Raw genomic sequence first — 114,030 nt, 5'->3', positions numbered from 1 at the left:
TGTCTGGTATTCTCAGGGAAGGCAGCGAAGGCACTTTCCTTGACTTTAAGGAGCTCAGATTTTATCTAGGGAAAAAACAAGACATGATAAATATTCTGTTAGGCTTCAGCAGCACTGGAAATTTTCTCTATCATGACACTTGGAGCATTACTCACAGAATTCTCAAACCTGTGTTAGAGGGCTGCACTCGGCCCAAACATACTGGCATGGTATTATTTAAAATATGACTTTCAAGACTTGTACACTGAAAATTATAAACCATTGGTGAAAAAATTTAAAGAATACATAGTGGTAGGACATCCCATGTTCATGAATTGGAAGACTTAATACTGTGTTTTAGTTTGTTTGCTTTTGCTTTGAATTTTTTAATTTTTAATTTATTTTTATTTTTATTTATTTTATTGTTTGTTTGTTTACTTATTTATTTATTTTTGAGACAGAGTCTCACTCTGTCACCCAGGCTGGAGTGCAGAGGTGCAATCTCGAGTCACTGCAACCTCCGCCTCCCGGGTTCAAGCGATTCTCCTGCCTCAGGCTCCCGAGTAGCTGGGATTACAGGCACCTGCCACTACGCCCAGCTAATTTTTGTATTTTTAGTACAGACGGGGTTTCACCATGTTGGCCAGGCTGGTCTCAAACTCCTGACCTCAAGTCATCCGCTCTCCTCGGCCTCCCAAAGTGCTGGGATTACAGGCGTGAGCCACCACACCCAGCCTTTTTTTTTTTTTTTAGATGGGGTGTCACTCATTCTCTTGCCCAGGCTGGAGTGTAATAGTGCAGTCATAGCTCACTGTAGCCTCAACCTCCTGCACTCAAGCCATCCTCCCACCTCAGCCTCCTGAGTAGCCGGGACCACTGGTGCATGCACCATCACAACCAGCTAAGTTTTAAATTTTTTGTGCCCACAATGGTCTTGCCATGTTGCCCAGGCTGGTCTTGAACTCCTGGGCTCAAGTGATCTTTCTTGTCTTGGTGCCCCAAAGTGTTGAGATTAAAGATGTGAGTCCCAGCACCCAGCCAAGAAGACTTAATATTGTTAAAATGTCAGTACTACCCAAAATGATCTATAGGTTGAATGCATTCCCTATTAAATTCCCAAGGATTTTTTTTTGCAGAAATACAAAAATTCATCCTAAAATTCACATGGACTCTCAATGGTCCTTGAATAGCCAAAACAATCTTGAAAAAGGACAGTTGGAGGATTCAAACTTCCTGATTTCAAACCTTACCACAGTAAACAAAAGAGTGTGGTACTGAAATAAAGACAGACGTAGACCAATGAAGTAAAAGAGAGCCCAGATACAAACTCTTGTATGTATGGTCAAATGATTTTTGACAAAGGTGCCAAAATCATTCCATGGAGAAAAGACAGCCTTTTTTAACAAATTATGCTGGGAAAACTCGATGTCCACACGTGAAAGAATAAAGTTGGACTCTTACCTGATACCATATACAAAACCTAACTCGAAATGGGAAAAAGGCCTAAACATAAGAACAAAAACTATAAGACTCTTGGAAGAAAATGTAGGGGAGAAAGCACAGCCATAAAAAAGAATGAAATCATGTTCTTTGCAGCAACAAGGATGGAGCTGGAGGCTATAATCCTAAGTGAATTAACTCAGGAACAGAAAACCAAATACCACATGTTCTCACTTGTAAGTGGGAGCTAAACATTGAGCACACATAGACATAAACGTGGGAACAATAGGCCAGGCGTGGTGGCTCACGCATGTAACCCCAGCATTTTGGGAGGCTGAGATGGGTGGATCAGTTGAGCTCACGAGTTTGAGACCAGCCTGGCCAACATGGTGAAACCCCATCTCTACTAATAATACAAAAATAAGCTGGGTGTGGTAGCAGGCACCTGTAATCCCAGCTAATTGGGTGGCTGAGGCAGGAGAATAGCTTGAACCCAGGAGGTGGAGGCTGCAGTGAGCTGAGATCGTGCCATTGTACTCCAACCTGGGCAACAGAGTGAGATTCTGTCTCAAAAAACAAAACAAGGCCAGGTGCAGTGGCTTATGCCTGTAATCCCAGCATTTTGGGAAGCTGAGGTGGGCGGATCACGACGTCAAGAGATTGAGACCATCCTGATCAACATGGTGAAACCCCGTCTCTACTAAAAACACAAAAATTAGCTGGGTGTGATGACGCATGCCTGTAGTCCCAGCTACTCAGGAGGCTGAGGCAGGAGAATCGCTTGAACCCTGGACATGGAGGTTGCAGTGAGCCAAGATCGCACCACTGCACTCCAGCCTGGTGACAGATGGAGACTCCATCTCAAAAAAAAAAAAAAAAAAAGGGGGGGAACAATAGTCATTGCAGGCTACTGGGAGTGGGGGAGGGAGGGGGAATGGCTTCAAAAACTACCTATTGGGTACTGTACTCTCTACCTGGATGCAAGAGACCCATGTAACAAACCTGCACAAGTACCCCCTGTATCCAAAATAAAAGTTGATTTTTTTTAAAGAAAAAATATGTAGGGGAAAGAGCTTCATAGCATTGGATCTGGCAATAATTTCTTAGACATGACACCAAAAACACAGGCAACAAAAGAATAAAAATTGGCCAGGCTTCGTGGCTTATGCCTGTAATCCCAGCACTTTGGGAGGCTGAGGTGAGAGGATCACTTGAGCACACGAGTTAAGACCAGCCTGGGCAGTATGATGAAACCTGATCTCTGCAAAAAAAATTAGCTGGGCATGGTGGCATGCACACCTGTAGTCCTGGATACTCCAGAGGCTGAAGTGTGAGGATCTCTTGAGCCTGGGCAGGGAAGTTGCAGTGAGCCAAGGTCACAAGGTCACACCACTGCACTCCAGTCTGGGCAACAGAGCAAGACTTTGTCTCAAAAAAAAAAGAAAGAAAGAAAAGAAAAAAATTAATAAATGAGACCATCAAAATTAAAAAGTTTTGTGCATCAAAGGACACTACTCACAGAGTGAAAAGGCAACCCACAGAATGGGAGAAAATATTTGCAAATCAGGTCTCTGATAAGGGCTTCATATCCAGAATATATAAATAACGCTTAAAGCTCAACAACAACAAAAAGCCAACCCCAAAATGGGCAAGGACTTTGCACAGAGATTTCTCCAAAGAAGATATACAAATGGCTGATAAGCACATAAGCTGCTCAACATCACTAATCATTAGGGAAATGCAAATCAAAGCTAGAAAGGGATACCACTTCATAGCAGCTACAATGGCTATAACACTTTTTTAAACAAAACCCTGAAAAATAACAATTGTTAGCAAGGATGTAGAGAAATTAGAACACTTGTGCATTGCTGATGAAAATGTAAAATGGTGCCACCACTGTGAAAAACAGTATACCTCACAAAATTGAACATAGAATCAACAGCCAGGTGCAGGGGCTCACACCTGTAATTCTACCATTTTGGGAGGCCAAAGTAGGTGGATCGCTTCAGGTTAGGAGTTCAAGACCAGCCTGGGTAACATAGTAAACCTCGTCTCTACAAAAAATACAAAAATTACCCCAGTGTGGGCCGGGCGCGGTGGCTCACGCCTGTAATCCCAGCACTTTGGGGGGCCGAGATGGGCGGATCACGAGGTCAGGAGATGGAGACCATCCTGGCTAACACGGTGAAACCCTGTCTCTACTAAAAAATACAAAAAATTAGCCAGGCGTTGTGGCAGGCACCTGTAGTCCCAGCTACTTGGGAGGCTAAGGCAGGAGAATGGCGTGAACCCGGAGGCGGAGCTTGCAGTGAGCCAAGATCACGCCACTGCACTCCAGCCTGGGCGACAGAGCAAGACTCTGTCTCAAAAAAAATAAATAAATAAAAATAAAAATTACCCCAGTGTGGTGGCCACATGTCTGTAGTCCAAGCTACTCAGGAGGCTGAGGTGGGAGGATCACCTGAGCCCAGGGAGGTGGAGGCTGCAGTGAGCTGTGATTGCACCACTGCACTCCAACCTAGGTGACAGTGAGACCCTGTCTGAAAAAATATAATAAATAGAAATAAAAATTACCATATGATCCAGGAATTTCACTTCTAGGAATATACCCAAAATAATTGAAAACAGGGACTTAAACATATGTACATATACCAATAGTGTTGCTATGTTGCTCATAAATACATATTCTTGTATATACAGAATATAAATATATTTATTTATATATTTATATATAGAATGTATAGAATATAAATTTATAAATATACATATTTACTTATATTCTGTATATACAAGAATATATATGAGCAACATAGCAGCATTATTGGTATGTGAATATCTGTTTAATTCCTTGTTTGCAATTATTTTCAGTATATTTCTAGAAGTGAAATTCCTGGATCATATGGTAATGTTTGTTTTTATTTTTGTTTTATTTACTTATTTTTTTGAGACTGAGCCTCACTCTATCACCCTGGCTGCAGTGCAGTGGTGCAATCTCAGCTCGCTGCAACCTCTGCCTCCTGGGTTCAAGCAATTTTCATGCTTCAGCCTCCCGAGAAGCTGGGATTACTGGCATACACCACCACACCTGGCTAATTTTTGTATTTTTAGTAGAGATGGGGTTTCACCATGTTGGTCAGGGTGGTCTCGAACTGCTGACCTCAAGTGATCCGTCCACCTTGGCCTCCCAAAGTGCTGGGATTACAGGTGTAAGCCACTGCGCCCAGCCTATTTTTTTTTTTTTTTTTTGAGACAGGGTCTCACTGTGTCACCTAGGCTGGAGTGCAGTGGTGCAATCACAGCTCACTGCAGCCTCCACCTCCCTGGGCTCAGGTGATCCTCCCACCTCAGCCTCCTGAGTAGCTTTTATGTATATATAAATTTACATATATAATTTTTAATATATTAATATATAATATATATTTATAAATTATTATATAACAAATTATATAATAAATATATTATATATTTATTTTATTTATATTTATATATTTTATATAGTATATTTATATATAATATACTTATTATATATGCATGTATGTGTGTGTATATATATGTGTATATATGTATATATATGTATATATGTATATATATGTATATATATGTGTATATATATATGTGTATATATATATATGTATATATAAACTCTCCTATTGGTTCTGTTTCTCTGGAGAACCCTAACACAATGAGCAATAATGTTGCTCATAGTAACATTATCTGTGATGGCCAAAAGGTGTACAGAACCCACATGTTCATTAACAGATAAATGGATGAACAAAATGTGCTATATTGTATACCTACAATAGTTACTCATTCTTAAAAAGATATACAATTCTGATACATGTTGCAACATGGATAAACCTTAAAAATATTCTGCTAAGCCAGACACAAAAGGGCAAATTTCAGGATTCCACTTATGTGGGTGTGATGGTTAATTTTATGTGTCAACCTGACTAGGCCACAGGGTATCCAAATATTTGACTACACATTATTTCCAGGTGTGTCTGTGAGGGCATTTCTGAATGAGGTTAGCATTTGAATCAGTAGAGGGAGTAAAGCAGATTACTCCCTCAATGTGGGGGGCATCATCCAATTCTTCGAAGGCCTGAATAGAACAAAAAGGTGGGGAAGGAAGAATTCTCTCTTCTACATTCAGACTGGGACTTACACTACACCATTGGTTCCTCTCATTCTCAGGCCCCTGGGCTTCAAGTGGAGCTACACCTCACTGGCTTTTTTTGGCCTCCAGCTTGCTGACAGTAGATCATATTTCATACATATACATATCTTTTTTTTTTTTTTTTTAGATAGAATTTTGCTCTTGTTGCCCAGGCTGGAGTGCAGTGGTGCGATCTTGGCTCACTGCAACCTCCACGGGTCAAGCGATTCTCCCGCCTCAGCCTCCCAAGTAGCTGGGACTACAGGCACCCAACACCACGCCTGGCTAATTTTTGCATTTTTTTAAAATAGAGACGGGGTTTCACCATGTTGGCCAGGCTGGTCTTGAACTCCTAACCTCAGGTGCTCCAGCAGCCTCCAAAAGTGTTGGGATTACAGGCGTGAGCCACTGGATCCAGCCTATATATCATCTTTTATTGGTTTTGTTTCTCTGGAGAGTCCTAACTATTACAATGAGGACTTTATTATAGTCAAATTCATAGAGAAAGAAAGTTGAATAGTAGTTATCGGGGGCTGGGAGTGGAAAGAAATTGGGAGTTATTGTTTAATGGGTACAGAATTTCAGTTTGGGATATGAAGGAGTTCTGGATAGTGGAGATGGTTGTATAACAATGTGAATGTACTTAATGGCACTGAATTAAAATGGTAAATTTTATGCTATATATATTTTAAACAATAAAAAAAATAAGTAACTGCACAAGAAAAAAAGACTTAGGCAAGGCATACCCTTGCCAGCTCCCCAGTCCCTACTACTCCTAATTGTCACAGACACAAGGCTTCTCTCCTTCCTCTGTTTGCCCCCCTAAAAGCCCTTGTTGGCAAATTCTCAAAAGTAAATAACTTACAAGCACAGCTCTGAGGCAAATGTCTAAACTAAAGGGCAGAGACTTTAACTGGTTGTTGAATGTGGTGTCTCCAATACCAGGCACATTTGGTGGCATGAAGTAGATACTGAAAGAGTAACACTAGCAACTGTTACAGACTTTGCTCAGGGTCACCCTTAGTTGGAATCTTATTTTAACCAAGATGTTTCCTTTTTTGCATTGTAACCCACCCTCAATTACAAAGCTTACAATAATTATTAACAATAGCCCCTACCATTTATTAAGTATCTTTTCTGTATTGGTTGTGATATATAGTAACTTTTCATGAGTAATCAAACTCTGCAACATAAATGTTACCTTTCCATCTGAGAAATGAGGAAACGGAGGCTTAAGAGACATAAAATAACTTTTCTAAGATCATGTATGGTAGGTAAGTTCAGACCCAAATCTGGCTCTAGAGAATGCTTTCTTTGCTACATGATAACACTATTCCCTCTTTCCTCTTCCTTTCTCTCCAAATTACTAAAAGAGATGGCTGCTGTGATTAAGGCACAAGTTGGTGCTAGGTGCTGAGACCGCAGTAGTAAATAAGATTCACCACAATTCTGTGCACCTTTCTCAGACCTTCAGATTTTATGGTAATAGGTTTTTTTCCCAGGACTTTTTTTTTTCTTTTTAATTTTTTTTTTAATGAGACGGAGTCTTGCTCTGTCGCCAGGCAGGAATGCAGTGGTGTGATCTTGGCTCACTGCAATCTCCACCTCCTGGGTTCAAGAAATTCTCCTGTCTCAGCCTCCCCAATAGCTGGGACTACAGGTGCCCACCACCACACCTGGCTAATTTTTGTAGAGACAGGGTTTCACCATATTGGTCAGGCTGGTCTCAAACTCCTGACCTCAGGTGATCCACCCGCCTCGGCCTCCCAAAGTGCTGAAATTACAGGCATGAGCCACCACGCCTGGCCTCAGATTGCATTTCTAATGCACAACAGCAAATTTCTGTTTATAGCTTTTCCTTAAAAGCAGATGACATCTCTTCTGCAAGTGGGAATAATAATGTTTAAATCCAACATCTGCCTTTCTGCAAATCCTGTGAGAGCAATAGCAGACTTTTTACAGTAGTGGAACTTAGTCAGTGTCAACTTTTATGAATGTTTATGATATTCTGGGCCATAAAGCAAATTTCAAAAAATTGGTGACATGCATATCCTATTAATCAACCATAATTAATGACAAATGGATAAATGTGTGTGTGTGTGTGTTTGAGACAGAGTCTTTCTCTGTCACCCAGGCTGGAGTGCAGTGGCACAATCATAGCTCACTGCAGCCTTGAGCCTTTGGGTTCAAGTGATCCTCCCACCTCAGCCTCCCAAGTAGCTGGGATGACAGGCACATGCCACCATGCCCAGCTAAATTTTTTGTTTTGTATTTTTTGTAGAGATGAGGGTCTTACTATGTTGCCAAGGCTGGTCTTGAACTCCTGGGCTCAAGTGATCCTCTCACCTTGGCATCCCAAAATGCTGGGATTGCAGGCATGAGCCACCATACCCAACTGGATAACTCATTTTAAGAAGAGATGAGATTATGTTGAAAATGAAGCCCACAGCAGCAGGTCATACACATCAATTTTTGAGGAAAAAACTCATCTTGTTTGTGCCTTAATTGAAGAGGACCGACAATTAACAGCACAAACAGTAGCCAACACCATAGACATCTCAATTGGTTCAGTTTACACAATTCTGATGGAAAACTCAAGTTAGAAATAGAGCAATTAAGTTAGACATAACTTTATGCTTGGAAAGTATGGGGAAAAAAACCCTAACTCATGATTCAAAGAAAAAAATCAAAATAGAAATTATAGGCCGGGCACAGTGGCTCACACCTGTAATCTCAGCACTTTCGGAGGCTGAGGCAGGTGGATCTCCTGAAGTCAGGAGTTTGAGACCAGCCTGGCCAACATGGTGAAACCCTGTCTCTACTAAAAATACAAAAAATTGGCTGGGCATGGTGGCAGGTGCCTGTAATCCCAGCTACTTGGGAGGCTGAGGCAGGAGAATAGCTTCAACCTGGGAGGCAGAGGTTGCAGTGAGCCAAGATTGTGCCATTGCACTCCAGCCTGGGCAAGAAGAGCAAGACTCGGTCTAAAAAAAAAAAAAAAAAGAAAAGAAAGAAAGAAAGAAAGAAATTATAATAGGCCGGGTGTGGCGGCTCCCGCCTGTAATCCCAGCACTTTGGGAGGCTGAGAAGGGTGGATCACTTGAGGTCAGGAATTCAAGACCAGCCTGACCAACATGCAAAACCCTGTCTCTATTAAAAATACAAAAATTAGTTGGGCATGGTGGCTGATGCCTATAATCCCAGCTACTACAGAGGCTGAGGCAGGAGAATTAATTGAACCCAGGAGGCGGAGGTTGCGGTGAGCCGAGATCACACCACTGCACTCCAGCCTGGGTGACAGAGCGAGAGTCTATCTCCAAAAAGAAAAAAAAAAAAAAAAAGAAATTACAATATACTTAGAATTAAATGATAATGGAAATATATTAAAAGACAAATGCTTGTATTGGAAAAGGTAGTTGAAGATTAGTGAATGAAGTTTCTAACTCAATACGTGAGGCCAGGTGCAGTGGCTCATGCCTGTAATCCCAGCATTTTAGGAGGCCGAGGCAGACAGATCACCTGAGGTCAGGAGTTTGAGACTGGCCTGGCCAACATGGTGAAACCCCATCTCTACTAAAAATACAAAAATTAACCGGGCATGTTGGCACACGCCTGTAGTCACAGCTACTGGGGAGTCTGAGGCAGGAGAATCTTTTGAACCTGGGAGGCAGAGGTTGCAGTGAGCGGAGATCATGCTGCTACACTCCAGCCTGGGTGACAGAGCAAGACTCCATCTCAAAAATAAATAAATAAATAAATAAAAAGAAAAGAAAAGAAAAAGGTGTGAGAAAAACAACAGACAAAAAGTAAAATAAAAGACAAAATAAAAGATATAAATTTGTTTGTTTTTTGAGACAGCATCTTGCTCTGTTGCCCAGAGTAAAACGTGGTGGTGTGATCACAGCTCACTGAAGCCTCAACCTCATGGGCTCAAGTGATCCTCCTGTCTCAACCTCTCGAGTAGCTGGGACTACAGGCATACACCATCATACCCAGCTAATTTTTGTATTTTTTGTGGAGGGGGTCTCGCCATGAACTCCTGGGCTCAAGCGATTTGCCTGCCTCAACTTCCTGAAGTGCTGGGATTTCAGGCATGAACCACTGCACCTGGCCTGAAAAGGTAGAAATTTGAATAAAACAAGAAAATATTACAACAAAGAGGATCATCCAACAACAACAACAACAAAAAAGAAACTTGGTTCTTTGAGTCTAATAAAATTGACAAGCTTCACAACAGATCACAAAAAAGGCATACATGTTTACTGCCTTTTTAAATTTATTTTTGAGACAGAGGTTTGCTTTGTCACCCAGGCTGGAGTGCAGTGGAGCAATCTCAGCTCACTGCAACTTGTGCCTCCCGGTTCAAATGATTCTCCTGCCTCAGCCTCCTGAGTAGCTGGGATCACAGGCACGTGCCACCGTACCAAGCTAATTTTTGTATTTTTAATGGAGATGAGGTTTCACCATGTTGGCCAGGCTGGTCTTCAACTCCTGACCTCAGGTGATCCACCTGCTTTGGCTGCCCAAAGTGCTGGGATTATGGGCCTGAGCCACCGTGCCCGGCCGTTTATTGCCCTTTATTTTTTTATTTTTTATTTTTTGAGGCGGAGTATCGCTCTGTTGCCCAGGCTGGAGTGCAATGGCGCTATCTCAGCTCACTGCAAGCTCCACCTCCCGGGTTCACTCCATTCTCCTGCCTCAGCCTCCCGAGTAGCTGGGACTACAGGCGCCCGCCACCACGCCCAGCTAATTTTTTTTTTTTTTTGTATTTTTAGTAGAGGCGAGGTTTCACCGTGTTAGCCAGGATGGTCTCAATCTCCTGACCTCGTGATCCGCCTGCCTCGGCCTCCCAAAGTGCTGGGATTACAGGCGTGAGCCACCGCACCTGGCCCATTTATTGCCCTTTAAAAGAACACTGAAGGTGGGGCGTGGTGGCTCACACCTGTAATCCCACCACTTTGGGAGGCTGAAGCAGGTGGATCACGAGGTCAGGAGTTCAAGACCAGCCTGGCCCAACATGGTGAAACCCCGTCTCTACTAAAAAAAAAAAAAAAAAAAAATTAGCCGGGGGTGGTGGCAGGCGCCTGTGATCCCATCTACTCTGGAGGCTGAGACAGGAAATTGCTTGAACCCGGGAGGTGGAGGTTACAGTGAGCCGAGATCATGCCACTGCACTCCAGCCTGGGCAACAGAGCGAGACTCTGTCTCAGAAAAAACAAACAAACAAACAAACAAACAAACACCACCACACTGAAATGTTTAGTGTACAAATTTATGGACAATAAATCTGAAAACTCTGTTGAAATGGATATTTCCTAGAAAATCATAACTGAAAAGAAGTGGCCTAAAAATAAAAGAATCTTTGCATACACTAGGATGGCTGTAATAAAAAAATAGAAAATAACAAGTGTTGACAAAGATGTGGAGAAATTGGAACCTTCATACATTGCTAGTGGGAACGTAAAGTGGTACAGCTGTTGTGGAAAACAGTTTGGTGGTTCCTCAAAACGCTAACCACGGACTCACTATATGACTTAGCAATTCCACTCCTAGGTATATACCCCAAAGAACTGAAAGTCAGGAACTCAAACACATACTTATACACCAATGTTCATTGCAGCATTATTCACAAAAGCCAAAAGGCATAAACAATTGAAATGTCCATCAACTGATGAACGGATAAACATGCAATGAAGTATTATTCAACCTTAAAAAAAGAGTAAAATTTTGATACCTGCTACAACATGGGAGAACCTTGAAATATTATGCTATAATATTATATGCTAAATGTTATGCTATAATAAGCCAGACACAAGATGACAAATATTGTATGATTCCACTTATATAAAACACCTGGAATGGCACATTTATAAAGACAGAAAGTAGATTAGAGGTTCCCAGGGGCTGGGGTGGTGTGGGGAGAGGAATGGTGAGTTATTGCTTAATGGTCGTATAATTTCTGTTTGGGGTAATGAAAAATTTTAGAAATACGTAGCAGTAACGGTTGTGATACCAAAAGGAGGTGCTGGGAAGGGAAGAGCATGGTCCCTATAAATGATAAGGAAAGGAGGGAAGGAAGTGCTGGGAAGGGAAGAGCATGGTCCCTATAAATGACATAAAAAGGAGGGAAGGAAGTGCTGGGAAGGGAAGAGCGTGGTCCCTATAAATGATAAGGAAAGGAGGGGAGGAAGTGCTGGGAAGGGAAGAGCATCGTCCCTATAAATGACATGGAAAGGAGGGAAGGAAGTGCTGGAAGGGAAGAGCATGGTCCCTATAAATGATAAGGAAAGGAGGGAAGGAAGTGCTGGGAAGGGAAGAGCATCGTCCCTATAAATGATATGGAAAGGAGGGAAGGAAGTGCTGGGAAGGGAAGAGCGTGGTCCCTATAAATGATAAGGAAAGGAGGGAAGGAAGTGCTGGGAAGGGAAGAGCATCGTCCCTATAAATGATATGGAAAGGAGGGAAGGAAGGGCTGGAAGGGAAGAGCATGGTCCCTATAAATGATAAGGAAAGGAGGGAAGGAAGTGCTGGGAAGGGAAGAGCATGGTCCCTATAAATGACATAAAAAGGAGGGAAGGAAGTGCTGGGAAGGGAAGAGCGTGGTCCCTATAAATGATAAGGAAAGGAGGGAAGGAAGTGTTGGGAAGGGAAGAGCATCGTCCCTATAAATGACATGGAAAGGAGGGAAGGAAGTGCTGGAAGGGAAGAGCATGGTCCCTATAAATGATAAGGAAAGGAGGGAAGGAAGTGCTGGGAAGGGAAGAGCATCGTCCCTATAAATGATATGGAAAGGAGGGAAGGAAGTGCTGGGAAGGGAAGAGCGTGGTCCCTATAAATGATAAGGAAAGGAGGGAAGGAAGTGCTGGGAAGGGAAGAGCATCGTCCCTATAAATGATATGGAAAGGAGGGAAGGAAGTGCTGGGAAGGGAAGAGCATGGTCCCTATAAATGATAAGGAAAGGAGGGAAGGAAGTACTGGAAGGGAAGAGCGTGGTCCCTATAAATGATAAGGAAAGGAGGGAAGGAAGTGCTGGGAAGGGAAGAGCATGGTCCCTATAAATGATATGGAAAGGAGGGAAGGAAGTGCTGGGAAGGGAAGAGCATGGTCCCTATAAATGATAAGGAAAGGAGGGAAGGCAGTGCTGGGAAGGGAAGAGCATGGTCCCTATAAATGACATAAAAAGGAGGGAAGGAAGTGCTGGGAAGGGAAGAGCGTGGTCCCTATAAATGATAAGGGAAGGAGGGAAGGAAGTGCTGGGAAGGGAAGAGCATCGTCCCTATAAATGATATGGAAAGGAGGGAAGGAAGTGCTGGGAAGGGAAGAGCATGGTCCCTATAAATGATATGGAAAGGTGGGAAGGAAGTGCTGGGAAGGGAAGAAGAGCATGGTCCCTATAAATGACATGGAAAGCTGGGAAGGAAGTGCTGGGTAGAGGAGGACGTGAGAACGTGGTCCTTGGCTACAGCTCCACCCCCACAGACCTAGGTGAGGACAGGCATTTTTGTTTTCCTGTCCAAATGTTGCGTTTCCCAAGACCACCCGGCCTGCCCCGCCCCCATCCTGTGCCTATAAAAACCCCCAAGACCTTAGCAGGCAGACACACAGGTAGCCGGACATGGAGAGGAGCACATCAGTGGAGGAACACACAGGCGGCTGGACGTCCAGAGGAGCACATCAGCAGGCACTGGCACGCCAGCAGGCCGCTGACCAGCAGAACGACGCGGAGTTTGGCTGGGACTGTGGAAGGGGGTCCCGGGCTGCTGAGTGGCCCCACTCCAGGGGAAAACCTTCCTACTCCATTCTCTTCTGGCTTCCAACATCTGCCAAGAGCTACCTCTACTCAATAAAACCTTGCACCCATTCTCTAAGCCCAGGTGTGATCCAATTCTTCTGGTACACCAAGGCAAGAACCCGGGATATAGAAAGCCCTCTGTCCTAAGACAAGGTTGAGAGCCCACTCGAGCTGGTTAACTAACACAAGTCGCCTATAGACAGCAAAACTAAAAGAGCACCCTGTACCACACGCCCACTGGGGCTTCAGGAGCTGTAAACATCCACCCCTACATGCTGCCGTGGGGTTGGAGGCCCACAGCCTCTGCCTGTCTGTATGCCCCCCTAGAGGTTTGAGCAGCCTGGCACTGAAGAAGCGAGCCAGACCGCCCTCGCACGCCACACTCCCCTCGCACGCCACACCCCCGTCGCACGCCACACCCCCTCGCACGCCACACCCCCTCGCACGCCACACCCCCTCGCACGCCACACCCCCTCGCACGCCACACCCCCTCGCACGCCACACCCCCGTCGCACGCCACACCCCCGTCGCACGCCCTGAGAGGGGGAAAAGGAACTTTACCCGTTTCAGTTGCACAACATTGTGAAAATAATGCCACTGAATTGTACACTTAAAAATGTTTAAAGTGACAAGTTTTATGTTACATATATTTTATCACAACAAAAGGGGTTAAACATACAGTTACCATATGACCCAGTAATTTCGCTTCTAGGTATATGAGGGGACTTTAAAAACTTATTGGAAAATGGAATCAAAATATTAAAATAAAAAATATAAACCTCATTTCTCAGTATAAGCTCTATCAAGGGCAAGACATTTTTGTAAAGCTATGATATGCATTTAATTTACCTTTAAAGGGCAGAGGGTCCTGGGAATTAAACCATGTCAATGCAGTCTTTTTTGCATTATTAACTGAAGAAAAATGGGTGCCTTTTAAAGATTTTTTTTTTTTTTTTTTTTTGAGACGGAGTCTCTCTCTGTCGTCCAGGCTGGAGTGCAGTGGCGCTATCTCTGCTCACTGCAAGCTCCGCCTCCCGGGTTCACGCCATTCTCCTGCCTCAGCCTCCCAAGTAGCTGGGACTACAGGCGCGCGCCACCACGCCCAGCTAATTTTTTGTATTTTTAGTAGAGACGGGGTTTCACCGTGTTAGCCAGGATGGTCTCGATCTCCTGACCTCGTGATCCACCGACCTCCAGCTTTTTTTTTTTTTTTTTTTTGGAGTCTCGCTTTGTCGCCCAGGCTTGAGTGCAGTGGCGCAATCTCGGCTCACTGCAACCTCTGCTTCCCGGGTTCAAGCAATTCTCGTGCCTCAGCCTCCTGAGTAGCTGAGATTACAGGTGCATGCCACCACGCCGGGCTAATTTTTGTATTTTTAGTAGAGACGGGGTTTCACTGTGTTCGCCAGGATGGTCTCGATCTCCTGACCTCGTGATCCGCCCGCCTCGACCTCCCAAAGTGCTGGGATTACAGGCTTGAGCCACCGCGCCCGGCCTTTAAAGATTTTTTTAAGATTACAAAACAATAAGAAGTCAGGAGCATTGTCGTGAAGTGGGGAAGTACTCTTTGGTGAAGCTTTCCCTGGCCTTTTTGTTTGTTTGTTTTTGAGACAGAGTCTCACTCTGTTGCCCAGGCTGGAGTGCAGTGGCACAATCTCGGCTCACTGAAACCTCCTCCTCCCAGGTTCAAGTGATTGGGAGGCCAAGGCGGGCAGATCACGAGGTCAGGAGTTCGAGACCAGACTGACCAACATGGTGAAACCCCGTCTCTACTAAAAATACAAAATTAGTCCCTTATGGTGGCGCAGCCACTCAGGAGGCTGAGGCAGAATTGCTTGAACCTGGGAGGCAGAGTTGCAGTGAGCCGAGATTGTGCCACTGCACTCCAGCCTAGGCGACAAGAGCAAGACTCCACCTCAAAAAAAATATAAATAAATAAATAAATAAATAAATAAATAAAAGTTCTGCTTTATAAAGCTGAGGTGGTGAGTATAAAAAATTATTTTATTATTATTATTATTTTTTGAGACGATGTTTCACTCTTGTTGCCCAGGCTACAGTGCAGTGGCTCAATCTTGGCTCACTGCAACTTCCACCTCCTGAGTTCAAGCAATTCTTCTGCCTCAGCCTCTTGAGTAGCTGGGACTACAGGCACGCACCACTACGGCCAGCTAATTTTTGTATTTTTAGTAGAGACAGGGTTTCACCATAATGGCCAGACTGGTCTCGAATCCCTGACCTTTGTGATCCATCCACCTTGGCCTCCCAAAGTGCTGGGATCACAGGCATGGGCCACCGCACCTGGCCTATCTGGGTGCAATACTTTTAGCACCCATTCAGTGGAAAGTTTGCTGAACTTTTTCAGTCAGAATTATGTAAGCTGAACCAATTAGATGTCTATGATGTTGGCTGTTGTTTGGGCTGTTAATCGCCAGTTCTCTTCAGTTGGGACACAAAGTGAATTTTTTCCTCGAAAATTGATTTAGATGATCTGCTGCTGCAGGACTCACCTTCAACATTGTCTTACCCTTTCTTAAAATAAGCTATCCATTTGTAAACTGCTGATTTATTTGAGGCATTGTTCTCATAAACTTTTCATAAAGCATCAGTGATTTCACCTTCTTCCACTGAAGCTGCATCATATATCTGATGTTTGGCTGGGTGTGGTGGCTCACGCCTGTAATTCCAGCACTTTGGGTGGCCGAGGCAGGCAGATCACCTGAGGTCAGGAGTTTGAGACCAGCCTGGCCAACCTGGTGAAACCCCGTCTCTACTAAAAATACAAAAAGTTGGCTGGGCGTGGTGGCAGGTGCCTGTCATCCCAGCTACTTGGGAGGCTGAGGCAGGAGAATCTCTTCAACCTGGGAGGCAAAGGTTGCAGTGAGCCGTGATTGCACCACTGCCCTCAAGCCTGGATGACAGAGCAAGACACTGCCTCAAAAAAAAAAATGTTGATGTTTGTTCTTGCTTCAATTTTAGCAGAATTCATATTGCTCTGATAGGGGCACTTTTCAAATTGATGTCTTTTTTTTCCTTAGTGCCTCAAAGTAGATCCCGTGGCAGTAGAGGGGATGGAGTAGTGTGAAGTTATTTGCAACTATGTACAAGTTTTCCCTTCTGTTCTGGTGCCTGGGAAGATAAGCACAGTGCAAAATAAGATTTTTTTTGAGACGGAGTTTCCTAAGATAAGCACAGTGCAAAAATAGTTTGTCACGCTAGGATTTTGTGGCAAATGAGAGTGAGTGGCCTCCCAAGGTCCCTAGCTGAAGAGTTGAGACACACTGTGGGCCTTTATAAGGCGTTCAACCCACTCTTCATTGCAATCCATCCTGACCTTGCCTGGTCATTTCAACACTGAATGACTTTAGACATTTGAGTTCAGGTCAAATCTTTTAAGGCATTCAATTTATTATCTGCATTGTGGAAGATCCTGCAACATGGATTTACTGGATACAGATTTAGTAGCAAGATCTGATACAGTCTGGAAAACTTAAGAATTGAGGTCAGGCGTGGCAGCTCACGCCTATAATCCCAGCACTTTGGAAGGTGGAGGTGGGAGGATGGCTTGAGGCCAGGAGTTCAAGTTTAAGAACGAGGACACACCTTGGACCTCCATTTTGTAAGGGGTTCCATCCACATCTTCACAGCAAACCATCTGCACCCGTCACTCTCCACAGACCTATTCCACCTGCTCAGGGAAAGGAAACAACACACCTTGGACCTTGATTTGTAAGAAGCTGAAATTACTTATCTCTATCATAACTATCCTGGAATCTGAAATCATGTCCAACAGCACAGATTTACTCCAGATACTAGATGCAGTCTGGGTCTCAGAGATGGGAACACAGTTTGAGATTTGATTTTACAAGGAGTTGGATCTACCTGTCTCTGTTGGAACTAGCCTGCAATCAAATCCAATAGCGTGGATTTACTTCAGACATTAGATGCAACATTGAAGATTTAAGGATTAGGGACACATTTGGGACTCAATTTTGAAACGAGTTTCTCCAAGTTTTCATAGCAGCCGTTCTTGAATAACACTCAACAAAGCTGATTTACTCAAGACATTGGATAGGCCTGGCGTGGTGGCTCACGCTTGTAATCCCAGCACTTTGGGAGGCTGAGGCGGGCGGATCACTTGAGGATAGGAGTTCAAGACCAGCCTGGTCAACATGGCGAAACCCCGTCTTGTCTAAAAACACAAAAAAATTAGCTGGGTGTGGTGGCGGGCACCTGTAATCCCAGCTACTCGGGAGGCTGAGGCAGGAGAATCACTTGAACCCAGGAGGCAGAGGCTGCAGTGAGCCAAGATCAAACCATTGCAATCCAGCCTGGGCAACAAGAGCGAAACTCCATTTCAAAAAAAAAAAAAAAAAATGACATTGGATACAATATTGAATTATTGTTGGGGACACATTTGGGGGCTTGATTTTGAAAGGAGTTGGGCTGTCAGTTTTCTTAGCTGCCATCATTGAATAATGCCCAAGAGCACGGGTACACTTGAAACACTGGACGTATTGAAGACATAGTGTCGGGGCCATACTTTGGAATTAAATTTTTGAGGACTTGGTTCTTCTACTCCTCTTGATAAAAATGATCCTGGATTCATGCCGTAAACCACTCCAGACATTTGGTGTCTTCTAGAAGATTTAAGAGCTGAGGACATTTTGGCCAGGCGCAGTGGCTCACGCCTGTAATCCTAGCACTTTGGGAGGCTGAGGTGGGCAGATCACTTGAGGTCAGGAGTTTGAGATCAGCCTGGCAACGTGGTGAAACCCCATCTCTACTAAAAATACACGTGCCTGTAATCCCAGCTACTCGGGAGGCTGTGGCAGGTGAATCCCTTGAACCTGGGAGGTGGAGGTTGCAGTAAGCCAAGATCATGCCACTGCATGACTCTGTCTTATAAAAAAAAAATCTGAGAACATTTCTAGGGCCGGAATTTTGCGATTTTGCACCAGGAGTTGGAATTTTTCATGGATTCACCGAACAGGATTTGCTCAACACATTCTACAAGTCAGCAAGGCTGGGTCAAGAAAACTCCAAAAGGTCTGAGAGAGGCTGCCTGGCACCGTCTTGTCACCCTTGCATCCCCTTCCTTTGGGAAATGGAAGCTGGAAACTTGGGGCCATTGGAGCTGCAATGGTTTGGTGCTTCTTGCACAACTCTTGCTAATTTCATTTTAGTTACTTTATATCTTTGGTTATGATAAATGGAATATTTTCATTGTATTCTAGTTTCTGGACTGTAGAAATGCAATTGATTTTTGTCTCTGATCCAACAACTTATCATTAATTCTAATAATTCATTTGTATATTATTTGAAGTTTTCTATGTGGACAGTTTCATCACCTGAGAACAATGACAGTTTGGTTTAATCCTTGCTGCTCCTTACATCCCTTTACTTCCTTTGCTTTTTAAATTTTATTATTTAGAGACGGGGTTTTGATCTGTCACCCAGGCTGGAGTCTAGTGGTGTGATCCATCTCAGCTCACTGCAGCCTCGACCTCCCAGGCTCAAGCAATCCTCCCACCTAAGCCTTCCAAATAGCTGAGACTACAGGTGTGCACCACCATGCCTGGTTACTTTTTGTATTTTCTGTAGAGATGGGGTCTTGCTATGTTGCCCAGGCTGGTCTGGAACTCCTAGACTCAAGAAATCCACCCGCCCCTCCTTCCCAAAGTGTTAGGATTACAGGCGTGAGCCATTGTACCTGGCCTTCATTACTTCTTTCCAGCCTTCTTTTTAACATAAACATTTAACGCTGTATTTTCCTGAAGTACTTTTATTTTTAAAGCTACATCTTATAAGGTTCAATATATAGTGTTACTATCATTCCAAGTATTTTCTTTTCTTTTTTTTTGGAAGTGTGCATGAAGTTGCTTTAAGACTGTGAAGAACCATATAAGCAATATTATTATCATCAGCTTGCTCTCTAACTCTGGGCAGAAAGTGATCTAATTAAAATTGGCTGTGCTAATCTACTTACACTAATGTGTTACTTTTTTCTTTCACAACCAGGCTTCATTTGCCTCACCAGAACTACGTATTTGGAATTCTTTATATCTCATGGCACAATCCATAAATCTATGAATCAGTAACACAATGAGTTAGTGTATTTTAACTTTTACAAACAGTTTTTTCTTCTCCAAGTTTTTGTTATTATTCTTTAATTATATTGTAGACACGCTAAATAGCTTATATGATGCTGCTTCTTTGGTATTTGAGATTTGCAAATGTTCCATATGTGCTTGAGAAAAACACATATTCCTTAAATGTTGGATAAAGATTTCTAAATATATCTACTTGGCTGGGTGTGGTGGCTCACACCTGTAATCCCAGCACTCTGGAAGGCTGTGAGGTAGGTGGATCACTTGAGCCCAGGAGTTCGAGACTAGCCTGGGCAACATGGTGAAACCCCGTCTCTACAAAAAAAAAAAAAAATTAGCTGGGCATCGTGGTATGCCTATAGTCCCAGCTACTTGGGAGGCTGAGGAGGAAGGATCACTTGAACCTGGGAGGCCGGGCGCGGTGGCTCACGCCTGTAATCCCAGCTCTCAGGGAGGCTAAGAGGCGGGAGGATAGCTTGAGCCCAGGAGTTCAAGACCTGCCTGGGCAATATAGTGAGACCCCGTTCTCCAGAAAAATGAAAAAAAAAAAAAAAAAGAACCTGGGAGGTGAAGGTTGCAGTGAGCCGAGATCACACCACTGTACTCCAGCCTGGGCAACAGAGCAAGACTCTGCCTCAAAACAAAACAAAACAAGATTTCTAAACATATCTATTAAGGAAAAATTAAATAGAAAACTTGATTAGATCTCTGACAAAGAGGCTGAACTGGTAGTCAATTCAGAAGAATGGTATTAGAAGTGAGAATCAGAAAAAACACAGGAATTACATTTTTTGTTCAGCGTTAAGGAGATTTTGCAAGATTAAAAAAAAACACACACAAACCAGAAACTGATCTTAAAGCTATAAGCAGTATAAGTTGAATCTAGGAAAAGAAAGCTATACCATGTTTTTTTGGTAGAAATGATTGTGATGTACAAATTTTTTTATTTGATCATATTTAAAAAGAGCAGAATCACATTCATTTTCTTAATAGTATCACTGTAAACATAGCGAATTTTGGCGCTTTTAGATTGCTCTGGAAATTTCTGAAGAGTTGACCATAGCAGCCTGGTAAGCCTTTTCCTTTCCCCCAAAGCTCTCCTGCCCTTTGCAGAAAGACTGTTGGTGACAACTGATGCTAACTAAATAGCATGTGGTTGAGCTTGCCAAATCCTTCCACCTCCTCCCATAGGCAACAGGGTGACTTGGCTTAAAGGCATTGACTAAGCAAGTAGGTTATCAGAGAACAGAGGGAAGATTCCATTGTAGATAATTTCCAAATATTAGAATTGATGAACTCAGAGTTCAACTGCTCAGTTCCTTTTTCTGCTGACCTGATACAGATATAATCACAATGGATCTCAGATCTTTGGTCCATTAAGACATCAGGGTAATGTACTCAGTTCCTTTAATTAAAATGTGTTGGAAAAGCCATCTCTGGGTGGAGAAGAGAAGTTCGTTGATTATAGTGATGGTACTATAAGAGGAAAACTGAAGCAGCAAAACAGTGAGCAGTGCCTCTTTCTTCTTGCACTCAAATGATTACTTCACTCCTGTCAGCTTTATAGTCCAAGCAAACTCTGCGGGGACAGCAGAGGGTGGCAACTGGGGCAGAGAGATGAGGAGACCTTTATCTGGATCTGTGGACCACTTCAGATCTCCTTGAATTCCCAGCATTGTTATCTGCAGAAAACAAAAGGGAATGAAACAAACTGGTAATGCACTAATGAGTATAGAATACAGGCTGACTATGGTGGGAAACAGCCACGCTGGGCCAGGGCAGGAAAGCCAGTCTAAAAGAGGCGTGAATATGGGAGAAACCTGGCAGGGAAGGAAGAAAGGAAGGATCTGCCAATTCCTTTACAGAAAGTTACATCTTAGGACTGACTAAGCCTCTTTACCTTTGTAGTTGAGGTAGTTATGGGGGATTCAAGGTTTAAGACTCCATTATCTGGCCAGTGCAGAAAAATGGCATAAACAGCCGATCCCTTTGAGGTATACCTGGGAAAACAGAAACAACACTGTCAAAGATACCTGACTTGTTATCCTGATATACAACTTTATACATTTCCCCCTTTTTAATGTTAATTTTCTTTTCTTTTCTTTTTTTTTTTTTTTGAGACAGAGTCTCCCTCTGTTGCACAGGCTGGAGTGCAATGGTGTGATGTTGGCTCACTGTAACCTCCGCCTCCTGGGTTCAAGCAATTCTTGTGGTTCAGCCTCCTGAGTCACTGGATTACAGGTGTGTACCACCATGCCTGGCTAACTTTTGTATTTTTAGTAGAGATGGCATTTTGCTATGTTGACCAGGCTGGTCTTGAACTCCTGGCCTCAAGTGATCCACCTGCATTGGCCTCCCAAAGTGCTGGGATTACAAGTATGAGCCATTGCACTCAGCTCCTTATTTATTTTTTTTTGAGATGAAGCCTTGTTGTCCAGGCTCTTGCTGTCCAGGGTGGAGTGCAGTGGCATGATCTTGGCTCACTACAACCTCCACTTCCCAGGTTCAAGCAATTCTGCTGCCTCAGGCTCCTGAGTAACTGGGATTACAGGTGCCTGCCACCATACCCTGCTAATTTTTGTATTTTTAGTAAAGACGGGGTTTCGCCATGTTGGCCAGACTGGTCTCGAACTCCTGACCTCAGGTGATCCACCCGCCTCGGCCTCCCAAAGTGTTCGGATTACAGGCATGAGTCACCGTGCCGGGCCTAATTTCTTTTTTTTTAAGTGATGGAGTCTTGCTGTGTTGCCCAACACAACTTGCTGTGTTGTGCTGGGCTCAAGTGATCCTCCCACCTTGGCCTTCGAAAGTGCTGGGATTACAGGCATGAAGCACCGCACAAGGCCACTCATTCCCCTTTCAATTATCTACCAAATCCCAGTCCTTGAGTCTGTCACTGTTATTAGGGAGCACCAATAACTCAATACCAATGAAGGTATGCAGGAAGGAGGCAGTCTATAAAACTCTATCTGGTGATACTGTCTATTTTCCCTACCAATTGGGTTAAGTTGTCTTTAACAATTATCTCCTACATCAGTTACCGCAAATAAATAGAGCCATTTACCTTATTATTCAAATCTCTTTTCTATTCTAAATCCATGTGAAAATAGCAGAGACTATAACAAGGACAAGATATGCAATGAAGACAAATTTGTTGTTCAGAGATTTCTTTTTTTTTTTTTTTTTCTGAGACTGCACCCAGCCTGTTCTGAAATTTCACTATATTTAGAGAAGAGGATGAAAATCACTACTATGGTTTGAATGCATCTCCCAAATCTCATGATGGAAACTTAATCCCCAAATTCACATGTTGATGGTATAGTATTTAGAGGTGAGGCCTTTGGGAAGTAATTAGGATCATATAAGGCAATCAGGGTAGGGCCCCATGCTGGGACTGATGGCTTTATAAAAGGAAGAAAGACCTGAGTGGACATGCCCACTCTCGTCCCCAACCATGTCATGATGTAGCAGGAAGGCCCTCACCAGATGCTGGTGCTATGCTCTTGAACTTCCCAGCCTCCAGAACTGTGAGCTAAATAAACCTCTATTCTTTAAAAATTATCCAGTCTAAGCCAGGTGCAGTGGCTCATGCCTGTAATCCCAGCACTTTGAGAGGCAGAGGCAGGTGGATCACTTGAGGCCAGGAGTTTGAGACCAGCCTGGCCAACATGGTGAAACCCCATCTCTACTAAAAATGCAAAAATTAGCTGGGCATGGTGGCGGGTGCCTATAATCCCAGCTGCTTGGGAGGCTGAGGCAGGAGAATTGCTTGAACCTTGGAGGCAGAGGTTGCAGTGAGCTGAGATTCTGCCACTGTACTCCAACCTGGGTGACAGAGTGAGACTGTCTAAAAAAAAATAATAAAATAAAATAAAAATCCAGCCTGTGGGATTCAGTTATAGCAACAGAAAATGGACTAAGACAACCACTAAACAGAAACTCATCCAAAACAGAGGGATTAATAGAGGGATTAGATCCAGAGACCTAAGCTCTCTGGTATAATAAAAGCAGTTCCCTTTAATTGAACACTGAGTTTGTGCCTGGCATTCATCTCATTTAATCCTCACAACACTATAAAGTATCATCACTCCATTCTGCAGTGGAAAAAATGGGGCCCAAGATCAAATAACTAGATCCAGAAGTCCAAGTATGAATGGAAAGAATTTTGGATGGGGCTCCGTACAATCCAAGCATTCATTATTACTATTTTTAGGGGGCAGGGTAATAATCTCAATAAATTGACTGATGCTTTGTTGCTCCTTCCCTTTTCACCAAACCCACTCTCTCCCTTCACTAGTCAAAGATAACCAAGTAGCCTGAGACATAACTCAAATGGGGTACAAATTTTATAGGAAAATAACCTTTTGGATTTTCTCAAGGCAACTTCCAGCCTGGCTTGTGACATTGTGGACCCAAGGAGATACCAGTTCCGGATGGGGCACTGTTCTGTTCTTACACACAACAGAAGACAAGACTCACCATACAGATGTTGTGTTCTTTGCCCATTGCACCCGCCATGGTTTGGAGGCATAGATAGCCTCCCCATTGATGCTCAGCCATTTCCCAACAGCAAGAAGCCTTTCTTGGAAGATGGGAACAATCAGTCCATCTTTAGTTGGTCCAATGTTCAGAAGATAGTTGCCTCCCAAACTTACTGTCTGAACCAGTTCCTGGAGAGAACAGAAACAATGAAAGTCTAGCTATGAATGCCAAGCCTGGCATCATGCTTAAAATAGACAGTAAGAGAAGAAAAAGAATCTAGGGCACACTCTGTTTTTTAAATATCCTCTGCTGTTTTAAATTTTTTTTTTTTTTTTTTTTTGAGCCGGAGTTTCACTCTTGTCGCCCAGGCTAGAGTGCAATGGCGTGATCTTGGCTCAACTGCATCTCGGCTCACTGCAACCTCCACCTCCCTAGTTCAAGCGATTCTCCTGCCTCAGTCTCCTGAGTAGCTGGAATTACAGGCATGTGCCACCACATCCAGCTAATATCATTCTATTTTTAGTAGAGACAGGGTTTCACCACGTTGGCCAGGCCAGTCTCAAAACTCCTGACCTCAGGTGATCTGCCTGCCTTGGCCTCCCGAAGTGCTGGGATCACAAGCATGAGTCACCACACCTGAGCTAAAAATTCTCTCTCTATATATATTTTTGTCACTATAAAAGCAGGTTAGGCTCATGTGAGTAAATGAAAAATCATGCTATATTATATTAACTTGAATTTCAGGGAGTGGCCATGGAGCACTTCCTGTGCACTGTACTTCTCATGGTGCTGAGTGCAGTGGGAAGGGTCATGCCCCAGAAACATGAGGTGTGGGCAGGGAAGCTGAGAATTTCAGGACATTCCTTACACATTGGGCTATATAAATGAACATGCTGCCCCTTTGGGAAAACTGCTATAAAGAGATACATTCTTTTTTTTTTTTTTTTTTTGAGACGGAGTCTTGCTCTGTCTCCCAGGCTGGAGTGCAGTGGCACAATCTCGGCTCACTGCAACCTCCGCCTCCTGGGTTCAAGTGATTCTCCTGCCTCAGGCTCCCGAGTAGCTGGGACTACAGGTGCGCACCACCATGCCCAGTTAATTTTTGTATTTTTAGTAGAGATGGGGTTTCACTATGTTGGCCAGGCTGGTCTTGAACTCCTGACTTTGTGATCCACCTATCTCAGCCTCCCAAAGTGCTGGTATTACAGGTGTGAGCCACCGTGCCCAGCCAAGAGATACATTCTTTAAGGCTTCTGGAGTGGGATTTGGGTGTGTGTGTTTTTACTGTGACCTTGAACAGGTATTATACATATCCAGGCAGCTCAGAAAAACTAAGGTTATATAGAGAAAATTTTAAATTCATTACAGAATTTGAAGAATTCAGCCAGGCATGGTGGATCACACCTGTAATCCCAGCACTTTGGGAAGCCAGGACAGGTGGATTACCTGAGGTCAGGAGTTTGAGACCAGCCTGGCCAACATGGTGAAGGCCCTGTCTCTACTAAAAATACAAAAATTAGCTGGGCGCAGTGGTAGGCACCTGTAGTCCCAGCTATGCGGGAGGCTGAGGCAAGAGAATCACTTGAACCCGGGAGGTGGAGGTTGCAGCAAGCTGAGATCGTGCCATTGCACTCCAGCCTGGGCAACAAGAGCGAAACTCTATCTCAAAAAAAAAAAAAAAAAGAATTAAAGAATTCATTATAAGAATTCATTACAGTACTCCAAGTGACACCACACCATTAACTTTTGATGTCTTCTTCTAGTCTTTTTCCTATGTAGTTAATTTTATATAGTTGTAATAATATGTAACTTATTTTATTTATTTATTATTATTTTAAAAAAAATTTTGTTTCAGATGGAGTCTAGCTCTGTCACCCAGGCTGGAGTGCAGTGGCGCAATCTCAGCTCACTGCAACCTCTGCCTCCTGGGTTCAAGCAATTCTCCTGCCTCAGCCTCCTGAGTAGCTGGGATTATAGGCGTGTGCCACCACGCCCAGCTAATTTTTTTTGTATTTCTTAGTAGAGACGGGGTTTCACCACATTGGCCAGGCTGGTCTCGAATTCCTGACTTTGTGATCCACCCTCCTTGGCCTCCCAAAGTGCTGTGATTACAGGTGTGAGCCACCGTGCCTGGCCACTTATTTTTATTTTTTAAAATAGAGATGCGGTCTCACTATGTTGGTTAGGCTGGTCTTAAACTCCTGCCCTCAAGCAATCCTCTTGTCTTGGTCTCCCAAAGTGTTGGAGTTACAAGTGTGAGCCACCACCATGCCCAGCCAATATGTAACTTTATTAAAAATAATAATACAGATGGGGTCTTTCTATTTTGGCCAGGCTGGTCTTGAACTCCTGGCCTCAAAGGATCCTCCCACCTTGGCCTCCTAAAGTGCTGGCATTACAGGTATGAGCCACTGTGCCCAGCCAATATGTAACTGTTTTTTCATTCAGTGCTCTAAACATTAACCCATATTAAATTTGTCAACATTTTTATGGTTACCAGGAGTTCGAGACAAGCCTGGCCAACATGAAGAAACCCTGTCTCTACTAAAAACACAAAAATAAGCTGGGCATGGTGGCACGTGCCTGTATTCCCAGCTATTCGGGAGGCTGAGGCAGGAGAATTGCTTGAACCCGGGAGACGGAGGTTGCAGCAGGCCGAGATCGCACCACTGCACTCTAGCCTGGGTGACAGAGTGAAGTTCGTTCATAAATAAATAAATATACACATACATACATACATACATACATACATACATACATACATACAAATAATCCTGGGAAGGACCTCTGCACAACTTTCTTATGTAACTCTAATTATTTCCTTAGGACAGGTTTCTGTTAGTCTATTCAATGTCCTTAAAAGGGTTCTATTGACCTGCACTTCTATCCAGAGTACTTCCATCACTCTTACATAAAAAAACTGGTTTTGCAGCCATAAAAGAGAATGTGTCCTTTGCAGGGACATGGATGAAGCTGGACATCACTCTTACATAAAAAAGCTGGTTTTGCAGCCATAAAAAAGAATGAGTTCATGTCCTTTGCAGGGACATGGATGAAGCTGGAAACCATCATTCTTAGCAAACTAACACAGGAACAGAAAACCAAACACCACATGTTCTCACTCATAAGTGGGAGTTGAACAATGAGAACACATGGACACAGGGAGAGGAACATCACACACCAGGGCCTGTTGGAGTGTGGGGGCTAGGGGAGGGAGAGCATTAGCACAAATACCTAATGCATGTGGGGCTTAAAACCTAGATAACGGGTTGATAGTTTGCAACAAACCATCATGGCACATGTATACCTATGAAACAAACCTGCACACTCTGCACTTGTATCCCAGAATTTAAAGTAAAATTTAAAAAAAGAGGAAAAAATAATTAAAATCAATCATATAGTATGTTAGAAGGTAATAATAATAATAATAATAATAAAAAGTGGTTTGAGATCCATAGTTAAAAAATAGTGAACTCAGGCCAGCTGCCGTGGCTCATGCCTGTAATCCAGTGCTTTGGGAGGCTGAGGCTAGATCTCTTGAGGCCAGGAGTTTGAGACCAGCCTGGGCAACATAGCAAGACCCTGTCTCTACAAAAAATTTAAAAATTAGCTGGTTGTAGAGGTGCACACCTGTAGTTCTAGCTACTCAGGAGGCTGAGGTGGGAGGACCACTTGAGCCCCAGGAGTTTGAGGTTACAGTGAGGTATGATCGTGCCACTGCGCTATTGCCTGCATGACAGAGCAAGACCGCATTTCATTAAAAAAACAAAAAACTCAAAGGTGCTCTTACCGAAATGATTTCAGATTCTTCTGTAACATCAGACATTGCCATGTCACGACGATAGCCCCAGGAAAACTTGTCAATGCTGGTGCACATCTCCCACTTGTGATCTGGCAAGCTCTGTGGCTTGAATTTATCTTCACAGTTATAGTATCCTCCATGGTGACAGGAACAGTTCTGACCCCATCGGTCATTTACTACCACCTCATCCTAAGAAGGGAAAGAATATTTGGTCATGAGGAGTAAAACCACTTGACTTCTTTATGTAATGCACTTTGGTAAGGCTCTATTTGGAAGCAAGAAACTTAGTCTAGAGCAGTGGCTCTCAACTGGGGGCAATTTTGCTCTGGAGGGGACATTTGGTAAAGTCTAGAGACATTTTTGATTGTCACAACGGGGGTGGTATGCCATCTAGTGGGTAGAGACCAGGGATGTTACTAAACGTTCTACAATGCACAGGACAGTCCCCACAGCAAAGAAATATTCAGCCCTAAATGTCAACAGTACTGAGGTAGAGAAACCCTGTTGCAGAGATACACGTCAGGGCTGGGAGAGCTTGCTTTAAAGATCATCTGGTAAATCACTTATTCTATAAGAGGAGAAATGAACAGGAGAGGACCTGCCTGGGGCCATGCCCCTAGGCAGTTTCAAAAGCTGGAACTACAAATCAGGTATCTGAACCCATGGCAGGCTGTTTTCCAACTATATAATCCCAACCTTACTTAGGTAAAAAAAAGTCTTAAGCCAATCCCACTCAAAAAAAAAAAAGCAAATTCTTTTTCTTACTTCAAGGTTTAGCTGAAGAATGATAAATCATACATGGAATATCTTAATGTAAATGTTAAATGCAGCATATTTTATAACAGAGTGGCCAATACAAGATAAAAACTGAAACCATTTGGGAGGCCAAGGCAGGCAGATCATGAGGTCAGGAGATAGAGACCATCCTGGCTAACACGGTGAAACCCCGTCTCTACCAAAAATACAAAAAATTAGCTGGGCATGGTGGCACATGCCTGTAGTCCCAGCTACTTGGGAGGCTGAGGCAGGAGAATCGCTTGAACCTGGGAGGTGGAAGTAGCAGTGAGCCGAGATCGTGCCACTGCACTCCAGCCTAGGCGACAGCAGAGCGAGACTCCGTCTCAAAAACAAAAACAAAAACAAAACTGAAACCATGTTCAATTCATCACGGCAAAAGGAGATTTATTAAAAGTTTAAAATTCCCATTTCTTGCCTGTTTTAGAGTCATTCACATTGGTATGAAGTTTCTCCTATGGAAGCTAGTTAAGTGCCAAAGAGAAATAGAAGAATAGTCATTATTTGTAACTAGTTCAATCCAATGTCTGGTACTTGATTATCAATGTCTGGGCATCATGGGTCACAGAATTGAAAAGGACAACTCAAGATCAATTCAAGAACAGGTATGTAAAAGCCATTTCAGAGAAAAATGGGGTATTAACAATCCTAATTCTTCATTCAACACCTACCCATCCGCTTATTCAATAAGTATTTACTCAACAACTACCATGGGGCTCACACTGTGGGCAGATACTGGGTCTCCAAGGTGAATAAAACAGAGGTCTTGCCCTCAACCATCCAGCAGAGACTAGCAGAGGAGACAGATATGTGGACAATTACAATATGACATCATATCAGAGTTTATACCTGGTTACAAGATTATCAAGGGCTTTGAGGTTCATAGCTGGCTCCACCACCTAGTAGTCAAGGGGTCTTAGGCAGGTAACTTTACCTTTTAAGTTAGTTACTTATCTATAAAAACAAACAAACAAAACCAACCAAACAAACAAAATCCAAAGGCAAATATCACCCACCTCACAGGGGTTTGAGAGGGAGGGATAAAAGTGACAGTGTGCCCAGACTCTGGCTCAGAGTGAATAAAGGTGTCTCCTTGCCACACCTCCTCTTTCTCAGAGTCCTCAGGTGATGTGAACGCTCCCTGTACACTCAGCCCGTCAAGGACAGACACAACCATGCACTCCTTCATCCCACAGAAGCTAATGCAGTACCCTCCACTTTGGCATTCGAACCAGTGTCTATGGATTGTGGAGACCTCAGGACATACTTCTACTATCATACTGGTCACCCTACAATGTACTTTGTTTGTATGTCTGTCTTTCTCTTCAGACTGTAGTTCCCTAAGAGCAGAAACCATTCATTCAGCATTTCCAAGGCTTAGCATGCGGCAGGCTACGGCACCGGCTCTCAATAAATCCTGGTAGAAATGAAGGAGAATCTACAGTCCCCATACGTCTGCGAAGCTACTGTGAAGATGGGTTGAGACACACCCACACAGAAGGTCCTGCTTGCTTAGGAATTATTGTTTAAGAGAGGCCGGTCGGGAGTGGTGGCTCACGCCTGTAATCCCAGCACTTTGGGAGGCTGAGGCGGGTGGATCACAAGGTCAAGAGTTTCAAGACCAGTCTGGCCAACATGGTGAAACCCCGTCTCTACTAAAAATACAAAAAATTAGCCAGGTGTGATGGTGTGCGCCTGTACTCCCAGCTACTCGGGAGGCTGAGGCAGGAGAATTGTGCGAACCCAGGAGGCGGAGGTTGCAGTGAGCCGAGATCGTGCCATTGTACTCCAGCCTGGGCGACAGTGCGAGACTCCCTCTCAAAAAAAAAAAAAAAAAAAAAGCCAAAAAAGTTCAGGCTGTCTAGCTAGTCATGCTTTTTAAATGGCACTGGGGTTGATATTTTCTTCCATTTCCCAATCCTGCATCTTTGGCTAGTCATTTTTCCTTCTGTGATACTCCTTAAGCACAAACACTAGACTGTAACCTCACGTAGCAAGCGACCTAGCTCGAGGGGTATACACCCTGAACATATATACGTAGACGCCATTTCAGAGACAAATGGGGTATTAACAATCTGAATTCTTGGTTCAACACCCACCTACTTTTCCTATTTATTCAGCAACTACCATGAGGCTCACACTGTGGCAGACACTGAGTTTCCAAGGTGAATAAAACAGAGTTCTTGCCCTCAACGATCCAGCAGAGACTAGCAGAGACAGATATGCAGACAATTACGATATGACATCACATCAGAGTTCATTACCCAGGGATGAACTGCACATCTGGGAGGTCACAAACATTCATCAAGTTCCAGAAAACCACTCTTTTTTTTTTTTTTTGAGACAGAGTCTTGCTCTGTCGCCCAGGCTGGAGTACAGTGGCACGATCTCTGCTCACTGCAACCTCTGCCTCCCGGGTTTAAGCAATTCTCTGCCTCAGCCTCCCGAGTAGCTGGGATTAGAGGTGCCCACCACCACGCCCGACTAATTTTTGTATTTTCTTTTTTTTTGAGACAGAGTCTCGCTCTGTTGCCCAGGCTGGAGTGCAGTGGCGCCATCTTGGCTCACTGCAAGCTCCGCCCCCCGGGTTCACGCCATTCTCCTGCCTCAGCCTCCCAAGTAGCTGGGACTACAGGCATGTAAAAATTAGGCCCGGCCTAATTTTTGTATTTTCAGTAGAGACGGGGTTTCACCGTGTTAGCCAGGCTGGTCCTGAACTCCTGACCTCGTGATCCACCAGCCTCGGCCTCCCAAAGTGCTGGGATTACAGGCGTGAGCCACCACGCCCGGCCTTAGAAAACCACTCTTAATCTGTCTCTGTGCATCATATAGAATCTGTTTTTTTCTTTCTTCCCATTTTCTGAGCTTAGTAATAGAGACCCAATGAGACCCTTACACTTTTTTTTTGAGAAGGAGTCTCACTCTGTCGCCCAGGCTGGAGTGCAGTGGCGTGATCTCGGCTCACTGAAAGCTCTGCCTCCCAGGTTCACACCATTCTCCTGCCTCAGCCTCCTGAGCAGCTGGGACTACAGGCACCCACCACGACGCCTGGCTAATTTCTTTTTGTATTTTTAGTAGAGACGGGGTTTCACTGTGTTAGCCAGGATGGTCTCGATCTCCTGACCTCGTGATCTGCCTGCCTTGGCCTCCCAAAGTGCTGGGATTACAGGCATGAGCCACTGCACCTGGCCAAGACCCTTAGAGATTTATGAACTACCAAGGTACCTCAGTACAAACTGCTTTTACACTTAAGATTTTCCTTTTAAATCCACAACAAATCTAGAACATGTACAATTGTGAAATTTGCTACAGTGAAGATTAGGGTTTCCGCTACTTTGCAAGTACGCTAAAATACAAACTGTAAATGGGCAGCCATTATGCACTGTCTCATAGTGTTGATTATAGGGAGGCGTACTGGGTAGGCAACATTCCCCCAAGGATTTGGATATAAGGGAAGTAAGTGTGTCCCTTGAGAGTTAAACTATAAAATCAACATAGAATAGGTGGGATTGTAGGCATCTGCATTTTATTCCTACCATTTAATTTTGTAGGTTTTGTATATCTTATATGTTTTCTTTATTTTTATTTTTTGGAGACAGGGTTTCACTGTTACCCAGGCTGGAGTACAATGGCGTGATCTAGGTTCATTACAGCTTTGACCTCTTGGGCTCAAGTGATCCTCCCACGCCAGCCTCCCCCCACATCAGCCTCCTGAGTAGCTGGGACTACCTCCCGAGTAGCTGGGACTACAGGTCCGTGCCACCACACCCAGCTAATTTTGTTTATTTTTTGTAGAGATGAGGTCTCACTACGTTGCCCAGGCTGGTCTTGAACTCCTGGACTCAAGTCATCTGCTTGTCTTGGCCTCCCAAAGTGCTGGGATTACAGGCATGAGCTGCTGTGCTTGGCCTGTATGTCTTCTATATGTTTTCTTTATATTTTATTATATGTTTTAATATCTTTTTGGTGGTTTTCTCATTTATAACATTTGTTTGTTTAATAGAGTTTATTGTTTCTGTAGAGGTCTGGGAACTGTAATTACTATTTTTAGTCTACTATGTAAATTTACCACTGTTTAAACCTATATTGTCAAAGTTAAGAACTAAAGGAGATTGCCGGGTGCGGTGGCTCATGCCTATAATCCCAGAACTTCGGGAGGCCAAGGTGAGCGGATCACCAGAGGTCAGGGGTTCGAGAGCAGCCTGCTCAACATGGCGAAACCCTGTCTCTACTAAAAACACAAAAATCAGCCGGCCAGGTGGCGGGCCCCTGTAATCTCAGCTACTCGGAAGGCTGAGGCAGGAGAATCACTTGAACTCGGGAGACAGAGGTTGCAGTGAGCGGAGATCGCGCCACTGTACTCCAGCCTGGGTGACAGAGTAAGACTCTGTCTCAATTAAAAAAAAAAAAACAAAAAACTAAAGGAGAAGAAAACTTATACTCTAAGGGAGCCAGGGAAGATTAAAGGAGAAACCTTTAACATCCATTAAGTGCCCCAGTCCCTACTGCCCCCATGTTGATATTCCTGTTTATTATTGCTGCTGCTGTGGTTGTCTACTCCAGAGTTTGGCTCCTTGCACTTTCTTTCTTCATAGGAGATAAATAAGAAGTCATATAATCACATACCTTGACAGGGCTGTCATTGTAGAGCCATGAAAGAAAATTTGTGGAGTTCCAGTAAGTATCAGGACATTCCCACTCCCCATCAGACCAGATCAGATCAGGTTTATAGCTGGAAGACATGTGATCAGGACAGAACTTATTATCTGAACATGTTCACAGTAAAATCTTATGGACCATTTTTTTTTTTTTAGAGATGGGGTTTCGCTATGTTGCCTAGGCTTGAGTCCAGCAGCTATCAACATGTATGATCACAATGCACTATAGTCTCGAATTCCTGGGCTCAAGCGATCCTCTTGCCTCAGCCTCCTGAGTAGTTGGGACTACAGGTGCACATCACTGCATTTGACTTGTGGACTGATTTTTGCAACAAATATTTTAAAATTAATTTTCCTTCATTTTGAAAGTATGTGGCATAAAAATTATCACAGTGCAGAGGATGTGGAAAACTGAAAACATTTGCTAATAAAACCAGTTTGCTAATAAAACCAATTTGCTAATAAAACCACCATTTAAAACAAACACAGCAGGCTGGGCACAGTGGCTCACACCTGTAATCCTAGCACTTTGGGAGGCCGAGATGGGCGGATCACGAGGTCAGGAGATCGAGACCATCCTGGGTAACACAGTGAAACCCCGTCTCTACTAAAAATACAAAAAAATTAGCCAGGTGTGGTGGTGGGCGCCTGTATTCCCAGCTACTCAGGAGGCTGAGGCAGGAGAATGGCATGAACCTGGGAGGTGGAGCTTGCAGTGAGCCGAGATTGTGCCACTGCACTCCAGCCTGGGCGACAGAGTGAAACTCCATCTCAAAAAAAAAAAAAAAAACCACACAGCATTTTGGTATATTTCCTCCTGATCTTTTCCTTTCTTCCTTTTTTTTTTTGAGACAGTTTTGCTTTGTCTCCCAGGCTGGAGTGCAGTGCTGTGATCTCGGCTCACTGCAACCTTCACCTGCTGGATTCAAGTGATTCTTGCACTTCAGCCACCCAAGTAGCTGGGATTACAGGTGTGCACCACCATGCCTGACTAATTTTCGTATTTTCAGTACAGACAGTGTTTTGCCATCTTGGCCAGGCTGGTCTTGAACTCTTAGCAGCAAGTGATCCACCTGCCTCGGCTTCTCAAAGTGCTGGGATTTCAGGCATGAGCCACTGTGCCTGCCCTAATCTTTTTCTTTATGCCTTTTAGGAAATGGAGGTGTAATCAGCATACAAACAATTTGGTTTCCTTTCAGCAACTAATTCCAATTAAGAATGGATGCAGCTGGCCGGGCGCGGTGGCTCACGCCTGTAATCCCAGCACTTTGGGAGGCCGAGGCGGGCGGATCACGAGGTCGGGAGATCGAGACCATCCTAGCTAACACCGTGAACCCCCGTCTCTACTAAAAATACAAAAAATTAGCCGGGCATGGTGGCGGGCGCCTGTAGTCCCAGCTACTTGGGAGGCTGAGGCAGGAGAATGGCATGAACCCGGGAGGCGGAGCTTGCAGTGAGCCGAGATTGCGCCACTGTACTCCAGCCTGGGCGACAGAGTGAGACTCCGTCTCAAAAAAAAAAAAAAAAGAATGGGTGCAGCACACCAGCATGGCACATGTATACATATGTAATTAACCTGCACATTGTGCACATGTACCCTAAAACTTAAAGTATAATAAAAAAAAAAAAAAAAAAAGAATGGTGTTTCAAGGAAGCAAAGGAAACAAAATGGTGCTTCAGGACTATAAGACTAAGATTTGCTTTGAAGATGTTTTAAGAGTTGGAACTATTCATAAAATGCATTTTTGTGGATAATTACCAAAGTCTGTACTGTAAAGGATTTATGGAATCCACTAGAGCCCCATTTGTACTTTAGCATATTATTACTCTGAGCCCTATAAGGCATGTATGTTGTGTGTATATACATAAATACATATGTATATACCTATATGGTAAGCATTATTATTCTCATTTGAGCAGCAAGACTTTGATGCTCAGTAGGGCAATTTGTTTCAGGTGACAAGGCTTGTAAGTAACAGGAGGTGGAACTCAAATACAAATCTGCCCATTTGTCCACTGTACTCCATAATTAGGCAGGTAAACTCTAGGAAGATCACTAAGTGGCAAGATATAACAGATGGTCTGTGATTTACTGTGTATAAGAAATTGTACTAGGCAATTTAAACTCATTACCTCATTAGTTCTCATGATTCTAGGATATATTATTATCCCATTTCACAGATAGAGAAACCAAGATCTTGAAAGATAAGTAGTTTGTTCAAGGCAACATAGCCAAGTACGATAAAAGAGTGGGGATCTCAGATTCAGTAATTCTAAATCTGTCCATGTCTCTGATGGTCTCTTACAATTGTTACTATTTTCTTAAGAGAAGTCATCTGGATAGAATCTGAATACAAGGTAATTTTTCTTTTCTTGAGACAAAGTTTTCCTCTGTAGCCCAGGCTGAAGTACAGTAGCAGGATTTCGGCTCACTGCAACTGCCTCCCTGGTTCAAGATATTCTCCTGCCTCAGCCTCCCGAGTAGCTGGGACTACAGGTATGCACCAGCATGCCTGGCCAATTTTTGTATTTTTTAGTAGAGACGAGATTTCACCGTGTTGGCCAGGCTGGTCTCGAACTCCTGACTTCAAGTGATCTGCCTGCCTCGGCCTCCCAAAATGCTGGGATTACAGGCGTAAGCCACTGCGCCTGGCTAAAGGTGATTTTCCTTTGCTCTAAAGTGAGGGTCCAGGCAGCTGCCTCTGAAGCTTTAAGGGTCTACCGTCCTCTATGAGTCCCCAGGCTCGAGAAAGGCAAATGGGGATAAAACACTGTGAAGAACTAGTGACAAATCCCTAAGTGAAAGTGATCATTTAAAGAATAATGGTAATAACAACAGCCTTACTTTGTACCAGGCACCGTGACAGATACATTTCACATACTATTCTGAGCCCTACAAAGAAGGCATTATTATCCCCACTTTACAGAGTGAGAATCAAGCTCAGGAGAGTGTTCTGTTTAAGGCGTGTAAGTAACAGGAGCCAGAATTCAAACACAAATCTGCCCGATGCCAAACCACCCCCTCTCCAGGGTCCTGACATAGGGAAAACGGCATGTAAGAAGGGAACTAAAATTTTGACTTTCTGCCATCCTGGGTTTTGTGTGATTGTTTCAATGTAGAAGGCAATATGGCCACATGACAGAAGTTCTGAAAGGCAGGAGGAAAGAACATATTTTGTCTTAATACAACCACCACTTTTTATTATTTTGATGTCTTTTAGGTTTTTTTCATACCTATCCCTCCTCCACTTTAATGGTACCCTATAGGAAGCTCTGATTTCATTGATAAAAGTCATAGGGCCAAAATATTTCAGTGTCTTACCTGTTAACAAGGTCGTACAGCTCTGGCATTGTTTTTGCACTGACAAAATGCTGTGTTTTGAAGCCATTTTTCTTATCAAGTAGATAGAGTGGATGGAACCACTCTAAGAGTGAGTGGTATAGTCCATAGCGGATGTTCCTTAAACAGAAAAACAGAACGGCAACTGTCATTAAGCATAGAACAAATAATTTATTTTAAGGAAAATCAGTTCTAGCATTTTTTTATTTCAGTGGCACTCACTCATAAGAGCATATAGAGAGGGATGGGATCCAAAACCATTTCCTTAAATTATTCACTATTCACTTAAGCAAAATGAGGTTTACTGTGTTTTTGATTATACACATAACTACCTTTTATACATAAATATCTTAACACCAAAATATTATTTAAACCATCTTTTATCTTTTAAGTCAGTTATCCCAACAGAGTATAGTCCTGCTGGGCGCAGTGGCTCATGCCTGTAATCCCAGCACTTTGGGAGGCTGAGGTGGGAGGATCCCTTGAGTCCAGGAGTTTGAGACCAGCCTGGGCAACATAGTGAGACCTTGTCTCCACAAAAACTGTAAAAATTAGCTGAGTGTGGTGGTGCGAGCCTGTAGTCCCAGCTACTAGGGAGGCTAAAGTGGGAGGATGGCTTGAGCCCAGGAGGTAGAGATTGTAGTGAGCTAAGATTGTGCCACTGGAGTCTAGCAAAGGCGACAGAGTGAGACCCTGTCTCAAAACAAAAATAAAACAAAACAAAACAAAAAACCATATAGCCTTATTTTTAAAAAATGTCTTCCCTGTCAATCATAAAATTTCATATTTGAAGAAACTGGAAAATAGAAAATCAAATATGCAAAGTACTCTTACTCAGAAATAATCATTAGTAACATTTTCCACACAGTTGAAATGAATATAGGTTTATCATTTTATTTATCTAAGATTTACTAATAGTTCTTTCTCTTTTTTTCCTTTTTTTTTTTTTTTTTTTGAGATGGAGTCTCGCTCTGTCACCCAGGCTGGAGTGCAGTGGCGCGATCTCGGCTCACTGCAAGCTCTACCTCCCGGGTTCACGCCATTCTCCTACCTCAGCCTCCCGAGTGGCTGAGACTACAGATGCCCACCACCACACCCAGCTAATTTATTTTTTATTTTTTATTTTTACTAGAGACAGGGTTTCACTGTGTTAGCCAGGATGGTCTTGATCTCCTGACCTCATGATCCACCCACCTCGGCCTCCCAAAGTGCTGGGATTACAGGCGTAAGTCACCACGCCTGGCCAAACTAATAGTTCTTAACATACACAAAATGAAATGTGGTTGATGACCTATTTTCATATTTAATAAAGCTTGCTTTGGGTTAAGAATGGTGAGTGTTACAAAAACCTTATAATGCAAGAAGCAATTACACAGATACAAAACAACTGAAGTATTTCATCATATGACCCAGGGACTAAATAAAGATGGTAAAAATCATGACTCCTAAAGTCCATGTCTAATCAACATCTCAGAGTTTTACAGCAGGACTATAAGCAAAGCACAGTGCTGAGAAACAAACTGAGCAGGTGACAGGAGTCAGCAAACTCTTGTTGTCTTTTTTCTTTTTTTTTTTTTGAGACGGAGTCTCGCTCTGTCACCCACACTGGAGTGCAGTGGTGCGATCTTGGCTCACTGCAACCTCCGCCTCCTGGGTTCAAGTGATTCTCCTACCTCAGCCTCCCGAGTTGCTGGGACTACAGGCAAACGCCACCACGCCTGGCTAATTTTTATATTTTTAGTAGAGACAGGGTTTCACCATATTGGTCAGGTTGGTCTTGAACTCCTGACCTCATGATCTGCTTGCCTCTGCCTCCCAAAGTCCTGGGATTACAGGTGTGAGTCAACGCACCCGACCAGTGAACTCTTAAAGATCCAGACAGTGTTTTAGGTTTTGCAGGCCATTTGGTCTCTATCTCAGCTCTCAAATTGTAGCTTGAAAGCAGTCACAGACAGTGCATAAATGAATAGGCATGGCTGTGTTCCAATCAAACTTTATGATTTATACAGACACTCAGCCTACTCCTCAAACAGGACATCAAGTAGCATCATAGTCTATGTTGGGTATCCTTCATCTAACCAGACATGGCCATGAACTTCTGTAATGGTGTCCCCTTTGGTCACGTGAAAACTGTGAAGCATCAAACACTGCCAATTCAAAGGCCAGAAGCCCTTCCGGCTACTTGCTAAATGCAAACCTAGAAAACACACAGGAGTAGAAGGCCAAAAGCCCTTCAGGCTACTTGCTATATGCAAACCTAGAAAACACACGCGAGTAGAGGAGGTACAGAACTCTTCACAGCCAGATCCAAAGAGATAACAGAGTAACCATCCCTAGACACCCACCTCTTCCGGAGAGCTGTTCCCAATTCACCAACCAAATCCCGATGAGGCCCCACGTCTTTGGAGTTCCAGTTCCAAGACACAGGACTTGGCCAGTTTGTGAAGCCTTCGTGATGCTTTGTCGTCAAAACTACATACCTGTGGACAGCAAAACCACATGAGCAAAGGAAGTGGGCAGTGAACTTGCATGAACTTGCCCAGCATGCCTGAGGTTTTTTAAATGGCTGAAAGAACTTGACCACAACAAATGTACTTGTACCAGTGACTATATTAGTGATATCCAGGAAGCTGCTGCAGTCACAATTCCCCTTGGGCATTGCTCCAAGAATGGAAGCAGATTTGAGGAAGTCCCAACCCTCAGTCCCCAGCAAAGGAGGAGGCCCAGAGGGAAAGAAGGAGTGGGTAAGGGAAAAGAAGTGCACCTTAGCTCTCTGATTCTTCAACACTTCTGGTAGGAATGATTAACTTTCTTTCACTCTTTGCCCTGAAGGAGAAAGATCTCTACTGGAAATGGCAGATAATAGAAAACTAAGCCATTTGCTGGCCAGGCATGGTGGCTCACACCTGTAATCCCAGCACTTTGGGAGGCCAAGGTGGGCGGATTACCTGAGGTCAGGGGTTCAAGACCAACCTGGCCAATGAGGCGAAAACCCATCTCAACTAAAAATACAAAAATTAGCCGGGCATGGTGGTGTGTGCCTGTAGTCCCAGGTATTTGAGAGGCTGGGGCATAAGAATCACTTGAGCCTGGGAGACAGAGGTTGCAGTGAACCGAGATCATGCAACTGTACTCCAGCCTGGGCTACAGAGCAAAACTGTTTCAAAACAACAACAACAACAAAATAGAAAACTTTCTAGAAAACTAAGCTGTTTGGTTTACCAAGCCTACATAAATTGCCTCTCATTTATTATAGAGGTGACAAAAGACCCAATAACTGGGAGAAAAGGCAAGTGTTGAAATAACAACCAAATCACTCAATATTTAATTTGCTTTTATGGCAGAAAAATTGGTAATGCACTTTATGGTTCAATCACTGGCCAGAGTAGGGAACTCCAGGACTTGAAGGGCCAGATAGTATTTTAGGCTCTGTGGGAGCACATTCCTCTCTGTAGTGTATTCTTCTTTAAAACATTTTACAACCCTTTAAAAATGTAAAAACCATTCTCACCTCATGGGCCTTAAAAAACTGGCAGAGGACCAATCCCTCTGGCCAGTTTGCAGACCCTGGTGCAGTGGAAACAACCTTGACGTCATGAGACCTGGAGTCTAGGACATTATATTCCTTCCTCTCTTTGGGCCAGTCATCTCATCCATGAAATAAAAGGCATGGAAAGAGTTATCTCCCAGATTTTAATTTTTCTCACTTGTAAGTTATGGATCCCTAAGGCCCCTAGGAGACAAACACTTCCTCTGCTTAATCAAGTCTTATACTCCCATACATTTAATGGCAAACACTAAATGCCAGTTGTAATTTCTCTTTAGTACAAGTGAATTCAAAGTTCAAGAGAAACGAAAACCCGGAAGATGGCTGAGGAACCAAGGTAAGGATGGAAGACTGCTCTAAGCCAGGGGCTGGGGAAACCTCCCCACCTCCATTTTTACTCTTCTCCAACCCACTTCTCTCCCAGCAGCCGAATGAATCTTTCTAGAAGCTGACAGTAACCACTCCCTGACTTAACATCTGTCAATACAGGGCTCTCAAGGCTCACTCCTTCAGGACAAGCCCCTGCCTTGACAACTTCATGGGTCGTGGTCTCCCCTTATCCCCACCCCAGCGCTCTCTACTCTGTTCTCTGAACCAGCCACCCCCAAGTTCCAACAGTTCTCAGAGAGAGTCAGACCCTTCTTGGACACTTCCTACGTAAAAGGGATTGAGAGGAGCAAACGAATGACTATCTGTACTGTTGCCCAAACACACTGCACACCAGAACTCCCCTCTCTCTCCCTCTTAGAGACATTAGGGCTCAAAGGGTTGTATCCTTATACAACCCCTTTCTATAACCATAGAAGAGGCTGCACGGAGGCTGAAGTGACTTGTCCAGGTTCACAGTTGAATTAGAACCAGGCTCCCCACCACTGATTTGAAACCCTGGAGTCCTGATAGTGCTGTCAATCTGGAAGGGACATCAGGTAGGGCCTAACTCAGCCCTCTTGGTGCACAGGTGCAGATACCCAGGGCCCAGCCTGCCATCTCCCTGAACCTTCATTTATCAGTCCCCAGTCAAACGCACCTCCTCCTCCTCATCAGGTGTGCCAGGCTCACTCCTGTGGCCGCAGGAGGCCACACGCGGGCCCCGGGGTCATGGGGGCGACCGGCAGCTGCGCGCCCCAGCTGGCCGCCCAGCCCCACCTCCTGTCTGCCGCCCGAGCCGGAAAGGGGCGCCGCTCCCCGGGACCACACTCACTTGGCGCCCGCGGCCTGGAAGAGGTCGGCCCATTCCTCCGGGTGGAAGAAGCGCGCAGTGAACTGCGGTCCGAAGTCGGCGTAGCTGAAGCCGGGCGGGTAGTTGTCGCGCATGAAGCGCTGGTACTGCGGCCGCCCCTCGCCCTGCCAGTGCCACCAGAACCACTCGCTGCCCCAGGCGGGCACCGAGAACACGCCCCAGTGGATGAACACCCCGAACTTGGCTTCGTCGAACCAGGCCGGCAGCGGCCGAGAATCCAGGCTCGGCCAGTCTGGGGTGTAGCGGCGCGGAGGCTGGGCCCGACGCACCGATTCGGCCGCTCCGAGGAAGAGCAGCAGCAGCAACAGCGCGGGACCCGCCGGCCGCGACCTCATCCCCGGAGCCCGCATCGCTACCCCTCGGCGACGCGGCCCACTCTTAACGCGCAGGTGCCGGCGGGCGGCTCCGCCCACTCTGACTAACGATTGGCCCGGAAGGAAAAAGGGGTGGGACAACCTCGACAGGTTGGCCCGAGTCGCTTCCTCCTCGGGTCGGAGGAGCGCCCTCTAGTGCTCAAGAAGGGAAAGACGCAGGGAGGCGTTGACAGCGCTTCGCTGAAGGACGAATAAAAACCTTGAAAAGGGACTTAACTGCGAGGTTAAATCGTGGAGGTGAGCAAGGCCCAGTGTGTGCGGAGAACTCACATTTAAGAAGGAGTCCATTGAGCCGGACGCAGTGGCTCACGCCTGTAATCCTAACACTTTGGGAAGTCGAGGCGGGAGGATCGCTCTGAGCCCACAAGTTGGAGACTAGCCTGTCTCTATAAAAAATAAACAAAATGAGCCTGGCGTGGTGGTGCACGTCTGGAGTCCCAGCTACTCGGGAGGCTGAGGTGGGAGGTTCGGGATCGCTTGAGCCCGGGAAGTTTGGACTGCAGTGAACCGAACCGTGATCACGCCTCTGGGAGTAGTCCATTTTGCCGCAGCAATCCTGCAGGGGTAGGCTGAAGTCAGATCACGAGTTTTATTTAGTGATCACTTGGTAGCCATAGGGGGCTTTTGAGTTGTCCTGTAGCACAAGGCTGGAGGAGGAGATAACAGACTGGAAGGGTATCTAACAGCCCTGACAGAAATAAGGAGGTAGAGGGATGATGGGAGGAAACGTTATGAAGGGAGAGGAAAGAGAAAACTGGGTACTGAAAGAGGGGGAGCGGGCAGGACCGTTTCATCTGTCTGGTATTTACTGAGCTTTCTTTGGGAATTCCGAGGCATTTCAAATAGCTTAGTTTGTACCGAGATAGCGCCACTGCACTCCAGCCCCTGGGCGACAGAGCCAGACCAAGGAAGAAAGAAAGGAAGGAAGGAAGGAAGGAAGAAGGAAGGAAGGAAGGAGAAAGTGGAGAGCCAAGAGGACCCAGGATTGCCTGGCAGGGAAGTTCCCCAGTTCCTCTGCAATTTGTACATGCTGCACATACTCAAACGGGAGGTGAGGCCATTAGCGAGGGAAATACGGGAAATCAGAAGTCTCTGAACAGACAAGGTGGCTCACGCCTGTAATCCCAGCACTTTGGGAGGCCGAGGTGGGCAGATCACCTGAGGTCGGGAGTTTGAGACCAGCCTGGCCAACATGGTGAAACCCCATCTCTACTAAAAATACAAAAATTAGCCGGGCATGGGGTGCGCCTGTAATCCCAGCTACTCAGGAGGCTGAGGCAGGAGAATTGCTTGAACTCGGGAGGTAGAGGTTACAGTGAGCCGAGATCGCACCACTGCACTCCAGCCTGGGCGACAGAGTGAGACTCGGTCTCAAAAAAAAAAAAAAGAAAAAGAAAAAGAAAAAGAAGAAGTCTCATGACTCCACGTAGCACACTCAGTTCCCACATGCCAGTGAGAGAATGGCAGCACATCAGAGTTGGGACTTTGAAGATCCTAGGCACCATCCTCTTCCCTACCCTTCCCATTGTACCGAGGAGGGAACTGAAGCCCAGAGAGGGCTGGGGGGCTGCCCAAGATCATGCAGCTAGTTTGGGTCAGAGGTGGGACTAGAATACGTGTCTCCAGGTGCAAAATCTATGCCTTTGTTCATGCTGCTTCTTTCTTGCACCTCATGAGAAGGCAGAGCCTATGTTGACAGAACCCAGCACTTCCTCACTCTGGCAGTGACAAGGAGAGACAATGACTATTGCTGAATCACAGCTGTTTTCTTTTCTTTTCTTTTGAGATGCAGTCTTGCTCTGTCGCTCAGGCTGGAATGCAGTGCTGCAATCTCAGCTCACTGCAACCTCCACCTCCTGGGTTCAAGCCATCCTCCTGCCTCAGCCTCCCGAGTAGCTGGGTTTACAGGTACGCCACCACGCCTGGCTAATTTTTGTATTTTTAATACAGATGGGGTTTCGCCGTGTTGGCCAGGCTGGTCTCGAACTCCTGACCTCAAGTGATCCGCCAGCCTCAGCCTTCCAAAGTGCTGGGATTACAGGCATGAGCCACTGCACCCGGCCTACAGCTATTTTCTTTATCTTCTGTTTCTTTTTCTGCCAGATTATGTTGAAATATTGCCCAAAACAGTAAGCATGAACACCTTAGGAAAAAAACCCAACCCATCCACACACATTTTCTAGTAATCGGTTTGCATAGTGGTCTTTAATGTTACAGAGCTTGTCTTGGAGAAGATAAAATGGGACATTGTGATCTTCAATTTATTTCTCCTTATCCACATAACCAAAATGTGAACCTGCAGGGACAGGCACTGATGTAGAGTGGACAGAATTGGAAGTTAGGAAACCTAGGTTTGTTGCACTGGGCACCATCTCGTTTGTCTCCCTGAGCAAGTCTTATCCACTGTCTGGGCCCATTTCCTCAACCAAACAACAAGGGCAGTTCTCGGTGATATCTAGGTCCCTTTTGCACCCTTGTTCTCCTCCCTCATAAGCTCTGCTTCTCCACTTAAAGCAGACATAGGGGCTGGGAGTGGTGGCTCACACCTGTAATCCTAGTACTTTGGGAGGCCAAGGTGGGTGGATCACTTGAAGTCAGGAGTTCAAGACCAGCCTGGCCAATATGGTGAAATTCCATCTCTACTAACAATACAAAAATTAGCTGGGCATGGTGGCAGGTACCTGTAATCCCAGCTACACGGGAGGCTAAGGCAGGAGAACTGCTTGAACCCAGGAGGCAGAGGTTGCAGTGAGCCAAGATTGCATGCCACTGCACTCCAACCTGGGTGACAGAGTGAGACTCTATGTCAAAAAAAAAAAAAAAAAAAAAAAAAAGCAGAAATACAGTGTGGTTGTAAAAGGAGAGAAGTAGAAAGTGTGGAGTTGCGTTTGATCAAATGATTTTTAGAATCTAGTTTTATTCATTCAAGAAGTATTTACTCAGTGCTTGTTTGTGCCAGGCACTTGGGCATTTTCTTTGCCAAAATGAGAAAGGATTCCACCGATGAATAAAGAAAGGTATGCTTCAACTTTAAGGAATGACAGTATATAAACATGCAAATTCACCTTTAAACATTTATGCCACTTGTTTGCCTTACAAAAAGATTGGTGTCTGGATTAAAACAAGATTTGATTTTCCAAAACATACGTCAGAGCTTTTCAGAAACAGTTCAGTTCCACACATATTGACCAGATCGCTTCAGATGCTCTGCTGGGTCCTGACTGAGCACTGGGGATGCAGAGGTCAACCTGGAGCTCATCTTGTTGAGGGAGGATAAACTAGTGACTGCCACTCAACACAGCCCAGTGGGTGGACTTTGCTCCTGGGTCTGTACTGAGTTGAATAGTGTCCGCCTAAACTTCTTGTCCACCTGGAATCTGTGAATGTGACCTTATTTGGAAACAGGGTCTCTACAGATATAATTGGTTAAATTAAGATGAAGTCACACTATTAGGATTAGGGTGGGCCCAAATCCAGTGATTGGTGTTCTTAAAAAAAGACACCAGGCCGGGTATGGTGGCTCACGTCTGTAATCCCAGCAATTTAGGAGGCCAAGGTGGGCGGATCACTTGAGGTCAGGAGTTCGAGACCAGCCTGGGCAAGATAGTGAAACCCCATCTCTACTAAAAATACAAAAATTAGCCGAGTGTGGTGGCGGGTGCCTGTAGTGTAGTCCCAGCTACTTGGGAGGCTGAGGCAGGAGAATCACTTGAACCTGAGAGGTGGAGGTTGCAGTGAGCCAAGATCATGTCACTGCACTCCTGCCTGGACAACAGAATGAGATTCCGTCTCAAAAAAAAAAAAAAAGACACCAAGAGACACAGAGGAAATGCCATATGAAGACAGAGTCAGAGGTAGGAGTGATGTTTCCACAAGCCAAGGAATGACAGGGACCGCCAGAAGTTGAAAGAGTCAAGGAATAAGTCTCCCCTTAAACTTTTGGAGGGAGCAGGGCCCTACCACACCTTGATTTTGACTTCTGGCCTCCAGAATTATGAGAGAGTAAATTTCTGTTGATAAGCCACTGGATTTGTGAAATTTATTACAGGAGATTAATACGGGGCCATTTAATAAAATGGAGTATATTGAGAATCTACAATGAGTTAACTTTGCAGCAATCTGATGCTACAGATAGCTAATATTATCCCTAATGAGCAATAATCAAGCAGAATTTGACTGAACTAGGCCAAAAGGTTAGTGGTTAAGAGGGCAGGCTTTGAAGTCAAACAGAACTAGGTTGGAGACCTCAGCTCTGGTACTTAGCAGGGTGACCTTAGACAAGCAACTTTGCATCTTTGAGGTTGCCATATCTGTAAAATGAAGATAACTAAGACCTTCTTATTAGGTTGTTGGGAAAGATGAAGTGAAATAAGGCATTTAAAAACACTTAGCCCCCTGCCTGGCACATAGTAAAGGCTCAATAAAAGTGAGCCGGCACATGGTAGGTCTACCCTACCGTTTATTGAGTTAACTCAATTAATCCCTATTACATGACATGACCCTGCATATTTCCTTTGTTGTACCACCTGTAATTATCTTCTTTATTGACTTATTGGCTGTCTTGCAAGCAGGATATAGACTGTAAGCCCCATGAGACACGGGCACAGTCTCATTTATGGCTGGGTACTCAGGACCCTGCACAGAGCCTGGCTCATGTTTATGAGATGAATGAATAAGTGAATAGCTAGTGGATATTTTGTCTTGAAAGTATTAAACGAAGACATGTTTAACCAATATCTTTCATTTTATTCCATTTGAGGTCCCAAATAATTGCATTAGAATTCCTCTGCAATCTTCCTGCCGCCAACAATTTCTCTTGTTGGCTGTTTTAGGCTCCTCTGGGAGGAACCCAGCCTCCCTCATATGAAAAATGAGTACCCTGGGACCTATTTTATTTTATTTTTTTGAGACAGAGTCTTGCTCTGTCACCCAGGCTGGAGTGCAGTGGCGCAATCTCGGCTCACTGCAACCTCTGCCTCCAGGGTTCAAGCAATTCTCCTGTCTCAGCCTCCTGAGTAGCTGGGACTACAGGTGCCTGCCACCATGCCCTGCTAATTTTTGTATTTTTAGTAGAGACAGGGTTTCACCATATTGGTCAGGCTGGTCTCAAACTCCTGACCTCAGGTGATCCACCTGCCTTGGCCTCCCAAAGTGCTGGGATTACAGGCATGAGCTACCATGCCTGGCCCCTGAGATCTTTAAAATCATGGAGCTATATTCTAGCTGGGGTCAATGGACTGAAATGTCAGCCCCATACCTGGCATATAGGAAGGACATTTCCCCTCCTCCCACTTGCTCTGCTTATTATAGGTAATAGGGGTGTGGAGGAGGCAAGGGAGCTGAACTGGGGGCAGATGGGGAACAGTTTGGGGATTTATACAATCTTTGTGAATATCTTCCTTTTTTCTTCAAGTTAGGTTAGACTAGGACATTGCCTGCTTCCAGCAGCACCACCAGGACTGCTGCTGGAAGGACTTCAGAGGGTCAAGAAAATTCTCCAAAGATTTTTGTGTCTCAGGCGATCCCAGCCTCCTCTGTATTTCCAGGGACCTGAGGTTACAGGTGGGGATTATCAGAATATCAGAGAGGGTCCTCGCCCAAACAACAGGATGCCCCAAACTGAAGGCTTGTCATTTATCTCTGAAAGAGGCAAGTCAACACCTTAATCCTCATCATAGCATAGCTCTCGGTCCTCAGTGGCAAGGGTGACTTGAAAGTGGGGCCTTTCATAGCTCCAGAGCCAAGGAGGCCTTGACAATTAGGCAGGGAGAAGACCTGGATGTCCATCCCATCTGATACCCTGACTTCCCAAGAGAACAATCCATTCTTCTCAGATTTCTCCCAAGTCCCTCATTGCTGGGCCTGGAGGCTCGCTTTGGCTCCTGTAGTCTCTGGAGGATGCAGGCATGAAGCCTGACCTGACTTGTACTGAGCCTGTCCCAGGCCTTTTGTGTCTCGCCCACCTGGCTACTCCTCGTGAGCCCTACCTATCCAACAGACTGTGTGCAGGTGGGCAAGGCCAGGCTGTCTTCCAGGAGTCAGTCCCAACACTCATCAGCAAAAAGGGGTCCGTGTCTAGGTGCCTGGGACTGGTTTAAGTGAGAAGAGAGTGCCAAGACCCCTCTCTCTCCTCCAGGGAGTGAATTGATTTCTGACTTGAGTTGCTTAAATTGGGAAGAGGCCTCATCAGCAATCAGAGAGGTCTAGATCTCTGGAATCTGGCCACGGAGTGATTTTCCCATCAGCCTCTGTCTCGGTGACTGAGGACCTCGGGGCTTCTTCTTTTGCCTCTGACCCAAGGCCCCTCACACACTTCTTCCAGTGAGCCAGGCAGTGATGGGCAGAGGAGCGGATCTCCCCACTCCGTAGAGCATAGATGACAGGGTTGACCATGGAGTTGACGAGGCACAGCATGGAGCAGAAGGCAAAGGCCTTCTTGACCTGGTCACTGAGCGTAGTGGCCAGGCTGTGGGCCATGAGGGCCAGCACTGGGAACCAACAGATGAGGAGCACAGCCAGCACTAGCCCCAGGGTCTTGGCCAACCTCACATCCAGCCTCATTCGGGCCATTCCTGGCACCTGCCTGTCCTGGTGGCCAGACAAGCTGGCTACATGCTGATGGGCCTTCCAGAGAACATGCCCATAGGTGTAGATGATTCCAGAAAAGAGGAAGGCAATGAACAGGAGCCAGCTCAGCAGGTAGTCATTGGGGATCAGTGGGAAAAGCTCAGAGCAGGGCCTGGGACAGCAAGTCCATCCCATGAGGGGCAGGTAGGAGACTAGTGCTGAGAGGACCCACATGATGCCCAGGGTCACCAGTGCCCTTCCACGGGTGAGCAGAGCTTTGTAGGAAGGTGGATAGCGCAGGCAGAGGTATCGGTCAATGGCGGTCAGCAGGAGGCTACCCACAGAGGCTGTGAAGGTCATAGTCACGCTGCCAATCTTCAGCAGGAAGACAGCCTTGGAATCCACACCATGGAAAACATGGAAATTCACAAAGCTGCATGCAAAGACCACACTGGCCAGGAAGTCAGCCCCAGCCAAGCTGCCAATGAACAGGTATGAGGGCTTCCGGCGGAGCCGGTGGGAGGACAGGATCAGATAGAGCACAGCCACGTTCTCCAGGGCACTTAGCAGGCCCAGAAGAGTGCACAACACAGCAACAGCTGTCTTCTGGGGACCACTCAGGATCATGTAATCCTTCATAGGGTTGGAATCCAAGCCATCCTTGGAGCCATTGGCTATCTCTGTCACCCAGCATTCCTCCATGGGGTGGGCCCTTCAGATTCCACTGAGCTTGTCTAGAAGGCTTTGCTGCAGTACAATGAGAAGAAGAAAATAATCTTTTTCAGTAAGCACAAGAATGACCTCACCTGATAACTGACTGTAGCCAAAACTGCTACCTGTATGGATGGATTCTATGTGGGAAAATCAGTTTCTGTTTTGTTTGCCTGTATTTTGCCCTTTCTTCATCCAAGCGGGAAGCCAGATCTGTCCTGGCTGCCTCAGGGGAGGTACGTGGGAATGCAACAAGCAGAAGTGACCTGTGAGATTTTTGGCCTTCCATTTTCCAAAAGACTAATCCTAAGACTTCCTTTTGAAGTAAGGGAAATCCCAAAAGGTCAAAACCAAGAGGAAATCAAAACCAAGAAGAAATGGAATCTAGAGTGATAAGGTTGAGGGTTTTTTTGTTTGTTTTACATATTGTTTTGTTAATTTGCCAATTTTGGCAAGTAAAGTACTGAAGTTTTAACAACTATTTGGGGATGGGATTTATGAATTTGGCTTAACATCAAGTGATGGGAAGAGAAAGTACAGAAGATTAAACAATTTATTTTATTTTAATTTTTATTTATTTATTTATTTATTTTTGAGACAAAGTCTTGCTCTGTTGCCCAGGTTGGAGTGCAGTGGTGTGATCTCGGCTCACTGTAACCTCTGCCTCCCAGGCACAGGAGATTCTCCTGCCTCAGCCTCCCAAGTAGCTGGGACTACAGGCGCCCACCACACCTGGCTAATTTTTGTACTTTTAGTAGAGACTGGGTTTCACCATGTTGGCCAGCTGGTCTCGAACTCCTGATCTGAGGTGATCCACCCACCTCAGCCTCCTAAAGTGCTGGAATTACAGGCATGAGCCACTGCGCCTGGCCAAAACATTTTATACTAGATAAAATATAGGAGTCCAGTTAAATTTGAATGTTGGCTGGGCACGGTGGTTCACGCCTGTAATCCCAACACTTGGGGAGGCTAAGGAAGGCGGATCATGAGGTCAGGAGATCGAGAACATCCTGGTTAACATGGTGAAACCCCGTCTCTACTAAAAATACAAAAAATTAGCTGGGCGTGATGGCACGTGCCTGTAGTCCCAGCTACTTGGGATGCTGAGGCAGGAGAATTGCTTGAACCCAGGAGGCAGAGGTTGCAGTGAGCCGAGACTGTGCCATTGCACTCCAGCCTGGGCGACAGAGCAAGACTCTGTCTCAAAAAAAAAAAAAAAAAAAAAATTGAATGTCAATAAGAAGTAACTTTTTAGTATATGTCACAAATATTGAAGAAAAAACCCTCAGGAACCTAGATATTGTATGGTTTATTATTAGACATTATTAGACAGCAAACTAAACATTTATTTGGAGCGATTCACTTTCTAAACAGGTTGTATAGGAATACCACATATAAAGGCCCGTGAAATTTGAGTTCACCATGCAAAATGCATAAGGAAACATGAGCAAGAGTCAGCAGAAACGTCAGACAGTAGAATTCCACTTTCAATAACTTCATATAATTCTTGGGTATACCTTAAAAAAAGTCTGATATAAAAACAATAAAGAATTAAAAACATGAGTACAGAATGAGAGATTGTTTCTGGGTAGATGTGAAAAAGATTCAAGTAGAATTTCTGGAAGCCAAAAATAAAATCATTGAAAAAAGAGATCCTTAAGGGATGAGTTAAAGAGCAAAACAGAACAACTGAAAAGCATTGATCTAGAATGTAGATCTGGTGGCCGGGCGCGGTGGCTCACGCCTGTAATCCCAGCACTTTGGGAGGTCGAGGTGGGTGGATCATGAGGTCAGGAGATTGAGACCATCCTGGCTAACACGGTGAAACCTCGTCTCTACTAAAAATACAAAAAATTAGCTGGGCGTGGTGGCAGGTGCCTGTAGTCCCAGCTACTCAGGAGGCTGAGGCAGGAGAATGGCGTGAACCCAGGAGGCGGAGCTTGCAGTGAGCCGAGAGCCGAGATGGCGCCACTGCACTCCAGCCTGGGCAACAGAGCAAGACTCCATCTCAAAAAAAATAAAAAGAAAAAAAAAGAAAGTAGATCTGGGGCTAGGCACAGTGGCTCACACCTGTAATCCCAACATTTTGGGAGGCTGAAGTGATGGATCACCTGAGGTCAGGAGTTCAAGACTAGCCTGGCTAACATGATGAAACCCTGTCTCTACTAAAAATACAAAAATTAGCCGGGCACAGTGGTGGACACCTGTAATGCCAGCTATTCAGGAGGCTGAGGCAGGAGAATCGCTTGAACCCCGGATGCAAAGATTGCAGTGAGCTGAGATCGCACCACTGCACAGCAGCCTGGGCGATAAGAGTGAAACTCCATCTCAAAAAAAAAAAAAATAAAGAATGTAGCTCTGAAGAAATTTCTCACAATGCAGAACAAAGAGATAAAGTGATGGAAAACAAGAAAGAGAAGTTAAGAGTTATGAAGGATTGAGTAAAAATGTTTATATCTCAGAGGAGTGTTAGAGAGGATAAACAGAGAAAATTGGTGGTGGGCAATAGTCAAAGAGGTAGTAGTAAAGAATTATCCATCCAGCCTGGGCAACATGGAAAAACCCCATCTCTACAAAAAAATACAAAAATTAGCTGGATGGTGGTGCATGCCTATTGTCTCAGCTACTTGGGAGGCTGAGGTGGGAGGATCACTTGAGCCCAGGGAGGCCAAGGCTTCAGTGAGCCATGATCATGCCATTGCACTGCAGCCTGGGCAACAGAATGAGACCCTGCCTCAACAACAAAAAAGAATTATTCAGGATCCATGAAAAATAAGACTATTCAGATTTGGAAATCACAGGGAACCCAAAGCAGAATTTTTTTTTTTTTTGAGACAGAGTTCCCAGGTTCAAGTGATTCTCCAGCTTCAGCCTCCTGACATAGCTGAGACTACAGGTGTGCACCACCATGCCCAGCTAATTTTTGTATTTTTAGTAGAAAAGGGGTTTTCCATGTTGGCCAGGCTGGGCTTGAACTCCTGGCCTCAGGTGATATGCCCACCTCGGCCTCCCAAAGTGCTGGGATTATAGGCGTGAGCCACCACACCCAGCCCGAAGTAGAATTTTTAAAAACACATTCCATGTTCATGTATATCATATAGCATACATATCAGAATACCAAAGACAAATAAAAATATAAGGCAGTAAGAATGAAAAGACAAATTACCTGTAAGAGAACTACAATTAATTTTAAGAGCAGATTTCTGATCAGCAACAATAGAAGCCAAAAAATAAAGAAAAAACTGTCAGTCTAGAATTTTATACCCAGCTAAACTATCATTCAAGAATGAGGTCTAAAAAATTCAAAGAAAATTGTTCACTAACAGACTTTCACTGAAGGAACATCTAAAGAATGTGCATTTTAGAAGGAAATTCAACCCAAAGGGAAGAAAAGAACAGCAAGAAAGAATAGTGAGCAAGTAAGTTGACAAATATGAGTAAAGAAAAGCAAATGGCTTTATAAAACAACAATAATAGTGAGTAATTTACGCCCGTCTTTACTAAAAACACAAAAATTAGCCAGGCGTGGTGGTGTGCACCTGTAGTCCCAGCTACTCAGGAGACTGAGGCAGGAGAATTGCTTGAACCTGGGAGGCAGAGGTTGCAGTGAGCCAAGATCATGCCACTGCACTCCAGCCTGGGTGACAGAGTGACACTCTGTTTCAAAAAACAAAACAAAACAAACAAACAAAACCAAAGTGGAGACTGGGCACCGTGGCTCACGTCTGAAATCCTAGCACTTTGGGAGTCCAAGGCAGGAGGATTGCTTGAGCCCAGGAGTTCAAGACCAGCCTAAGCAACATGGTGAAACCCATCTCTACAAGAAATAAAAATTTAGCCAGGCGTGGTGACATATGCCTGTATTCCCAGTTACCTGGGAGGCTGAGGTCAAAGGATTACTTGAGCCCAGGTGGTCCAGTGTGCAGTGATCTACGATTGTGCCACCACACTCCAGTGTGGGTGACAGAATGAGACCTTGTTTCAAACAAAAACAAAAACAAAGTAGAAATAAAATTGTGAATGACAAAAATGCAAGACAAGAAAGAGATTAATAGAGTTAAAGCTTTATCTAGGAAGTGGGTAAAGACATTGATTAATTTTAGGCTTAAAAAAAAAACCAGGCATCATCTCTTATCTGGTTTATTGCAATAGCTTCCTAACTGAGCCCCCTGCTTTTAATCAGGCCTGGTTCTAATCTAGTTTCAACATAGCAGTCAGGGTGATCCTTTAAAAATATAGGATCTTGTCATTTCTCTGTCCCAAACCTTGCATAGCTCCCTAGTCCACTATGTAAAAGCCAAAGTCCTTAGTGTTATGGTCCCTTCTACAATGATTCCCTTGGTGACCCAGCTTTAGCCACATTGGCTTCTTAATCAGTCTTCTTTTCAGCCGCAGGTCCTTTGCACTGGCTGTTCCCTTTTCCTGGATCACCTTTCCCTCAACATTTACTTGGCTTGCTCTCACCTTGTTTAAGTCTTTGCCCAGATCTTACTTTTTCAATGACACCTACCCTGACTACCCCATATAATACCCTAACTCATCCCAACTTCCAACTCTTTTTTTTTTTTTTTTTTGAGATGGAGTCTCACTCTGTCACCTAGGCTGGAGTGCAGTGGCACAATCTCGGCTCACTGCAACCTCCGCCTCCCAGGTTGAAGCCTTTCTCTTGCCTCAGCCTCCCGAGTAGCTGGACTACAGGCGCATACTACCATGCCTGGCTAAGTTTTCGTATTTTTAGTAGAGACGGGGTTTCACCGTGTTAGTCAGGCTGGTCTCGATCTCCTGACCTTGTGATCTGCCCGCCTTAGCCTCCCAAAGTGCTGGGATTACAGGCATGAGCCACTGCACCTAGCCCAACCTCCAGCTCTTTTGCTTCTCTTTACACTGACCTCGTCTTTATTTTTTCCATACCACTATCACCTTCTAATATATAAAATGTATTATTTTTAGTTTTTATTTTTTTGAGATGGAGTTTCACTCTTGTCACCCAGGCTGGAGTGCAATGGCGCGATCTTGGCTCATTGCAACCTCCGCCTCCAGGGTTCAAGTGATTCTCCTGCTTCAGCTTCCTGAGTAGCTGGGATTACAGGTGCCTGCCACCAGGCATGGCTTTTTTTAATATATATATTTTTAGTAGAGATGGTGTTTCACCATGTTGGCCAGGCTGGTCTCAAACTCCTGACCTCACGTAAAGTGCTGAGATCACAGATGTGAGCCACCACACCCAGCCTATAGTTTATATATGTAATTTAAATATAAATTAACATATTACATATAATTTAAATATAATTATAAATATAAATTAATATAAAATGATCTGTTGTACAAAATTGTATTCTGACCACATAACATTTATTTAGAAATTAATAATTAAGGCTGGGCGTGGTGGCTTACGCCTGTAATCCCAGCACTTTGGGAGACCAAGGCGGGCGGATCACCTGAGGTCAAGAGTTAGAGATCAGCCTGGCCAACATGGTGAAACTCCATCTCTACTAAAAATACAAAAATCAGCTGGACATGGTGGCAGGCACCTGTAATCCCAGCTACTCGGGAGGCTGAGGCAGGAGAATCGCTTGAACCCAGGAGGCGGAGTTTGCAGTGAGCCAAAATCACACCATTGCACTCCAGCCTGGGTGACAGAGTGAGACTCCGTCTCAAAAAATATATATAATAATAATAATTTTAAAAAATTACTGGTTGGGCATGGTGGCTCATGCCTATAATCCCAACACTTTGAGAGGCCAAGGGGGGCAGATCACATGAGGCCAGGAGTTTGAGACCAGCTTGTCTCTAATAAACCCCATCTCTACTAAAAATACAAAAATTAACCAGGCCTGGTGGTGCACACCTGTAATCCCAGCTACTGAGGTAGCTGAGGCAGGAGAATCGTTTGAACCTAGGAGGCGGAGGCTGCAATGAGCATCACTACACTCCAGCCTGGGCGACAGAGTGAAACCCTGTCTCAAAAAAAGAAAAAAAAAATTGCTAGGCCGGGCATGGTGGCTCACAACTGTAATCCCAGCCCTTTGGAGGCCGAGGCGGGCAGATCACCTGAGGTAGGGAGTTCGAGATCAGCCTGACCAACGTGAAGAAACCTTGTCTCTACTAAAAATACAAAAAATTAGCCGGGCATGGTGGTGCCTGCCTGTGATTCCAGCTAGTCGGGAGGCTGAGGCAGGAGAATCGCTTGAACTTGGGAAGGCGGAGGTTGCAGTGAGCCAAGATCGTGCCATTGCACTCCAGCCTGGGCAACGAGAGCAAAACTTTGTCTTTAAAAAAAAAAATTACTAACAAAGTTCATAGGTATGGATCTTTTTCCTGAGATGGAGTCTCACTGTTGTGCCCAGGCTGGAGTGCAGTGGAGCGGTCTTGGCTCACTGCAACCTCCACCTCCCAGGTTCAAGCGATTCTCCTGCCTCAGCCTCCCAAGTAGCTGGGATTACAGGTGCCTGCCACCATGACCAGCTAATTTTTTGTATTTTTAGTAGAGATGGGGTTTCACCATACTGGCCAGGCTAGTCTCGAACTCTTGACCTCAGGTTATCTGCCCACCTTGGCCTTCCAAAGTGCTGGGATTATAGGCATGAGCTACCGTGCCTGGCCTCAGGTATGGATCTTTAAAAACACACTTCGGGATCCCTTCGTAGTTCATAAGCGTGATGACTGGTTTTCACGCTCATGTGTGAGATGTCCCTCCCTCAAACCTATGATGACATTGTCACGTTACCAGTCTGATGTGTGAAAAAAGAAAAAAAGACACACTTTTGAATAATTCCTGGGTCAAAAATTCATAAAGGCGATTAGAAGATACTTGGCATTGAATGACTATGAAATTGTGAGACATTAAAATGTGTGAGATTCATCTGAGTCGTATGCAAAGGGAAATTTACAGCTCTAAATGCTGATACTATCAGGCGCGGTGGTTTACGCCTGTAATCCCAGCACTTTGGGAGGCCAAGGCGGGTGGATCACCTGAGGTCAGGAGTTTCAGACTAGCCTAGCCAATATGGTGAAACCCCATCTCTACTAAAAATACAAAAAAAAAAAAAAAAAAAAAAATTAGCCCTCATGATGGCTGGTGCCTATAATCCCAGCTACTTGGGAGGCAGAGGCAGGAGAATCGCTTGAACCTGGGAGGCGGAGGTTTCAGTGAACCAAGACTATGCCACTGCACTCCAGCCTGGACAACAGAGCGAGACTCGTTCTCAATAAATACATTTTTGAGATGGAGTCTCGCTCTTGTTGGCCAGGCTGGAGTACAGTGGCACTATCTCAGCTCACTGTAACCTCCGCCTCCTGGGTTTAAGCGATTCTCCTGCCTCAGCCTCCTGAGTAGCTGGGATTGCAGGCATCTGCCACCACGCCCGGCTAATTTTTGTATTTTTAGTAGAGACGGGGTTTCACCATGTTGGTCAGGCTGGTCTAGGACTCTTGACCTCAGGTGATCCGCCCACCTCAGGGATTACAGGGGTGAGCCACCATGCCCAGCCTATTTTAAAATGTTTAGATGTGTCTATGGAAAATTTTATTTTATTTTATTTTATTTATTTATTTTTGAGACAGAGTCTCGCTCTGTGACCCAGGCTGGAGTGCAGTGGCCTGATCTCAGCTCACTACAAGCTCCGCTTCCCCGGTTCACGCCATTCTCCTGCCTCAGCCTCCCAAGTAGCTGGGACTACATGTGCCCACCACCACGCCCGGCTAATTTTTTGTTTGTTTGTTTGTTTGTATTTTTAGTAGAGACAGGGTTTCACTGTGTTAGCCAGGATGGTCTCGATCTCCTGACCTCGTGATCCACCCGCCTCGGCCTCCCAAAGTGCTGGGATTATAGGCGTGAGCCACCGCGCTGGCTGGAAAATGTTTAAATTATCCACGTGTCTCATAGCTTTGCGGGACATCTGTAGACCCCAGGAGAGCTGCCTGCCAATCAGAACTCATTCCCCAGCCTGGCTCAGCTGGATGCCTCACAGTTCCCAAACAGTCCTGTTTTCTTGCCTCCACGCCTTTGCACCAGGGGTCCTTTCCCTGGCGCACTTCCCTCCTGACCTTTCCTCTGGGCTCATCTCCTGCCCAGTGAAGCCTTCCCTGATCCTGCAGTCACATCTGAAGCACCCGGCCTGCTCTGCGTGTGTGGTAACTGGTGCTGCACTGGTCTTTCCCCTCGACTAGATCACTAACCACGCTGACCAACATTTGAATGGAATTTAAATTCCACAAAATATTTTTCACAGCCACCATCTAGTTTGTTGTTGTTGTTGTTTTGAGATAGGGTCTCCCTCTGTCATCCAGGCTGGAGTGTAGTGGCGCGATCTCGGCTCACTGCAGCCTCTGCCTCCTGGGTTCAACCGATTCTCATGCCTCAGCCTCCCAAGTAGCTGGGATTACAGGCACACACCACCACACCTAGCTAATTTTTGTATTTTTAGCAGAGACGGGGTTTCACCATGTTGGCCAGGCTGGTATCGAACTCCTGACCTCAAATGATCCACCCGATTCAGCCTCCCAAAGTGCTGGGATTACAAGTGTGAGCCACTGTGCCCAGCTGACCATCTAGTTTAATCCCCGCAACTCTATGATATTAGAGTTATGCTTATTGCTATTTCACAGATAATAAAAGGTCGGCAATGTTAAAGCATTGGGCTGAGGCCACACGGCTGGTCGAGGTCAGAACTAAGGCTTTATTATTTCTGGACCTTTAGTGGCTCAGCACAATGCTTGCTGCATAGCAGGCGCTCAAAAACAATTTTTTTTTTTTTTTTTGAGATAGAGTCTCACTCTGTCGCCCAGGCTGGAGTGCAGTGGCATGATCTCAACTCACTGCAACCTCCACCCTCCGAGTTCAAGTGGTTCTCTGGCCTCAGCCTCCCGAGTAGCTGGGATTACAGGCGTCTGCCACTGGGCCTGGCTAATTTTTTGTGTTTTTAGTAGAGGTGGGGTTTCACCATCTTGGCCATTCTGGTCTTGAACTCCTGACCTTGTGATCCACCTGCCTCAGTCTCCCAAAATGCTGGGGTTACAGGCATGAGCCACCATGCCCGGCCTCAAAAACTATTAACTGAGGCTGGGTACAGTGGCTCACACCAGTAATCATGGAATTTTGGGAGGTTGAAATGGGAGGATCCCTTGAGCCCGGGAGTTGGAGGCTGCAGTGAGCTATGGTCATGCCACTGCACTCCAGCCTGGTTGACAGAGAAAGACCACCATCTCTTTAAAAAAAAAAAGCTATTAATTAATGAAATGCACTTGGATGGAAAGGGGCTGTCTTGAATACTGTAGACCCCAAGTATGAGTGTGAGGGAGATGGGAACAAACCATGTAGGTTTAAATCCTACCCAGTGACCTCTTTCAAAATACCTAATGCCTCGGTCTTCTCATTTCTCATCTGTAAAATGGGGTTTTCTGAGTATTTAAATAAATTACTATCATACATGGAAGTGTTCATTGTTGCCATTATTGTTATTATTATTATTCTTAGGCACATCTTCAAATGGGGCTAGTTCACCTACTCTGTGAGGTTGCTAAGAATAATATGCCTGGGCCGGGCGCAGTGGCTCACACCTGTAATCCCAGCACTTTGGGAGGCTGAAGCGGGTGGATCACAAGATCAGGAGTTTGAGACCAGCTTGGCCAACATGGTGAAACACTTTCTCTACTAAAACTATAAAAATTGACCAGGTGTGGTGGCACGCGCCTGTAATCCCAGCTACTCAGGAAGCTGAGGCAGGAGAATCACTTGAACCCAGGAGGCGGAGGTTGCAGTGGGCTGAGATTGCGCCACTCTACTCCAGCCTGGGCGACATAGCGAGAATCTGTCCTAGGAAAGAAAAAGTGTGGGGCGGGGGTGGCCAGGCGCGGTGGCTCACACCTGTAATCCCAGCAGTCTGGGAGACCGAGGCAGGCGCATCACGAGGTCAGGAGTTTGAGACCAACCTGGCCAACATGGTGAAACCCCGTCTCTACTAAAAATACAAAAATTAGCTGGGTGTGGTGGCGCACACCTGTAATCCCAGCTAACTCAGGAAGCTGAGGCAGGAGAATCACTTGAACCTGGGAGGCAGAGATTGCAGTGAGCCGAGATTGCACCACTGCACTCCAGCCTGGGTGACAGGGCGAGATTCTATTTCAAAAAAAAAAAAAAAAAAAAAAAGAATAATATGCCTGGTGCATTATAAGAGCTCAATAAATGTCAGTTCTTATTATAACCCAAAGACTTTAAAATTTTTAAGAGGATAGGTGCTTTTTGCAATCTGCATAACCCCTGTTTATAAAACAGGTAGATATGGCCCTGTCTAGAAGCCAGGGGTTCTGACTCCAAAAGGGATTTCTATCTGCCCAAAGGGAAGACAGGGAGCTGGGTTTCCTGTTGCTCTGTGCGTCCTGACGTTGGCTTGTTAAGACCTGCATCCAAATGTCCATATTTCCTGCCCTTACCTACTTTGGATAATAACCACGCATGTTGGTGGCCATGCCGGGGCTAGGTGAGGCCCAAAGCCAGCCACCGCCACCCCCAACATCCCTCTTCTAGGGTGGATTCTACATGGAGTAAGCCGTATCTTGACTGCAGGGGGATTCATATCACTATGTCCTTTCTTCAAGGCAGCCCAGGTTCCTCTAGGAACAGATTGAAAAACCTCTCTTCTAATCCAACGCCATCATTTTGCCATCCAGAAAACAGTCCAAGAATGGGGATATAATTTGCCTAAGGTCACCCAACATATGAGCAGCAGAGCTGCAATTATCCACATATCCCGAGTCACAAGGCAAAACTCCGGTGCAATAGGCATAGAGGTGGCCCTATGTAGAGAAGTTGGAGACAGACGCCCTTTGCGGTTTTTTTGTTTTTTTGTTTTTGAGGCAGAGTCTTGCTCTGTTGCCCAGGCTAGAGTGCAGTGGCACGATCTCGGCTCACTGCAACTTGTGCCTCCCGGGTTCAAGCGATTCTCCTGCCTCAGCCTCCCAAGTAGCTGGAATTACAGGTGCACGCCACCATGCCTGGTTAATTTTTGTATTTTTAATTGAGACAGGGTTTTGCCATGTTGGCCAGGCTGGTAACCTTTGTTGAGTGTTGTCAAGGTCACACCTGAGCTCAGACAGAAAAAGGTGCCAGCTCACCTCTCCACCCTGGTCACTAGTGAGTGACAGACAGTGCAAGCCTTTGTCAGCTCCCACAACCCCACTTGGCTACTTCTGAAAGTTTCCGGCTCAGGGGGCTAAGAGGATCCCTGCAACCCTGCTAGGAACCCCCTGCCCCATCACCTGCCACCCAGGGACTCTCTTCCCTTGTTTCCCTTGGAAAACAACCCCTTCCAGTCAGGAAATGGCTTACCCCATGTAGAATTCAGCCTAGAAGAGGGATGCTGGGGCTGATGGAGGCTGGCTTCAGGTCTCATCTAGGCCTGGCATGGCCACCAACATGTGTGGTTATTATCCAAAGTAGATAAGGGAAAGAAATTCAGGCATTTGGATGCAGGTCTTAACAAGCCAGCATCTGACAATGGGACACACAGAGCAACGGGAAACCCAGCTCACTGTCTTCCCTTTGGACAGATATAAATCCCTTTTGGAGTCAGAATCTCTGGCTTCTAGACAGGGCCTTTTTCCAGGGTGAAGACTGTGTCTGAACATCCAGCACAGAGATGAAGTAGGAAATTAAGAAAATAACAGAATAATGGTATAAGTAATAATAGTAAAAATTATAGTAATAGTTAAAAAAGCTCATAAAATGAATTGCTATATTAACCAAGGCTAAAAAAAAAAAAAATTTAAGTAGCCCCCCGAAGTTAAAGTTAAAAAAAAAAATTAACCGTCTGTCCCAAGAAACATTAACCATATCTACCCTCCACATATTTTGTAGGCTCCTTAAACTCCTGTTTCTTTCTCCCCTGCACAGCTGCAAGGTCACAAGACAAATAAGCATAAGCTGCAAACCAAGTTTTCCCAGAGATGTAAGACATGTTGCAAAAGTGTCACAACAGCCTTTATTCTTGCTCCTGTAAGCCTGCTTCCTGCTTCACATAATGCCCGCCTCAAAATGCTTAAAGGGGACTCGTTTTCTTCGTCCTGGGCTCAGACTTTCAGGACACATGTCCACTGAGCCAGTGTACACCTTAAATAGACACTTTCCTGTACTCCGTTCGGTCTCTCTGGTTCCTTAATTTCCCGCAACAGAGACAGACTTAGTGTTTGCCACAGCGAAGAGTGTTCTAGTTTCACCTCCACCATGGCCCATCAGGTGACTTTGGGCAAGTCCCTTCAACATTCTGAGCCCCTTTTCTTTTCTCATTTGTAAAATGACAGTAACAATACCTGTGCCATTCTCCTTGAGATGCCAAATGGGCTGATGACCTCCATCATAGCTTCTTACCCTGGGTCCATGGGTAGGCTTGGATGGGAGTATTGGTCCTTTCGAGGCATATTTAAGACTTTATGTCTGTGCATGTTTTGGTTGGGGTGGAAGGATTCACACTTTTTTATCAGTGTGCCAGCAGAGTTCTGAATATTAAGAATCACTGATGCATGCAAAAACATTTTGTGACCTGATGCTGTACAGATGTAAGAGTAAAAGAGAAGCGGGAGTCTTTCTGAACCTATTCTGGGCTGCCTGATTAAAAAAGAAAAAAGGCCAGGCGCGGTGGCTCACGCCTGTAATCCCAGCACTTTGGGAGGCCGAGGAGGGCAGATCACTTGAGGTCAGGAGTTTGAGACCAGCCTGGCCAACACGGTGAAACCCTGTCTACTAAAAATACAAAAATTAGCCAGGAGTGGGGGCAGGTGCCTGTAATCCCAGCTATTCGGGAGGCTGAAGTACGAGAATCACTTGAACTCAGGAGGCAGAGGTTGCAGTGAGCTGAGATTGCGCCACTGCACTCCAGCCTGGGCAATAAAGCTAGATTCAGTTTCAAAAAAAATAAATAAATAAATAAAGAAGAAGAAAAAGAAAAAAGTGAACCACCATGACCAAGTGACCACCATGACCAAGTGCTTTCTTCACCTAACAAAAATACCACTGTTCAGAAACCATATGGCACTTCACACAGGGAGCGTCCATAGTGGGGTTGGTGTTAGGGGCTGCAGCCTAGAGCCTGGTTCATACTGAGCATCTGGGAAGGGAACCTTGGGACCTGAGAAACTGCTCAGAAAAGGTGTGCCTGGGGGTTTTTCTAACCTGAAGTGAAAGCATGAAGTGAAAGAAGCCACAGTAGCGGCTGGCCCCACGTTGCTGCTGTGTTTAAATCTCTCAGAGCTGGAGGTAAGGAGGAGAATGATACCCTGCCTGTGGCTACCACACCTACAGTGGGAAGCTGAGATTTGATGCCACAAGCCTCACCGTTTTATCCCCAACTGGGAGTAGGGAAGCCTAGGTTCTAGTCCTTGTCCTGCTACTGAGTGACTTTAGGCAGGTGCCTTTTCCTATCTAAGGCCTTTCTTTTCTTTCTTTGATTTCTATTAAAAAAATATAGATAGTGTCTTGCTATATTGCTCAGGCTGGTCTCAAACTCCTGGCCTCAAGCAGTCCTTCCACCTCAGCCTCCCAAAATGTTGGGATTATAGACGTGAGCCACCTTGCTTGACCATCCGGGCCTTTCTTTTCTCATCTTCAAAGCAGTTGGATTGATGGAGGTGATTCCCAAGGTCTTCTCCAGGAAACTTAGCATGTTGGATCACAATGTCACAGGTTTGGGAACCAGACCTTCCTGTATTAAAATTCAGCTCTGCAACTTTCAGGATGTGTGACCTTGGGCACCTTACTGCACCTCTCTGAGCCTCTGTTTCATTCACTTGTAAACTGGGAGAAATACTATCCATATCACATGATTATACAGATTAATGATACAAGTTTACCAAATTCATGGCACTGTACCTGGTTTACAGTAGGTATCTAATCAAAGGCAGGAGATGCTTAATAGAGTTAGTTTATAGGGTTCTTACAGGATTCTGTGCCAGGCATGGGGGCTCTGCCTGTAACCCCAGCACTTTGGGAGGCAGAGACAGGTGGATCACTTGAGCCCAGGAATAGCCTGGCCAACATGGTAAAACCCCATCTCTACAAAAAATACAAAAATTAGCTGGGCACAGTGGTGCATGTATGTAGTCCCAGCTACTGGGGAGACTGAGGCGGGAGAATCACTTGAGCCCAGGAAGTCACGGCTGCAGTAAGCAGTGATTGTTCCACTGTGCTCTAGCCTGGGCTACAGAGTGAGACCTTGTCTCAAAAAAAAAAAAAAAAAAAAAAAAAGAAAAGAAAAGAAGAAGAAGAAAAGGATTCTGTCCTCCAGCCATGCCTGACCTTCGCCTGAGAGCCAAGGCAGATAGAACAATCCCTACTTACTCTCAGCTGACACTTTGCCACCACTGAGGACAAACCACCACATTTTGGAAAACTTGTTCAACCTGCAAGAATGACCCATCAGAAACAGACCCGCTGGGCGAGGTGGCTCACGCTTATAATCCCAGCACTTTGGGAGGCCAAGGCAGGCAGATCACCTGAGGTCCGGAGTTTGAGACCAGACTGGCCAACATGGTGAAACCCCATCTCTACTAAAAATACAAAATTAGCCGGGCGTGGTGGTGCACTCTTGTAATCCCAGCTACTCGGGAGGCTGAGGCAAGAGAATTGCTTGAATCCGGGAGGCGAAGTTTGCAGTGAGCCGAGATCGCGCCACTGCACTCCAGCCTGGGCAACAAGAGTGAGACTCTGTCTCAAAAAACAAAAAAAGAAATAGATCAAAGTGACCCTCTTGACCTGCTGCCCAGCTGGCTGGGCCCCTGCTGCTGTGTTCAGCCATGGGGCTTTCCTTCCACGTTTCTTCTCTTAGTCCCCCTCTGGTCTTCTTCTTTTTTTTTTGGAATACAGATTGTTGTTCTGTTGCCCAGGCTGGAGTGCAGTGGTGTGATCTCAGCTCACTGCAACCTCAACTTCCCAGGTTCAAGCAATTCTTGTGCCTCAGCCACCCAAGTAGCTGGGATTATAGGCGTGAGCCACCACACCTGGATAATTTTTTGTATTTTTAGTGGACACATGGTTTCACCATGTTGGCCAGCCTGTTCTCGAACTCCTGACTTCAAGTGATCTGCCCACCTCAGTCTCCCAAAGTGTTGAGATTACAGGCGTGAGCCACTGCTCCTGGCTGGCCTCCCTCTGTTCTTTGTAGCCCTTGATTGCAGTTGTAATAAAGTTTTCTGGGATTTGGGGCTGTAGACTGTGGGGTTTTTTGACCACATCTTTTGTGTGTGTGTGTGTGTGTGTGTGTGTGTGTGTGTGAGCTTATGAATTATACTGAAAGTCCAAATCAGGCCAGGCACGGTGGCTCACACCTATAATCCCAGCACTTTGGGAGGCTAAGGCAGGCAGATCACCTGAGGTCAGGAGTTCGAGACCAGCCTGGCCAACATGGTGAAACCCCACCTCTACTAAAAATACAAAAATTGGCCAAGTGTGGTGGTGGGCGCCTGTAATCCCAGCTACTTGGGAGGCTGAGGCAGGAGAATTGCTTGAATCTGGGAGGCAGAGGTTGCAGTGAGCCGAGATTGTGCCATTGCACTCCAGCCTGGGCAACAAGAGCAAAACTCCATCTCAAAAAAAAAAAAAAAAAAAAAAAAGAAAGCCCAAATCTTACCTCTTTTTATAACTACTTTGATAGCAAAACCCACCTCCTCCAAGAAGCATTCTCTGGTCTCCCTTTGTTGAGTCTTACTGCACAGACCACTGTCTACCTTGTATGATATGTGTCCATTCCACATCTTGCTTCCTGGATTGTGAGCTCCTTGTCTTGTGAGTAATATCTGGGTCTGGGAATGGAGTCATCTTTGTATCTCACTTGCTCAAAAAAGTGTCTCCTAGCACAATGGTATTCCCACAGTAGACTCTTGGTGGAGGTCTTTTGATAGGAGCCAGAGCTGAGCAGAGCAGTCTTGGGGAGATGGAACTCAGCCCAGCCAGGCAAGGCAATTTGATGGCCTCAAGCTCCCACTCCTCAATCCCAAGCCCATGACAGACACTTCTCACCACTCCAAGTCCTTGTGCCTCCTGAGCCTGACCATATTTCTCACCCTAGTGTTCCTGGCCCGGAGAACCAGACTTGCAGAAAGAGGTTGGAACCACAAGCAGCAGCCCTGAAGCAGAGTGTGAACTAGAAGGATGGTGCCTGCCCAGGCTCTTGACCTTGTGAACAGGCCACCAGGACAGTCACTCCTAAAATGGGTTTGGCAGGGGAGGTGGGACAGCACTGGGCAGGGAAGGAACTTAAAATCTCTCTAGTGATATGGGTCCCAGGGGAGGTTTATTGATATAAGGCAAAATATGGAAGCTTTCCTAGAGGAGAGATGAAAAGGGCTGGCAAAGGAGTTGTTTCCTGAGTCAATTCCTTTAATAAATTCCTCCTGGGGTTTCCAGCACCTCAACTGGCATGAAGCCTGGCACAAAGTAAGCATCTAAATATTTAAAATGGATTTATAGAATCAATGAATGTCTATTAGGAGAAAAGCAGCCTTCTTCAGACCCACTTCTGTGCTTCTTTTTCCCTTGGCTGCCAGCAAGCCCAGAGCTCAATGCAGTGTGGAAGTGCAGTCACAGGGCCATTCAAGGTCGGTTCTTGATTTATTTATTGCTCCTTTTAGTGGTTTCTAATGCTTTGCTTTTATTTTAACTGCCCCAATTTATAATGTAGCCACCTCTACTCTTTTTAAGGAAAGAATGTGTAGGCTGGGGGCGGTGGCTCATGCTGTAATCCCAGCACTTTGGGAGGCTGAGGCAGGCGGATCATTTGAGGTCAGGAGTTAGAAACCAGCCTGGCCAACGTGGTGAAACCCTGTCTCTACTAAAACTACAAAAATTAGCCAGGAGTAGTGGCGGGTGCCTGTAATCCCAGCTACTTGGGAGGCTGAGGCAGGAGAATCACTTGAGCCTGTGAGGTGGAGGTTGCAGCGAGCAGAGATCGCACCATTGCACTTCAGCCTGGGCGACAGAGTGAGACTCTGTCTCAAAAAAATAAAAGGAAAGAATGTGTAATGTATAGGTTAAGAGCAAAGGATTGTTATTAAGGTCTTCTATCTATAGTTTATTTCTCAAATGTCTACGGGTTATCAAAGAAACTCAGTCTTCCCTGTGGGGCTGAAGGATTCCATCCCCAGCCTGCTGTCCACTCACCATTCATCACCCCCACCCAGGCTGTCTGGATTCACTCAGTCTCCCCGGACCTTTCCTGGACCTTCCTTCTGCATCATCATCTCCAGCCTCTCTCCTGGGCAGAGCAGAGCTAAATGATGTCTGAGGCCTTTCCACTTTAGTCAAGGTTAAGTGCCAAGGCTTTAGAAGGAAACATCACTGAGTTCAAATCTCAGGTCGGCCACTGATAGGCTGTGTGACCTTGGGGAAAGTTACTCAAACTCTCTGAGCTTCAGTTTCTTCCTCTGTGAATGGGGAAACTAATCCCTACGTTCTGTATGTGCAGATTAAATAATTATTTAAAACTAATTAAGCAGGAGATTGGTTGCCTGATTGAACTATCAAGAGTGTTGGATGTGGTGGAAAGAAAAGGGTCCTGAGTTTGGAATCTCAGGTGCTCAGGGTTTGAGCCCTGGCTCTGGCACCAGCTGGATCTATCCAGAAGCCACCTACTCTCTCTTGTCCCAGTATTGCCATTTGTAAAGAAGATTGGGGGATAACGATGAGTGCTTGGCACTGTGCTAGCACTTTCTACACATTACCTCATTTAAATCTCAAAACAACCCTTCAAGAATCTTATTATTTTCCGTATTTTATAGATGAAGAAATTGGGGCTCAGGAACGTTAAGAAACTTTCTGGGGGCTGGGTACCGTGGCTCATACCTGTAGTCCCAGCACTTTGGGAGGCTGATGTGGGCAGATCACTTGAGCCCAGGACTTAGAGACCAGCCCGGGTAACATGAAACTCCATCTCTACAAAAAATACAAAAATTAGCTGGGTGTGGTGTTGTGTGCCTGTAGTCCCAGCCACTCAGGAAGCTGAGGTGGTGGATTGCTGGAGCCCAGGAGAGTGAAGCTGCAGTGAGCCGTGATCACACCACTGCACTCTAGCCTGAGTGACAGAGCAGACCCTGTCTCAAATTAAAAAAAAAAAAAAAAAGAGACTGGGCGCAGTGGCTCACGCCTGTAATCCCAGTACTTTGGGAGGCCGAGGTGGGTGGATCACCAGAGGTCAGGAGTTCAAGACCAGCCTGACCAACATGGTGAAACTTCATCTCTACAGTGAAAAATACAAAAGTAACTGGGCGTTGTGGCTCGCCTATAATCCTAACTACTCGGGTGGCTGAGGCAGGAGAATCACTTGAACTTGGGAGGTGGAGGTTGCACTGAGCTGAGATCATGCCATTGCACTGCAGCCTGGGCAACAAAAGTGAAACTCTGTCTCAAAAAAAAAAATTTTTTTTAATAAAAGGAAGGAAGGAAGGAAGCTAGGAAGGAAGGAAGGAAGGAAGGGAGGGAAAGAAAGTTGGCCATGCACAGTGGCTCACACCTGTAATCCCAGCACTTTGGGAGGCCAAGATGGTGGAGCACTTGAGGTCAGGAGTTCGAGACCAGCCTGGCCAACACCGTGAAACCCCATCTGTATTATAAATTTAAAAAAAAAAAATCAGCCAGGCAGGATAATCACTTGAACCTGGGAAGCAGAGGCTGCAGTGAGCCACGATCCTGCCACTGCACTCCACCCTGGGCAACAGAGTGAAATTTTGTCTCAAAAAAAAAAGAAAGAAAGAAAGAAAAAGAAACTTGCTGGGGACATTGGAAATCCACAATCTTGTCCATTTATTTGAAAACTAGGATCCCATCCAGTTGCTTTCCATTCTCCCCTCCCATCTCCAAACAAATACTTGGTAAATTAACTGACTAATTAGAAGTCTGCAACACTGCCGGGCATGGTGGCTCACACCTCTAATCCTAGCACTTTGGGAGGCTGAGGCGGGCGGATCCCCTGAGGTCAGGAGTTTGAGACCAGCCTGGCCAACATGGCAAAACCCCATCTCTACTAAAAACACAAAAAAATTAACCAGGCATGGTGGCGTGTGCCTATAATCCCAGCTACTTGGAGGCTGAGGCAGGAGAATCGCTTGAACCCAGGAGGTGGAGGTTGCAGTGATCCAAGGTCATGCCACTGTGCTCCAGCCTGGGTGACAGAGCAAAACTCAGAAAAAAAAAAGAAAAGAAACCTGCCAACAGGACAGTTTTGTTGAGTCTTTCCAAATATCTTCTTCCTTTTTCAATTATTTTATAATTCAGCAACTTCTCTTTTAGAGAATGGACTAATAATGCTTACATTCATAACATACTTGACAATTTACACAGCCTGGGAAGGCTCATGGCTATTATGTGAGGCAGGTTTTGCTCAACTATTCCATGAGCAAATAGATTCAGAGGGGGCAAGTCCTTTGCCCAAAAACCCATAGCAAGTGGCGGACAAAGCCAGGACCTGAGTCCTTTTTTTTTCTCTCTCTTTTTTTGAGACAGAGTCTCGCTCTATCACCAGGCTGGAGTGCAGTGGCGTGATCTCAGCTCACTGCAACCTCCGAATCCCGGGTTCAAGAGATTCTCCTGCCTCAGCCTCCCGAGTAGCTGGGAGTACAGGTGCGCGCCACCACACTCAACTAATTTTTTGTGTTTTTAGTGGAGACGGGGTTTCATGTTGGCCAGGATGGTCTTGATCTCTTGACCTCTTGATCCGCCCTTCTCAGCTTCCCAAAGTGCTGGGATTACAGCGTGAGCCACAGCGCCTGGCCAGGACTTGAGTCCTTGTGTCATGACAAGGTCAGATTGGTAAAGAGGCAGGATGGAATGCATGACTCTGCATAGGGTGAGGGGCCCTGATACCACGCACAATCTTTTGTCTTTATTTCCAGGGGCAAATCCCATCTATTTTCTCTCTCTTTTTGACTTTTATTTTTCTGACCATTTTTTCTCAGTAATGCCTTCATTGCTACCATTAGCTGGCCTTGAGTTATTGTTATTATTATTTACTTTTTGTAGAGATGGGGTCTCACTATATCACCCAGGCTTGTCTCAAACTCCTGGCCTTAAGTGATCCTCCCGCCTTGGTCTCCCAAAGTTCATGCTCAGATTACGGGCATGAGCCACCACACCCTGCCAGGCCCTGGACTTTAGTCCTTTTCCCACCTTACTGGTGGAGTCTGGACCTTCTCACCGGCAAGGATTTACCCATCAGGCTGTTGGGCTTTGGAGTCAGATAGCACTGAGTTCCAATCTTGGCTCTGCCAAGTACTATTAGCTTTTTGTTCTCAAGTAAAGACACTCACTTCATTCATCTCTTTCACTCAGTTTCCTCATCCATAAAACAGGAGTAACAAGTAGTACTTGTCTCATCAGTGGTGGGGAGGCATGAAGACTAACTGAGTTAGCGCAGGCCTAATACAGTGCCTGCCACACACTAAGCCCTCCATGAATGGCAGCTTATATAGATGCTATATATGTGAACACATTAGAGCTTTCTCCTCACTCTCTCAAGTTCTTTGCTAGTTGGTAACCAATGAGAGTGACGATGTCATCTCTATTGTGCCCTTGGGCTGGTAGGAGGAGTGTCAAAGAGGGAGATGAGAGGCAGGAGGGAAGGGTGGGACAGGAAAGCAGAGGAGGAAGACCCTGTCTCCACTCAAGACTTTTAGAGATGAAAGAACAGGAAGCTGAGATTGTGCCAGGGAGCACCTGCTAGCTTGCCGTCATGACGAGAGCCCTGGATTAAGGAGATAGGAAGGATGCTGGTTCCAGTCCCAGGTGGAACTGATGGCTGTGTAACCTCAGGCACAATAGCCTCCTTCTCAGTAGGTCCATCTGCACCAGGAGTGTGTTTTTTTTTTTTTCTTCTAGAGTCTTGCTCTGTCACCTAGGCTGGAGGCTGGAATACAGTGGCGAGATCTCAGCTCACTGCAGCTGCCTCCTTCCAGCTTCAAGCAATTTTCCTGCCTCAGCCTCCCAAATAGCTGGGATGACAGGTGCCTGCCACCATTTTTCTATTTTTAGTAGAGATGGGGTTTCACTATTTTGGCCAGGCTGGTTTTGAACTCCTGACCTCAGGTGATCCGGTGATCCACCCGCCTCAGCCTCCCAAAGTGCTGGAATTACAGGTGTGAGCCACTGCACCCTGCCAGGAGTGGTTTTTTGATGAGATCTCAAAAGGTCCTTCAAACATGGCAGTTATGCAATTAATCACATGGGGCAGAAAACAGGGGTGTTGTCAGATTGCAAAAGAGCTGGCGTGAGAAAGGCAGATCACGAAAGCCTGGGGCAGAAGTTCTCAAACTTCGTGGTCTCAGTGACCCTTTACCGTCTTAAAAGTTACCTTGGCAATAAATAGCTTTTGTTGATGTAGGTTACACCTATTAGTACTTGCTGTATTAGAGACTAAAACTGAGAACTTAAAAAAAATTAATAATCCTATTGCATGTTAATATAATTTTTTTTTTTTTTGAGACCGAGTCTCACTCTGTCACCCAAGCTGGAGTGCAGTGGTGCGATCTCGGTTCAATGCAAACTCTGCCTCCCCGTTTCAAGCAATTCTTCCACCTCAGCCTCCTGAGTAGCTGGGACCACCACACCTGGCTAATTTTTGTGTTTTTAGTAGAGACAGGGTTTCACTATGTTGGCCAGGCTGGTCTTGAACTCCTGACCTTGTGATCCACCCGCCTTAGCCTCCCAAAGTGCTGGGATTACAGGCATGAGCCACCACGCCCGCCCTGAAGTAACATATTTTTAAATGAAAACAACTTTTTGTGGCAAATCTCTTTAATTGTCTGGTTTATGAGAAGGCAGCTGGATTCTTATCTCTTCTTCAGCATGCAAACTGTTGCAATATGTTGTTGTGGTTTAACTATGTGAAGAAAATAAATTTGCCACTCTCTCCTGAGTGCTTCCTTTGTGGCAGGCACTGTGAAAGGCCTTTTAGAAGCACTGTGTCCTTTTCTGTTGTTGTTCAAATCCATACTATTTTTTTTTTATTTTTATTTTTTGTTTGTTTTTGAGATGGAGTCTCACTCTGTCACCCAGGCTGGAGTGCAGTGGTGCGATCTTGGCTCACTGCAAGCTCCGCCTCCCGGGTTCACGCCATTCTCCTGCCTCAGCCTCCCAAGTAGCTGGGACTACAGGCACCCGCCACCACGCCTAGCTATTTTTTTATTATTTTTTTGTATTTTTAGTAGAGACAGGGTTTCACCATGTTAGCCAGGATGGTCTTGATCTCCTGACCTTGTGATCCGCCCGCCTCAGCCTCCCAAAGTGCTGGGATTACAGGCGTGAGCCACCGTGCCCGGCCTTTTTTTTTTTTTTTTTTGAGATGGAGTCTTGTTCTGTTGCCCAGGCTGGAGTGCAGTGGTATGATCTCAGCTCACTGCAAGCTCCGCCTTCCAGGTTCACGCCATTCTCCTGCCTCAGCCTCCCAAGCAGCTGGGACTACAGGTGCCCACCACCACGCCCGGCTAATTTTTTGCATTTTTAGTAGAGACGGGGTTTCACCGAGTTAACCAGGATGGTCTCGATCTCCTGACCTTGTGATCCGCCTGCCTCGGCCTCCCAAAGTGCTGGGATTACAGGCTTGAGCCACCACGCCTGGCCAATTTTTTTTTTTTTTTTTTTTTTGAGACAAAGTCTCACTCTGCTGCCCAGGCTGGAGTGCAGTGGCACGATCTTGGCTCACTGCAAGCTCCGCCTCCCGGGTTCAAGTGATTTTCCTGCCTCAGCCTCCTGAGTAGCTGGGATTACAGATGTGCACCACCATGCCCAGCTAATTTTTGTATTTTTAGTAGAGACGGGGTTTCACCATGTTGGCCAGGCTGGTCTCCAACTCCTGACCTCAGGTGATCCAACTGCCTCCACCTACCAAAGTGCTGGGATAACAGGCGTGAGCCACCACACCTGGCCCGTACTATATATTAATTTCAAATGTTTTCATTCTATTTTTGATGGACAAATAATAATTGTATATATTTATGGAATACAATGTGATATTATGATACACGTATCAAAATTGCTAAAAGAGTAGATTTTAAATGTTACCACAAAGAAATGCGCTGTCTCCTTTATCCTCCAAACTGCCCTTGGAGATAGATTGTCTCATTTTCACGATCTTATCTATGAGGAACCAGAGGCTCAGCTAGACTGGATTTGCCGAGGTCACAAAGTTTGTAAATGGCAGAGTCAGAATTCAGACTCATATATCTGGTGCCAGACCCTGACCACAGAAGTTGGGCAGCCTAGATGTGAAACCACCTTTGCAAAATTATGACTGAGACTGTGAAAGAGATCTAACTTAACTGACTCCATCTTGCTTCTAACCTCCAAGCTATCCTTGTTCATTCCTGGGCATAGGCTGAACTAACTTTGGGAGAAACTTAGTTTAAAACTAAGACAATAACAGCCCTTTTCCAAAGTACACCTCCTTCTTGGCTGGGGACTAGATTGCCTTTGTAGGACTAATATTAGGCACAAGATTAGAAATTATGGTTTAGGGTCTGGTGTGGTAGTTCATGCCTGTAATCCCAGCACTTTGGGAGGCTGAGGCGGGTGGATCACTTGAGGTCAGGAGGTAAGACCAGCCTGGCCAACATGCTGAAACTCCGCCTCCACTAAAAATACAAAAGTTAGCCAGGTGTGGTGGTGCATGCTGTAATACCAGCTACTCGAGAGGGGGGAGGCAGAAGAATCACTTGAACCTGGGAGGTGGAGGGTGCAGTGAGCTGAGATCGTGCCACTGCACTCCAGCCTGGGCGACAGAGGGGTCTCCATCAGAAAGAAAGAAAAGAAAAAAAAGAAAGAAAAGAAAGAAAGAGGGAAGGAAGGAAAGAGAGAGAGAGAAAGAAAGAAAGAGAAAGAAAGAGAAAGAAAGAAAGAAAGGAAAGAAAGAAAGAAAGGAAGGAAGGTTTAGGAGTCATGCAGCTGGAGGCTACAAGATTCTGACCCTCCCTAAACTGCTCCTGCGATCAGTGCTTGAGGTACTTTGCAGACCCTGCACTTGATGGATCAGCTGGCACCACCCAAATCCATAAACTGGCTCATGTGATCTTGTGGCCCCCACCCAGGAACTGACTCAGCGCAAGAGGACAGCTTCGACCCCCTGTGATTTCATCCCTGGCCAATCAGCACTCCTGGCTCACTGGCTCCCCGCAACCAAACAAATTGTCCTTAAAAACTCTGATCCTTGAATGCTGGGGGAGACTGATTTGAGTAATAATAAAATTCCGGTCTCCCGCACAGCCAGCTCTGCATAAATTACTCTTTCTCTATTGCAGTTCTCCTGTCTTGATGAATCGGCTCTGTCTAGGCGGCAGGCAAGGTGAACCCCTAGAGGCTTATAGACGGAGGGGCATGGGGTCTCTCTTATACTTCTGGGCAACCATCTCTTCCCTGATCTCTTTTTTTTTTTTTTTGAGACAGTTTCACTCTTGTTGCCCAGGCTAGGGTGCAATGGTGCAATCCCGGCTCACTGAAACCTCCGCCTCCCAGGTTCAAGCAATTCTCTTGCCTCAGCCTCCCAAGTAGCTGAGATTACAGGCATGTGCCACCACGCCTGGCCAAGTTTGTATTTTTAGTAGAAATGGGGTTTCTCCATGTTGATCAGGCTGGTCTTGAACTCCCAACCTCAGGTGAACCGCCCGCCTTGGCCTCCCAAAGTGCTGAGATTACAGGCATGTGCCACCGCGCCTGGCCTCCCTGATCTCATTTTTATCCTTCCCACCTTGGACCATTTTACCGAGCCATGTTTCCAGCAACCAACCAAATTGTCCTTAAAATCTCTGATCCTCGAATGCTGGGGGAGACTGATTTGAGTAACAGGACACTAGAATGGTCGCTCCAAGGGAGTTAAGGCTTATTATTTGTTTTGTTCACTCCCGTATCTTAAGTGCACCTGCCTCACCCATGGTCACTGCTCAGTAACTCTTTCTTTTTTTAATTGTAGGCAACCTTTATTACAGAAGTCCCTTATTTTAAGTGACTTTTTGCCGATTTTAGATTTGAAGGGAAGGTCTACAGTTAAGCTTGGAACCACTTAGTATCCAAGAGGGTGGCAGGAACATGCAACCCCTCAAAGCAGGTGGCATGGGTGCCATTGGGAGGGGATCTGGGGCCTGTCTTGTGCCCTAAATCTTCCTCCACCTGAGACGTGCACCCCAGTGTACCAGAGATGCCTAGGACTCCAATCCCCCAGCTCTGGCTGTGTGGAAAAGGTGCCTACTTCACAGAATCAAGCTTCAGCTGACTACATGCCAAAGAGAGACAAGGTTAAGTGTGGCCTTTCATGGTGTCAGGAAGCAGTTAGTGTCCTGATTTCCCCTCCATCCACTCGCCGACCTGCTGCAGCCTCCCCGGGCACCTCAGGCATAGAAGATGAGCTCAGGGATCTGCCCACCCTGGACCCCAGTCCCGTTGGTGCTGTCCCAGGAGCACTGGAACTGGAAGGCCACCTTTCTGCACTGCACTTGCGTCATCCCCTCCTGCCCAAAGTAGCTGAGGTTGCTGCCGTCCAGAACAGCACTGGCCATGTAGAAGGTGTCTTGTTCAACCTGGACCGGGTGTTCAAACCAGACCGGGAAGGTGTTACTGGATCTGTCCGACATGAATTTGGTCAGATTCTGAGCCAGAACTACCCCAAGCCTCTTGAGCTCAATCTTCACGCTGTACTCAGCCTTCCCAGAGCTGGACCCACACAGGCCCAGCCCCGCAATAAATACCCTTCTGTCCACTGCAAACTGGATGCTGTCGCAGCGCCCGCGGTACTGGCATTGGTTGCTGCGGTAGGCAGAAGACTGGAATCGGCGGCACCTCTGCGGGGCGAGGCCCTTCCTCTTGATCAGGGGGAAGTCCAGGCGGGGCTTGTTGGTGGCCGTGTACCACAGGAAGATGGTGTGGGTCTCCTCCAGAGTCAGGATGTCTGGATGTCTGACTGGGCAGCGCCGTTGGCAAACTCCTCTAGGGTCATGGTTGGAATTAGGATCAGATAGAGGGCTCGCCCCAAAACATGCCTCTTGTTTCGTGGGGTGACTGGCAGCCCCTGCCTCTTGCACTCTGCCTTGGCCCAGTTCAGGACGGCCTTGAAGACCACCGCCTCCTGGTGTTGAGGGCCTCCCCAGTGACAATGATCTCCAACGTCTGCCGGTCCATCTCACAGAAGCCTTCGGACCGCAGGGCCATCTCGGCCTGTGCGTCGATGACCTCCCAGCAGCGCTGGGTCAGGTCGGGCTCCTCAAACAGCCGGCTCTGGGACAGCAGGACGCAGGCGTTCTTGGCTTTCAGACTTGTCCCCAGAAAGTTGACGCAGGCTTTTGCCAATGCTGGGACGATGTACTTCTTAGCAGCCTACAGAGTGGCCAGCACCGTATCCGCTTCCAGATCGATTTCATCACTGTACACGTACTTTAATAGGATCAGAAAGGCTGCGGGCTCCACGTCTGGAATGTGAATTTCAGATTTGACTTCTGCCAGGTCCCAGTAGAACATGGCATAGAAGACGGAGCTGCAGACAGCCAGGACGTACTTGTGGGCGGGCACCGTCCTGGTCGCCCCCGGGGGTCCCACGACAAAGTGCACGTCGGCCACGAGCTCGTTGTTGAACATGAGCGCGTTCCTCTCGCGCAGCGTGGGGGACCGCGCCATTTGGGGCTCTCCGGGTGGTTGTTGCCAAGTGTGGGCTGCGCGGGCGCGGGCGCGGGGGCGCGGTGCAGGCTGCGCTGCCCGGCCTTCCTGCCCACTGCGGCGCCGGCGTTGCTGTGGGCTAGGACCGCGGCCGCGGCGCTGGCGGGGACGCAGAGCTCCGCCGCCATCTTCGCGGGCGGGGCGTCGGGGGCAGCCTCGGCGCCTGTGGACCCCCGCCCCGCGCCCTCGCGCCGCGCCGGGGCCTCGGGAGCGGCTCTGCAAGCAAAAGCAAGGAGGTCGGGCGCTGAGCGACGCGGCGGTGATGGCAGGCCAGGGGCAGCACCATTCATGGGCGGCGGCGGCGGCGGCGCTGCGACCCGCGGGGCTGCCACCCGTGCCCCTACCACCCCCGCCCCTGCGATCCTGCCAGAGCCTAGCCTAGCGCAGCCGGGCCAGGCCTGGCCGCAGCAATAACTGCTTTTTAATGGATTGGTTGGAGGTATTCTCTCTGACACATGCCAGCATCCTCAAGGAGGGTAACCTGCTTTCTAATTTTCAAAGTGAGGCCAGGTGCAGTGATTCACACCTGTAATCCCAGCAATTTGGGAGGCTGAGGTGGGAGGAGCCCTTGGGCCCAGGAGTTCAAGACAAGCCTGGGCAACATAGGAAGACCCCGCCTCTACAAATAAAAAAAATTAGCCAGGGGTAGTGGTTCATGCCTGTGGTCCCAGGCACTTGGGAGGCTGAGGTGGGAGGACCACTTGAGCCCAGGTGGTTGAAGCTACAGCTAGCCGTGATGTGCCACTGCACTCCAGCCTGGTGACAGAGTGAGACCCCAGGCTTTGTCAAAAAAAAAAAAAAAAAAAAAAAAAAAAAAGCATTTCTTTTTAACGTGCGTAAGAAGGGCATGCCTAGGTTAACATATCAAAAGTGCTCCTCATAGTATCTGTGAAACAGCCTTGCAGAACCTAACCTGCCAGGCCATAAATGCAAGGGTGAAAATGGGATTGTGGGGAGCTTCACTTTAACAATAGCTAGTTGTGTAAAATGCAATTAATCCTCACAGTAAGTCAGGAAGGGTGGTCCTATTATCATCATCTCTGTTTTGCAGACAAGGAGACGGAGGCGCAAAGATGCAGTGACTTGTCTGAGGTTGCACAAAAGGGCAGAGCCCGATGTGAACCCAAACCTGTGCCCAGGTCTGCAACTGTCACAGGAGCCTGGCTCCTAGTTGCTCAGCTGGCTCCTGCGGCTTTCTCTAATCTTCTCTCTAATCTTTCTGGGGGGCCCTTTGAAATGTTAAAAAATTGCATTTGGGCTCCCGATTTTCTGCTTTACCAGATTCCAGAGTTCACACTGCCTGAAGACAGGAATCTTAGCTTTGCCCCACTAGGGAGCTCCTTTGTGATCCAGATGATGTCACTCAGAACCTCTGGTTTTTTTGTTCGTTTCGTTGTTTTGTTTTTTTTTTTTTTTTTGGAGTCTCGCTCTGTCACCCAGGCTAGAGTGCAGTGGTGCGATCTTGGCTCACTACAACCTCTGCTTCCTGGGGTTCAAGTGATTCTTCCGGCTCAGCCTCCCGAGTAGCTTGGGATTACGGGCGCCTGCCACCATGCCCAGCCAATTTTTTTGTATTTTTATTAGAGACAAGGCTTCACCATGTTGGCCAGGCTGGTCTCGAACTCCTGACCTCAGGTGATCTACCTGGTGCTGCTTCCAAGTGCTGGGATTACAAGTGTGAGCCACTGCACCTGGCTAATCTTCATTTTTATAACAAGAACTAAAAGGCCTATCTCCCTCTTTCAAAGAAAGTCTACTACAGAAAATTATTTGATGCTCTGTGATATTACAGCGTAAATGACTGATAAGCATGTGTGGATCTCTTTCACCCTGAGGGTAGCCTGTTACTGTGAAATCTGTCAGCCATCGGGAAGTATGCATTTGTCTGGGGGTGGGAGGAGCGTTGTTAAAATCACACCTGGAAGTGGCCAGTCACCCATTCTGTCCATGAAGTGCTCTCTGTAGGAAAGGAAACTTTCATACAAAGTAAGGCATTATAACCAGGGGACAGAGAGGTCTGTCCCCTGATGATGAGGACTTTTCATGGTAGCTTCTCTCTAAAGCAGGAGTAAGACAGGGTTAACCACGTGGTGAACATTCTGAATCACCTGTGGTTTGCCTCCAGGCCACTCTACCTCTTCCTGGTTTGGCCAGATCCCAAAGGGTAGAGCCCCTGCCCCAGCCATGATTCTGGTTTGCTTATAGGGTTGCATCAGCGGGGGGTTGAGGTTGCAATTCAGGCTGGTTCCCAGAACAGGGGAGTTTGTGAAGCGATGTGGAGAGCCATGCAGGCTCAGCTCTTGAAACACTCTGGTGATTATGACAATAGTAGCAACTAATACTGAAATTGCACCTACTGTATACCGTGTGTCAGGCACTATTCTCTGCACTTAACTTTTCTTTTGTTTTCTTTCTTTTTTTTTTTTTTTTTTTGAGATGAGTCTGGCCCTGTTGCCCAGGCTGGAGTGTAGTGCATCTCGGCTCACTGCAACCTCTGCCTCCCGGGTTCAATCGATTCTCTTGCCTCAGCTTCCCAAGTAGCTGGGATTACAGGTACCCGACACCATGCCAACTAGCTTTTGTATTTTTAGTAGAGATGGGGTTTCACCATGTTGGCCAGGCTTGTCTCAAACTCCTGACCTCAGGTGATCCACCTGCCTTGGCCTCCCAAAGTTCTGGGATTACAGGCATGAGCCACCGCGCCTGGCCATCTTTGCACTTTATATATTATATATATTTATATATTAATTTATATAATCTACACAACAAATCCATGATGGGGGACTAGTATCACTCCTGTTCTGTAGTTGGGGAAACCAGCATCAGCAGAGAGGCTTGACTCATGGGGCTGATAAGATCTGTGAGTGGTGGCAAAGGGGCTGGAGGGGACAAAGGGACAAGCTGGGCAGAGGCTGATGGATGAATTAAACCTGGCATGAGGACTCAGGCCATGGAGAGAAGAGGAACAGCCAGGGATAGGCCAGACATCTGGGGAGCTGATCCTCCTGTAAGTTCCTTCTACCTCTCTATAATAGAATTAATTAAGGTGCATTTGTGCATCTGTTGGCTTTTGGTCCCTGGGACCATAACAAAGAACACATGTTGCAATCTCTGGCCTGGGATTTGGGATCTAGCGCGATCACGGGACACTGTATCAAGCCAATCTCAGGCCTCGGGAGCCAAACTTGCAAGGTAGCCTGGATTTCTAGTTCCTGTTCCTGTTCTGTGTAAAAGAGATTCTCAGTTGGTTCTGAACACAGATTCTCAGTTGGTCCTGAACTTACCCTCGGAACCAACTGAGAATAAGGAGGAAATAGGTAGACAGAGGCAGCCTGAGTCATAGTTGTGAGTTCTGATTCTGCTCCCACTCTGATGTTTTTTGGAGAACTAGGCTTAAGCTGTCTTCCCCCCTCAGACTCTCTAGCAGTGGGACTCCAGGCCCACACCACTGTACCCGCCTCCTGCCCCTTATTAAAGCTGTGGTCTCTCGTGCAAATTACGTCGTCTCCTTGAGCCTCACTGTCCTTGTCTGTAAAATGGGAATAATGAAAATACCTCCACTCAGGACTGTTGTGAGGATTAAACAGTATGTATGGGACATAGAAAACTTAATTTTACAAACCCCAGTGGAAACTACTGGAGCCATTTCATAATTTTCTATGGCCCATGAAAAAGGAAGTGATTTTAAATAAAATGTACTATTTACAATAAGTGTATTGTTTAAAATTTTTCTCTTTTTTTTTGTTTTCCTATCTTTCTTTCTTTTTTTTTTTTTTTTTAGAGATGGAGTTTTGCCATGTTGCCCACGTTGGTCTTGAACTCCTGAGCTCAAGTGATCCACCTTGAGCTTCAGCACTTCCCAAAGTGCTGGGATTACAGGCGTGAGCCACCGCACCCGGCCAATTCATACTTCTTAAAAGTAATTTTATGTTTGCTATATGATAAGATAAAATAGGTCTCATTTAGCTGGGAGTGGTGGCATGTGCCTGTAGTCTCAGCTACTTGAGAGACTGAGAGGAGAGAATGGCTTGAATCTAGGAGGTCAAGGCTGCAGTGAGCCATGATTGCACCACTGCACTCCAGCCTGGGTGACAAAGTGAGACTCTGTGTCAAAAAAAAAAAAAAAGAAAAAATATGTCTCAGGCCCCTATTTGCATGCCTCTCTGTATATGCCTTGCAGGTGTAGATCTCTTTTATACCCAGTACAGGAAAAGACAGAATACATCTTTCTCTCTTCTTACCAACCTTTGAAATGTTGTGAAGTACTAGGATTTCTCTAATATGCCATATAAGAAAGTTGATCAGATAAATGTAATTTATGAATCTTGAAGCAGGCCGGGCATGGTGGCACACTCCTGTAATCCCAGCACTTTAGGAGAGCAAGGTGGGCGGATCACCTGAGGTCAGGAATTCGGGACCAGCCTGGCCAACATGGTGAAACCCTATCTCTACTAAAAATACAAAAAAATTAGCCGGGCGTGTGGCATGCACCCGTAATCCCAGCTACATGGGAGGCTGAGGCAGGATAATCTCTTGAACCTGGGAGGTGGAGGTTGGGACGTGGAGGTTGCAGTGAGCCGAGATCGTGCCACTACGCTCCAGCCTGGTGACAGAGGGAGACCTTGTCTCAAAAAAAAAAAAAAAAAAAGAGAGAAAAAAGAAGAATCTTGAAGCAAATCTGCAGAGGAGTTAACACCATCATTTCCTTGTATTTTCTTTTCTTTTTTTTGAGGTGGAGTCTTGCTTTGTTGCCCGGGCTGAAGTGCAGTGGTGTGATCTCGGCTCACTGCAACCTCTGCCGCCCGGATTCAAGCAGTTCTCCAGCCTCAGACTCCCAAGTAGCTGGGATTACAGGCGTGTGCCACCACACCTGGCTAATTTTTGTATTTTTTAAGTAGAGATGGGGTTTCACCATGTTGGCCAGGCTGGTCTCAAACTCCTGGCCTCAAGTGATCCACCCACCTCAGCCTCCCAAAGTTCTGAGATTACAGGCGTGAGCTACCGTACCCAACTTCCTTGTATTTTTGATATCAGTTTCTTATGCTGTCTTTAATCATTGGCTCAGTAAGGGTATAAATTAAATGATATCAGATTAAGAGCAAAAACGATGTAAAGCCATATATCAGCCAAAGCTGTAGCTGAATGATTAATTGCCTGGTTGTGAGTCATGAGCTAGTTTGTTCTATCACCACTAACTACTGCTTTTTTTTTTTTTTTTTTTTTTTTGAGATGGAGTCTCCCTCTGTTACCAGGCTGCAGTGGCGTGATCTTGGCTCACTGCAACCTCCGGCTCTCTGGTTCTCAAGCAATTCTCCTGCCTCAGCCTCCTGAGTAGCTGGGATTACAGGCACATGCCACTATGCCCGGCTAATTTTTGTATTTTTAGTAGAGACAGGGTTTCACCATGTTGGCCAGCATGGTCTCGATATCCTGACCTCATGATCTGCCCACCTGGGCCTCCCAAAGTGCTGGGATTACAGGCATGAGCCACTGTGCCTGTCCAACTATCGCTTTTTAAATATTTATTTTATTTTTGAGATAGGGATCTTGCTCTGTCACCCAGGCTAGAGTGCAGTAGCACAATCTCGGCTCACTGCAGCCTTGAATTCCTGGGCTCAAGCGATGCCTGGCTGTACCTGCCAGATTTGATTCTTCCACTTATCCTAGGAAGATCTCACATTGAGAAAAAATCTTTTAAATATTACAATAATTATTCACTAATTTTTAAAAAATGGAAACAGGCATCAAGACCTTCTAATGATGTGAACCTTCTGGAACATCTCCCTCCCTAGTGGGAAAAGCTGGTAGAAAGTAGTGGGAAGACAGACTTGGGTTTGACTCCTGTCTCTGCCTGTTGTGTCTCAGCCTTAGTGGCTTCATCTGTCAAATGGGTCCATTGGAAGGGAGGGAGGGCTACAGAAGATCAGTGAAGCACCCTCTGGCTCCTTCCTTGCTCTCAGTGGGCTCTATTCCCCAGCTTCCAGCTCCATTAGATTTTCCAGGACCCAAACAGACCCAGGGAGAGACACAGAGGACGAACTCAATGAATTTGGGCTGAGGCAACACTGTGAACGCAGCTGTGGCTCTCAAAGAGGAACTTAGGGGTTGCCTCAACCTCTAGGGAGGCTAGGGAGCCTCTGAGAGACAGGTGGGGTGGTGGGGGTGAGGGAGTGGGAAAAGCTGCCTTTGACTCACTGTATGAGCAGGAGATCAGAGACCTCCCCTCTGGGCAGTGGAAGCAGGTGGGGGAGGGGAGGAGAAGCCGTGAAGCTCACCGGACACCGAACCACGAAGTCCCCTCTGCTCATGGGCTCACCCACATCCTCCCCGACTGGATGGGGCCCCAGCAGCCTTCACTCCCTTGCCTGCTGGGGAATCCTTCCCTCCCTGCTTGGCCCTAACTCCACTATGCAGTTCCTCCCCCATTAATCTGCCCTTGTCTGTCATTTTCTCTCCTTGGCATTTGAGGTCTTTGCTGCATGGCGTGAGGACTGAGTACATCCTTTCTCTCCCCAGGAGATGGAGGGAAAAGAGAACAGTTTTACACTGTTCTGGGTTCTGCTGGAAGAAGGCTGAGACCTGATCTTACTCTTCTGGTGGTCCCTGCAGCATAGCTGGGGACCGAGAGCCTTGGCTGTGCGTGGGTTCCCACTCTGCCCTCTCCCAAGACTTCAGTGTCCTCATTTATAGCTTGGGGAGAGAAAGAGAATTGCCTTTACAGGACCGAGGTGAGGATTACATAAGATAATGCCTAAGCACAGTCAGGGAAGGTCTGTCAGAGATCATCATGGAAACAGGAAGTCACCTGGGCCAAGGGCTAGAGCCTCAGGGTCTTGGCACAGAGTGGACACCTCACAAGACTGGATTGGACTGCTCAGTTTGGGGTGGGAGGAGAGAAGCCGGCCATATTCATATGATATCCCTCCAATTTCCTCCCCAGCGCAGGTTCTCGGGTTGTCCATGTGATGGCATCTGAAACGCAGCCTGGCGAGCGACACAGTAAAGACAACCCTGATGATGAGTCCCCGAGCCTGCCCTGCATCTCCATACCTAGAGGCATTTCCACTCCCGTTCTCCTATTTTGATTCCCACCACAATATGGCTTGGTTCTGGATCCAGATTGACCTGGACTTGAGTCTCAGCTTTGCCATTACCACCAGTTATGGGACTGTGGACAAGTCTCTCTCCTTCTTTTTTTTTTTTTGAAACAGTATCTTGCTCAGTTACCCAGGCAATAATAGCTCACTGTAGCCTCAGTCTCCCAGGCTTAAACAATCCTTCCACCTCAGCCCCCTGAGTAGCTGGGACCACAGGCATGTGCCACCATACCTGGCTAATTTTTAATTTTTTTTTTTTTTTTTTTTTTTTTTGTAGAGATAGGGTCTCACTATGTTTCCTAGACTGGTCTTGAAGTGCTGAGCTCAAGCTATCCTCCTGCCTGGGCCTCCCAAAGTGCCAAGCTTACAGGTATGAGCCACCATGCCCGGCCCCTTGGACAAGTCTTAAGCTTGTGTGAGCTTCAGTTTCTCACCTTGCAAATGTGGTTAGTGATAGCAGCCCCCTCCTAGGCTGTGGTGAGGACTTAATGAGGAACGGTCACAGAGCTCAAATGTGTAGTAAATGCTTCATCAATCTTCGCTTAAGAAAAAAACAAGAGCGGATCACCTGAGATCGGGAGCTCGAGACCAGCCTGGCCAACATGCAGAAACCCCATCCCTACTAAAAATACAAAATTAGCCGGGCGTGGTGGTGCATGCCTGTAATCCCAGCTACTTGGGAGGCTGAGGCAGGAGAATCGCTTGAACCCAGGAGGCAGAGGTTGCAATGAGCTGAGATTACGCCATTATACTCCAGCCTGGGCAACAAGAGCAAAACGCTGTCTCAAAAAAAAAAAAAAAAAAAAAAAAAGAAAGAAAAGAAAAGCAAACAAAAAAACAAAAAACAAAAAACAAGAGCCCCTTTGAGGCAGGTTGGGAATGCTATGATAGCGTCATTTTTAGAGTTGAAGAAACTGAGGTTCAGAAAGGTGATGTAACTTGCCCCAGGTTGCCTGAGTAATTGATGAGGGAGACTTGGGTTTCCATGTGATTCCATGTGATTGATAGCACAAGCTCTGAACCCACAGCGCAGGACTCTCTGCTCACACTGGCTCCGCTATTCCTTGGCTGTGTGACACTGAGCAAGTCAACACTGCTGCTGAGTCTTGGTTTTTCTCATCTGTAAGACAGGGCTGCCTGTCTCTTTTCAGAGTGCCCTTTGTGTCTCGTGGCTCGGGGACTTTTTTCAGGGGTGACAGTAGGAAGCAGAAGCTATTTGAAGACAACCCTTCTTCCTGTCCTTTCCTGAGAACCTGAGCGCAGTGAGAAGGTTAGGTCACGTGGGTGGGGGGTGGGGAGAGAAGAGTGTCCATCTGCCATCCACAGCCAAGGGGAGAGGAGAGATTGTCCTTGGCTGGGAGGGGACCAGAGGTCATGGGCACCTAGAATTTGCTTTCTGGGAAGATGGCAGGACCTCTGGGGGAAGTCACTGGGTGATATATCCTGGATGTCAAAATGAGACACAGTGGTTTCAGGTCTTACAAAGAATCTGGACTCCAGGCATGCCAGGGAAGTGGGCAAGGCTGGACTTCAGACAATCAAGTCCATTTGGGCAATGGGCATCCATCGTAGGAGGACCCAGGAGCCTCCCTCACGCTTATGTTCTGTGTGTCCTCTGGGTCAATGTGCATGGGTGGGGATGGGAGTGAGGGAAGCTCAGTGCACTTGGAGATTAAATTTCCTCCTAGCCCAGTAGGATGAGGCTCAGGGTCCTATTGAATGTGACTTCAACTGAATAAAGAAAAGATCATTTTATGCACACCCGAGGGTGTGCAGTAAGAGTGACTGGTACTGTAAAATGAGGTGGGAAGAGAGGGGGCTGGCGCTGGAGGGCTCTGCTTGGCTGAGCCAGGCTGCCATTTTCCCGTCTTCACTGCCTTATCCTGGCCTTAGCCGGCCAAAGGGTAAAGGATATGCTTCACCTGCCCAGCGCAGGTTAGGGGGTCACTCTGGTAAGCCACAAGGTGGTTACAGAGCTGGGGCCAGGGTTATTGGGACTCCACCTCCTGAGGTCTCCCTGAACTTCTCCCCAGCCTCCATCCTGGTTTTCATGCTGCCAACGTGTCTACTTGCCACTCATTCCAGGGAAAAGCAGCCAGGCCTCATTTTATCCTCATCTCAAATCCACAGCAAGAGCAGATGGGGTGAAGATCAAACTCTCCACCACAGCCATTCCTGAGCCCTGTGCTGCTGCCTGCCCTGTGCCCGCATCAGACAGTCGACCCTCGCAACAAGCCTGTGAGTGACCTTCTCAGGCCCATATTTCTCAGAAGAGGAAGCTGAGCAGGAAAGAAATGGAGTGATTTGCCTGAGGCCATCGAGCTACCAGTGGCAGAGCTGGGATTCAGACCTGGACGCTGACCCCAGGGCACACTGGAAAATACTGCTCTTCCCTCCGCTGAGTGGAACTTACACCAAAGCAGACCCCTGGCCTCCTGAGTCCAGTGTGCCCCTAACACTACCTTGTGGTCTCCCCATCTATAAAATGAGAGCGCAGGACTCACCTGGTCATCTCAAAGGCCTCTGCCAGCCCCTGTCATTTCCTGGCCCCCATCTACTGTTGCAGTCCACACCTCGTAAGGCAGGATAGCCTGGTGGCTGAAGGGTGGGCCACGAAGCCGGAGTGCCTAGGCTCAAGCCAATGCTCTCATTCAATGCCCGCGTGATTTCAGGTGGGGTCACCTAGCCCCCACCTATCAAGTGGGCAACAGTGATAGCGCCTACTGCATACGGCTGTTGTGAGGATTAAATAAATCCAACCACTAAAGGCTCTTAGGGCAGCGCCTGGCACACAGTAAGGCCATCTCTGTGTGTGTGATTCTTATCTCTGTAATGAAATGAAAGCCAAAGTCCTGATTCTTGGTCCTAGGAGGGGGATGCCAGCCCTGAACATTCCTGCGACTGGTCCTCCACAACCCCAGGTGTCCTGAAATGACATCTATCCCCTGCCCCAGACAGGCCCACCTGGCTTCTTGTGTCCCTGGAGGGAAGGGATAAGGTAAGAATACAGGTTTTGGCCAGGTGCAGTGGCTCATGCCTATAATCCCAGCACTTTGGGAGGCCAAGGTGGGCAGATCACCTGAAGTCGGGAGTTCGAGACCAGCCTGGCCAACATGGTGAAACCCTGTCTCTACTAAAAATACAAAAATTAGCCAGACGCAGTAGTGCACACCTGTAATCCCAACTACACAGGAGGCTGAGGCAGGAGAATCGCTTGAACCTGTGAGGCGGAGGTTGCACTGAGCCGAGATTGTGCCACTGTACTTTAGCCTGGTCAACAGAGCAAAACTCCGTCTCAAAAACAAACAAACAAACAAAAAAGAATACAGGTGTTGGGGAATGAGGAAGAAGCCTAAAATAAACAACAAAAAAAGCTACTCACGGTTGTGTTGTGGGTGGCTGGGCACCGGGAGCTGCTGGGGGCTGAGGAGTCCCAGTTGTTTTCTGTCCTCTCCCAGGACCTGGCCGTGGGTGCCACTCAGAGCACCTGTTGAGTGCCACCCCAAGCCAGCTTTCTCTTGCTTTTGTACTTTCTCACAGATGAGTGAGTGTGAGGAGGTCTGGCCTTCCGTGCCTGTTACCACTTCCCCTCCAGGTCCCTGGTGCCACAATGCTCTTGCCCCTGCGGTTGAGTTATCTCTCACAGCGAACTCTGGCCAGGGTGGGGCATGGGCCTAGACCCTGGAGTCAAGGGACTTGGGTTCTAATACAGCCTCGTTAAAATGTTGATTCACTTAACTTCCCCAAAGGCAAGTTTCTTTATCTGTAAAATGGGGATAATGCACCAACATTACAGTAGATCACCTAAAAGGACATGCCATTCCAATGCCTCTTCACCACTAGGCCAGAGCTTTGAAATGCAAATGCCTACAGGCAGATTAACATAATGGGTGATGGATCCTGGTGCGGGGCAATAGGGAGTGGTAGGGACTGTGGGTAATAGGGGGAACACAGGACCCAAGTGGAAAAGCTTGGCTGGAGCTGAGAGGTACCTGACCCTCTCTACTGGCCCAGCTGAGAGGTATCTGCCCCACACCCCAGACCCTGATCTGGGCCAGTAGAGAGGGGCAGGTACCTCTTAGTTCCAGCCAAGCTTTTCTGCTTGGGAGTATAGGCAAATTGTCAGATATTCCAAGCATTTGGAAGTTGTGCTGTATTTTTCAAGAGATACCAGAAATCTTGACTTATGTGATAGCTTCCTGTGTGTGTGTGTGTGTGTGTGTGTGTTTTGTTTTTTGTTTGTTTGTTTTTGTTTTGAGACCAAGTCTCGCTCTGTTGCCCAGGCTGGAGTGCAATGGCGCGATCTCGGCTCACTGCAACCTCCGCCTCCTGGGTTCAAGCAACTCTCCTGCCTCAGCCTCCTGAGTAGCTGGGACTACAGGTGCACACAACCACCTCCAGCTAATTTGTAGTTTTAGTAGAGACACGGTTTTGCCATGTTGACCATGCTGGTCTTGAACTCCTGACCTCAAGTGATCCACCCACCTTGGCCTCCCAAAGTGCTAGGATTACAGGGTGAGTCACCACGCCCAGCCACTTCCTGTTTATTTTATTTTATTTTATTTTAATTTTTTGAGGCAGGGTCTTGCTCTGTTGCCCAGGCTGGAGTACAGCGGCACGATCATAGTTCACTGCAGCCTCAAATTCCTGGGTTCCGGTGATCCTCCCATCTCAGCCTTCCAAGTAGCTCACAGAACAGGCATATGCCACCACACCTGGCTATTTTTTTTTTTAATTTTTTTGTATAGATGGGGGTCTCACTATGTTGCCTAGCCTGGTTTTGAACTCCTGGGCTCAAGCGATCCTCCCGCCTCAGTCTCCAAAAGTGTTGGGATTACAGGCATGAGCCACCATGCTCAGCCAGCTGCCAATTTTAGAATGTAAAGCCCAAAGTCACACCTTTAAAAAATGCTATGTGAGTCAAACTAAACATTATCTTCAGTTTATATTTATTAGGGAGTGTGTCCCTAATGTCCAGTCCTGGGCTGGATGTACTCAGGTATGGTATCTGATATAGTTCCAAGTGTCCTCACACCCACTCTCAGATAAAATATTTAATGAGACGCCATTATATTCTAAGGATACAGAGATGATTGTGGCAAAGTTTTTGCCCTTGTAAACTCATGGCCTATGATTATCTCATCAGATCCTCTCACTAACTGCTCCCCACACCCCAGACCCTGATCTGGGCCAATGAAGAAAGATTTTGCCCCTGAGGTAGAGTTGCAAGATTCTTCAAGTAAAAAATGTTACAGGCATGAGGCACCCCACCTGGCCCAATGAATTATATTCTTGAAAATGATGGAGAGTAGATTTTAAGTGTTCTCACCACAAAAATAAGTATGTGAGGTAATGCGACAATAGTTGAGACATTCAGGCACTAAAAATTACTTGTTGCTTATCTGCGATTAGAATGCTCAGCCTAGCGTGGTGGCTCACGCCTGTTATCCCAGCACTTTGGGAGGCAGAGGCAGATGGACTGCCTGAGATCAAGAGTTCAAGACCACCCTGGGCAACATGGTGAAACCTCATCTCTACTAAAATACAAAAAATTAGCTGGGTGTGGTGGTGCGTAGTTGTAGTCCCAGCTACTCAGGAGGCTGAGGCATGAGAAATGCTTGAGCCACAGAGGCGGAGGTTGCAGGGAGCCGAGATTGCCTTACTGCACTCCAGCTTGGGCTCCAGAGTGAGACTCTGTTCCAAAAAAAAAAAAAAGAAAGAAAAAAGAAAAAGAAAAAAAAAGAATGTAACCAGGCATTCTCTGTCTTATCTGGCAATACCACCCAGAGGGGACGCTTGGCAATATCTGGAGACATTTTTGGTTGTCACAGCCTGGTGGAGGAATTCTACTGACATCTGCTAGGGAGAGGCCAGGAATGCTGCTAACCATTCTGCAATGCACAGGACAGCCCTACAGCAAGGAATTATCCAGCTCAAAATGCTAACTTGCGAACCCTGGTCTGGACCTAGTCCTGGCTCCTTCAGCGCAAAGCCATTGCTGGGAAGGGCCTTTAATTTGATCATTCATCCCTTTGGGAAATGGAACAGTAACAGCCTCCAGCCCTTGCATCTCTCCCAAGAGGAAGACATTGGCGGTGAGGAATGGGACAGAGAGCCCCAGGTGCCAAGAAAGAGGAAAAGAAGACCAGAAGGAGCTGGGGAGTGGGGCCCGCCTGCAGCCTACATCAGACTCCTATCTGGGCTGGAATTCTGGAAGAGATCTAGCAGATGCTTCCACAATCCTGAATCCTAGACCTCTGGCCTTGAGAAAGCCCCACATGGGGAAGAAGGGTGAGGCTGTCCCCAAACGCCTGGTCCTCCATTGCAGCCCAAAGCATGTAATTGGAGGTGGAAGGCATGAATGAGTGAAGGAATGAATGAACGAAGGAAGAAAGAAAGGAAGTTACTGAAAGTTCAAGTGGAAGGAACACTGGGAAGCGGAGTTTTTGTGTGGTCTCTGCCATTGCCTGGCTGAGCAACAAGTTGCTTCCTGTATCTGTTCTCAATTTCTCCATTCCTAAAATGAGGAAGTTGGAGATAATAGGTGCCCCTGAAACGCCTGAGTGCATGGAAGTCACCCATAGGGCCTGTTAAAACACAGATTGGGGCCGGCGAGGTGGCTCATGCCCGTAATCCCAGCATTCTGGGAGGCTGAGGCAGGAGGAGGTCTTGCCTGAACTCAGGAGTTTGAGGTTATAGTGAGCTCTGATTATGCTACTGCACTCCAGGCTGGGTGACAGAGAGAGAACCTTGGACTCTTAAAAAACAAAACCCCAAAACACAGATTGCTGGGCCCCACTCCCAGAGATTCTGATTCAGTATTCTGGGATGGGGCCCAAGAATCTGCATTTCTAACTAATTCCCAGGGGAAGCAGATGCTGTTGGTCCTTGGACTCCCTATGGGCAGCACGGGACAAGAGAATCAATAAGGAAGCTCCATGATCTCTAAGTCCCCTGGGCAGGGCTGATGGGGCCCACAGAGGAAGTCTGTTCTCTTTTTTCCCTGGGAGGGCCAGGAGCAATTGCAGGTGAGGGTTTAGGAGGTGGTTTTCTCAGCTCCTTGGGTAGAGCTGGCCTCAGCAGCCCTTGTACTGTGAGATGCCGCCATCTACAGGATGGATCTACCCCATGCTGGGGCCGAGTGCTGTCATATTGAGGGTCTGATCTGAGGAGGAACATTCCCGAGAGGTATACTTTTCCTGTCAGGCCACAGGGAAGCAGTCTTTGCACTGTCTGAACCAACCGACCCTAAGATGATTCAAAGCCAGGCATGGTGGCTCATGTCTGTAATCCCAGGCCTGTGGGAGACCGAGGAGGAAGGAAGGATTGCTTGAGCCCAGGAGTTCGAGACCAGCCCAGGCAACATAGCGAGACCCTGTCTCTACAAAAAATAAAAAATTAGCTGGGCACGGTTATGTATGCCTGTACTCACAGCTACTCAGGAGGCTGAGGCAGGAGGGTCATGTGAGCCCAGGAGGTCAAGGCTGCAATGAGCCATGATCTGCACCACTGCACTCCAGCTTGGGCGATGGAGGAAAAGAAAAAAAAAAAAAGATTATTCAGTTTTCAGTGTAAATGTTGGTCCCTGAATTAACTTGGGAAAATAAAACAAAATGTGTCTGCAATCATATGGGATAACATATTTTCACCAAAACTGTTGTTATGTTTTGCCTTTTAAACCCTGCTATACAGTATTCCTTTTAAAATTAATTAATTTTTTAGAATTGTCAAAAATTGTATACATTTAACATGTACAATGTGATGTTTTGTAATATACATATACATTGTAGAATGGCTAAATTGAACCAATTAGCATATGCATTACCTCATATACTTATTTTTGTGGTGAGAACACTTAAAATCTACTCTCCACCCACTGGGCACAGTGGCTTATGCCTGTAATCCCAGCACTCTGGAAGGCCCAGGCGGGCGGATCACGAGGTCAGGAGATCAAGACCATCCTGGCTAACATGGTGAAACCCTGTCTCTACTAAAAAATACAAAAATTAGCTGGGCTTGGTGGTGGGTGCCTGTAGTCCCAGCTACTCGGGAGGCTGTGGCAGGAGAATGGCAGGAACCTGGGAGGCGGAGCTTGCGGTGAGCCAAGATTGTGCCCCTGCACTCCAGCCTGGGCGACAGAGCGAGACTCTGTCTCAAAAATAAATAAATAAATAAAATAAAATCTACTTTCCATCATTTTCAAGAATATAATCCACTGGGCCAAGTGAGGTGGGGTGGCTCATGCCTGTAATCCCAACACTTTGGGAGGCCAAGGCTGGCAGATCACTTGAGGTCAGGAGTTCAAGACCAGCCCGGCCAACATAATGAAACCTGTCTCTACTAAAAAATAGAAAAATTAGTCAGGTGTGGTGGTGGGCGCCTGTAATCCCAGCTACTCAGGAGGCTGAGGCGGGAGAATCTCTTGAACCTGGGAAGCAGAGGTTGCAGTGAGCCGAGATTGTGCCACTGCACTCCAGCTTTGGTGACAGAGCAAGACTCTGTCTCAAAAAAAAAAAAAAAAGAAATCCATCAGACCCAAATTTTGCCCATTTGTCAGGCCTTTTTTCCCCCAATTATGAAAGTAAACAGAAGCAGGCCGGGTGCAGTGGCTCACACCTGTGATCCTAGCACTTTGGGAGGCCGAGGCAGGCAGATCAGTTGAGGCCAGGAGTTCAAGACCAGCCTGGCCAACATGGTGAAACCCTGTCTCTAATAAAAGTACAAAAATCAGCCAGGCATGGTGGCGGGCACCTATAATCCCAGGTACTCAAGAGGCTGAGGCAGGAGAATCGCTTGAACCCGTGGGGCAGAGGTTGCAGTGAGCCGAGATCGTGCCACTTCGCTCCAGCCTGGGCAATAGAGCGAAACTCCGTCTTGGAAAAAAAGAAAAAAAAAAAGAAAAGAAAAGAAAGAAAGTAAACAGAAGCAGCCAACAATGTGCCACGTCAAAAAGGAAGCAAAGTAAGGCTTCTAACATGTGACCATTTTGTAAATTAGAAAACGTCTATATATACAAGAGTATAACATATTTCACAAGGACACATTTAAAGTTAAGGATACTTATCCACCCAGAGGTACCCCAGAGGAGAGTTACTTTTGGTGCTGCGGGAAATGGGAGGAAACGAGATAAAAGAAATTCAGTCCAGCCAGGTGCCGTGGCTCACGCCTGTAATCCCAGACTTCGGGAGGCTGAGGCGGGCAGTTCACGAGGCCAAGAAATTGAGACCATCCTGGTCAACATGGTGAAACCTTGTCTCTACTAAAAATACAAAAATTAGCCAGGCATGGTGGCACGCACCTGTAGTCTCAGCTACTTAGGAGGTTGAGGCAGGAGAATTGCTTGAACCCAGGAGGCAGAGGCTGCAGTGAACTGAGATCGTGCCACTGCACTCCAGCCTGGTGACAGAGCAAGACTCTGTCAAAATAAATAAATAAATAAATAAAAATTCAATCCCTTGATGAACCAATTCCACAAGAGGGACCTTGGACAGAATCCATGACAGTGCGTCATAGACGGCAGGGGGCTGCTTAAGGCAATAAACCCACCAAAGGTCTCCCTGAAAAACCCAACATTCTTATTTTGGACATTTTGGAAAACTTCTTTCTATTTTTTTTTCTCCCCCTAACCTAAATGCCCATCAATGGTATGGAAAACTTATTTATTTATTTATTTTTTAAGACAGATTCTCGCTCTGTCGCCCAGGCTAGAGTGCAGTGGCGCGATCTCTCACTGCAAGCTCCACCTCCCGGGTTCACGCCATTCTCCTGCCTCAGCCTCCGGAGTAGCTGGGACTACAGGCGCCCGCCACCACACCCGGCTAATTTTTTGTATTTTTAGTAGAGACGAGGTTTCACCGTGTTAGCCAGGATGGTCTCGATCTCCTGGCCTCGTGATCCGCCCGCCTCGGCCTCCCAAAGTGCTGGGATTACAGGCGTGAGCCACCGCGCCCGGCTGGAAAACTTTTTAAAAATAGAAGGAAGAAAACAAAAATGCTTCTTGATCTCACCACAGGGAGGTAGCTGCTGTTAACTTTTAGATGTGTTTCTTTCTGGGCTGCCACAATTCCAGGCCAGAGGTATTGAGGAACCCAGGCTGGGCCACGGGGGCAGAGGAGAGAACACAGTGGAAGAGATGAATTAGAGGGTTGATTAATAGAACCAGAGTTTGGAGCCAAACTTGGGGCTTCCAGTGTCTGAAAAAATGCCAGCGCCCAGCACGTGACTATTTCTTTAGAGCTGCCCTTTGCCTTCCTGCACAGCCCCAGCCCAGCCCCTGCCCAGCCCCAGCAGTAAACAGTCAATTCTATAAATAGCCATGTGGGCAGATGCCAAGGCAGATCTGAGCCTACCAGGCTCCGGGACCTGAGAGCATTTAGTGATTGTCTCGACTCTCACCATAGGGCTCAGCCAGCAGTACAAGCACAGGCTGATAACGTTCCCCTCTCCAAAAGAGGACTGTGGCAGGCAGCTTTGGTAGCAGAAGATTAGATTTGGATTTTCCAGCTTCCATGAGAAGCAACATAGCACAAGGATTGAGAGTCTGGGCTCTGAACCAGAGGGACCTGGGCCTCTGTTCCCAGTTTGCCACTGAATAGCTGTGTGACTTAATTTTCTTGAATTTCAGTTTTTCCATCTAGTAATACTACCTAGCAATTACATGCAAAAAAAAAAAAAGAAAAAGAAAAAATGGAAAACACCATATAAATATCAGGGGTTGGTGTAAACAAGGTAATAAGATAAATATAGATGCTGTCACTGACAAACACTCTTTTTGAGCAAACTTTAGTTAGGTTCCTCTGGCTTTTCAATTAGAACTTGAACTTGGCTCTGTCCTGTCTTTGGTTGGCCCAGCCCAGTCCTAGCAAAAAATCCTGCTAAGTCATCCCCCTACCCTGGATATCTGATAAAGTTCTTCATCGCCCACCTTTGATGTGTATGTCCTGGGCCTGCCTTTAGCAAGAATCTTGTTAGGTCTGTTTAACAAGAATCTCTATATTCTTGATGTCTCCTCTTAGTAATGTTAAAATTTATAGGAGGACATTGATTTGAACTGAACTTCCTGCACGAGGCCCAATAGAGCAGACCGAAATGGAGTTCCTCGTGCTGAAGCCCACGCTACCAAGCCAAAACTAAGTTGTTTATCTGACCTTCTGAGAAACCAGGAGAGAGCCAGATAAACACCAAACCTCCAAACAAGCCAATTTTAGCAGGCATGATAACAAAGTGCTCTCTGCTTTTTAAAAACTTTTTTTTGAAACGGAGCCTTGCTCTGTCACTCAGCTGGAGTGCAGTGGCATGATCTCAGTTCACTGCAACCTCCACCTTTTGCAAGCGATTCTCCTGCCTCAGCCTCTCGAGTAGCTGGGACTGTAGGCATGCACCACCATGTCTGGCTAATTTTTTTTTTTTTTTTTTTTTTTTGTATTTTTAGTAGAGACAGAGTTTCACCATGTTGGCCAGGCTGGTCTCGAACTCCTGACCTCAAGCAGTAGGCCTGCCTCAGCCTCCCAAAGTGCTGGGATTATAGGCATGAGTCACTGAGCCTGGCCTGCTTTTTAGAAACTTTAAGGCCGGGTGTGGTGGCTCACGCTTATAATCCCAGCACTTTGGGAGGCCCAGGAGGGCAGATCACAGGTCAGGAGATTGAGACCAGCCTGGCAACATGGTGAAACCCCGTCTCTACTAAAAGTACAAAAATTAGCTGGGTGTGTTGGCGTGTGCCTGTAATCCCAGCTACTCGTGAGGCTGAGGCAGGAGAATCGCTTGAACCTGGGAGGCAGAGGTTGTAGTGAGCTGAGATCGCACCGCTGCACTCTAGCCTGGTGGTAGAGCAAGACTGTCAAAAAAAAAAAAAAAACAACCTTTAAATTTTTATTTTTTATAGAGATGAGGTCTTACCATGTTGGCCAGGCTGGTCTCGAACTCCTGGCCTCAAGCGATCCTCCCATCCCAGTCTCCCAATGCACTAGGATGACAGATATGAGCCACCACACCTGGCCCATGTTCCCTCTGCTTTAACCTTTACTAGGAAGTGAATCCCCCTTTTGTTCTCTGTTTCTGCTTTCCCCGCCCCTTTTCTGTCTATAAAACTAAAATCTTCTGCTTGGCTCATGGGAACACTTATTACATTTTACAGAATGAGGTGTTGCTCTATTCTAGAATCACAAATAAATGCCAATTAAGATCTTTAAACTAAATTTGTTGTAATTTTATTTATTTATTTATTTTGAGATGGAGTGTTTCAGTTGCCCAGGCTGGAGTGCAGTGGCACAATCTCGGCTCACTGCAACCTCCGCCTCCTGGACTCAGGCGATTCTCCTGCTTTAGCCCCACAAGTAGCTGGGATTACAGGCATGCGCCACCACTCCCAGCTAATTTTGTATTTTTAGTAGAGACGGGTTTTACTGTGTTGGCCAGCCTGGTCTCAAACTCCTGACCTCAGGTGATCTGCTCGCCTCGGCCTCCCAAAATGCTGGGATTACACACCAGGCGTGAGCCACCACACCTGGCCAATTTGTTGTAATTTAGTCTTTTGATAGTAAATTTCCACCCACAGACCCCCCCACTCACTGAGCTCCTTGGCTATAAATTCCCACTTATCCATGTTGTATTTGGAGTTGCGTCTGATTCCCCGCAATCCGTTGCAACACCCCTACTGCAATAGTCTTAAAGTTCTCTTCACCATTTTAACAAGTGTCAGGGTAATTTTCCTTTCACATCTCCAATCTGAACAAAAAATATAAAAGTTAATCCAGGAGAAAACCCATGTCAGGCAGTAAAATCCCACACTCCCATCGTAAATTCCATACTATCCCAGTACCTGGCACAAGTGTCCAACCCATGATTGGACAAATACTCAGAGAGTATTTGTTGAATGAATAATTGCTGAGTGTCCCTGGCATGGCAAAAATAATGGAAGCCATAGAGTCTGGGAGGTGGGTCTGATCTGTTCCTTTACCTCTGGAAGGTGGGATGGTGTGGGGAGACAGGACACTGGGAGTCAGAAACCCCAGTGTCCAATCCCAGCCCCATTCTAACTCTCTGTAAGCCTCAGCCCCCTCACCTGTGAAATGAACAGGCTGGGTTTGGTAAGAAGTTAAAACTTTTTTTTTTTCTTACTGCAATCCATGAAAGATTCATTTTATATCATGACTCAATACACATATAAGGCCGGGAGCAGTGGCTCACACCTGTAATCCCAGCACTTGGGGAGGCCGAGGTGGGAGGATCACCTGAAGTCAGGAGTTCAAGGCCAGCCTAGCCAACATGGAGAAACCCTGTCTCTACTAAAAATACAAAAATTAGCCGGGTGTGGTGGTGCATGCCTGTAGTGCCAGCTACTCGGAAGGCTGAGGCAGGAGAATTGCTTGAAACTGGGAGGTGGAGGTTGCTGTGAGCTGAGATCACGCCACTGCACTCCAGCCTGGATGACAGAGCAAGACTCCATCTCAAAAACAAACAAACAAACAACAACATAAAAACAAAAAACAAAAACAGAAACATATAATACATACTATATGTAAAATTGCTTCAGTTTCATGAAACCAATAATTCTTACTATACGGGATACACTCTGATTTTTCCTTTTTATTTTATTCAGTTCTAATTAATTTTATTTTATTTAACTATGCCATTTGTAGCCAAAGAAATAATTTTTATTACTCACCAATGGATCACAAGCTGAAAATACTTATTAGAGGGCCTCTTCTCTAGGTCTGGAATTCTAATCTGCCCACATATTTCCACCTCTACACCTTTGATTCTCTTAGCCTGCAATGCCCTCTGACTCTTGCCTATCAATTTGGTCTTGACTCCTTCTTCCAGGCCCAACATAAGTCCTTCTTCCTCCAGGAAGTCTTCCCAGCTTGTCACAAGTCCCATTTCTCGTTCAGTTTTTGTTTTGTTTCCTTAAATTGCTGTATCTGTCAATTAGCCAGCAAGTATTTATTTGTCTGTTTATGTGTCTAGAATTGTGCTTGGAGAATGAGTCAAAAAGGCATAAGATGCATTCTGGGGCCCAGGTGCTGAGTTGGAGTGATCAGCAGGACACAAAGGACAGGGGACATGAGAAGGTAGCCCATTAGGGGGTGCAACCTCTTGGAGGAAGAGGGACAGGGAAAAACCTGTCTTCTACTTCCCACTCCCATCCTTGCAAGGGTTCAGAGACGTGGAGGGAGGGCAAAGAGAGTTAGGGCTAAGGACAAAACAGAGCCCAAAGGGGCCAGGGGTGGCAAGAAGAGCTGTTTTCTGTACAAAGAGAAGTTAAGAGTCCAGGGCCCCAACACAGGGGTTAAAACAAATGGGTCAGAAGGAGGCGTTTCATGCCGCTGGACTGGCTGGGTCACTGGTGACTGAACAACCGCAGCAAAGTCTGCAGCTGCAGTTTCCACTCTGAGCAGATGCCAAAGCATCCAACTGGCTGGGCACTCCCAACTCCAGTTGGCTGGAGAAGCTGTGGATAGGTTTGAACTTCCAGGAAAAGTTGACTGAACGACTTCATGGTTTTACATCACAGGCTGAATAGTGACAAAGATTCCTTGACCAAACTCTACTCAGGCCTTGAACTTTTCTTTTTTCTTTTTCTTTTCTTTCTTTCTTTCTTTTTTTTTTTTTTTTTTTGGTGGAGTTTCGATCTTGTTGCCCAGGCTGGAATGCAATGGCGCACAATCTTAGCTCATCACAACATCCACCTCCCGGGTTCAAGCGATTCCCCTGCCTCAGCCTCCCGAGTAGCTGGGATTACAGGTATGTGCCACCACACCCGACTAATTTTGTATTTTTCGTAGAGAGGGGGTTTCTCCATGTTGGTCAGGCTGGTCTCGAACTCCTGACCTTGGAAGATCCTCCTGCTTCAGCCTCCCAAAGTGCTGGGATCACAGGCGAGAGCTGCCGTGCCCGGCCTAGCCTTGAACTTTTCAACAAGACCTTGACTTCTGTGTTCATCTCTGCATTGGTCAATGTCAGCAAGAATCCTGTGAAGTTGATTTAGCTAGAATCTCCTGTCCTCCATGTCTGATCACCCTCAATATCTGATAGGGTCCTTCATCCTCCACCACCTCCCAGGTGACATCTGATGATCCTGGCTTGCCTTCAGCCAGGATGCTAGGTTGGCTTAGCCAGAAGCCCTCCTCCCCTTACTTCCGATGTATTCTCTTAGTAATTTTTCATCCAGTGATCCCCACCCTGCTCCTTGGCTATAAATTTCCACTTGCTGATTCTGTATGTGGACTTGAGTCCAATCTGTCTCCCCCAACTGCAAAACCCCATTGAAGTGGTCTTTATACCTGTGATGATGCGCCCCCCGCCTTGAATAAATGCTTCCTTACCATCTTGAATGAGTGTCACTAATAATTTTGTCTTTAACAATAGCTTGCAGGACCCATAAAAGGGTATAGCCAAGAGTTAATAACCGGGGATTCAGGAGATCCTTGGATGGATGAGGAAGCAACAGTGGAGGAAAGACCAGATCAGAGACCAAGTTCTAGTTCTGGCACTGCCTCATCCTGCCATGTGGCCTTGAACAAGAGTGAGCCTCAGATTCTTCTCCTACAAAAGCAGAAGATGGGAGAGACCATCCTGCTCTGACTTTCCATGTGGGACTGAATTAGACATAACTCCTGCCCTCAACGTGTTTACAGTCCAGTTGGGAAGGTGAAGCATTGGCCGAACTGAGTCATAACACTTAGCCCCAGGTGGCTGGTTCTGGTGTATAGTCAATAGTTAGTAAATGTCTACTGAATAAATGAAAGGAAAACACTAATAAACCTCCTCACTGAACCCTCACTGTATACCAGACACAGAGTTAAACTTTTCACAAATATTTTCTCATTTAACCCTCACAACACTTAGCAGTAACGATTATATATCTATATTGTGTTACATATTCAAATATAACATAATATTCCCCAGGAAGTAGGTAAGAGGAGCTCTAGGTGTTTTGGGTAAGACCAAGTTCACCATCCTTTGTACTCCGGACTGTAATCTTCACATGGTCCTATAGGCCAGGAGGCAAATCTTCTCCCACTTCACTCGAGAATTCCTGTTCTCCGACTCATTTTATTTTTAAAAATTTTATTTATTTATTTGAGATGGAGTCTCACTCTGTCACCCGGGCTGGAGTGCAGTGGCATTATCTTGCCTTACTGCAGCCTCCGTCTCCTGGGTTCAAACGATTTTCCTGCCTCAGCCTCCCGAGTAGCTGGGATTATAGGCTGGGATTACACCAAACCCAACTAATTTTTGTATTTTTAGTAGAGATGGGGTTTTGCCATGTTGGCCAGGCTGGTCTCGAACTCCTGACCTCAGGTGATCCACCGGTCTTGGCCTCCCAAAGTGCTGGGATTACAGTGCTGGGATTACAGCGTGAGCCACTGCGCCTGGCCCCCTGACTCATTTAGTATTTCTCCAAAGCATTTATCATCACATGACACCTACTGTATATTTCTTTTCTTTTCTTTCTTTTTTTTTTTTGAGACAGTCTCACTCTGTCCCCCAGGCTGGAGTGCAGTGGCGCAATCTCGGCTCACTGCAAGCTCCGCCTCCCGGGTTCACAATGTTCTCCTGCCTCAGCCTCTGGAGTAACTGGGACTACAGGTGCATGCCACCATGCCCGGCTAACTTTTTGTATTTTTATTAGAGGCAGGGTTTCACAGTGTTAGCCAGGATGATCTCGATCTCCTGACCTTGTGATCCGCTGACCTTGGCCTCCCAAAGTGCTGGGATTATAGGCATGAGTCACCGTGCCCAGCCAACACCTGTTGTATATTTCATTTGTTCATTTTTCTGTTCCTCCTTCCTAAAATATAAACTTCATAACAGCAGGGATCTATATCTATTTTGGTCACTTCTACGTCCCCTGTGTCTAGAACAGTGTTCGGTACATCCCCAAAATTAGGTGTTCAACATCCATTAGGTGCTCAACTAATATTTGTTGAATGAATAAATGAATAGACGAATGAAGTAAGTGAGTCTCAGAAAAGTTAAACAAAGCAACTTATCCAATATTATCCAGCCATCAAGTGGCACAGCTGGAATTCAAACCTAGAATTGGGACAGGCTTGGAGTCAATCCATTTAACCACTAAACCGTAATTGTCTCATTCATGCAACAAATATTCACTGAGATCCTAATCCCTGAAGGACACTATTCTAGGCACTGGGGATATAGTGGGGATGAAAACAGACAAAATCCTTGCCCTTGTGGTGCTTGCTTCTTAGTATTGTCCCATATGAAAAGAGATGTCGTTTTGTAAGATTGGGATGCAAGGCCCATGTGCCAACATACCTGGTTATGTATCAGTGGCAGACATAACTAATGGATCAAGACCCTTATTCCTGCCCGGCCCAGATTCTGCTCATGATCTTTCTCGACTCAGCACTCCATGCTGACACTCAGCTGACTGGAGTTGGCACCAAAATAACCCCTGTTGGTCATGTGTGAATAGGTGTTGTCTCCTCAATAAGGGCATGAATCCCAACCCTGCACTGTGTGGCCAGAACCCCTGGGACCACAAGTGGAAGTTCCATAGCTGGCACAGGACTTGGGGTTCCTTCCCACTGGCCCCAGACAGTGTTTCCCTCGTTCCTTTCCCCAGCCCCTCTGACCAGTCCTGGGGGCATGAAGAGCACAGAGCTTAGCCAAGGTACAAACTCAAAAGCCTTGAAGGCAAACAGGTTATGCTGATCCTGGGAGGGCAGGCTGGTTAAGGAACGGGCATAGGCTCTGGAATGGACAGTTATGGGTTCAAATCATGGGTTCTCGACTCATTTACATGACTTTGGGCAAGTCACTGCACCATTCTGAACCTTAGCTTCCTCATGTGTTAAATACGGGGATTATGCATTTACTTCAAAGGGTTGACCTGAATATTAGATGAAATAATCTATATAAGGGGCCTACCTTAGTGTTTGGAGAGCAATAGGTACTCAACAAATGTTGGATGAGGGAACAAATGAGTACCTGAGTGACTGCATGAATGAGTGTTCTGGCAGGAAAGGTAGACACAAAAGCACACCTGGTGGGTTGTATTTTCCAAAGATAACCTGAGAAGACGTTTGAGACCATTTCAACCAGTAGAGTATGTCAGAGTGATAATTTTTTTTTTTTTTTTTTTTTTTTTTTTTGAGAAGGAGTCTCGCTCTGTTGCCCAGGCTGGAGCGCAGTGGCGTGATCTGGGCTCACTGCAAGCTCCGCCTCCCAGGTTCATGCCATTCTTCTGCCTCAGCCTCCCGAGTAGCTGGGACTACAGGCGCGCCACCCACGCCCGGCTAAGTTTTTTGTATTTTTAGTAGAGACGGGGTTTCACCGTGTTAGCCAGGATGGTCTTGATCTCCTGACCTTGTGATCTGCCCGCCTCGGCCTCCCAGAGTGCTGGGATTACAGGCGTGAGCCACTGCGCCTGGCCCGCTCTGAGAGTAAATGAAGGCAGAGCTATGCCCATCCAGCTCCGTTCACCATTCGCCACCAGCAACCACATGAGAGACCCCAAGTCAGACCACACAGGCAATCCCTTTCTGAATTCCTGACCCTCTGAAACCTTGAAAGATGATGAAATGATTCTTGTTGCTTTAAGCCACTAAATTTTGGGGCAATTACTCTTCAACAGCAGAATTTGTACAGTGTGTTTGGGAACACAGAAGAGGGAGCAATCAAAAGTAATTGAACATTCAGCTGGGCACAGTGGCTCACACCTGTAATCCCAACAGGGAGGCCAGACAGGTGGATCACATGAGGTCAGGAGATCGAGACCAGCCTGGCCAACATGGCGAAACCATGTCTCTGCTAAAAATACAAAAATTAGCTGGGTGTGGGGTGGCGTGCACCTGTAATCCCAGCTACTCAGGAAGCTGAGGCTGGAGAATCGCTTGAACTCGAGAGACAGAGGTTGCAGTGAGCCGAGCTCACGCCACTGCACACCAACCTAGGTGACACGGTGAGACTCCATCTCAAAAAAAAAAAAAAAAAGGTGTTGAACATTCAATGTAAAGAAAGAAATTACACTAATACATTGAGTAGGATACCCAATAAATTGAGTTGCTGTTGAAAATAATCCTTAGACGAAGGCTTTCACATACAGCAGCTCAAAGAAAGTCTCCATTCCATGTTATCTTAGGAAACCTCTCTGGATCTCCACTCCTCCCATTTCCTACTCTTCCTCCCCAGCCCCTGGGTCAGGTCCTGGACTCCCATAGCTTTCAGGCTGCTAAACAACAGAACGAGCACTGGACTTGGAGCCAGAAGTCTTGGGCTCAAGCCCTGCCCTTACTGCTTACTAGCTGAATAATTCTGGGCAAATCAGTTGGACCAGTTACACCTCAGCCTTCTCATTTAGGAAATGGAGATGTCACAACTGCTAATTCATTGAATGCTCTGTATGAACTGACCACTAAACCCTTTAAATTGACCACTTCACTTAATCTGCATAACCACCCAACAAGATAAGGAATATTATTACTATTATTATTATTATTTGAGACAGGGTCTTGCTTTGTCACCCAGCCTGGAGTACAGCGGCACGATCACGGCTCACTGCAGCCTAGACCTCCCGGGCTCAAGTGATCCTCCCACCTCAGCCTCCAAGTAGCTGGGACTACAGACATGTGCCACCACGCCCAGCTAATTTTTGTATTTTTTGTAGAGATGAGGTTTTGCCATGTTGCCCAGGCTGGTCTTGAACTCCTGGGCTCAAGTGATCCTCCCGACTTCAAGTGATCCTCCCGACTTGGCCTCCCAAAGTGCTGGGATTACAGGCATGAGCCACTGTGCTGGGCCAACAGGAAATATTATCTTCATTTTCCCAGTGGGGAAACTGTCCCAGAGATGTTAAGTAACTTGCCCAGAGTTATGCATCGTCTGCACGGCAGAGCTGGGATTCAACACCAGGCTGCCTTGCTCCAGAGCTTGTGCTCTTAACACTGTGCTGTCCCCGCAGGGGTGGGTGAAACTCTCAGGACAGCTTGTGAGAGTGTAGAAAAGGGCTTCTGTAAATGAAAGGAGTGCCGTGTGCAGAGGGGAGGAAACTTTATTTATTTATTTGAGATAGAGTCTCACTCTGTCACCCAGGCTGGAGTGCAATGGCACGATCTCGGCTCACCGCAACCTCCACCTCCCGGGTTCAAGCGATTCTCCTGCCTCAGGCTCCCGAGTAGCTGGGATTACAGGTGTGCGCCACCACACCCGGCTAATTTTGTATTTTTAGTAGAGATGGGGTTTCTCCATGTTGGTCAAGCTGGTTTCGAACTCCCGACCTCAGGTGATCCACCTGCCTCAGCCTCCCAAAGTGCTGGGATTATAGGTGTGAGCCACTGCACCCGGCCGAAAACTTTTTCTTTTTTTTGAGATAGGTTCTCACTCTGGTTGTTGCCCAGGCTGGAGTGCAGTGGCGCAACCACAGCTCACTGCAGCCTCGACCTCCCAGGCTCAAGTGATCCTCCCACCTCCCACCTCAGCCTCCCAAGTAGTCCAAGCTGTAGTCCCAAGCTGGGACTACAGGCTTGAGCCACCATGCCCTGCTCTTTTTTTTTTTTTTTTTGTAGAGACTGTGTTTGGCACATGTTTATGGTTACTTGCAACTCCCTGATAGCATCTGGCCTGTTCTGCAGACATAGTTGCTCCTATTTCTGGGTCTTCCTGTTAAAGCTCCTTAAGGGCAAGCCCCACGTCTTATTCCTCTCTGCACCCTCACAGCATCCCATCCAGTGCCAAGGACTGAGTTGGGATTCAGAAAAAAAAAATATTTGAATGGAGTGGATTCCTCTATTAAGCCGAAACACTAAGACAATTATACCTGCTCATAAAAACATAATGAGAACAAGAACCTTTAAGAACACATTCTAGGACAGGCTCAGTGGCTCATACCCGTAATCCCAGCACTTTGGGAGGCTAAGGCAGGTGGATCACCTGAGGTCAGGAGTTCGAGACCAGCCTGGCCAACATGGTGAAACCCCTTCTCTACTAAAAATACAAAATATTAGCTGGGGCTGGTGGCGGATGCCTGTAATCCCAGCTACTCAGGAGGCTGAGGCAGGGGAATCGCTTGAACCTGGAAGGCGGAGGTTGCAGTGAGCTGAGGTTGCGCCACTGCACTCCAGCCTAGGCAACAAGAGCGAAACTCTGTCTCAAAAAATAAAAAAAAGAACACCTCTAAAAATTCTCAGCATTCCTGAAACATTTCTAATGCCAGCTTTCTATTCTGGGTTTTAAACCCAAACCAACTTGTTCTTTCTTCAGAGTTTGCAGATGTGGTCACAAAAGAAGGGGGAAAAGAGGAGAAGAGAATCTTTATAACTCATTCAGACACTCCCTGACACGTTCCTCAGGGTGAGAAGGAGGTTGTCTCTTCACCAGTGTTAGAATCTGGCTGGGGAGGAGGTGCAGATGGAGTTATTTGAAAGCAGAACTTTCTCAGGAGAAGAGGCTCTGTGGAAACTTGTTTTCAGCAAGTTCTCTCATGTGTGACGTGAATCAGAAGCTCTAGGAGATGCCTGAGAGCGATTTTTACGTTATGAGGCAGCTGCTTATGAAATTAGGTCCAGAAGCTTCCTTCGAGCCAAGCTTGTTCTTATAGAAGCTGGAGGACATAAATAGTTTCCATTGCGGCAAGAAGAAAAATTCTTCAGTATGTTTGTGGGTTTCTCCTTTCTTTTCCACAGTGGGTAGCAAACTTCTATAACAAGTTGGCATTGAACTAAAATAGGATTTCTCAAATTCATTTGACTAATACTAAATTCAGCTGAGAGCGCTTATTCTTCTACTCATGAGCAGTCATCTGAGACTTTTGCAAATCATCAAGCTAAGCTCTAAATGATAACCAGCAACATTTCCCATTCATCTGAGACATGGAAGTAATTATGTGTGCATAGGCAGTGTAAGGGTTAAAAGCACAGCTTTGGAGTTGGACAGACTGGGTTTGAATCCCAGCTGGAGGGCCATGGGTAAATTGTTTAATCTCTTTAAACCTCAATTTCCTCTGTTACAAATCAGGCATAGTAATATTTCTGATTCCCAGGGCTGTTGTGAAGATTATACGAGTATAAACACATATGACTTACTATATTAAGTACTCAGTAAATGTTAGCTATTGTAGGCTGGGCGCGGTGGCTCACGCCTGTAATCCCAACACTTTGGGAGGCCAAGGTGGGCAGATCACCAGGTCAGGAGATTGAGACCATCCTGGCTAACGTGGTGAAACCCCGTCTCTACTAAAAATACACACACACACACACACACACACACACACAAATTAGCTGGGCGTGGTGGTGGGCGCCTGTAATCCCAGCTACTCAGGAGGCTGAGGCAGGAGAATGGTGTGAACCTGGGAGGCAGAGCTTGCAGTGAGCCGAGATTGCGCCACTGCACTCCATGCTGGGTGACAGAGTGAGACTGTATCTCAAAAAAAAAAAAAAAAAAAAAAAAAAAGTTAGCTATTGTAGTAGGCAGCCCCTAAAATATCTTGCAGTAATTTCTGCCTCCCTGTATTCAAATCCTTTGGGTAATCTCCCCTCCTTGAGTGTGGGGATTAGTGATTAGCGTCTAACAAATAGCATATAGCAAAAGTGATGGCATATTAGGGACCTCGAAAAGCCAAAACAATTGAAAAAGACCAAAGTTGGAAGTCTCACACTTCCTGCTTTCAAAACTTACTACAAACTGCAGTATCAAAAACAGTGGGAACTAGCATAAAGACAGACATACAGATCAATGGAACAGAGCTGCCAAGACCATTGAATGGAAAAGGATGATAACTTTTCAACAAATGGGGCTGGGAAAACTGCATGTCCACGTGCCAAAGAACGAAGTGAGGCCCTCACCTAACATCATATACAAAGATTAACTTAAAAATGGGATCCCTTGAACCCAGGAGTTCGAGGTTACAGTGAGCTATGATTGTATCGCTGCACTCCAACCTAGGCGGCAGAGTGAGACTCTGTCTCTAAAAATAAAAAATAAAAAATTAACTCTTAAAACTGATCAAATATCTAAATGTAAGTGATAAAACTATAACTAGCAAGAAAGCATAGGACAAATGCTTCATGACAGTGGATTTGACAATCATTTCTTGGCTATGACAACCAAAAACACAGGCAACAAAAGAACAAAACAGACAAGACTTCATCAAATTTAAAAACTTTTCTAAATCAAAGGATAGTATCAACAGTTTCTCAAAAGGCAACCTAGGGAATGGGAGGACATAGTTGCAAATCATATAACTGATGAAAGATTGTCTAGGGAGAAACTCTCCTAACACTGGGTTTTTCCTCTACTCTCACACCACAATGATCAACTACACCGAAGAAAACTTCTGTGACTAAGGGAGGAGACCACCCCTCATCTTGTCTTATGCCCAATTTCTGCCTCCAATGAAAGAAGAAGTACAAACTCAAAGGCAGAAATGAAATCCACAGGCAGACAGCCCGGCGCCGAGCCCTGGGCCTGGTTAAAGATGGACCCCCGACCTAAACCAGTTATGTTATCTATAGATTACAGACATTGTATGGAAAAGCACTGTGAAAATCCCTGTCCTGCTCTGTTCCGTTCTGATTACTGGTGCATGCAGCCCCCAGTCATGTACCCCCTGCTTGCTCAATCCATCATGACCCTCTCATGGGGACCCCATTAGAGTTGTAAGCCCTTAAGAGGGACAGGAATTGCTTACTTGGGGAGCTTGCTTGTTGGAGACGTGAGTCTGGCCAAAGCTCCCGGCTGAATAAAGCCCTTCCTTCCTTCTTTAACTCAGTGTCTGAGGGGTTTTGTCTGCGGCTTGTCCTGCTACATAACCAAACGTGTGTGCGTCTCTCCCCACCACCAACCAGCAGACACCAGCCAGGTGGCCTCCAATTCAGGTCTGATGCTATCTACCCAGAGACAGTGCCAGATCCCACAGGTTGAGGGTTCAGTCCCCAAGACTGCTCCCTCCTTCTCCACTCTCCCAGTCACAAGTCTGGGCCTCCAGAACTTCTGACCGACTGGCTTCAAGCTGGGGTTCCCCCAGCCTCCTCTTTGGATTCGATTAATTTCCTAGAGTGGCTCACAGAACTCAGAGAAACACTTACATTTACTGGTTTACTAAGAAAGCTATGTTAAAGGAAACAGATAACCAGCCAGATGAGGGGATACATAGGGTGAGGTCTGGAAGGGGCCCAAGCGCAGGAGCTTCTGGCCCTAAGGAGTTGGGGTGCGCCACCCTCCCAGCACCTGGACCAGTTTTTCTTCCCCTTCCTGCTGGCTTCCACGTGTTCAGCTATCTGGAACCTCTCTTGACCTAGTCAATCTTGGGTTTTTATGGAAGCTTCATGATATTAGCATTCTTTCCCACAGGGTATAGAGTGGGACCCTCTCATCGGAGAGTCTTAAGACTCCAAGTCCTGCCTTGGGGCAGATGAAAGGAGGCAGCGGAAGGTCAGAGAGCTGCCCCTGAGGCCTAATGCATCCAACATTATAACAAAAGACTCTAGCCTTCATAAACAATTGTTGGTGATCGCAATGGGAAAGATATAATGGGAATGGACAAGGGAGCTTTTTAAAATGCATTTATTTATCTATTTTTTGAGATGGAGTCTTGCTCTGTCACCCAGGCTGGAGTGCATTGGTGCAATCTCGGCTCACTGCAACCTCTGCCTCCTGGGTTCAAGTGATTCTCCTGCCTCAGCCTCCCGAGGAGCTGGGATTACAGGCACCCATCACTGCCCCCAGGTAATTTTTGTATTTTTAATAGAGACAGAGTTTTGCTTTGTTGGCCAGGCTGGTCTCAAACTGCTGACCTCAGGTGATCCGCCTACTTTGGCCTCCCAAAGTGCTGGGATTATAGGCATGAGCCACTGCACCTGACCTGTTCTATCAGTCTTAAGATCTGTTTTAATGTTAATGCTGGTCAGCTGTGTCTGAATTCCAAAAGGGAGGAGGGAATAACGAGGCATGTCCAACTCCCCCTTCCCATCATGGCCTGAACTACTTTTTCAGGTTAACTTTGGAATGCTCTTGGTTGAGAGGAGGATCCATTCAGATGGTTGGGGGACTTACAATTTTATTTTTGATTTGCAAAATATACCAATTTTCATAATCCCATTGAAACTACCTTTGCAAAAATTATAACAGTAAGAAAATCATGGCAGTAAAAGAGATCTGATCTAATCCACACCCATCTTGCCTTTCCCTTAATTATTCCTGGGCTTTGTGGCTGAGCTAACTTTGAGAGACATTTAGTTTATACTTTAAATGATAATAGGCCTTCCCCAAAACTCAACTGTCTTTGTTAAGCCAATGAAAGGTCATCAGGCTGTGGGAGGAGAGGAATCTGAATTCTGCTAAGGTGAAGAAATTGTTTAATTGCCAGCCACTCCTGCAGGTAACACCACTATTGTAGATTGGCCTTTTGAGTATCTTTTCAGTTTCTGGAAGTCTGAAATCCATGGCTCCACCCGTACCTGATGGCTCGGCCTCTACCCACCGACATTGCTCCTGTGGTCCCACTCAGAAGTAGTTCAGCACTCAGGACAGCTTCCACCCACTATGATTTCATCTCTGTCCCAACCAATCAGCAGCAAGCCTAGCCACCCCAGCCCTTCCTCGAAAGCGCCTTTGGAAAACTCCTAAACTACCAGCTTTGGATGAGATTTATTTGAGTCCTAATTCTGTCTGTCACATTGTGTGACTGGCCTCATGTCTATTGTACTCTTTCATTACTGCAGTGCTGTGGTCTTTGTTTATGCAGCAGGCAGGAAGAATCCACTGGGTGGTTACATCATTAACCCTTACATTTTTATGTTCTAGTTTCAGAAAATTCTCTTCTCTACCCCCAGACCATACTGGGGGAACCCACCCTCAATATTTCAACATAGGTTCTTTCTATTTTCCATAAGTGTCGGCCGGCTGAGAAATAAAGAGAGACAGTACAAAGAGAGGAATTTTACAGCTAGGCTGCCGGAGGTGACATCACAGGACCGTGATGCCTGCCTAAGTCTCAGACCAGCAAGTTTTTATTAAGGGTTTCAAAAGGGGAGGGGGTGTAAGAACAGGGAGTAGGTACAAAGATCACATGCTTCAAAGGGCAAAAAGCGGAACCACTAATAAGGGTCTAACAAAGATCACGTGCTTCTGAGGGAACAGCTAGAATTACCATATGATCCAGAAATTTCACTTCTGGGTGTACACCCCAAAGAATTGACAGCAGGGACTAGAACAGCCTGTGAATACCTATGTTCATAGCAGCCTTACTCACAATAGCCAAAAAGGGGAAACAACTCAAATGTCTGTTGACAGATCAATGGATAAACAAAATGGGAATATACATACAATGGAATATTATTCTGCCTGAAAAAGGAAGACAATTCTTTTTTTTTCCTTTTTTTTTTTTTTTTTTTGAGACGGAGTCTTGCTCAGTCGCCCAGGCTGGAGTGCAGTGGCGCAATCTAGGCTCACTGCAAGCTCCACCTCCCAGGTTCACGCCATTCTCCTGCTTCAGCCTCCCGAGTAGCTGGGACTATAGGCACTCGCCACCATGCCCGGCTAATTTTTTTTTGTATTTTTAATAGAGATGGGGTTTCACCGTGTTAGCCAGGATGGTCTTGATCTCCTGACCTCGTGATCCACCCGCCGCAGCCTCCCAAAGTGCTGGGATTACAGGCGTGAGCCACTGCGCCTGGCCAAAAGGAAGACAATTCTAACATATGCTACAACATGAAGGAACTTTGAAAACATTATTGTCAATAAATTAAATAAGCTACAAGACACAAGAGGACAAATATGACACAAGAGAATGAATATTGTATGATTCTACTTATATGTGTTACCCAAAGTAGTCAATTGCATAGAGATAGAAACAGAAAATAGAATGGTGGTTGCAGGGTCTGGAAAGAGAGGAGGAGTGCAGAGTTATTATTATTATCATCATTATTTTCAGACGGAGTTTCAGTCTTGTTGCCCAGGCTGGAGTGCAGTGGCACCATTTCGGCTCACTGCAACCTCTGCCTCCCGAGTTCAAGTGATTCTCCTGCCTCAGCCTCCCGAGTAGCTGGGATTACAGGCGCCCACCACCATGCCCAGCTAATTTTTGTATTTTTAGTAGAGACAGGGTTTCATTATGTTGGCCAGGCTGGTCTCAAACTCCTGACCTCAGGTGATCCACCTGCCTCGGCCTCCCAAAGTGCTGGGATTACAGGCGTGAGCCACTGTGCCTGGCCCAGAGTTATTGTTTTATGGGTAGAGAGTTTCAGTTTTGCAAGATGAAAGGAATTCTATAGACGGATGGTGGTGAAGATTGTACTTAATGCCGCTGAACTGTACTCCTAAAAAGGGTTAAAATAGTAACTTTTATGTCATGTGTATTTTACTACAAAAAAAAAAAAGAGAGAGAGAGAGACTGGGCACAGTGGCTCATGCCTGTAATCTCAACACTTTGGAAGGCTAAGGTGGGAGGATCACTTAAGCCCAGGAATTCAAGACCACCAGCCTGGATGATATAGTGAGACCTTGTCTCTAAAAAAAAATTAAATTTAAAAAAAAGTGATGGGATACTTCTGAGATTAGGTTGCAGAAAGACGATGACTTCTACCTTGCAAGCTCTCATCTTCCCTAACTTACCCTGAGGGAAAACAGTTGCCATAATGTAAGCTGCCCCGTGGAGAGGTCCACAAGGCAAGGAAATGATGCAAGTCAACAGCCATGCAGTGAGTTTGGAAGTGGATTCTTCTCAAGCCTAGCCTTGAGATGACTGCAGTCTCTGATGACACCTTCATTGCAATCTTGTGAAAGACTCTGAACCAACTCTCAATCTTGAGAGAGCCTCGTCTTCTGGACGAGCTAAGCTGCACCCAGATTTCTGACCTACAGAAACCGTGAGTAAAATGTGTGTTGTTTCAAGCTGCTAAATTTTGGAATAATTTGTTATGCATCAATAAATAACAAATACAGCTGTTACACTTTTTATAAAAGTGCGTTATTATTGAATATACTTTTATATAATACTATAAAACTTTTTTTAATTTGGCAATCTATTTTGACACTTACCTTTAACAAAACATAACTTTTCTTTTTCTTTCTTTTTTTTTTTTTCTTGAGACAGGGCCTTTCTCTGTTGCCCAGGCTAGAGTGCAATGGTAAAACCATGGCTCACTACAGCCTCAACCTCCTAGGCTCAAGTGATTCTCCCACCTCAGCCTCCTGAGCAACTACAGGCATGTGCCACTACGCCTGGCTAATTTTTTGTTTTTTGTGGAGATGGGGTCTTACTATATTGGCCAAGCTGGTCTGGAACTCCTAGACTCAAGCGATTCTCCTGCCTCAGCCCCCACTAAGTGCTCTGATTACAAGGATGAGTGACCACGCCTAGCCATGAAAATATACTTTTCTTCAACTTGATTTTTTTATTTGTTTTTTTTTTTTTTTTTTTTTTAGATGGAGTCTCTCTCTGTCACCCAGGCTGGAGTGCAGTGGTGCGATCTTGGCTCACTGTAGCCTCCACCTCCCAGGTTCAAGCAATTCTCCTGCCTCAGCCTCCCAAGTAGCTGGGACTACAGATGTGCACCACCACGCCTGGCTAATTTTTGTATTTTTAGTAGGGACAGGGTTTCACCATGTTGACCAGGCTTGTCTTGAACTCCTGACTTTGGGTGACCCGCCCACCTCGGTCTCCCAAAGTGCTGGGATTACAGGTGTGAACCACCGTGCCCGGCCCAACTTGATTTCTTTAATGCCACAGTATGGGGCACAGTTTAGTACATGTTACCCCAAAATATGGCCTCTTTGACATTTGAGAAAACAGCAGAAGCATGAAGGTCTCTCTGACTTTCCACTATTCTTCCCTAAAGTAAGCCATGAAAGAATTATCTGACTTTCCTTTAAAGCTGGAGTTATTCCCTGTACCCAGAGGAAGGGAATGAAGACACAGACACAGAGAAGAATTAGGACAAACAGGTCTAAGTTCCCCTGGTGTATTATCAGAAAAGGTATTAGATTATACATTTTCTTCTTCCAGTCATACTTTGCATAACTGTCCATAAAACTAAAGTTTCCCCTGTTTCTTTGAGTCTTCATTTCTTTTTGTTTTCTTTTCTTTTCTTTCTTTTTTTTTTTTTTTTTTGAGACAGAGTCTCACTCTGTTGCCCAGGCCAGAGTGCAGTGGCAAGATCTCAGCTCACTGCAGCCTCTGCCTCCTGGGTTCAAGCAATTCTCCTGTCTCAGCCTCCTGAGTAGCTGGGATTATAGGCGCCTGCCACCACACCCGGCTACTTTTTTTATTATTTATTTATTTATTATTATTATTATTTTTGAGATGGAGTCTCGCTCTGTTGCCCAGGCTGGAGTGCAGTGGTGGGATCTCAGCTCATTGCAAGCTCCGCCTCCTGGGTTCAAGCGATTCTCCTGCCTCAGCCTCCTGAGGAGGTGGGACTACAGGCGCCTGCCACCACGCCTGGCTAATTTTTTGTATTTTTAGTGGAGACAGGATTTCACTGTGTTAGCCAGGATGGTCTTGATCTCCCGAACTCGTGATCTGCCCGCCTCGGCCTCCCAAAGTGCTGGGATTACAGGTGTAAGCCACCACGCCCGGCCTATTTTTTATTTATTTATTTTTTTTGAGATGGAGTCTTGCTCTGTCGCCCAGGCTGGAGTGCAATGGCGCGATCTTGGCTCACTGCAACCTCTGCCTCCTGGGTTCAAGCGATTCTCCTGCCTCAGCCTCCCGAGTAGCTGGGATTACAGGCGCTTGCCACCACGCCTGGCTAATTTTTACACCTGGCTAATTTTTGTATTTTTAGTAGAGATGGAGTTTCACCATGTTGGCCAGGCTAGTCTTGAACTCCTGACCTCAGGTGATCCACCCGCCTTGGCTTCCCAAAGTGTTGAGATTACAGGCATGAACCACTGTGCCCGGCGGAGTCTTAATTTCTTAGTCACCTATGTCACATAAAATTTGTATTAAATAGATTTATTATGCTTCTCTGTTGTTCTATGTTCTCTCTTTTCTTTCTTTTTTTTTTTTTTTTTAAATTAGACAGAGTCTTACTCTGTCGCCCAGGCCTGACTACAGTGATGCAATCTTGGCTCACTGCAACCTCTGCCGCCCAGGTTCAAGCGATTCTCCTGTCTCAGCCTCTTGAGTAGCTGGGATTACAGGTGCCTTCCACCACGCCCGGCTAATTTTTGTATTTTCAGTAGAGACGGGGTTTCACCATCTTGGCCAGGCTGATCTTGAACTCTTGACCTCATGATCCACCCGTCTTGGCCTCCCAAAGTGCTGGGATTACAGGCGTGAGCCACGGTGCCTGGCCTATCTGTTCTCTCTTATGGGCTCTCAGCCGTGAATCCTGCGATGCGTAAGGGAAAGATCATCTTCTCTCCCTTACAGATGCCTAATTAATTAATTACGTGAGGCCATGCCTTTTTTATACATGCATTTTTTCAACAGCCACAGAGAAGTATGAATAGGCTGCATCCTGTCAGTCAAGGGAATAGTTTGGCAAACAGGCAGCCATAATGGGATTTCCTACCGGGTTTCCAGGAAGGAAAGTCCCTGGGTATAGAGCCTGTAACTCTTATGCGTCCAGATCCTTGAAAAGGAAGGAAGAAGGGAGGGCTTGAACAGTCAACTTTGCCAGGGTCTTACCAGATAAGGGCTGCCAAAAGGAAAACCCTGAGCCACAGTATTTGGTGGCAATTGTGGTCCTTGTATGTGGTCAATGCCTGCTCCAGGATCCTTCTAGTGGAGATAGCTGTCACAGAACTATTAGATACCATAGTTGATCTACATTTCATTATATTAGATTTTAAGGACATACAAGCAAATATATTACCCCTGAGATTAGGCAAGAGAGGCCCTTGCTCTGGGCTCCACAACCCCTTGCTCTGGGGTTAGAGAACCCCATGTAACAAGCATACATAAAATTAATTTATTAAATAAGATAAAAGTGAAATATTAGGCAGGGCACGGTGGCTAACGCCTGTAATCCCAGCACTTTGGGAGGCCGAGGTGGGTGGATCACCTGAGGTTGGGAGTTCAAGACCATCCTGACCAACATGGAGAAACCCTGCCTCTACTAAAAATACAAAATTAGCCAGGCATGGTGGTGCATGCCTGTAATCTCAGCTACTTGGGAGGCTAAGGCAGGAGAATCGCTTGAACCTGGGAGGCAGAGGTTGTGGTGAGACGAGATTGAGCCATTGCACTCCAGCATGGGCAAAAAGAGTGAAACTCCATCTCAAAAAAAAAAAAAAAGAAAAAAAAAGGAAATATTAGAATCAAATTATAAACAATAATTGTTAATGACACAGACAATTATCATT

The 114,030-nt window shown here is 46.1% G+C and overlaps 2 protein-coding genes, 1 non-coding gene and 1 pseudogene across 3 annotated transcripts; 1 reads left to right on the top strand and 3 right to left on the bottom strand.

Moving 5' to 3' along the window:
* Window positions 1-19,133: 19,133 nt before the first annotated feature.
* Window positions 19,134-41,755, bottom strand: FUCA1 (alpha-L-fucosidase 1). The gene is made up of 8 exons (XM_019012672.3): window positions 41,300-41,755; window positions 38,897-39,031; window positions 36,534-36,671; window positions 33,180-33,285; window positions 27,747-27,947; window positions 23,954-24,144; window positions 21,375-21,474; window positions 19,134-21,156 (listed from the first exon to the last, which is right to left on the bottom strand). Exons 1-8 carry the CDS (start codon window positions 41,686-41,688, stop codon window positions 21,016-21,018), a joined length of 1,401 nt encoding a protein of 466 aa, XP_018868217.2. The 5' UTR covers window positions 41,689-41,755; the 3' UTR covers window positions 19,134-21,015.
* Window positions 41,756-43,887: 2,132 nt separating this feature from the next.
* CNR2 (cannabinoid receptor 2) lies at window positions 43,888-86,312 on the bottom strand. The gene is made up of 2 exons (XM_004024898.5): window positions 86,138-86,312; window positions 43,888-49,026 (listed from the first exon to the last, which is right to left on the bottom strand). Exon 2 carries the CDS (start codon window positions 48,979-48,981, stop codon window positions 47,899-47,901), a length of 1,083 nt encoding a protein of 360 aa, XP_004024947.1. The 5' UTR covers window positions 48,982-49,026; window positions 86,138-86,312; the 3' UTR covers window positions 43,888-47,898.
* Window positions 55,626-55,727, top strand: LOC115932436 (small nucleolar RNA U13). Its single transcript, XR_004068719.3, has one exon. It is a non-coding gene; the product is annotated as a small nucleolar RNA U13 (small nucleolar RNA).
* Window positions 72,980-75,872, bottom strand: LOC101126208 (BTB/POZ domain-containing protein 6-like; annotated as a pseudogene).
* Window positions 86,313-114,030: the final 27,718 nt, after the last annotated feature.

This window comes from Gorilla gorilla, chromosome 1 (assembly GCF_029281585.2).
Source record: "Gorilla gorilla gorilla isolate KB3781 chromosome 1, NHGRI_mGorGor1-v2.1_pri, whole genome shotgun sequence".
Taxonomy (NCBI): domain Eukaryota; kingdom Metazoa; phylum Chordata; class Mammalia; order Primates; family Hominidae; genus Gorilla; species Gorilla gorilla.
Note: the sequence above shows the minus strand (reverse complement) of the source record. Positions and strands in the feature narration are given on the sequence as shown.

Bases quoted from the DNA above. Each gene is read 5' to 3' on its own strand.
- CNR2 (XM_004024898.5), bottom strand. From the start codon at position 48,981: ATGGAGGAATGCTGGGTGACAGAGATAGCCAATGGCTCCAAGGATGGC.
- FUCA1 (XM_019012672.3), bottom strand. From the start codon at position 41,688: ATGCGGGCTCCGGGGATGAGGTCGCGGCCGGCGGGTCCCGCGCTGTTG. The intron at 27,948-33,179 runs GTATGTGATTAT...TTCCCTTCTTAG, and splicing joins ACAATGACAGCCCTGTCAAG to GATGAGGTGGTAGTAAATGA. The intron at 21,157-21,374 runs GTAAAGAGGCTT...TGTTTTCTGCAG, and splicing joins TAACTACCTCAACTACAAAG to ATAACAATGCTGGGAATTCA.